A 110,203-nucleotide genomic window follows, 5' to 3' on the forward strand; every position below is an offset into this window, starting at 1 on the left:
TCGTTGGGGGCAGTACAACCCCGCCGAGATGATTGTTTACTGTTTGTTTGCAATGTTCTGCATGCCAGTCGATCGGAGTATTTTCAGTGTATCCTATTCCGAGCTGTTCATAATTACTGGAACAGTGCCAAGTCACTTGACAGTGTATGTGATGACATCCTACGATGTTGGCACATTGCCAATTTTTATTCTTAGTTTCCGATCCACTATCCGTGAATTCACGTTTCATATGTGGAAGAGCCGAGAAATATCAAATTAATGATTGGTGTGCTTACATTGTACTATACTACAAATTCAAATTTTTCAATTTTGTTTCAGTGCGATGGCAGCAAATGTTGTCATAACAATTAACATACGACATTATAGTCATCGAAAATAGTCATAATAAGGGGCTCTAACAACTGTACCGTTCTTTCTTAAACAACAGGAGATTCATCTAATTTCATTATATGTTTTGATTGTTAATTATATGTTTTCATTTACTTTTTTTTAAATTTAATTTAATTAATAAAAATTGTCACCATCAATTTTAACCACGGTAAAATCGAAATCGAAGCACCCGATGGAATGTTAAATTTGTATGGTTTGACAAGATGCTGGATTTATATTTTCTCGGGAGAAATAGTTTTCCGTAATCACTGGAGAAGGTTTTAACGGGGTGAATCCCTGATCCGACTATCCAATCACGTTGTAGTAATGCTGGAAACGTCACAGAAGAAGGTGATTCCTGGTCACTGGGTTTATATATTTACATATGCTGAATATGTATGAGACGACGACCAATAGAATCTTGGGAAATATTCACGTGACGGAACATGCAGAAGAAATATTTTGTAGCTCACAGTTAGCGGATGATGGTTGAAAGCGGAGCTATAGAGTGAGTTTACTGAAAACGACCAAGCCTTTTTATGCGTTTCTTATCGTTCTCCGTCGCTGACATTTTGCCAAGTGAATATTTACTACGACAGCTACCTCCGATACAATTTTTATAGGCGTTATGACATCGCAACAGCCTCAGCGGCCGCGGAGAAATGCCTCCCCGTCGTCAAAGCCCCCGCCGATGAAAGCTACCTTGGTGCCGATTTCGCTAAGACAACAAGGCAGTCCGACACGAAGTAATGGCCGTCGATCCAGTCCTACCTCATCGCCAACACCACTATGGGCCTCGGATAGTCACAGGGTTAAACACAGGCGTTCACCAGACCACAGAACGTCGCCAGAGAGGCGTAGTCCCACGTCGCCAAGCTTCAACAAAGGTAAGGGCATGCTATTCTTTTACTTGAATTTCCAGTCGCCATTTTTACTTCATTTTTTTTGTAATCCCCAATCCATGACCAAAATTTCCCGTTTTTCCGACTATTTCAGTGATTTCCTGAGAGACCCCCAGAGAGTTGTATACTCTACTCTCATTTGGCACCAAATTCCGTTAATATCAGTCTAATGTGCCAAAAATAATAACATTTCAATATTTAGTAGCTAAATAGTAGTGGATATCGATTCAATTTCTTCAGGATTGACGACACGGCACTGAAATTTTTTAATCTATAATTATAAGACCTAGTAAAACCACATGATATTAAAAAAAATGATAGGTCATTAGTAAATAATTGCAGTGCGTTTTCTTTTAATTTGATTTGTCTCGACTCAATCATGAATTTCACGTTAGTTATAATTTAACCGGTTCGTAAAAAAAACAAGGCAAGACGGCCTTGCGTGACACTTTGACAGGCACTTCTCGCGATTGGTCAACTATTTTGACACGGCTACTCGCAACTAATTCGATATTTCAATTGCGTCTTAATTTATGAATAAAACGTCTTACTGAAAATATAATGTAATTTTAATAAAGTGGATTTTTTTTGCTATGCGGCAATAAATGTGATTACCTGTACGCGTGCAACGCGCCGCTGCAATACGTATTGCAGCATCATTTTCATTGTGCTAACCAGGGATAGCCAATGTCCAGTACTTGTATACTGAATATTAATTTTTCTGTAAAGATCCCACAACTCGGAAACATAATCTTAAAAAAAATTCGCTGCCAGATTTGTGAATTACAAGGCTTAGCATGAACTCTGTATGTAAACCTTTGCAACAAGTGCGACTTTTGTCTGTAGGTTGATTATTGCCCAATGACCATTGCTGAGGGTATAATTTCTTGACACTTGTGCATGACAAAGGTAGTTATTTTACATTTAACAGGTAACAAATATTTTTAGGAGTAAAGTTGAAGCCCTATTTTCATGGTTGTGGGTACCAAAGTTTCAGCCATGCCCCCGGTCTGTACTTCAACTTAACTATCAATTAACTTGAAAACCTTGTTTCCCATTTTGGTAATTACAGTAGTATAATTAATTTTGACTGATTGAATTTAAATGTATGGTAGAGCATTTTAATTTGAGTTTTAATATATTGATTTGGTCAGGACAAATCTTCTACCTGATAGGTTGAAGGCAAGGTACCGAAGGCAATCGCCATATTATTACATGTACACACTGAGCCAGTCTCATTTTATGATCTTTTTTTTTACCAACTTTGGCATTCCTTAATTCAACTATTTCTGATGTTTGAAAATATCGAACTGAACCAATTTTTTTTGAATCGGCTGCCTTTAAAGAATGCTGTTTATGAAGAGAAATCACTTTGTCTACTTTCAAAAGACTTCACCAATGTCTGACACCAGGTGCAATACAGAAACTTATTCTAAAGCCTACTGTGCTGTTATGGACAGACAGCTGCTGTTGGTGATTTTTTTCTGGCATTTAATGTTGTCTTTCTCAAACACTTGGAGGAAAATAAGCTGTTAACAAATTTGGCACAATTCTACATTGAATTTCATTCAACATTAATGTTTTCTGCAACAAGGGTTGACCTGCCATACAGGACAACATAATTGCATGTACTTGTGTCTTGCTGTTTTTGACTTGTTAGTAAATAGCTTATAAATTGAGTTGTGTTCCAAGTTTGTCTCATGATGCGTGTATATAGATAAGAATTTGTTTTTGGGATATCATTTAAATATTCATTAAAATATTTCTTTTTCACTAATAACTATATGGGTAGTAGCCATGTATCTGGCAATGTTGTCTGACATGTGGTTAATAGTATTTCTGTAATGTATAATTGTTTACCAGATGATTTGCTCTGTTGGATGAATGCCAAACATTTAAACCATGGCTGCATTATAGAAAAGCAAATTGTTTAGCTCTGTTTGTTTAGTCATTTATCACTTTTTTTTGTGTCTTCCCAGAGCACTTGGTTGGACACAAAAGTGCTCTGGGATGGCAGAATATTCTGCACTTAGCAGCCATTAAATTATAAGATTACCATCAACAACAATAAGACAATATGCACACTCATAATTAACCTGTCTGTGTTGGTGCAGTTAGCCTCCATGCTCAAATTTGCCAAAACATCACTTAATGTAGAATGACTTAACTAAATAATGGTCAATACCAATTCATGAAGCCCAGTGATATACTGGCCTCTGTCTAGGAACATTCTGAAAGATCTTCTCTTTAGATATAATCTAACACTGTTGACTAAATTGATTTGAGAGTTAGTACATGAAGTTGCTATAATATGCAACCCCCACTAAGTTTTTTACAAACTTCAAGATGCAAATTATGTTTGCTAAAACTATATAAATTGAGCTTGTACATTCATGCATGTGCAGTATACACTGATTTTAGATTAAACTAGTACTTGGCACAAATGCAATCTTATTTTAGCTCCTTTTATAGAATTTCCTTCAATAGATATGCATCTCACTGAATTGTTTATTTACTAAGCTCAGCAGTGTTTTTTTGCTGTGTTTACATAGTAACTTTGGCAGTGTGGTCTAGCATTGGACTAGGATGACTATGTAAACTAGTCATAATTTTTTACAGAATCTATTTGTTTTGTTTTTTTGCATGAATGCTATTTCAGAGACATCAGTTTTAGACATATATAATTTATAATACATCATTACATTGTATTCACTAAAAAGTTACACCAATGTGGGTTGTACATTTTAAATAAAAAGCTAGGGGTTTCTCAAATATGCCTTTACACCAGCATTAATTACAATAGGTGTAAATATGGCTATCACAAGATAATTAACACAGTGGTACTGACAGATTGACAGTTTCATATCTGTTCTTGTGTCCATTTAACCTTTTCCAGTAATGATAAAAAAGTCGTGAGTTATATAGAGTTGCCATATCTGTTGACAGCTAAGTCATCACGGTCATCAGTCCTGGTGCAGGTTAATTTTTATATGATTTATTATTAAAAATCAGGAATATTTTAAAATTGAATAATGTAACTTTGTGTCAGTCGTAAACCCTAGTTTCTGGTTGTTACATTCATTCAATTTTGGTGTGTGACTAGCATGGATAATTTTCATGGTGTATGTACAAATTTTGGTAGAATGAAATATTTCTCAGACCTAAAAATAACTACAGAAATACATTAGCACTGCTGATTGAGAACTAGATGTCAGTATTATACTCCAATAATCTATAACTTGGATAGCACAGTTCCTGGATATATTGTTTTCATAGGGTATCTGTAGTATAAATCATTTTTACCTCCTTGTAAGTCCATGCTGGAACAAATCAGCATATTTTCAGTTTAACAAATTATGCTGCTGGTCAATATAAGAAACAATACTTTGCAATAAGATCAATATAAAAACAGATGACTGTACTGTGGCTCTTGAATTTAGTTTTCCTACTACACAAATGCATGTGCAACACCTGTTGTAAAAAAGGCTTAATCACTGCCATATTTAAAGCAGGAGAGTCATCACCTTGAATTGAGTCCCAAGGTAGATGCAGGTGAATCCCTTGCTTTAAGTCCATTCACATCGGTGTACATGCTCACACCAGTTTTTAAACCTAAATGTATTGCATAACAGTTATGCTGGTGCTGATACCTTCTACTGGGGCCATATTTAAGCCTGTTTATCCAGAGTAACGTTTTCAAATCTTCATACACAAGTTACACTGCTGTAAAACAAATGCGAACAAGATGCATAGGAAGATACCATTACCTTTTTGTTTTGTTTACATGCATCATACTCTTGGTGTACTTACTGTCATTTCTGACCCAGATGGGATGTTATTAATCATGGATTTCATTAAAACTTCAAAATAGCTGACTGTCGGACATTTTGTTTTTGAAATTACTGTTTAGGAGCTGACATGCCTGGACTATTGAATTTTGTACATGTTGACTTGCTGCCATTTTTTTACCTTAAAGTACTAGTACCAATTTTGTTCACATGCCTTCACTAATAAAACACATTTTTGCTGCATGATGATTAAAAATGACACCTGGGTACATGTGTACCTCTCTGACAGTAAAGAAATTGTCTTAGGCATTTTGTGTCAAATTTGTGATTTCTAACATTCAGTTGAACCAGTTGAAACAGCAAAGCATTTTTACATGCCTTCTTGATGAATGGAACGCTGCTATTACAATCGATGATAACAAGAGTGATATTTACTCAACCCAAGTTCCCCTTTTGACATTTATCAAACAAACTTGTCTACATGCGTCAAAAACTGAAGTAAACAACATAAAATTATTTTGTCTAAGAGTTGATACAAGATTTGTTGGATACCAAAATTTTAAATCTTGGTTATAACCATGACTTGGAGGTAAATACTCAGCTTGCTACCAGTTTAAAATCTAAATTTCCAAATCTAGTGTCTTCCTGTGGTTATAAAATATATCCCATAAATGCATAAATATTTACCCCTTGGTTATTGTGCAACAGATTTAATGGGAAGACCAATAAAATCCACTGGCAAAGATTCATTCATTATCTGATGTTGCTTTGAGAGATACTTAGTGAAGCCTAGGTATGGGTGGGTAGCACATTGCATTTTGTTTTTAATTACACTTGCCAGGTAAGTATAATTTTCACCTGACACAAATAATTTTATGCTCTATTAACATGCATATCGTATGCTGAATCATTAAAATATTACATATTTTGGCTACAGAAATGGGTGCAACTTGCGGCAATGCATTGTGCTTCTAATAGAGCAAGTACAGTAACTGAATAATACTGCTTAAAATCATCAAGTCACATAAGCAAAAATAAATAGCTAATTTTTGACCTGGAGTCAAAATACTTGGTATATAGGTATTTGTTTGTAGTGCTGCTAGTTGTTTCATCGTATTTATAATATGTAAAACGTTGGGAAAGAACATCCAATTTTTGACGTTTTTCAAGCTCGAGTCTCGAGATGTACTTTTCAGGTCTTGTTGCTTGCTGTCTATTTGTCACAATTTCCCTCCATATCAAGGCACTAGTGTCTTCATCTTTAACGTGCCTTGGCCACCATCCAACATTGTCTTACTGTAATATCGCCAGGTTGAATATAACTTCGCATGGGCCAGCGACAAGAGCACTTCGATGCATGTCCTCAGACTTCCAATCACTTCAGGGTCAAGCTTCTGACCCAATGATTTTACCAGAGCCAAACCAACTGATTTTATTAATGTCAACATTCTTCATGATGATTTACCTTGCAAGTTATTATGGTTGGCTATTCTCTAGTGTGAACACTCCTAATCACTGACTCAATTTGCCTGATTTGAAGCAAATTGTGCCTGTCATAAAAAGTACTCTACATTCAATCTGGTTTAAGTAAATATATTTTTTAAAGGAAATGGCAGCTTTTATTGCATTTGTATGTTGGCTGTCATCAGATCACTTTCATTTTCACTAGTATAATCCAGGCAAAAAAAATTGACTGTTGCACATCTTTCACCTGCACCAAATGCTTGAATTCATTTTACTTTAATTTAATTCAATTCAATTTGAAATGTCTGTTGTCCAATATATGTTCTACTCGTTCTTGAATAATTTTAGTAGGATTATATAATATGCTAAGTATGTATATTATTTTGAAAATGGTAGATAACTATAGTTTTAGTCTCCATACTGCTGTACTATTTCTGGTTGGTGTTTGTGTCAATTAAAAAAATCTAATTGTATAGAATATTCTATGGCTCCAATAGTACTGTTCACCCTGAAATTTAAATTACTGTATTATTCACAACTCTAGGCTGCCAATTATTTGGCTTATTGATCAATTTTAACTGAAAGAAAACTGCAAATACCATTATACTGTCAGATAGTACTGGTAGCATTTATGTTGAATCGACAGACTCAATTTTATTTGTGCAAAGAAATCCCATAAAGAAAGATATTCAAACATTCCTTTTCCCGATGAAAAAAAAAATGGAGACAAAAATGAATGATTTTGAGTACCACAACCTATATAGTACCTCTTAAGTATCTAATTTTAAAATTATGCGTACAACATGTGAATGTATGGAATATTTGGGAGGTCTTTATTTTACACTTTTGCTTCATGGAATAAATTTGGTAAACAAGCCAGTGGGTAGGCTGTGAAAAGATGAAAAAGTAATGTACAAGAACAGTGTGCAAAATGTCAGTTAATATTAGTCTTTGTGTACATGGTGAAATGATGTTTAGGGTCATGAAAAGTGTGACATGCCAGTAGTTTTCATAATTGTATGGTCTTATTATAGTATACATGTATACTAAACTTGTATTTGATACATATGGAGTACCTTTTTTAATGAATGTTTATGTTCAGTGTAATTTATAAAGAGTTTTCAAATTGTCAAAAAAAAAACACAGAAGAGGGATAAGGTCATTTCATGCTATGCAAATAGTGAACTCTGATCGATTTTAAAATCATTCAATGGCTGCATAGCGGTTGTTGCACCGAACCAGTTATCGGTAAACCTGAATTCACTTAAGGGGGGGTTGGCACCAGTGCATGTATGACCAGGCTTAGTTGGCGCCATTAAATTATCAATTGATTAAGTCCTGATATGTAGCTCCAAAAATGAATATACCGGTAGTGGTAATATGCAATACCAAGCTCAGAGGTGGCGACAGCAACATTCCAACAGTGTCCTGAACTGTCACCTGCCACAAAAATGTGAACCGCCTCCTATATAATCATCCACTGTGTATTATGTAATGGCGTCTTCATCACCATTAATATTTTAATAATGCCTAGTAATTTATAGTATTGAGTGTCCATTCAACTGAGGTTACTGTATACTTAAACATGACCATGCATCCACATTTTACATTGGTCAGAAGAAGTATTGTAATTGGTGACAATTTTGTTGGAATTGTATTCCATTTTTGCCCCTCCTGAATAACCTACCACCTTTTAACACCTTAACTTAGTTTGATTTTATCTCTACTTCTGTTTTTTCTAATGTAATTGTATTCTAAATTTGTCCTTGCTGATAATTGCTCTTTGTTTTATTGAATGCTCCTGTCCTAGTTACCTTTGTGAAAGCTGGTGTCAAATATTGTTCACACATATTTTATCACCCATATTGTATGTACAGTTACGGTCAACCCTTTTTTCCCACTCCAATTGTAATATTATTTGTGTAGCAACTTTGTCTTTTGATGTGGAACTATTCTCAAAAAGAATTTTTATCAACCTTGGGTTTATAAGTAAAAGAAATTATTATAAAATAACGCAAAATACTGGAGTTGGACTTGGAGTTTTAAATTTTTAAAAGGTTAGATACATCAATGATCATTATAATATTTTCATGAGCCTCTTTAATTGCAAGTTATGTTCCAACCACATTCATTGTAAAGAAATGTTTTTTTTTCAACCTCACTTTTGAAGCCTTGGGTTAATCAGATCGGGTTTGTTGTTCATATTTAAAATCACTTTTAATGTAAATATACAGCAAATTAAAACTGTCTTTGTATTTGTGCATGTGGAGTATGGATATAGTTTGTAGATTTTCTATAGTTGTCAGTAGTGCCATGTCTAGGATATTCTTTGTTGCCTTGATTTGTTTGTTTGCACAATGCAGGCTGTCATTACTCAAGCAGTTGTGTAGTTAAAGTAGCGTTTTTAGGCCATTGCAGCCATGGTTTTACTAGTAACACTATTGTTTGTTGTATTTCTGCTATGATGAAAGCCAGAGAAATTGACAGCCATTTGAAATGTAAGCAGATAATTGTAGTTGATTGTTGTTGAAAATGCAGACCTGGAATGATTTGTATCACTGAATCCAGATCCGAATATTTTATACCAAGGATTCATTTGAGGGCAAGTCAGGTTGCAGTAATTCCAGCTGTACATGTTGAAAGCATAAAACACATGATACTCGCTTCTACTTGTGTAGAAGTAGTAACTGTGCGTACATTCCTCTTTCCTTTGCTGTAATTTGTTACACAAGCTGTAGGAATGCATTGCCTTTGCTTCAATGACTTGGGAGTCTCCACCAAAAGTAATAAATAATCTAACAGGTGATTATAAAAGCTAATAAACTACAAGTACCATATTTAGTAGCGCATGGGCTTGCATAAATTTGAGGTGTTTCTATAATCAAAATAAATAAAATGTTAACGATTCAGGGTACAACAAATGTGATTTCTGGTTTATTTGCACTTCTATTGGAGATGTGCTCACCATAGAGTAAATATGGTATACATATATCAGTGTTTCTAGTGGTCTTAACAGTTTATCTTGTAAAAATGTTGCATTACATAAAATGCTTAAGATATATTTTATTCCTATTCCAGAAATAGGGCTGTGGTCATTGCATAGTCTCTTTCAGTAGTATTTTATACATGTGTAGGGGTCAAAATTAAGGCCTGTTCCAGACAGGCAGATTTTAACTGGGACAGGTAAATGTACAAATTGCCTTGCTTTGTACAGGTGAATAATTAAGTTTTTACTGACTGTCCAAATCAGGTTGTCCATAGTCCCTCTGGGACTGCGGTTTGTCCAAAGTTGCTAATGTTCAGAAAATTACCTACAGGTTTATTTTAAAAACTTATGACATGGAGCTATGAATCAAAATTTCTCAAATAACATGTCATAATACATCTTGCTAAAGATAAGTACCTGGGTACATCATCAATTGCGATGAGCAGTTTTATTCTCCAACCTGTTTAATGAACAGGCAACTTTATTTCTTAATTTCAAGCCCTGTAAGTGTGCATATATTTTGTATTTGTAAAGTGTCAAATAGCTCTGAAGTTATTGATACTAGGTCAGATAGAGATCATAATTGTCAATACAGTTTGAAATCTGTTGTGAAATCCAAGCATACTGTAAATTATAAATGTTGTAATAAAACTTTTTAATATTTAAAGTTGTACTTTATTGTTTATTGATGTTTGGAAACTATCGAGTGACATTGGATCAGATGAATTGCAGGAAATCTGTTCTTTATGGCATGTCTGTATTTTGGTTTTTCGCATTTGCTCTATTAAGAAAATGCTTAATAAACCAAAAATTGTACTTATGGTATTCCTAATCATTGAAATACCATTAGTTAAAACTATAGACACACCTGTCGTATACAGGAGCTTTGTGCTCTAATAGAACAAATATGGTACTTGACCTTGTGTGAATTTTATATTCATTGGGAAAAATTTGGGCAAGTCATAAAATATTTCTAAATATCAACAATCTCCTGGCAACTTTAATGTCAAATAAAAATGTCTAATTTCCCTTTTCCTAGTTTAATTGATAGTATAAGTTGTAGATCTGGCCATGCCACTTGGCTGTTTAATGGTCAATGTTTCAGGTCTTTAGCTTTTATTTCACTGCCACAAGTTGAGATCTATTTGTAGTTTAGTGTATTCACCAGTACTGTTTTTTTTGTCCAATCAATCCAGGAGATTTGTAAGTGGATCTGTTTTGTTATTCCTTCATGATCAGTTATAGCTACTACCTTTGAGGACTTGAGGTTTTTAGCTTCTGATATACTGGGTAGCACTGTACATAATTCTGTTATTATTTATTTACCTTGTCAAAATTTGGCTTCTGTCCAAATGTAGGAGTTGCGTCAATTTAAATTGAATCCTGTTATCCTTGAACTGGCAACAGTTTTTCTGGTTGTTTGCCAAATATTCATATTTTCATTTGATTGATGTGTAACAGTTCTGTCTGTGGTAATTACTGCTGGACATTATTCTATTAACTGAATTTGTTGGTATCACAAGTGAATCTTTCTGTCTCAATTCTGAATTAAAGTAGACTTAGATGTAAACTATCAGTCTGTGTGATTTGCAGAACTGAAAAAAACCTTTACTGATAGTTATTGTAAGGGCCAAGGTAGATGTGTTTGGCATTATGCCAGAAATTTGGTGTGGTGGGATAGTTTACTATAGTTGCCTATAATAGGACTAACCTTGGTAACTTGCCAACAGTTTCTCATTAACTAGATGGTAGTATTTTTTTTTGCATGGAGCTTGATGGTTGTCTATTATTGCTTGTATTGACTTGTTTACCATCAGTCAGGAATGGAGATGGAGTAAAATAGTGGCCATATTTGCCTTTGTAGCTTAACACTATGAATAATGCAACTGTATTTATTATTTATTAAATCACCGGTATAGATAGCATGGTTATTTGTTCAGATATAAGAGATCTGAACGCTAGATAAATCAAACTTTTTTTAATTTACGCAAAATGTACTTTACCAGTTGAGAAATGTTAACTCTTTAAAAGCCGTAAATTATCACACCAAAATTGTGCACATTTTGCATGTTTTTAAGTGTTAAACCTTTTGAGTGCTATAAATTTTACCTCCAAAATAAGTTAACATTTTTTTTTCTTTACACATTTTTCTATTTCTTCTTTAATATTGACCGAATAAACGTTTTGCATCAGCTTCATTTCTTGATCAAAATGCTTGTTAAAAAAAAGCATGTTCATTCATTCATTGAAGTCTACTTTTCAGCTTTTAGGATGGTTGAAGAAAGTTTTGTAAAGCTTGTAATGTATTACTGTATGCCATTTCACTCGTCAAAAACCTTGAAAAAAAACACAGCAGATACACAAGTGTTGTATACAGGTTGAACATGTTTGATGTAATTTGCTCATTGTTAATGGCCATTGTATCCCTAGTGTCTCAACCATTACTATGTTAACTGTTTTTGTTAAATCCTGCTGTGTCCGGTTAATTATGATCCTAAAGTACAGTGAGAGGGGCTTTTTACATAATATTTGCCTCATGATCGGTCAAGCATGATTAAAAGAAAGCACATGGATGCTTTGTCTGTGTCTGTGTGCAGTCATTCTAACTTCTAAAAATTGTGCTACTGGATAGTATCTTAATATCAATTGAGATTCTTGCTAAATCTAAATATGCGTATTTTTCACAGTTAAGCATAGCTTTTTATGGCTTGTTTGTGGCAGTGTTTCTAATTTGACTTGAATTTCAATATCCAAACTGCCTCGGAGAATGAAGTCTATTTTGAACGCATTGCCTACATAAATTGATGTTTTCGTGAATTACAATTGCATTTTTAAGTGTACTGAACATAGCATTGTGACTTTTGCTGTTTGTCCATCAAGCCGTCTGTTCGTGTTCTAGTATTGCAACTACTTATCTAACAGGTATGAGATTGAATTCTTTTTGTTATACTTATTGATGGCCATTCAAGATCAAGTTAAGCAAACTAACACTGAATTGTACCAGTCTGTCTGTCCTTCCATGTCATGTTGCTCATCTAGAAAATCATTGGGCTGATTAACTCAAAATTACAACTTTTTCATTAGTTGTTATTCAGTAGTTTCCATAGACATTGTTTTAGTAAAAAAAAATAATCCTGTTTATCCACAGGCTTGTATGCACCAATCCCATTTAGGCTAGGTACATACCGGTAAATGTTGTTCTTTTCACAATCAGTATTTGTTTGTTAATTTTTATGGGGGGGGGGGTATTCTGTTGAAAATGGGTAAATTTTATCTTTACTCATTCTGATATAAATCTGAATATAAACTAAGTCTTGTCGGTTTGTTGGTTGTACATTTAACTAACCGTTCAACTCTGACAATATTCCAATGGTGTTGTAACAACAGATGGTGCAGTGACATGAGAAAAGGAGAATTCAAAGTTAGTTTTCTATCTGTTAAAATTTTTTATTTAGCCATTAAAGCAAGTTTTGTTCAAATGTTAATTCAAATATAAACTGTTCTGCACATCGTCCACAAGTGGTTGACACCAATTATGACCAATATTACTCCTTGTGACAATTAAATTAAGTTTTAGACGATGTATGTAGATTGTGTTCATTCAGACGACTGTGACTTGTGTATGTGGTACTCAAATGAGTTGGTGCTTCTCAGAACAAAGCAGTGGTCTATCAATGTCAAGGACACTTACGGTCCAATTATAGCCTCCTGAGAGGTTACCGGTACTCACATTTAAATGAAGTAATTTTTAAATATTTAGTATTAAGTTGATGTGCATTAAGCTGAGCAACACTGCATTGACATGCCCAAATACCAGTTTTGCATTTATTTTTCATGCAGAATCTTTACTCTATATTGAAACGATCTATAACACATGTATGACAGAATTAATGATATACATATCTCTTGTTTCTAATGTTGCCATAGTTTTGTATCACTCCCAATTTGTATAGTTATTGATCTGAAGTGCAGATTCAACCTCATTTCAAACACAGCTAGAATATATATTCTTGCAGTACAAAACAGTTGCATCCTTTGTTGATTCAGGAAACCTACAGCTAAACCTGAAATGTGAGGTGAACATTGACACATCAAAAGAAAACTCCCTATGAAAATGACCCAACCCAAAATATTTAAAAAAAAAGTTATTTGACCATAATAAAATATGTTCTCAATTTAGTATTTATAATAACAGCCATGTACAGTAAACATTATCAATAAAAATGCCAGGCTTGTGCAAGCTATTTTATTTTGTAAAAAAGTCAATTTTGCATCTGTTTAATGTCGTGGTTTTTTCTCGTATATCAATATTATTACACTGAATCCAATATTGTTTTATCTTGGTTATTATCCGCATGTCCATAAACTACTGTTTACCTGTGGCTAGTATTTTCTGCAGTGTTTGATATCATCCGAATAAAATATTGTGAATTAAAATTGCAGCTTTTTTCCAATATATTGCAATATATATATAAACATGCGTACACACACACACATACACACACACACACATACACACATACATACATGTACATGCCTGTATCGCAAACATTCTTGGTCTGATCGCAGTCAAATTTCACAAATGCATCGCGTATCTTAGGTGACATAGGCACGTCTATTAGTTTCATTAATCTGATTCAAGATTGCCGAATTGTGGTTGTTTTAGTATTAAAAATTTAATCAAAATTAAACATTTCTGCATTTTCGTATTTGGATCTTAACCAGATCTTGTTCAAACTGCATGTCACTTTGTCACATTCAACTCAAAATGATTGACTGGTGACCATTTTGTTTTAGTGAATGCAGTTTTGGAGCCATAGTTCATGTTTGAACTTTATACATTTCTTTTCCAACTTGCAAAGACATGTAATACTTGTTTACTTGGAGGATAAAATTGGCGCAATAAAAGCAAATAATTGATTAGCTTTCACTTTCTTTTGCTGGAATTAACATTTAATGATTATTTTTGTCACTGGGAGGGTGGGGAGGGTGTCTTGTGTTTTGGGTACTGTCAGATCTCAAGGCCATGTTACTGCAATGAAACCTTTACTGCTTTATCTTGCTGACTTCATTTACATGTATATGTATAATTGAAAAACTGGTTTATGCTACTACAATGTGTCTATTATTCGGCAGTGTTGCCTTAAGTTGAAAAAAGTGTTCTGTAATAACACAAAATTTCTCTCTCGATCATCATGTGAGCAAATTTTACCTGTTCATTAATTTTGCAGCCTTTAACTGAAATTGATTTGCTTCTTGTGTCCAAATATGTATAATTGCTTTTTCAACTGTACTACGCAATGAATACAGAAATGAGAGTAGTTCCTGATGCCTGATTGTGATTTATAATGCAACGTGAAATTACAAGTGCATCTGCTCCTTGACTGTCTACAAATGAATTTGAGTATTGAAAATTTGCAATGAAAATCTGGCTGTCAAGTGAAGAGTAATCAGTTACAATTGTTGACATTGATTTTAACATAGAGGTGCCATGCTGTCCATGGAAGCTAAATTTTGCTTGCAGCCATGCTTGTACAACATATACTTAAACAAGATTCATGTATTCACTACTAGATTTACTTAGGAATTGCAATATATTTTAATCACTTTTATATTGGTACTATGTAAAATTCTCCTGCTTGTCTAATATTAAATGGCTAAGCAGTGATAATGCGTCTTCATTTCGGGGACCTTTGTAAATTTTTAGAATCATGATTTATTTATACTAAATAGTTTTCAAAAGATTCCATCCATCTATCCCATGTTTTTCTGTTTTTTTTTTTTTGAAGTTCAAGTTAAACTATAACTAGCTTTAAAACGTAAACATATTGGCAGTTGAATTGAAAGAATGAATGGGCCAGTTTTGTAGAAAATTTTAAGTAACAATAACGTACATTAGAGGTGCTTGTTCATTTTTAAACCACATCAAATATGTTAACAGGTTGTTTCCACACTGTATATACATGTATATTACATCATTAGACTTGTGTGTAATGATCTAAAATTGAAAACCAAGGCTGAGAAAAAAATGTTCCTAGTTTCCGCTTGCATCATTTTGAACTATGCGCTTCAAACGATTTTTTCCTTCTAAAGCATTCCAAAATGCGCTTGTACTCGCACTTGTCTCAAATTTCCCCCATTTTAGCTCAGTCTTCAAAAAAAACAAAACAAAAGAAAAACTTCTCAACGCCTCATTTTAAAATTTCCATGGAACGAGAAATAGAATTTTTTTTCCTGGCCTAACAGGGACTGTTGCAGGAATGTTCCTAAACTGTATTTGCTCACCAGTAGTGCATGCTCTTGAACTTTTCATAGAGGTCTGTTGATGGTAAATATTAGTTGTATTTTAATGAGCATGGATACAATAAATGCAATTTTTGGTTACTTGAACTCTTATTGAAAATGTACTTACAATGAAGCAAATCCGGTTTTAGCAGTTTGATTTAAAATTGCTGTCTTGTTACATTTGACTCATTGCCTAATATAAACCTTTCGTTTCAACCTTGGCCATGTGTGTAATATCAGCATGCTGTTTCACCTGCTGTTATATAATATGGTCTGCAATTTAAGATAATAACAAATTGCGAAATCGTCAAATATATATTTTATTGTGCATTTTTAAGTTTTGAAAAAATATTTTATTCAACTGTGTGCCTGTTTAGTTTACAATGAATTCATATATGGTATAATGTATGTAACAAAGTTCAATATTAATCTTTCAGCAGTGACCGTTATTTTTACCATGATATATTAACAGATTTTAACTTGTAAGCTCTTGAAGTGAAGGATTATATATTTATACTTGGTAATTTGAATAGATATTGAATATGGCATCTGCTGTAGAAAATACAGGCATTACAGAATGTGAGTCATCGTTTTGCCACATACTAATGTGCTGTCTAAGATTTAATAAGCACATGCACAATCTTCCCAAGGTTGATCCATCTTTGCTTTATCCTCAGCAAAATTATTATATATTTAGATGTGATTATTATTCTATATTGTGGTTTTCTCTTGGGTTTTTCCTTGGCATTTTATTTGGTTCAGAGGTCATGTACAAAACTAGGCCATGGATCTTTGCTTGACTGAAAGAAAGGTCAAGTACATTGAGAATGTGATTAGAATACTGAATGGGGGTAATAGGAGGTGGTTTTAAAAAAGAATAAAATGCAATTTTTTAAGTAATGTCAGCTGATGTTTTATAACTTTACCGTGTCTGTCCATTCGTCTGATTGTTTGTTCGCTAATATGGCAACTGTTTTGCTCAAGACTTGTGTTTGGAAGTTATTTTTAACCATTTTCAGTGCACTAAAAATTTTGATAGTTTAAAAAAAGAAAATGTACATCCATCATGTGCTTTATAGTTCCAACCAAAATGTGCTCTTGCATGAAGTTTTAATAATTTTTAAAAGCAAAATTGCTTTTAGTAGGCCAGTTTGATTTGATTGCTGGTCACAAAAGAACGCATGTGACCTGTCTTCTTTAAATACTGAATCAGATTGATCAACTTATGTCACAGATAAAATGACATAGGCAGACTAAAAAACATAAATTGAACTTTGTCAGAATGAGTACTAATGAACAAGCTTAAAAGGTGGGCAAAAATGTTTGACATGGAATGACAATATGAAATAGTCTTAAGTGACTTGCTGCTCACCCCAAAGCTACACAAAATGAGTATACTTTCTGATTACAATGTACATTCAGTAATAATGGAAGCTATATACATGTTTAGGTGATATTTTACTCGTATTTTCAAGATGAAATTTGAAATGATTTCTGAAAGTAAATTGGACTGTTATATTATGAATTCTATGATACCATTGTAGCTTCTGCCATCATGCGAATGTCAAGAGTGAATGAAATCAATCAATTCCCATCTTTTATGACATAGATTTTCACCTTGAATCAAATGTAAAAAAAAAACAGCATATGGAATCTCTAATTTGGAAGGAAATCCATACATTTCTATGAAATTTTGAAACCTTCATTGGCATGTTAAAGCAAGGTTTGTCTTTTTAATCTATGTTAAAAACTAATGACAAAATAATAGTTTTGATCGATTAAATAGGTCATCTGTGTATTTTCTGAGGAGTCCTGAAGACTACCTTGAATACAATTGTAGAAAAGTTTGTGGTGATTATAAAGGCATTAAGTATAAAACAAAAAAATACAAGTTTAGATACTGTCACAAAATAGAATGTATAAATATGACCAACTCGTAGCTCCTCCAACTTTGAACAAATATAATCAAGGCATGTCCAGGAAATGTAAGATTGACGTTTTTGATAAAAATGTCCTACATGTAGTTCAATGATCCAGTATGTAATAATAAATGCAGTTTTGGGTTAATGTGTGCTTCTTTTAAAGATGCACTTCTAATAGAGCAATTTAACATACATGAATAAATCAGTGTTCCATTATTGCAATATTGAACTTTTTTCCCCATGATCACCATAATGTATTTTTTGTGCATTTCTGTGCTTTTCTATTTTTTTTTAGATTTTAAATGCTGTTTTAGTCAACAGAGCAGGGCTGTTTACATTACTCATTGACCATTGGCTTGTTAAATTGCTTTGATATTTTTATGTAAACACCATGGGTGAATCTTTGATAGATTTTTTTTCATTTTGTTACTGCTAGCTCAATTGCTTTGATACTTGGTACGGTATGTAGGTACTTTGGGTGGACCTCGCTCAGATTTGTTCAGTTTGTGATGATATCTTCAATTCTCTATTTTTGTTGAGTATTTTTGTCATTTTTGGTAAAATATTATATTTTCGACTTCTTTTTTGAAAACTACCAGTTCGATTGATTTAATACTTTGTATCAAATTGCCCTGGCAGTTTTCTAGAAGGACTCTTATGGGTGTGCATTGCTTGACTTGGCTATGTCATTGTTTTTGGACAGCAGAGCTATTTCCACTGTCGGGTCTCTTGCATTCGCAGGTATTTCCTTCTGCCTGTATAGGCAATACCTGTCATACTGATTATAATTTACCACTCTACTCACTCAATTCACTGGAGATGTGTCACATACATTTATGTTATCATTTGTGACAAGTTCAACTGTATGATATCCTTGTGGGGGGTTGGGTTGTACATGGTGTGAAATGAGAAACCACTGCTAGCTAATAAATCCCAGTTGTATGCCTAGAGTCAATCTAAAATAAAATGATAAAGCTAGTTAGAATTTACATAAAATGTACCAAAGTTGTCCAGGGATGTAGTTTAAACATCTAGACTGAAATAATAATAAAAAATTCTAGCAGACATGCTTATTATGTGTATGGTAGAAGAGCCGTTGAGCAGCTCAATTCAAGGACAATTTAAAACTATGGCTATCCGCATCTCCAGGTACATGTAGCTACATTAAAAATGCTAGAAGCATTTTAAATTGGTCAAATTACAAGTCGGTCTTTTCATTTGAAATCCTATCTTGTAGTGATGCCTCATCTTAATTTTAGCTTGTTCATTTTGTATCCCCTTCTAGTAATAAAATATTATGTTGGTTGTTGCCATTAAAAATGAAAGGTTTTATCCCATAAAAGCAGTAATCTCTCCTAGATTCATAGATTGTGTGACCACATTTTGAATTGTAAAATATATACAATACTAAATATAGTATTTATACTATAGGTAGTATACCGGTAAATCTAAAAGCAGCTGAAAAAGCTTTTTTTTTTGCTTTGCTTGTCGAGATACTCATAATGGAGCCAATGTGTTACTACATTTGTGATATGCATAGGTTGTGCTGCTACAGAATCCATACCACGATGTCCATGTCAAATCTGCCTGTGAAAATACCACCTGCTGAATATCTTGTTTTACATTGACTGACTTGCATATTTGGAAATACAACTGTTAAAAACTCTAGCAGATGGCCTGCCTGCGGGCAGTGTTTTTCAGAGTTTCCCTGCATGATGGAAAACCATTAGACTTTTAATGATGCATTTTCACAGCTTAACTCAGAGACCTGTCACTCAGCAGCGCAGGTTCTTAAAAGTTCATTTATAAATTTTACGTTTCATGAATAGTATTATTAATGTAACTGTATTTGTTCTATTAGTACATGTAGTCTTGCTCCTCAGTAAAGGATGGAATGTCTTGTCAAAATTTAAACTATTCACTATACAATAAATGCAACTTTTTGTTTATGTTCATTTCTTTCACAGATGACCTTTCATAGACCAGTAAGTTTTATCTCTTCTTAAAATTCTTTTGTATATTTTATTGTAATTTCAGTTGAACGTCCAAAACCAGTCCGAGCTAGTCCTTCATCTTCCATGCGCCGAACCTCTTCTTTAGACACAATTACTGGGTATTTAACAGGCATTTGGCCAAGAGATGGCTCCAATTACGGTCCTGAAATGAAACACAAATCAACACAGGTAAGAGTACTGATAACACAGCAGATCATTGGCAGCTGTGTGCTCAGGAAACTTTTTTTCAGATAAAGCAGATTTGACTCACAATATTTTCCTTGGCACAAGTATAAATGAATTGAATATGATCTTAAATACCATACTTTCTGGTAGAAAGTATATCAATTAAACCACACATAATCCAAAACATTGCCCCAGGACTAATAAACTGGTATTTTTAGTGTTTGCTGAGGGATATATGTATTCTATACCTATACATGTATATATGAACTCATGGTGCCATTAAATCCATCGTACTATCAAATTAGATCAGTCAACAAAACACTTCATGGTAGCTGTCATTAGTTGCCATGTTTAGCTACATGCCATTTTAGCGAATTTAACTCAATGCACAATTTAACAGAATCCTAATTTGCAACAATCAAATTGAAAGAATATATGTTATTTTGAATTAGCAGAATTACAGATTAGCTAGCATAACATACTAGCTGAAGAATGTTTTACAGTAATGGCCTTCATTCAGTACATTAAAGTAGTTAATTAAAACGGTCAATATATTGAATTATGTATAAAAAAAAAAGTTCTTTCACTGGCAGGATAAACTCTGTTAACATAAACTGTTATTACCGCCAGTCATGTTTACAACTGTTGTGTTGATTAATTATACCGTAAAATTCGTAATAGAAGCCGCACTTTTATTAGAAGCCGCACCCCGACTTTGCTACAATGTATCAAGTCAAAAATTACAACAATTGAAACTTGCAAAACCCTGTAATAGAAGCCGCATTGGCTTTTTGAGACTTGTCAATTATTGTGTGCAGTGCTTCCCGTGTCCACATGTGTTCACCGTCCTGGGGCTGCCCCAGTTCCTGTGTATACAAGAAATGAGTGTATGTATTGTGTATGCAATGTCTGTTTTCTTTGGGTGATAGACGCCTGATTGAATAAGTGTGAAATGGACACGCGACAGACACATAGACGACGTAAATAAAGTTTTCAAATTGTTACCATGAGTACAAGTGCTAATTGTGAGAGCTTCATGATTGGTGGAAATGTCAATATAATCCCAGAAATGTTGGAGAAATTTTCATTCTGAGTATAGTTCCCGCACTGCTCAAGTTATTTTCTGTTCGCTTTCACGCAACATTCTCATCTCGCCTGTCTCTACGTTGATCGTATTCCGTATAGATATTTTATTTAATCATGCCTAAACAACGACGTGCTGCATATGACACTGCTTTCAAATTGAAAGTTGTGGCTATGTCTATGGAGACGAAAAACAACAGAAAAACGGCCGAACATTTCGGTATCAACGAAAAGCAAGTACGTCAATGGATCCGATCGAAGGAGCAACTGTACATGGGTAAACGCAGTGCTAAGCGATTAGACGGTGGAGGACGTAAAGTGAGAAGTACCACGCTGGACGACAACCTCATGCAGTGGTTTGATGGACATCGGAAAAATGGAAATGCCATCTCTGGTCGACAACTACAGATGCAAGCAAGACGAATCGCCACCGAAACCACATTCAAGGCATCTGACGGCTGGCTTCACTCGTTCAAGAAACGTCACACACTTTCAACTCGCGTGCGCACTTCCATTGGTCAAAAATTACCACCCGATTACGAGGAAAAAATCGCCCAGTTTCATCGATTCGTTATCCAATTGCGTCAACAGCATAACTACCCACTCAGTGATGTATATAACATGGACGAGACACCGTTACGGTTCGATATGCCTGGAAACAGAACTCTCGAGCATGAAGGAATCAAGACCGTCCACATCAAGACAACGAATTCAGAAAAAAGAGGTTTCACCGCTGTGTTGACAGTTACCGCTGACGGCCAAAAGATCCGCCCTTTGATTATTTTCAAAGGTAAACGGCGACTGGACGACCTCACACGCAGAGAGATAACGGTAGAAGTTCAAGAAAAGGGATACATCAATGAATCTCGTAAGTATTTTTTTTTTATTTTGTTCGTGCATGAAGCTAAAAAAAGTTGTCTTGGGCCCGGTTCTCCTGATCATGTCCTGATACACTACACTGTACCGTCCGTGTATCATTGCGTGTACATTTGGGTTTGTTCACTGTTTGTAAATGTGATCAATAAGATTCAAGATGACTGCCGCTCTGTGTTTCCACATAAAATATTTTTCTTTTTTTCTTTTATAAATCTGTTTTCCATGGTTCCCAGTCAATATTATGCATGATCGGATCGAGTCACGTCATGTCAAAAGCCACGGCGTGCCATTCAAGATGGCTGCCACCTTGTAAACGTTGTGATTACGTTTTTCTTTTGTTTTTCGCATCATTATTTGCTATCTAGTTTAATCATCATTCCACGGAGTTAGCGGATTTTTTTTTTTTTATTTCCATGTTTTGCCTGTAGTTAATTATTTTTTATTCTTCACTTCAGTTTGTTTACCGTGGATTAGAAATACATTTCCGAGACGGAACGATGACTCTCGGCGGCTGCTTATATGGGACTCGTGTAGCGTACACCTCACGCCCGCTGTCAAAGAGGAATTGTATTCTCGGAACGTGGACATTGCAGTGATTCCGGGAGGATTGACATCACTTCTTCAACCGCTAGATGTGGGCGTAAATAAGCCACTCAAAGACTATATGCACGCCGAGTGGGATGAGTGGATGAAGACCGGCGAAGCACTGTTCACACCGGCTGGTAAAAGAAAGGCCCCTGCTAAGAAGACGGTACTTGAGTGGGTCGTCTCGTCGTGGAACAAAGTTCCGCCCCAAACTGTCATCAATTCATTCAAGAAGACTGGCATATCTAATGCACTTGATGGCAGTGAGGACAACTTGGTGTACGAAGATCTCGAGGCAGACGACGAGGCAATCGGAGAAGAGATCGCCGAGATATTTTATAGCGACAATGAAGACGATGACGAGTTCTTTGGATTTTAGCCAAATCTCCGTGGTTCTCCACATACAAACCAAACGGCCCTTTTCAGGGCCACCACATCCTCCAAAAAGAGTTATACCGCTATCATGTGTGTGTGTGTGTTTGTATGTTATATAGTATTTATTGAATGGTTTGTATCTTGAGTAAATATTTATTGAATATCACTGAAAATTGCCCTTGATTTAAACATTTGTAGCTCCATGATTTAAAGTAAAAACTTCATACATTGTTGCAGTTTGGAATTTGCGTGCATCTCATTAGCATATCATTAACTAATCTGCATATTTCGCGTGCAGGCACTTTAAGATTTTAGACAATGCTTCAATAGAAGCCGCACCCGGACTTCACCACTTTTCCTGGGGAGGGCAGCCATTTTCTTTTTAATAGAAGCCGCGGCTTCTATTACGAATTTTACGGTAGATGCTACATTATGTTGTCCACTTTTGCCAGACTGGTGGCCATTTTTCAACATGACCTGTTTCTCAGGCATGCCTGGACCAATTTCATTCAAATTTGTCATGAACAACCCACATTTTTTCAGTTGCTTTGTTCTTTTTCCTGACAATTTTTTTTTTTTAAATTTGGCGCCAAGGCAAGACACAATTGTTTCAAGTGCATGTCATTTTTGTTTTTGATTCAATGAAATTCTCTTGACATTATTCTTACTCTTTTGAATTGTCAAATGCACAAGAACTGTCTATGGGCAGTGACTTGTTTTCATTGTTTCTGATTCTAAAATTATTTAGTGCTGGCCATGCAGTCGAAAGGTTAAATTCTAATTGCCTCAATGCTGGTCTTTCAAATTCATAAACATTTGTTGCCATGCCAACATGAATGAAATTTCCTCATAGAATGTGATGTATCTAAATACTGTTACTGGGGTGGGGTGCACATGCCTATGAATAGAAGACTTTTAAAAATTAGTTTCTAACGTCACTGTCACCGCTATATTGTTCTGAACATCAACATTACCAACTAAGTTGCTGACTGGTTTGTTATGCACGTTACATGATTAGAACTGGTTAGTTCAAACAAACCACTGTATCCAGACATTTCATACTGTGTAAATAGAACTTTGCCATTTATTTAATATATAGAAATGTATATAATTAAATAAAATATAATGAAAAGCAATCGCATCGTGATCTTCTATTTATATTCTCCCTTATTAGTCCCCGTTCGGTCGAAGTTCGAAAACGGGGACTTATAATTCGGTCTCCGTCCATCCGTCCAGAGTTGTATCTCAGAATCCTGTGCACCGATTCCGTTCATTCTTTGCATGTGCCTAGTACCTTATGTGGGACATATGCACATGATTGCATGGTTTAGTGATTCAATTCAAAATGGTCGACTGGCAGCCATCTTGTTTTTTGAAAATGTTGTATTTTGGACATGCTTTGTCAGTTGTCATTCAAACTTGGTACATAGATTATACATGTTAGGATGCATGTTCATGACAATTTGTTTCAAAAACTGGTCAAGGATGGCCGATTGACAGCCATCTGACTTTTTGGCCTACTAGTATATTTCCACAATTTATGTACCATTTTCATTCGTATTTGGCACATAGATCATACATATCAGTGTGTTTCATAATCAGATCAAAGATGGCCGAATAACTGCTGTTTTTATTTTTGGCCATATTACTACTACACGGAACACGCGTTTTGATGTAAATAAACAATCTGTTGTATATGCCACTTGGAACTCAAGTTTCAAGGACACGCTCGCGACAACCCCTCCGCTTTAATATGACGAGCACAGAGAACTTTCAAAAATTTAACGGGGACTGTCATTTACAATGACTTGTTAGTTGTACATTAAAGTCCTAATATAAACCGCATTCGTAATAGTAACCGCACTCCCAATTCCGGCTTCGGGGTTAGAGTTCTTAACAAAAATTGAAAACTTGAAAAGTATCTATTACTAACCGCACCCCCAACTCAACAAGACCGTGACTGACTTCATTGTTTCAACCAGCTGGTCCAAAACGGCATTGTTCCTAATCCTATTCATTTGTTTCGACAACATGCCTAAAAATATTCACACCTATTTATTGTTCAGCGATGATAAGATGTCAGACAGGCAATGAAACTGCTTTTGTTCTGGCGGCAACCTCTGTCAATACTCTTTCTGAATACGTCTGTGTTTCGTAAGTTTTAGACAATGAGCTTTTATCACCGTAAAAGTGTTAAATTATTCTTCAATGCTCAGTTTATCTTTCGAAAACAAATAATTTCTTGATTTGAAAAAAAAATCGTGCCGTTTTCCTATGGAAATCAAAGCCAAAAGATCGCACTACATTATTGGTAAATCTCTTCCGTGTTGCCTTCACCATGAGATCGCTGAACTGTCATTAACATATTTAAATGAGCTATGTAATTTAGACACGTTGGTACTATCCAGCATTTTGATTGGTTAATTAGCGACTTGACCTATCCGGTCAATAATATGTTACGTAAGCATTTAAAAACATGGTGGATATCGTATCGGCTGTTTACATGTGACTGAAATCATTCGCTTACGGAGAAACTAAGTTGAATTTTACTTGCATTTCATAACAATTCAACGGATTTATTTTTCGTGCGTTATTGTAATCACTACTGAATAATAATCACTAATATCAACACTTCGAAAACAAGTTATTCACTTGTGACCTGCAGCATGGCCGGATTGAGTTACCGTTCTGTGATCATTTGCTACTAAGCAGTGCATTCGTGTTTTTATTTGAAACTTCTGTTAGAATATACTTTTCGTTACCAAGAAAATTAAAAAAATAAATGCATATTACATTAAAAATACTGAGTATTTTTTGTATCATGTGGAAATTTTTTTCGATTGACTGTAATTTTTCAACATTTCGTAACACCTATTTTAGAACCAAAATAATGCCTTTCACTCTTCCCCAATGCCTATTCAAGAGAATGTATGGTGTATTGTTTGTTTTGTACATGTGTTGTGGACAAAAAAATTACCACGCCCATTTAGTGATTGCAATATGTACGTAATAGAAACTGCACCCCGAACTTGAGCTTTTGATCCCAATTTTTAAAATTGATACATTGTAATATAAACCGCGGTTTATAAGGACTTAACGGTACATCCTCTGTTTAGGTTTGATTGACCCAACTTGTTCCAATTGCGTAACGATATTCATGCCCACTTAGCAAACCAGTCAGCAACAATATGGTGATGACTGTAATGTTCGCTCATTCCGTAGCTGAATTAAGGATGTTGTGAATTTCAATTGGTGTAGCCATGTACAGTTTGAATTTGTACTGCTGATGTGGTGTTGCCATGTACAGTTTGAATCTGTACTGCTTATGAGGTGGTGCCATGTACAGTTTGAATATGTATGCTTATGTGGCGTTGCCATGTACAGTTTGAATTTGTACTGCTTATGAGGTGTTGCCATGTACAGTTTGAATATGTATGCTTATGTGGCGTTGCCATGTACAGTTTGAATCTACTGCTTATGAGGTGTTGCCATGTACAGTTTGAATTTGTACTGCTTATGAGGTGTTGCCATGTACAGTTTGAATTTGTACTGCTGATGTGGTGTAGCCATGTACAGTTTAAATTTGTACTGCTGATGTGGTGTAGCCATGTACAGTTTGAATTTGTACTGCTTATGAGGTGTAGCCATGTACAGTTTGAATTTGTACTGCTTATGAGGTGTAGCCATGTACAGTTTGAATTTGTACTGCTTATGAGGTGTAGCCATGTACAGTTTGAATTTATACTGCTGATGTGGTGTTGCCATGTACAGTTTGAATTTGTACTGCTGATGTGGTGTTGCCATGTACAGTTTGAATTTGTACTGCTTATAAGGTGTAGCCATGTACAGTTTGAATTTGTACTGCTGATGTGGTGTAGCCATGTACAGTTTGAATATGTATGCTTATGTGGCGTTGCCATGTACAGTTTGAACTTGTACTGCTTATGTGGCGTTGCCATGTACAGTTTGAATTTGTACTGCTTATGTGGCGTTGCCATGTACAGTTTGAATTTGTACTGCTTATGTGGCGTTGCCATGTACAGTTTGAATTTGTACTGCTGATGTGGCGTTGCCATGTAGTTTGAATTTGTACTGCTGATGTGGTGTTGCCATGTACAGTTTGAATTTGTACTGCTGATGTGGTGTTGCCATGTACAGTTTGAATATGTATGCTTATGTGGCGTTGCCATGTAGTTTGAATTTGTACTGCTTATGAGGTGTTGCCATGTACAGTTTGAATTTGTACTGCTTATGTGGCGTTGCCGTGTACAGTTTGAATTTGTACTGCTTATGTGGCGTTGCCGTGTACAGTTTGAATTTGTACTGCTTATGTGGCGTTACCGTGTATAGTTTGAATTTGTACTGCTTATGTGGCATTGCCATGTACAGTTTGAATTTGTACTGCTTATGTGGCATTGCCATGTAGTTTGAATTTGTACTGCTTATATGGTGTTGCCATGTAGTTTGAATTTGTACTGCTTATGTGGTGTTGCCATGTACAGTTTAAATTTGTACTGCTTATGTGGTGTTGCCATGTACAGTTTGAATTTGTACTGCTTATGAGGTGTTGCTATGTACAGTTTGAATATGTATGCTTATGTGGCATTGCCATGTAGTTTGAATTTGTACTGCTTATATGGTGTTGCCATGTAGTTTGAATTTGTACTGCTTATATGGTGTTGCCATGTACAGTTTAAATTTGTACTGCTTATGTGGTGTTGCCGTGTACAGTTTGAATTTGTACTGCTGATGTGGTGTTGCCATGTACAGTTTGAATATGTATGCTTATGTGGCATTGCCATGTAGTTTGAATTTGTACTGCTTATGAGGTGTTGCCATGTACAGTTTGAATTTGTACTGCTTATGTGGCGTTGCCGTGTACAGTTTGAATTTGTACTGCTTATGTGGCATTGCCATGTAGTTTGAATTTGTACTGCTTATATGGTGTTGCCATGTACAGTTTAAATTTGTACTGCTTATGTGGTGTTGCCGTGTACAGTTTGAATTTGTACTGCTGATGTGGTGTTGCCATGTACAGTTTGAATATGTATGCTTATGTGGCATTGCCATGTAGTTTGAATTTGTACTGCTTATGAGGTGTTGCCATGTACAGTTTGAATTTGTACTGCTTATGTGGCGTTGCCGTGTACAGTTTGAATTTGTACTGCTTATGTGGCATTGCCATGTAGTTTGAATTTGTACTGCTTATATGGTGTTGCCATGTACAGTTTAAATTTGTACTGCTTATGTGGCATTGCCATGTACAGTTTGAATTTGCAGTGCTTACTAGGCATTGCCATGTACAGTTTGAATTTTATGCTGATGAGGTATTGTTTTGTGGATTCAAATTGTCACGATATCTATGGATTAAAAGACTGCAGTTAAGAACCTCAATGTAGGCCTGAAATTTACCTGCATGCATAAATTTACAAAAAAATTACATATTGCAATAGTTGTGTTTCCATCAAGTGAGAAATATTTGAATGCTTTTGCATATATGAGATTACTAATTGAAAAACCACTAGTTTGAAACAAGAGCAGTTTATCTCTAATCAAAACTGTATTTGAAACTGGATGCATATTTAGCTGCCCCCCCCCCCCCCAAGTAGTGTTGCTAATGAGCTCTCAGACTCTTTGTCATACATCCTTGGGCTGCTAAAGCTGTGCTAGAACTTTATTATATTGAGTGATCTGTCAAGGCTAGTATTGAGATGGTGCCCATATAAATTTGATACAGCACTAGTGCACTAGGTATCAAAATTAATTGTCATTAACACTTGATTGATAGCAACTCTTCGGAATTGTATATAGGATTTTAATTTACCATAATGGGTTGTTTTGTCACAGGCTGCATTTCGTTTGCAGTTTCCAAATACGTGACAAGACTGAAATGAAAATGACAGCTGAAAGAGTGGTCGTTATAACCTACAGTTGGACATGTATCAGCATTACATTTTTTTTTAATACAGCTCTAGATGAATTGTAAACATAGGTGTCTGGAAACTGATTAAATTAGAGCTTATTAATCAAATATTGTTCTAAAATTCATTACTTCGGCATGATCTGTAAAAATAACTCTTTGGTTGTATATAGCAGTTAATATTCCAGGAACTTATCTTGCTTTTATTTGTTGAAAAATTGATGATGAACTTAGCTTTGATCAGTATCGGGAATTGAGGCCATGGCAATAAAGATTGTATACATTAGACTCTACAATTTAATAGCAAGTCGGTCATTGTCATAGTGCTAATATTTTTTGTGTGGTCATAATCGAGAATTTTACACAAATGTGGAAGAGATTGTATTGTTGCACGAGTTGATTGTCTTTAATTGAGGATAACAAAATGTTCCAGCAAAAAGGTGAAAGCACATTTTAATTAGCTAGCCATTTACCGGTCATTTGAATAAAAAAATAACCATGCATCTCGGTTCCTGAGATTTGTTGTGAGAGGCTGCACGAGTTGCATGTACATTTTCTTCTGCATGGCTAGTTTTATCACAAGCCATTAAGTGATCAAGTTCCATTAAATTAGTTCTTAAACAGCTTTTCAATTTTGATTTAATTACGTTTATCACTTTTTTTTTTTTTTTGGTGGATGAATAGGAAACAAGTCCTGGTGTATATGGTACATGTATGTTGAGAACAAATTTCAATTGAATATTAAAACAGTATTTCACAGAAATGAAGTACCACAATCATTGCACTTGGAGATTGGTTCTGTAGGAACATGAATTTCTGATTCTTCAATAAGTCCAGCACAGTCATGATTTTTTTTTGAGGGGTGGGGGGGGGGGGGGGGGTCAATAGCTGGCATTCCTCTTCTTCTACGATCAATAGCTGGCATTCAAGTGTCCTAATTCTTTATTGTTGATAAATCCTTCAAAAATTGGTTTGGTCTAGCCTGCATTCTGAGATACTGTCGAAGTCACTGCAACACAGCAAAGACCGAAGACCGTGAGTATCTTGATTGCCCTTGTGTCACATTGACATCGGACTGGCATCCATTGTTGCACTGGTTGGTTTATTTGCGGTTTCAACGTGCATTGTGACCTTTTATTTTATCAGAAGCAAATGCCAATAAACATAAAATTCAAAAGAATACTGATGTGAATTGGCGATCTTCTGTATGTTTACATCACGTGCACAATGTCAAGTTATGCCCTTGTTGAACGTGCGAACGACGACCACCCTTCTCATGCCAGTTGATAATTTTTTCAAAGCTAAACATAAATTATACTTTCTACATGTATGTGGTAATTTCTTTTCTGGAACGTGAATATGCATATAGCGCCTGGCAAAGGCCTGTGTCGTGGGTCTGTTTGAATAAATAACAAATTTGCATATTCATCAACTATCTCTTCTGTCGATTTGACCTTAAAAGGTTGCATCATTTTCTCGTTCTAAAACACTCCTAAATGTAAAATTGTCGCGTTCCAATGGCACAATTCTTTTTATTGAAAATCAGAAATTCTAATAATTGTTTTTGGATGAAATCCAAGTGTCATTTTGACACATTAGAGGTATACACGTCGTGCCGTGCCAAACAAAGGTCTGCTTGTTTCTCATCACTTAACTAAATTTATACCGATAAAAAGACTTGTAAACTAGTTAAAAGGAGCTTCAAACGTGTATTTTATTGAGTACAGTACTTAAAATTTATTATAAATAAATCTTTATTGAATGTTATGCTACGACTTTTTTTTAGTGATACAGCATTAATCGACACACTTCTTCAAATTTTTATTTAAAATTTCTAAAAAAAAGGGGGGTGATTAAAAATACAGGGATAATAACCAATTATTGAATATCTATTACCAAATTAATACATAATTAATAAGTCGTATGCGCTTGCATAAATGAGAAAAGGGTCAAAATAAGTAATATTTAAAAAATCCTGCATACCCTAAAAAAATGTGGTTGCGTACTTTCATTGAAGATGTGCTTCTAATCGAGCCATTTCTGGTTTCACCTTGCATCCTATATTTTATCAGCTATTATAAGAGTTACAGTGTAGTATGGTGACCTACTGCAGTTTTATTTTCATGTGTACATGTATATGGTGACAATATCCATCCGTTTTTGACTCCCATGTGCGAAACACACAATGGGAGTCTTTGCAGTATCTTGGTGTTTAATGAAACTTGGTGCATAGATGCTCTGCTAATGCGCAGATTTGATTAGGTTTTGGTTGAAATGTATACATATTAATTACTTAATTTACATTATAATTAGCTAATTTCTAAGCTTTCTTTAACAACAGTTTTTAATTTTAGAGGGGGTGAAGAGATTCATAGTATTGTCAAACTGTTTGTCTATAGCAACTACAATTATAGCAAATGATAAATATGAAATGGAGCATACATAACACACCTTTGATTCCTGTCGTCTTTACAGCAGTATGCTATGATTGAAATGTGTAATTTACTAATTTAGAACTTTTTCTGGATGAGCGCTCTCATTTATCACTAGGTATTAAACGCTATTGGATTTATCAAGGGACAATTTTCTTGCTTGATCTGCCAGTTCAGTAATCTCCATATGCCATTCAGGGGTATGCTGTAAGGTAACTTGCATTGCCAAACCGAAAGATGATCTGATACAGAAAGTAGCCTCTCCAATTATATTATTAAATTTGTTGCATTTTTTGTATGAAATAACGAGGACATGTACAAATTTAAAATCAGTTCATCTTATTTAGCCATTTCATACATGTTATAACAATATTTCTGATGCTGTATGGAATTTGGTGATCCTTTTTTTTTAACCATATTTTGTATCATTTTTCACACTTAAGTATTTTTCTATAGTTTCTTGGTTAATTTTAAATTAAACGGGCATAAAATTTCCACCAGTTACAGTTCATGATCGAAATTTTGAAAAAAAAGGAGAAAAAAAAATTATCATGGATGCAGGTTTATTTCCAAAAAGTTGCCTTTGGCTTTTAAAGGTTTAAATGAATGATCAGCTCATGTTTAAATACTTTAACTTCAAATAGGAAAGTAGTTTAGGTAATCATGACAGCACATTTATTGTGTGCTTCTTTTAAACATAACACGACTAAGATTTCAGCATAGTGGAAATATTTTATTGTTCGTTGCATTTTTCAAAATTAATGCATCTAACATGGCTTTCTTCCTGCAACTAGAAATGTAAATTTTGTCGCTTGTGATGAAAAACATAAAATGTAATTCGTTTGATACTTTGCCACTGTAAAATTACCTGTGTGTATTGAGTGATGACGTATGTGAAATTGAACTTGTTATCAGTGCAGCGATTGTATTCCCGAGAGTATCACACTGCTAGCCGAGTATCCCATAATGCAGCATAATGTGAAATCAATCTCCAGCATTTTTTTACCTTTTACAAGAGCCAGCTTTTGCTGGTCTCAGTATCTTTCATTTGCAGCTGCCAGTGGGGTTCATTTGTGTAATTGTCTTTCTACATTCCATTCTCAATGACTTTTCTCCAATCTGATTAAAATCTGATGTAGTGTACGGGCTTTAATTATTTTAGCTATGAAGTTATTTTAATTTTATTTTTCATTACTTTTGTTATTAATGCCCTTTTATTTTATTATTTTACTTTGATTTTTTTTTAAATTCCGCCCTACCTACATCTGATCCGACGCCTATGTAAGTCTCGTTCAAATCTCGCGTAAGTAACAGCCAATCACAGACTCCCTTTTATACAGGCTGTCGGTTGCTTATTTTTCAGTGTATACGGGCAATCTTTCTGTACATTATATTTTGCCCACTTGAATAAACCATTAATAGAAAATTGCTAGTATATTTTTATTTGCAAAAGAAATTCCACAGCATTTTACAATTTTTGTCATTACATTGAATATTTTTTTCACTTCCAACAAATGTGTACACTTCCAGATACATTTTCGCCAGCCAAGGTTCGTTCATTCAGTCATCGCTTCAATTTTACATCACTGAGCATAATTATCTAGAATGGAAGCAAAAAAATAAGTAAATCGTAATGATTAGAACACTGTAAACAGCTATAGAAAACAATGCAAACTGATTTTAAATTGTATAACGGCCCACGGCATCGACGCAGACAAGTGGAGCAAAATAATATTTCCTGATCAATTGCGATGTGTTCCAAATAAAAAAATATTTTATTCCAGTCCAAATCAGCTCAATTACTTTAATAAAGAGTTATTGTATAATGTACAAAACATTGATACAATTTGATGAATATTTACAGCTACGGCTTCAATACCGTAGACGATTTTGGCCCGATCGTCAACAAAACATCACCCGTCTCCAGGGCAGGCGACTGGAAAAAGACACCGGTGTTCGGTCGAACCGGTGGAAACAAAATCGTCACTCCCAGAATAACTATGCAAAATAACGATCTAAAGTCGAACCATTCGAGCCACAATATTAACATAAAAATGACTTTCGTTGCATTTTACAATGATAAACTTACCGAAAAGCCGTGTCATTCTCGGTCGCTAACGTCGGTATAATCCGCCATTTTATTTGAGTCTGTTTGCTACCTGACTCTGCCCGGTGACGTCATCATGTGCGCTATAGAAGGAGGTCTGTGATTCGTTGACTAAAATCGTCGATAGTGGGTCTCGTTGAAATCTCGTTACATAGGCATCGGCTCAGATGTAGGTAGGGCGGAATTAAAAAAAATCACAAAATCAAAATCAAAGTAAAATAATAAAATAAAAGGGCATTAATAACAAATATAATAACAAAGAAAATTAAAATAAGTTTATAGCCAAAATAATTAAAGCCCGTACACTACATCAGATTTTAATCAGATTGACTTTTCTCCTACCTTGTATAGAATGATGGATGATTTCATCTTGTTTTATGAGTTTTCCTTTTCTCTATTTTCCTCTCTCAATTTAATATTACTGATAAGTACAGTAGCTTGAAGTAGACTAAGTGAATGATCTCTCCTTGCAAGGCAAGATGTAGTAGTAAAAACTAGGCATTCAGTGAATCAATATTCAGCACAAAGATGAAAGCCACTAAATATGAAAAATAGAGCAAGCTTTTAGTTTATTCATTTTATGAGATTTACGCAGGTACATGTATATAGTTGTGTCATTTAGGCCATGTAATGGGGAAAAGATTCTGTTAACATTGTGTGGTCATCGTGTATATCAATGTTTCTGAATGCATTGTCTAACAGAAGAGGTAAAATTGATGGCAGGGTTTGTACCAGGAAACTTAACACTGTATATACATGTACTCTATTTAAAGTGTTTTAACCAGAGTATTGGGTATTGTCTGCATGTACGCTGAAAATGTACCTGTAGGCACTTGTGTTTTTATTGATATTAACAATTAAAATTCATGCTTTGGCAAAACAGTTCCATAAATGGTCACTTTTGACACCTGATTTATCATACATGTGATGAAAGTCCTTTTCACACCCCCTTTTTATTAGCTTCGCTGTTGAATTTGTCAAGCGTAGCTTATCATATGAGTGATTGGCCAGCATCATCAGTGTCAACTCTTTACTATTTCAAGTTCTTCTTGAAAACTACATTTCTTATTGCTTTGATACTTATTGTTTTTGTACCTCAGGTAGACTCCCAAATTTGTTCATTTCGTGAGGATATCTTCAATTCTCTAATTTTGATAAATATTTTTGGCAAAAAGTGATATATTCAACTTTTTGTTGAAAACTGCAAGTCCGATTGCTTTGATATTACGGTACACATATAGGAATCTCATGAAGACCTCTCTCAGATTTGTTCATTTTCTAATGATATCTTCAGTTCCTTAATTTAAATGTGCATAGCTAACAGTGAGCTATCTCAGCTGAGAGGTTGATAGGTTTGTTTACCTTTGTCTGTACTGTTATTTTATCTCTGGACTGAAAGAAAGGCATAATACAACAGATCAGCCTTTTGTACTACTTTGCTGGTTGGGCCAAACCAAGACCAGCTATTCATAAAAGCACCATGCCGGCCTGCAAGGTACAATGTGGCATGGGAAGGCAGTCTTCTACCACTTGCCGTGTACAACTTCTGTTGTGAATGAATTAAAGAACTGTTAAATCAGATAAAATGTTTTCCCCCAAACGGCCTAAACATGAACTATGGTAGTATTAAACAGTTTCATTTTCATAATAACCCATAGATTAGATGTCCCATTAATACATTGCATTGCACCAGCTGTGGTGTAAATTAAATTAGGTGAAAAAGATTCCTGAGGAAAAAAACTAACCATTTGGTTTATAATACCAGAGTATATTTTTGAGAATGTAACGAGTATTACTGTGAAATACTTTATTTTCGCTGGAATTAATTTTCGCTGAAAAGGCTTTTTGGGCGTTTTGTATGGAATATATTTTCACTGATTTTTGATGGGTTTAATGTGAAATATAGGAAAAAAGTATATTCGCTGGATTTTATTTTCACTGAATCAATCCTTCAGCGAAAATAAATTCCAAGCGAAAATAAAGTATTCTACAGTAATTATAACTGTTTCTGTCTTCTGCATGGAAGTCATACTTGATAAAACAATGGGTGCCGCATTTGCTATATATTAGAAAGGTAATAGAAACGAACATGAACTAAATAATTCATCTATTGTATACTGCACATTAAAATGATTGATTCACATGCACTACTAATAGTGCAAATACGGTAGTGTACACACACTGCAGTTTGATTGAATTATTAATTTAATCATGCTTCTGATCGTGTAAATTTATTTGAACCTGTTTTTTCCTTGGTACATGTAAAGATAACAAAGTATTCACCAAATTGCCTATAATTTTCTTGATTTTGGAATCAACATTTACAGCTGTACTATAAAACCCAAATACAGTATTATACTATGACTGTTGATAGTTCTTTTATTGAAAAACCCTAGAGAACTTATTGTCTCTATTTATAATGAAAAGTGCAATTCTAATTTGTTGGTTGTATAACAAATATTTTGATAAAATTAACTACTTATACGTGCAACATTGCTAAATTAAATACACTCATTTTTTACCTGTTCGTATTGTATACCATGCTGTATAACAAGTAAAAGCAATTTCAAATGTGATTTTGATTCTAATGTGCATCTTCAGTTAAGATTCATATTGGCAGAAAAAATTGTTTGGATAAATTTAGTTTGTCATGTTATTGAGGTAGTAATCAGTTCAAATACCCATATATGTCGGTCTTTTTGATCCCCACTAAGTGATGTTTCTATGCGAAGTAGAAATTGACAGATCTAGTTCAGCCAGTGAAGATCACTGATTAAAAAGAGGCTGTGATCAATTGGGCAATGTTAGCACTGATGAAAATGGCCTGACCTCTCAATTAAGGTTTTGAATTATGCTATGCATGTATACACTTAACAGAACTAAGCTGATGCTTAGCATAACATGCTTCACCTATGGTATTAGTTTTGGGTAACCTTTCTAAAAAAAAACATTTATGGTGAAAAATAATTCTGGTTTATTGATACTGTACGTTAGTTCCATAAAAACAAGATAATTGGTTTATGCTATCAGCCAGAGTTTCAATTTAATTTTTCTATGATTTATCAGCGTTGTCCTAGTATGCTTCTCTGAGCATACATCGGTTTTAGCATCTTTGGCACAGTTGTGTTGTAGTACAATTTATCATCTTTTTTCCTATTTTAGTTACTGTGAAATAGAAATAGAAGCCTTACCCATTCTGTTTGAAAAATTGACAACCTAAAATTCACCATTTCTCATGTGTAGATGCTCTAATAGAAGCCACATCTCTTCTGTTACATTGCACCATTTTTATAGAAGTCGCAGCTTCTACCGGGGTAATACAGATTTCACAGTAATCAATGTAATCATAAAAAAAAAGCACTTTACATGATTTTTCCTTGTTTTGTATTTATCCCTAAATGCCAATTTAAACTTATTTTTGGCTTTGATCACAACTTTGTAGGCAATAGAAATTGTTCATCTGGTCCAAATTATATGCATTAAAAATGTGCAAAATATTTCAATGATTTTTAGATGGAAAATGCGTTTTTGGTTAAAGGGTTAAAGTGCCTGGCATTCGCAAACCATGTCATTGCCTGCATTTCAAATTTACCTTGTACATGTAAAAAACTCATGCCTTGCTCCTTGCCAAGTCTGAGTATAAATAATAAACACTGAATCTAGTGACTGTTGTCTTTACAAGCAATCATAATTGTTGGCATGTACAAACCTCTGACAGCTCATTTGATAATAATAAACACCATTACCCAGGATAGCATTAAGATCTCACTTTAATCTAGTTTTCATCAATATTGTGTCAACATACACGTGACAAAATTTAATTTCAGAGTAATTTTTTTCAAACTTGATATTTAAGAACTGAACGGGTTGTTTTTTTAAAAGATTTTATTCACACAAAATTGTTCACACAAAATTTGCCTGCTAACATTTTATTATTGAGTCTAACGACAGCTTTTAAACAGACTATTACTGTATATACAATGTATAATTCATATTGCTAACAAGCACAGTGAGAATGTCAGGAAAATAGTAATGCCTTTTTTTTCCCCATATGCAGACTTATTCTTTGATGCTTAATTGGTGATATCCAGGAGCGGCAAAAATTAAATCATTTTTTTTTGCAAGATGTGTTCTATGCAGTTTTTTTTGTAGCATATACTTTAATAATAATGATAATAATACAGTATTTGTTGTATGAGAAAGTGCGTGTCCAATATAAGCAAACGTAAAACTAAAAATTCCATTTGTATCCCAGGTCATTCATATATATACTGTAGAATACTTTATTTCAGCTGGAATTAATTTTCACTGAAAACACTTTGGGTGTTTTGTATAGAAATCATTTTCACTGATTTTTGACGAGTTAAATGTAAAATATTGAAAAAAAGATGTATTCACTGGATTTAATTTTCACTGAATCATTACTTCAGCGAAAATAGTAAAAATTAATTCTGAGTGAAAATAAACAGTAACACTTATTTTGACTATAGAATTACTGTACATCTGTAATTCACGTTACTAATAGAGAAAATATGGCACGTTTTTCTACACTCCACACTTTTACCGAGCATAACAGCGATATCAGATTTGTTGACCTATTTTTATGACCTATATGGTTACTTAGCAAATTATGACCATAATTGTACAGTGCTAGTCCTCCCATGAATTGCTGGATGACAAAGAATGATTTGACGTGTATTCCCAAAAGTAATCCATCAAAGCTCTTATTGAAAATTGTGCCAGAAAGTGCAACTGGGATAAATAATATATTGGCACATGTATGATTTGATGTTGCCAATGAACTACAATAAAGCAATAACTTAAAATTAGTACAGCAAACAGTTGAAAAGCATTTCTGTCATTCTGAAACTAGATCAGAGATGTGTAGGTACATATTTTATTCAATTTACGGTAGATACATATATTTAACATGATGGGATCTTGATCTCAGAATGGTGGCCAACAATATCTTCTGTTCTTTAATTGAAGTGTGCATTGCTAACAGCGGAGCTGTCTCAGCCAAGAGGCTGCTTGTTTTCCTAGGAATGGGCTGTCTTGTGTTTAGCTCTTAAGAAATCACTTTGAAAAAGTACCAGCTAGAATAGTTTTCCTTTTCAATGACCATTGTTTACATGAAATTCTGGATGCTCGCGACTTGGAAAGCTAGAAAGTCATTCACCACATATTTAACATATTCCTAATGTCAGAATCTAATCAATTTATTTATTCTTTGATTTTAATTGCAGACTGAATGGGATGAACTAAATGATGACAAGAAAGCAAAGAGTTTGCACAAAAGATCTGCATCCTGGGGAAGCGCTGACCAAAGAATTATAAAAGAGGTATGTATTTAAGAATCTTTTGTTACCTCTATTGGCCTGTACTGTATTTGCTTTATTAGTAGCGCATGCACTTATATGAATAATTCAGGATATAATAATCGCTGTTATTGATTTCTATGCGTTAGATGCGCTTCTAATAGAGCAAATACGGTATAGCAATTAAAGCACTGTATGCATTGGTACAACATGTACATTAGTAATGAGAAAAAGATGAGCTTTAACTCGGTTATTATGCTCTTGGAAAGTAAGAAAGATGGAGGAATATTGGTCATGCTGTCGGCTCAAGAATAAAAACCTTTCAGCATCAATGCTTGTTATATTGATAGCTACAGTGATGTATTATTGCGTTGTTGCATAATTGAAATCTACAATCCGATATCCGGAGATGTACAGCAAGTGAATTCTGGTAAATGGTGTTCTCGCTAGATGCTACAGGCAGCTTTCAGTATTCACTTAAAATTGGATATGGTTTGGCATTCTGTTATGTGTGGGTTGAGAAACATCATTTGCCTGAGCCCACCTGGCATGGAGTGTTTTCTCAGATTATTATTTTATGGAATACGACAGTGAAATGTAATGATTCTGTGCTTGCTATAGCTCGAGGTAAAGTTGAGAATAAGTAATGAAGGTCGTACATTGCATTTTGTAAAAGTGAACAGGAGTAGGTAGGCGATTTCCCTGTTTCAAATAAGATTCAAACATATACTACAGTGGGGTGTATGCAACAATAACTATCAATTCAATAGCTAGGAATATTAGTTAAGTATTTCATCTAGATTTCAGAGAAAACGGAAATTTCTCTATATTCACAGTGGGGGTTTCTAATGCAGCAAATGCCCGCTGCCCATACATAAGCAGACAGTATTGCAGAGATTGTTCATTGCTTTGAATTGAAAATTTTAACTAGTGTCATCTCAAGTGTTGTGATTTCTCAGAAGTCTCATTAAAAGAAAAGGAAATGCATCTTCTGATGTAAGCTTATCGGTAACATCATAATCTTCTTTATATCTTGCTGATCTATGAACAAATCTGAAAAATTAATAATTGAAATTGCCAACTTAAGAAAAAAACTGATTGGTAATTGTATCATGCTGCTTTATGTTAAATATTAAACTTAAATGTCATAGTAAAGTAATAAGCCATTTATGTGTTATTAGTCCCCGTTCGGACGAAGTCCGAAAACGGGGACTTATAATTCGGTCTCCCTCCGTGCGTCCATCCAGAGTCGTATCTCAGAATCCCTTGGACCAATTCCGTTCATTTTTTGCATGTGCCTAGTACTTTATGTGGGACATATGCACATGCAGAGGTTTAGCGATTCAATTCAAAATGGCCGACTGGCAGCCATCTTGTTTTTTGAAAATGTTGTATTTTGGACATGCTTTGTCAGTTTTCATTCAAATTTGGCACATACATGTACTTTATACATGTTAGGATACATGTCCATGACGATTTATTTCGCAATTGGATCAAAGATGGTCGACTGGTGAGCATCTTGTTTGTTTTTTTATGCGGTATCTTGGACGTGCTCTGTCAGTTTTCATTCAAATTTGGCACATACATGTACTTTATACATGTTAGGATGCATGTCCATGACAATTTGTTTCAAAATCAGGTCAAGGATGGCCGATTGACAGCCATCTGACTTTTTGGCCTTACTACTTTATTTCCACATTTTATGTACCATTTTCATCCGTATTTGGCACATACATTATACATATCAGTGTTTCATAATCAGATCAAAGATGGCCGAATATCAGCTGTTTTTATTTTTTGGCCATATTACTACTACACGGAACACGTGTTTTGATGTAAATAAACAATCTGTTGTATACACTACTTGGAACTCAAGTTTCAAGGACACGCTCGTGACAACCCCTCCGCTTTAATATGACGAGCTCAAAGAGAACTTTCAAAAATTTAACGGGGACTGTGTCATTTTCAGTGACTTGTGGTTTCACATGATCTGATTGCATCATCAAATCTACCATTTTTGTTCATCCTCTTTCATAAATAGCCTTTCATAATTGTTGAAATAGTCAACAAAATCAATTTAAACATGTTTTTTTTATTAATAAATTTAGTTAATTGTATGACAGAAACAATTACCAACACCTGGATATTTTTCATTATAATTGTGTTTATGATTGAATTTGTACTAGTATGCATGTAAAATTATACTCACAGTGGGGGAGCAGACAAGACTTTTATCGTAACAATTGTTTTTGCATCTCGTACATTCAAAGCTGCCAGAAATAAAGTAATAAATTAAAATAAAAAACAAACTCTAGTAGCTCACAATTGCACTCGCCTAAAGATATGGTTTAACCTTTATATACATTGATTTATAGATATCTCTGCTGTACGGACACAGGTACCACATTCACAACTGAATTTTTTCTGTTGTATATCCTTTGGACTACAAAGGCAAATCCTGTTGGATTAAAAGTTTGGTGCATAACCAGGATCATGCTCAGTTTCCTGTCAACAGTGATATCGAATTTCCCTAATTTGTTTTAATTTCAGAAACTAAAAAATAATATACGAAAACAAGGTAGTACTCGGAATACAGCCAATAACAATAGGCAGTCACCAGTGCATGGTAACCATGCAGCAGTTCAACAGCAGCAACAGCAGTCGGCATCCACTGGATCACAGGCCATGCCAATTCCATCTCCTAGCATTCCAAAAGTTCCAAGGGCAAGGGGAAGTGTAGAAGGGCTTAATCAAGAGATTGAAAAATTGGTACTAACTGCAGTCTCAGGGAATATTGAAGATTTTGATAGGGTATGTATTTTCAATAAATGCAGCCTTTGTCATCTGATGCTTTTCAATTGTGTAGGTGAAAATGCTGCATTTGTTACATGTTGTTAATTTATTACATGTTAACTCTGGTTGCTATTGTCGTATATTAGACTCAGGAACCTGCCCCTGATGGTCACAGGGCGCCGTTACCAGGAATGAACAGGACAAGCAGTACACGTAGTGTAGACACGCAAACTCCGGCTGGTACAGATGGTTTAGAAGATGACAATAATAGCGACAGTAGTAAATCAGGTAGTCGATGCCAGTCCATATCTCCTCAGTTCCCCATTAGTTTGGATGGATCACAACCTGGCAGCAGATCCAGCTCATCTGGCAATGACAAGAGTGAAAAACAAGGTCAGTTTTATACTTTCTCCTTAGCCTTAAAATTCTCACTTTTAAAAAATAAAATCAGATGATGGTGCAACCAATCAGCGAGCCAGCCAATCAGTTATTTTAAACCGTCATGGAAATTTTGGTACATTTATGTCTTTGGATTGGTTTGCCAAATTTCGTTGCTTTGGTTATCGAGTAACCAGAATGATGAATTATTAGCCATTCCAAGTTGAACCTTCCTCATCCAGTGTGATTGCTGAGTAATGACCAATCAAGGAGTTGTTGACTTGCACATTTGTTACACCATCATAAAAAAAACAACATAATGAAGTGAGGGTTTTCTAGGTTAACAGAGCGAGTATAGACTGGAAACCCTAAATTGTAGCGGGTAGTTGATAATATCCTACCACTTTCCTATAATTGACTGACTGACACACCTCTGTTTTTATTTTATTTTTCATTATCACCAGGCATTATTAAAATTCACTTGAAGAATCACCTTTTTGAACCTAATCTGGAAAGGACTGGTTGTCGCATTTCACACGTTTGTCTTGTCTCTTCTTGAAATGTTATAACCAGTCTTTTCGTGGATTATGTTTTTGCTGCCAGTTACAGTATTTTCTATGTTCTTTTCCTTCTTGTTGGTGGTTTCTTTTTGTTTTAAATGTTCTGTGTTCACTGTAAAGAGTTTTCTTATTTAACATCTTCACTTACTTTAAAGTTGATCTTTACAGATTCATCAAAGTGCTACATGTAGCAATTTCTGATACAATGTGAAAAGATTATGTGCACATTAAAATATTGTGGTAATGGATCCTTGTTACAGAGTTAATACATAAACCTCTGAGGATAATTTAAAACTATTAAATACCATTAGTTACATCATTAGTCAAACATTATTCAAAACTAGAACTACACCTTTTATAATTGGATGATGGAGCATGTTATTATGTGACAACTCCTTCAGGATCATTTTGAACCGATACATCACAAAAAAATAACTAAGCTCTTTACTTTTCATTCCAAAAACAGTTTTTGGCACACAAATTAGTCTTCAATTTTTTTTTTTATTAAAGGTTTTGTTGTAGTTACAACATAGCAATATTAACATTAATGGTAATTTTTGAACTTTCAACAGAAAATTACTTGTGGAGATGAAATTGTATTGATCAAACATAAAGCAATCCACTGTTCATTGCACGTTGCTCTCCAAAACATTGTCCATTATTTGGTTACCATGTTTTGTTATCAAATAAAGTGTCTGCTGTTGCTGTTAATTGCTTGTTGCTTTGATGTTTTCGATGTTCTGCATGATTCTTTTTATTTCTCGTAAATAATTTACTGCTTGACATAATGCATGTTGAATATTTATGTTGGCATTTATTGTGGTACCCGATTAAAGTAGTGTACTATTGTTGCTTGTTGCTGTTGCATGTTGTCCGTAGCTTTGTAAATGTATGTATACAATACCATCTAGAGGTATCAATGTTTTCTGAGTGTTATTTTCCTTCCCAATTTGGTGTTTCAGGTGATGCTTCACCAGAACTTCAACATATGCCAAAGTATGCATCATCGCCTAACCACAACAAGTCGTATAGGTTAACGAGGGAGCCTCCAGATGGTTGTGAGAAAGTCAAAATTGTAGACGAGTCGAAGTAAGTATACAATGGATAAGTGTTGTGAGGTGTAACAAGGACATTGTGTGTTTATTTGCACTGATGCATCATTTGTATTCACTTTCCTAAGTTGTCATTATTTTTATTTTCAGTCCATGTATTGGAGCAGCTGATAGTGTCTTTTGTCCAGATAAGAGAGTTACATTTATCCTACGACCCAGTTTGGGGTCTGCATTCTGTCCAATTTTACCCAACTACCCAGATCTGGCGGTGAAGTCACCTGCACAACAAACTACTAATTCAACTGGAATTGAAGGCCAGTAGAAGACAATCAACAGAAAAGTTAGTTTACTAACTAGCTAGCTTATAGAATACTATGCCAGTCAAATGATCCTAGGGGCATATAATATACACTCGTTTATCTTGTTGTTTAGAAATCATTACCCACATCCCTCTTGCCAATATATCTTGCACAATCCGGAAGTTAAAATCAACAACTTCTGTTTGTAGTTGCATTCTAACATCATTGAATGATCAAAAAATATTCGGTATATTTATTGGAACTATTAATTGTTGTGCATCAGTCCCAGTTTAAAATTTTTGAAATCAGATTTTTCGAAATAATTTTTTATTTGTTCGCTACTTTGATTGTGTTCATGGCAATATGCTTGTCACTGTCAGTAGCATAGGCAATGATAAATACTTATAAATTCTATTTGCAAGATTCAAGTGTACGAGATACACTCTAGGTTTTGCCATCTGAACTAGATAAAGAAAACAGATTTTATCAACTTTTTTGGCATAGTATTCATTCTGTGTGTAATATAATGTACATGTCTTTCATAAAAAATACTTTTCTATTTGTGAGATTGACGAGACGGACTGACACGCTGACACACACGCACACATGGATGGACAGACGCAGACAGAAGACTTTCCTAATTCTATGCTTTGTTACACTTCAGTTTTAGAGTTCCATACCCAGTGTATCATTTGTACAGATCCAATTTTTATTTTACTTTACTACTATACCAGAGGAAAAAGTCTAGAGTAGAGGAGAGATCTCTTGGAAAGTCCTTTATAATATTTTGTATTGAAGAATAGTTTTATTTTAAAAGCTGGAAAGTCAGCATAGCAAATTTCCAAATTAAAAAAAAAATAATAAGGAAGCGAGTTAAATTATATCTGAGTGATTTGAATGGTCAGCAACCTTTCTCAAAGACGATGAAATAATTTGAATTCCAGCAAGTGACATGGTAGAGTGTACCTTGTAAAACGAATGTGAAATGTGTATTCAAAGATACCATTTTGAATGGTACCAAACTACTTTTCAGATCAATTGATCCAAAGCACTTGTGATATTGACGGTGCTGTGACATTTTTTAGACATTCTGCAATTGACCAATGTTGGCCAGTTTACGAGTGTCTTATAAAAGTTACCTATATGATGTACTTATTGAATGATGCCAATGCAATCACATTTTGAATATTGAAAGAACCAGCTGATGACAAAGACAGTTTTTGCAATCAGACTTGACTCGGCTACTTTTGTTTTTGGTAGCTATATTGATAAAGATGAGCACTTTGCACATAGCAATAAGGAATCCAGATAATGTTAAAACAAAAACACATTGAATCCTGCTGAGCAGTTCCAGGTAGTTATTTACTAAATTAGTTTTGAGTACATAAAACTTACGGTATAGTTGATTTGTCTTAAACTATAACCACGTTATCCTAATGGTTTCACATTTACAGTTGTAGTTTGTTTCAAATGAAAAAATTATTTAAAAAAAAACAAAAAACACTGAAAAAACTGTTTTGTATAACCACATGGTATTTTGGAATATATATATATACGGTTTCATCCTTGCATGTCAAGTTTTTCAATGTGTTACGCCATAAGCCATGTTATAACATATGCGAAGGAAATGAAGCGTGTGCTGATGTTTTACGATTTCCATGTTGAATATTATGAAATGTTCCCCAGCCCCCTATATATAATATTACTCAAATTCTGATGTTAAAATATAGACATATTTATGAAATCGCATCACCATTGTTAGATATCATATTTACCAAAGTCTTTGTAATTTTACGTGCTCACTTATTTCGCCACTTTAGTTTTATTCAGATTTCAAAAGTTGCAATGTTACAGAAAACTGAAATTGTGTTCTGATTTGCTTGCATGAAACAAAACTATTTGTTGACTTTCATTCAGTACATAACGCCAGGTTTGGTTATTACACTTCAAATCTGTCATGTCTATTTTTGCTTTCAATCAAAATCTGCTTGATTGATCAATAAAGTTCAAAATAACTGCTCTTCTTTCAAGGTGTTGATATTTAATATACAATTATTTGATCTATTGTTTGAAATCTTTGACATCTTAGATATTTTTCTGGTTCTTCAATTTTTACATGGTTATTACAGTCTCCTCCTAGATCTGTTGATCTGATCTGAAGGGACAAAGACATTAGAGTTTGTCCTCTTATTGTAACAGGAAAACAAAGAAAATAACTTGTCTTTATTATTAGTAATAAAACTGTTATTATTTTCATTTCTATGTCTCTTCATTTATTGAAAATGCAGATGACCAAGTCTGAGAGCGGATATCTGAATTCCTGGTTCCCAAAGTGATGTTTGCACATTCATTGTTTGTGCACTTGTGCATATTGCGACAGATTTTGAACGTTCCAAACATGCAGAGTCGCAGTACATCGAACACCAATGTTTCCAATTCGCAACATAAAAATTCCCTTGAAATAAAGCTCCCATCTTTCAACTAACTCGTACCAGCCTCTGAAAAGTTGCAAACTATTCTGTCTTAGCAAGAATAACTAGCATGCAAATTATCTTTGGCTATAGCGTAATATTTTCATATTTTTTTGAGATTATTATGGAAGTTGAAAAAACATGTCATAATTACTCTGGGAAATGCGCGTGTACCATTTCTATTTCAGTAAATTTTTCAACTAGCTGTCTTAAATAGTTCTTCTAGCTGTCCTTGTTTGTACACACCCAAACTCTGTTATCTTTTAAAAAAAAAACGTTTCAAATATGCCTTTGACTTTTTATATTGTTGTCCAACTCTCGCCTGTTGCTACGTGGGTTACGTATGCGCAAATAGAATTACATCATGTCTGACGATAATAAAGGAATTGGGAGCTCTATATTTTTTCATAACCTGTGCATAATCTACCAAGGCGGTGCATTTAACTCAGGGATAATACGAAATCTGATTCGGACATTCCATAGGACCTTCACTTCGGACATACTGTGGGGGGAAAATGTACGTTGATAAGACCTTTATTTGGGAGCTATGATTTAAACATAATGAAAGCATATGACCAGTTGTATTTTTTTGAGTAAAGGTACTGATTGGTGTACAATAGATTGGCTCGCTGTGTGAAAAAGGAGGCCTGTGATTGGAGTATTTTCAAGCTACTAAATACAAAAATGTAGTTGCATTTTATCGCAACCTGCTTGTGATATCTACTAGGTGCCGCAAAGAGATGGGGGGGGGGGGCATTGTGTCGATGGATCGGAAGCACCTGTAAAACCTGCAGCCAAATTGTGCTTAGTATATGGGAATGGACGTCAAACAAAATGGCCAATTTTACAATGATGAAGTTAATTGAACTGAATCTTCCAATGTAATAGTTGGATGAACGATGCATTTTTTTAGCTTCAGAGTGTGCCAAATATTAACTAATGATAGTATTGTACTGATATTTTTTTTTAGACTTCTGCAATCTCAAAACACGAACTACCCCGGTAGGTTATAATACTGTAAAAGCTGACCTTTAATTTCACTATTTTGATTTGAGCATATTCAGTTTTAATTTCATGAATTTGTCAATAAAACCACTTGTTTTATTATTTTACATGTTCATATAGATTTAATTTTACTTATCAGCGAAATTAAAACCAGTGAATAATGCATATACAGACATTAATGAAGTAAAAACACTTAGCAACCCCCCCCCCCCAGTTATAATCGTCAACCCCTTAAAATGACATTCAAAATCAAAATTTTTAATTCCTTGGCTCCCCAGCAACTTCAATAATGCGTCATTTCCAACCCAAGATACTGTTAAATGGTGCTGACAATGTACCTCTCAAAGGTCTTGCAGACAGTTGATATCCAGATTTGAGGCAAAAGTTTCCACTGGTTCTAGTTTATAGCAATGATATAAGCCTGATGTAATAGTTTCTGAAGGTTGTAGAAAATTGGGACGTGTTTGTATGCATGTATGTATGTATGCATGTATGTATGCATGTATGTATGTATGTATGTATATATAGATTAAAGGTTTGTTTGTTGCAGAGGTCATAGAAATCGTAATAAGGTGTTGCACATCATTCATATTGCACAAGACTGGATGCCCCCCCTCCCATTTTATTCATATTTCAAGCAGCGATAAATTAAATTCGTAATTGCAGTCGCTAAATCTTAATTGGTGACTAACTTGTAGACTGTCTTTATATAAATTTTTAAAACTAAGGAGTTGGGATTGTTTGACCATATTGAAAATTGTGGTCTGCTCAATTGTCGTTCAAACTAGGTTTGTTGTGTGCCATGTTCTATAACATCTATTAGTATCACTTCAATGTTATCTAGCTAAACTAATTATTGATGTGAATTGTTCATCTTTTAGCTATTTATTAAACTTGCCCTGACATGTACATGACAAATTTAAAGCCTAGTAAGCAATCTGAATTTGCATAGCCATTAAGATTGACTACATGTACTATATTTGTAAACTTATTAACTCCTGACAGAAAGCTAGATATTTTATTAGTAAATGTTGATCTGACAAACTATAATTCTACTCTGCTTGGAAAAACTGCCCAGAGTATCATTTATAATTCGTGCATTTTTACATGCAAAACGTTGTAGCCTCCAGGCTGCTTAATCCCACTACTAGTATACAGTTCCAATGCATAATTGATTTCATAAAATGACTTTGAGATTAAATATACATTTATTTTTCAGGATGTTGAAAGGCCAGGGAATTTGTGCTGTAGGTGGTTCTCAATTTACATGCTTTTTGAATGGTTGATTGTGGAGTAAATTGGGTATAGAAGTCTGTTACTGGCACAACTAACTCATTCTCTCGTTTTTGTTTTTTTTTATAAATATTTAAAAATTATAAAGACTGTTGCAGCCAGCCAATCATTTACTCGTGTACGCAATGACAGGTCATGTGGGCAATAATGAGAATGTTCCAATGTCATTCCATTGCCAATAGAAACCTCGTCTCAGTTTGAACTGAAATTTAAACAAAAACGACAACAGGTTTATAGTCATAATACAGAAAATGCATATCTGATGTGTGCATTTTAATTAGTCTGTAAATGGCAAAAATGAAATTTTAATTTATGCCTTAGGTAAATGTGTAGCTGTTTGTCGTTCACCTTGAAATCTGCAGTTTAGTCTGTGTAAATGCACATGCACCTTTAAAATGCAATTGTAGTTTTCTGTAATTTTTGGACCAAATGGAAATGATTGCCCCATTGATCACAATTTTTGATAAAAGATGACAAATAAAGTAGACTTGGCTTTCAAAGGATGAATGAATGAATGAATGAAATGTTGATTGTGGTATGTTGCCGCTCTCGTGCGTACGAGCAATATAACTTGCTTCCTGCATAGAAAGTCTGTTTACATAAATAAAACAATTTCAGTAAATTATTAGAACTGGTACATGTAGTATGCTGTAACACAATGGGACTAACCGTGCATGCATTATATACCGTAGGAACGGTTGATTGTAATTGGTAATTTTTGAAATTTCCTTTGCTTGCACGAGTAATGCGCAAATCTTTGCGCTGTTGACTTTTGACACCACTAACCTTAACCATGGACGTACGAGAGACGTACTCTGGTACGTCCATGCCTTAACCAGACATGGTCGACCCGAGTTTGCGTCAGAGTGAATCCGTCGGCGAGGGCGCAATAACTATCGCCGACCTTGTCTGCTCTATGAAATGTGGTAGGATGCGAGTACAGACGCTAACACTAATGGGATCAGTCGTTCATCAAAAATGCAAAGAATGTTTTTTAATATTTAATAACTTTCCCATAAATCTCTATGGTTTGTCAAAGTCCCCAGGTCATATTCATTCCATTTTCACTATTGGTTAGGGCGCCCCTAGTATTGTACTAGAGTATTCATGGTGACTGGTTTGCTTGTGGAGTTTTGTATCCGTTCATCCTCGCCAATCTCTTTGCTCTGTTGAGGACGGTAGTCGTCGCGCCGCGTCCTGTTCGATATGGGACTCATAGCGACGTATACAACGCATGTGAAATGCATTGTTTATTTACATGAAATTCGAACACGCGCTGCGCGACGACCACCGCGCTTTAAATGAAACACTATGGTATGCGCACCTGCCGTCTATCGTGGTGAGATTACATTCTTAAAAATTGAAGAACTGATAACATAGCCGTTTCTACCTCAAGATGAACTTTACATTGAAACGGGCTATACATTTAAAATTTAAGATGGGCCTTAGCAAGTAGCTTGAATATCCTGTGTTCAAGCTGAGAATACAAGATGACGTGCCTGTGAGTGTGATTATTACACTACAAGTATTTGACTTCAATAAAATATTGAAATTTTGTTGATTGGCCAGTGTCCTGGATTTTTTTTATTGTCTTTGTTATGTACCAATAAAATTTCTATAAATTTTACTCGTTTCAATAAACTATATAATATATTTAGGTAGGGTTAATAAACTAATTTAGGTGATAATGTCTCTAGTTTTCTCCCGGGAGGGTGCAATAAATATGGGGTTTTCATAATAGTGGCGCGAGATCTGCAACAATTGAGGGCGCTGTAATATACAAAATACGGTCATGAAATTTTATGTGGAACCATACGTAGCCTAGGTAAAAAAAAAGAACTCTCCAATTACATTCTGGAATATTTGTTTTCTACACTCAGCTGGACAGAATAGTTTTTGCTATCAGATTTCCTCTTCATCGTGACGATTTTTTTATTCGGCTGACAGATGCTCTCTTGATTTTCAACTACTAGTATGCAAATTTAGATTATTTGCGACGAGTTGCGCGCACTTTTAACAGAAGCATAAAAATGACGCGAGAACATGCAATAACTATCAACACAACTACTGGAGCTACCCTGAATATTCGTTTACACCGGCCTGCGCAGAAATCACCATTCGGCTAATCAGTCAGGTCATTGAAGAAAACTGGCCTAGATCGCCATTTTGAAGTCCTTAATTATAGGTCGCCCTCATAGCCCACTAATACAATTATGTTAGACTTTCGTTTTCAAAAACTTCTTGCAAAATAAGTTTTACAGATATTGTATTAATATTAAATGAAGATATTTCCGTTAAATAATACCGTACAGTAAGCTAATAGTTTCATATTTTTGTGTACATTTTATTGTAATATTCATTTTGAGCTTTATCCCGTGATAAATTCCTACCTGGCAATAGACGGTGTTTCTTGTGTACTCAACTACAGAAATAATGTCTAAAAACATTATGAAAAGCATAATTCATTCTCAAAACCTACATTTTTTAAATATTATTCAAGACAACGAATGTACCCAGTCAGCCCACAAAATGTCATCATATGAAGTTAACCAAAATGGCTATGGATTGGAATATTTTTATTCTGTGCTAAATTTGGATAACCAAACTAGTTTTTGAAATTTGAATCGACTTTCAATTTATAAAATGGGCATAAAAGTATGGCACAACTAATGTTGAAATCACAATGTCATTGTTTGCAAGGAAATAACTTCAAATACTTTGTCTTTGATACAAAATATCATGAATGTTCGGTGCTTTTAAATTCCTAAATTTTTACTAGTTAGGGTGGTGATCGTCACACAGCAGGTGTTCGAATTTCACGTAAACCAAACCATGTGTTGTGTACATTGCTATGTATCCTATATTCAACAGTATGCAGTTCCTGTGTGGTTTTATATTTCACAAGACAATGCATATCTATTCGTCAACAAAGGTACATCTTGAATTGACCAATACTTTTATTTACATAAATAAAAAGTAGAAATTATGTTAATCACTAAATATCAGGTTTGTAATAGATCATTCTTTAAATTAAATTTCAATAAGAATATCTCTATTTGAAATTTAAAGAGCTGGAAGATTTTACAAACATTTTCAGTTATTTTTATATGCTTAGTGACAATTTTTTAATACATGTTCTTTGCAATTCTTTTACACTATACAGTTTTCATGAACATTTCTTCTCTTCACCCATCAAATTGTTTTAACCCAATTCTTCCAGCCCTCATCCAATTTGCAAATAGGAAACCCTTTAAATGAATTTGGAATTGTCAGTGAAAACTGGAATAGAATTCTTAATTACGTACACAGTTGTGAATAAATATTACATTATATATAATTTTGAAAGATGCTTGATACATGAATTTTTATGTTCATGAGTTGTGTTCTTCAAATGGGGCATTGCACTTGCTTACATTTTGAGCGTATGTGTGTGTGTGCGAATTAACTGGTTAACAAGAACCGGATGTTCCAGTCAAAGATAAATAATGATGTTGTTCGTTGCTATTAAATATACATGTACATCACAAGTTGGTCATGACTGGCGAGCTAAATTTGTTATCAGACATTTATAAACAAATGACAATGTAATATACAGCACAGTAAAAACTTTCCTCTGTCATTTTCCCAAAGATTTGTTAATTTAAGAAAGTTAGATAAATTGAACACTTTGTAACCTAATTTTTACAATGTATTCGGTGTAATATAACATTTCTTTGTTACACCAATTGAGAGTGGTCGTAAATAAAGCCAAGGGGTTGTCACCTGCGTATTGAGAATTGAGTCCCAAGCGACGATAACAACTCGCGCTAAAAACGCAAAGGCTCATGGGTAGACCTTTGTTTTAAACACAGACACACTATGGCCATCTGACACATGTGCAGGTGACAACACCCCCATACAATTTACATTACCCAGTAGTTTACTTTAACTGATTCACAGCAAAATTCACATTTAGACAATTTTAAGTCCAAAGTGTTTTTTGTCCAAAAATTTACAGAACCACTCAAAATTATGAGCTGACATTTTGAATAAATTATCCATTAGAAATTAGTTAGATGTACTCTGGTGTACAATGTACTTTACTTTAGCTAGTGTATGTTGTTTTTATTAATGTACGCCTGGAAAAATAAATAATGAATATGATTTTTAACATTTCCACCATCAGTTTCCTCTTTTCATCACAAATTCACAAAATAGTCCAGTTTATATATAGTCTGCACTTTCTTTCAGAAAATTGGGACAAAAATAGCCAATTTTTTTGAGTAAAAACTGAAAATTGACTCAAATTTTGTCTGCTGGCTCCAAAATAAGGATTCATTTCCAGAAATATTGCAGAATATTAGAAAAAAAGTACAGAGAAATTTGGGTGATTCTGGTGGTGAAAAGGATAAATTACAAGAAATTTTATAAACAACAATATATAAAGCATGTCATTCGTATTAAACTAGCTTGCTACATTGTGTGTGAAATATCATTTCATGTGTAGCCTGCTTTGGCTACTCTCTCAGGTTGGGTACAAGAATAATCTTTCCTATATTCTGCCGTTCGTGCATTCTCTGCATAGCATCACCGATCTGTGACAATGAAAAAAATGCATAACAATTTGATTCATAGAATGCAATATAACTAAACAGTGTGGTTGGACAGTTTTTATAATGTGGCATAATAACGCAGTATGGACAGTTTGTGTCGTGTGATGGAGGTATTTTGTATATGAACAATTTTACAATGTGGGAAAATGAAGCCATATGGCTGCTTGTGTTATGTAGTTTGATATAAAGATAGTTTGTACAATGTGGGGAAATGAAGCCATATGGCTGCTTGTGTTATGTAGTTTGATATAAAGATAGTTTGTACAATGTGGGGAAATGAAGCCATATGGCTGCTTGTGTTATGTAGTTTGATATAAAGATAGTTTGTACTATGTGGGGAAATGAAGCCATATGGCTGCTTGTGTTATGTAGTTTGATATAAAGATAGTTTGTACTATGTGGGGAAATGAAGCCATATGGCTGCTTGTGTTATGTAGTTTGATATAAAGATAGTTTGTACAATGTGGGGAAATGAAGCCATATGGCTGCTTGTGTTATGTAGTTTGATATAAAGATAGTTTGTACAATGTGGGGAAATGAAGCCATATGGCTGCTTGTGTTATGTAGTTTGATATAAAGATAGTTTGTACAATGTGGGGAAATGAAGCCATATGGCTGCTTGTGTTATGTAGTTTGATATAAAGATAGTTTGTACAATGTGGGGAAATGAAGCCATATGGCTGCTTGTGTTATGTAGTTTGATATAAAGATAGTTTGTACAATGTGGGGAAATGAAGCCATATGGCTGCTTGTGTTATGTAGTTTGATATAAAGATAGTTTGTACAATGTGGGGAAATGAAGCCATATGGCTGCTTGTGTTATGTAGTTTGATATAAAGATAGTTTGTACAATGTGGGGAAATGAAGCCATATGGCTGCTTGTGTTATGTAGTTTGATATAAAGATAGTTTGTACTATGTGGGGAAATGAAGCCATATGGCTGCTTGTGTTATGTAGTTTGATATAAAGATAGTTTGTACAATGTGGGGAAATGAAGCCATATGGCTGCTTGTGTTATGTAGTTTGATATAAAGATAGTTTGTACAATGTGGGGAAATGAAGCCATATGGCTGCTTGTGTTATGTAGTTTGATATAAAGATAGTTTGTACAATGTGGGGAAATGAAGCCATATGGCTGCTTGTGTTATGTAGTTTGATATAAAGATAGTTTGTACAATGTGGGGAAATGAAGCCATATGGCTGCTTGTGTTATGTAGTTTGATATAAAGATAGTTTGTACAATGTGGGGAAATGAAGCCATATGGCTGCTTGTGTTATGTAGTTTGATATAAAGATAGTTTGTACAATGTGGGGAAATGAAGCCATATGGCTGCTTGTGTTATGTAGTTTGATATAAAGATAGTTTGTACAATGTGGGGAAATGAAGCCATATGGCTGCTTGTGTTATGTAGTTTGATATAAAGATAGTTTGTACAATGTGGGGAAATGAAGCCATATGGCTGCTTGTGTTATGTAGTTTGATATAAAGATAGTTTGTACAATGTGGGGAAATGAAGCCATATGGCTGCTTGTGTTATGTAGTTTGATATAAAGATAGTTTGTACAATGTGGGGAAATGAAGCCATATGGCTGCTTGTGTTATGTAGTTTGATATAAAGATAGTTTGTACAATGTGGGGAAATGAAGCCATATGGCTGCTTGTGTTATGTAGTTTGATATAAAGATAGTTTGTACAATGTGGGGAAATGAAGCCATATGGCTGCTTGTGTTATGTAGTTTGATATAAAGATAGTTTGTACAATGTGGGGAAATGAAGCCATATGGCTGCTTGTGTTATGTAGTTTGATATAAAGATAGTTTGTACTATGTGGGGAAATGAAGCCATATGGCTGCTTGTGTTATGTAGTTTGATATAAAGATAGTTTGTACAATGTGGGGAAATGAAGCCATATGGCTGCTTGTGTTATGTAGTTTGATATAAAGATAGTTTGTACTATGTGGGGAAATGAAGCCATATGGCTGCTTGTGTTATGTAGTTTGATATAAAGATAGTTTGTACAATGTGGGGAAATGAAGCCATATGGCTGCTTGTGTTATGTAGTTTGATATAAAGATAGTTTGTACAATGTGGGGAAATGAAGCCATATGGCTGCTTGTGTTATGTAGTTTGATATAAAGATAGTTTGTACAATGTGGGGAAATGAAGCCATATGGCTGCTTGTGTTATGTAGTTTGATATAAAGATAGTTTGTACTATGTGGGGAAATGAAGCCATATGGCTGCTTGTGTTATGTAGTTTGATATAAAGATAGTTTGTACTATGTGGGGAAATGAAGCCATATGGCTGCTTGTGTTATGTAGTTTGATATAAAGATAGTTTGTACTATGTGGGGAAATGAAGCCATATGGCTGCTTGTGTTATGTAGTTTGATATAAAGATAGTTTGTACAATGTGGGGAAATGAAGCCATATGGCTGCTTGTGTTATGTAGTTTGATATAAAGATAGTTTGTACAATGTGGGGAAATGAAGCCATATGGCTGCTTGTGTTATGTAGTTTGATATAAAGATAGTTTGTACAATGTGGGGAAATGAAGCCATATGGCTGCTTGTGTTATGTAGTTTGATATATAGATAGTTTGTATTATGTGGCTTAATGAAGTCTTATGCAGTTTGTATTATATTGTAGCATATAATAAAGATATTGTAATGAAGTCATATGGTCAGTTCGTGCAATGTGGGATATTTAGGCTGTGTATGGACAGTTTATGCCACAGTGTGATTGAACAGTTTATTTCAGATTTAACTTTATGTTTATTACAAATAGTACAATTATAATTGTAAATGAACCCACCTTCTCAAATGGAAACACTGAATCAATTTTTGGTTTGATTTTTCCCGCTCTAAACATCTCTAAAAGAGCTGTAATTCCTTCTTTGATCAGATCTTTTTCCTCCTGTAACATTCCAAGATGAAATCCACAGACGGATTTGTTGGCTTTTATCAAGGTCATACCATGGAATGATGGCATTTGGAACCAATTTTTTGCCAAGTTCCAAATTTTGCGATGTTCACCGATAACAAAGTTTGCCCCACCTGAAAGAAAGCTACTTATTGATGAGTTGGCAATAATAACTTGAACAAAATTAGAAACACATCATTAAAAATTGGAGTATAGGTATAACCAATGTGTCATTTTTATCTAGTAAAAAAGTTTTATTTCTGGACCGAAATTTCAAGGTGCACTTTTATTTACAATTAATTATCTGTATCTTAATGTCACATCATAAAATAAACCTGCATGACTTTTCAATAAATTCTTAAGAGATTTTTTTCAAGACATAGATGATATGAAATATAAATTACAAAAATGTACATGTACATCCATGTCTTCCAAATAAACACATAAAGGAAATGTATTCAAAAGGCGGCAGTCGTCGTGCCGCGTCCTGTTCGATATGGGACTCATAACGACGTTTACAATGCTTGTAAAATACATTGTTTATTTACATGAAATTTGAACACGCTCTGCGCGACGACCACCACCCTTTAAGCTTTGCCTGTATAAGAAATTCAGATTTGTGAGGCGAGTTATATTTTAAGACAGATTTTGCTGCAAAGAAGATCTTTAGCAAGGTTGACCATTATTTGCGATTCATGTGTAGAAATTATGTACCGAATATTATATAAGCTAAGTAACTTGACTCATAGAATGTAAAATACTTTATTTTGGCTGGATTTACTTTTACTTTTTCACTGATTTGTGATAAGTTGAATGTAAATTAAGGGAAATAGGGCATATTCACTGTATTTTATTTTCACTGAATCATCCGTTAGGCGAAAATAAGTTCCAAGCGAAAATAAAGTATTTTGCAGTAATACGCCGAAATAATTTTAGCATGGTAGCTCATACTATATTGTTTTTTCTAAATTTGCAGCTAGTTAAGTCACTTTGAAACAACCAAGGATGCTTTTCATTAAACTGTATTTTTATGACCTATAGTGTTTATCTATTGGATTCGTTCTCCACTATGAGCATGTTGCATAATATGCATGACGACAGTGGCACTAGACGTACAAGCTAACTTCTATACACCATCTTTCATTTCATGCATAAAAATGTTTGCGATATTGCACTAAATGTTGGCAGTAAATACCGTAATATGGCATCTAAAAGGCTAAGTGTCTAAAATCTGTATATTTCCGTTCCCATGGGACAAAAAAAACATGTAATATATAAAAAAAACTTGATATGTTACACATTAACAGAAAAGTCTGCATTACACAATTAAGAGATTAAAAACGATGACAACTCATTATTGCGTGATAACGGGGCAAGGACGGGGATCAATATGTGCAATAATGTTTAAGACACAGTCACGCTCATTTTTTGGACAAACATCTCTGCCCGAGCCCTGTTGTCATGCAATAATGAGCATTGAGGAGTCTTTTTTTTGTTTCAATTATACCGGTAATACCCTGAAATTTTGATAAATTTTACACGCAGTGGTATCTTGAGAGAAACGAAAGCAGACAGCATGCAAAAACACAGGGATAGGTATTTTTTTAGATGAAAATAACTGATTTTTTACCATGGAAAAATCATGGAGGGTTTATTGTTTAAAATTTTCATACATGTTTGAGGAAACATTGGTCATGGCTGAGTCATGCACTCTAGTTTGAACGTTCGTACATTGACCTCGATTACTGACATTTTATTGTCTGATGTCAAAGCCGCACACGATACTGACAGAGTGATGGCAACACAACATTTCAATAATGAGGAACGAGTGATCCACCTATCAGTGTTAAGTTATTACGCGTACTGAGGTATACGTGCAGTACGGTATGTAATTATTAAATCAATCATTAAAATACATGTACTGACCATAGTCAGTCAACTCTGTCATTGCAGAAGTGGATATGCTACTATACTATCAACAAAATATATTAAATATATCTTAAAATACTGTAAAATACTTTATTTTAGCTGGAATTAATTTTTGCTGAAAAGAGTTTTTTGGTATTTTCACTGATTTTAAAATTAATTCCAAGCGAAAATAAAGTATTTTACAGTAAGCTACATTGTAGATAAAACATTATATCTGTATTCCTGTATTTTAATTTTGTAATAAATATTTTTAATTTATTTAAGTATTTTCAATTTATTTAAACGTAAAAACTTTTTCACACCTTTGATGTAAAGTTCACATGGCATATTGGATGTCTTGCCGATGGTCACCCAGATATAGAGTCAAAGTACTCCAACAACACACTAGACGTTAGTAACTATATTTCAAATTCTCAAATTCTGAAAATGACTACTAATTTTGGAGCGAACAGACAAAACTTGAGTCAATTTTCATTTTTTAATCAAAAAAGTTTAGCTAATATTATCCCAATCCCCTGAGAGGAAATGCAGATTATAAATATAAATATTTTGTTAATTTGTGATGAAAATAGGGAACAGGTGGTGAAAAGTTAAGACTATCAATACAAATGGTGATGACTAATACACATTACATTTCCATTCCATTGTATAACTCTAATGTTGCTTGGTTTTAATGATTGTTTGAAATATGTGCAAGTATTTAAAAAAAATGATTTGTGTGGAGTAGAAGGCATTAAGGGAAATAATATTTTATTCATTTCCTGTTTTTAAGTTGTTGGTATTCCTGACATGTACCGGTAACGACAAAAATAGGCCAGTCAAATTATGGTACCGGTAATGTTGTCTAAGCCCAAAATAAACTGCAACAGAAGCTATTTCCACTGTTTTGTAATAGTAAAACACAAGTTAGTACCCGGTACCGTATATGTATATTAGGCTATGTTTTTCTTAATGAAATTTATGAAATTCAACCAAAAAATATACCCCACGTCCCAACAATCTTGCTTTTTAGGTACACTATGATGTCTTGTATTTTGTTAATTGATATTCCAGTGTATTTTTAACCTGCTAAAAATATCATTTGAAATTAATGTAAATTTTAATTCTGAACTAAAATAAAGATTACTAATATACATCTATAACTGTAACCTTAATTTTGCAGTATTGCACTGGGTATTTTCATCCTGCCATATTAGGAAACGCTAATACATGTACCAAAAATGGAACGATTATGTGCGCAAGCATCCTCTAATAATAAAAAACAAACATGGCTGCCCCCAGGGTTTTTACTAAAATCACACGAAGAAGTTCACTAAATCTAAACGTTTTAGATATCGGCATTTCCATGATGTATTCCTGGGAGAAAAAGATGTATAATAATAAGGTTATTACGAAAATACTGCAAAGTACCAGTATGCACTCAGACAGTGCATGTCAGTTGATACTCCCACTGTACTGTCTTCGTGCATACTTTGCAGTATCCTCATAATAACCTCATAGTAGTACATTTTGTGATATACTGTCATGCTGGTTTTGAAAGTTGTTATTTATACTTAATCATCAACTCCTATTCACACTACTCTAAATTATTATTTATAGCACAAAAGAAAGGTATTTTCATGTTTATTGATAATTCAATATATTTTCCCATTGATGGCCACTATTCAGTAATTTGTAGAAGAGGCCATTTCTTTAAACTGTATGAAATGCTTTTTGAAAGTCAATAAATACAGTTTATCATTCAACTTGTATTTGGTGACAATAGTTTTCCAAATAAAAAAATTGGTCTGCAGTATGATGATCTTAATGAAAACCTGCCAGGCTATTATGTAAAACATTATTGGTTCCAATAAAGTGACTAAGTCTATTATTTATACTAAAAAAACTTTTCCAACATAACTAGAAACTATTATTCCTCTGATCTGATCTGACACCTTTTATAAAAATGTGAGAAATGATAAATATACATGTGTCTGGGTAAGTTCAAAATTAGAATAGTTTTTTAGTGGATTTTTAGAAAATCATAAATTTACTTAATCATTTCTGAGCAGAATCCATCATAATCTGATGCTTTTTTATTCTTAATTTGTTTAATTGCAATTTTGCTATTTTTCTCATTTAATGGATTCCAGATCATTGATTTTTGAGACTAAACTACTGTGGAAATCATTATCTTCATCTTTATTTATTTAGTTCAACTTTAGTTTGCATTGGTTTATGTTGCGTATTACTGTAAAATCTGTATTATAAGCGGCGGCTTCTATTAAAATGGTACAAAGCAACAGAAATGCGGCTTCTATTAAATTTTTGGCTCTCAATTGTTCAAAAAGAATGAATGCGGCTTCTATTAGGGATGCGGCTTCTAATACAGATTTTACAGTACTAGTTTTAGAAACTTTTAATTCATTAACGATTTTCCAGAAGTGCATGCATTGGATCAGTTGTTTTCAAAATTTAAAATATATTTACAATCATATTTTCTGCTTTATATTTCTTTTTCTCAAATGGATATTCACTAATTAATTAGACTTATATAACAAGTGACCATCATTTTGGTTTGTTCAAATAAACCTGTCTATAAAAGACAAAATGACGGGAAATGATTACATGCATCTTTTACACTAATCTCTACACTGGCATTTTCAATTTAATCAAATCAAAAAAGCTTTCTTCATCTTCAAATATCAGTTGAAAAATTTTCCCCTTAATTTGAGAAATTATTGTTTTCACAACTGATAAATGGGAGTCTAATGTTTATATTAGACAATATTTATTGACACAACTATTTGCATATTCATGAGCGTCTTTATGTTGCTACGTCATCAGTTTTTTCAAGCTGTACACGTGCTTGATAAATAGCCATTTGGTAGTCACTTTTTGTTTGACTGTAGCTAGTGTAGCATTGTGATAGTAGTTGCTGGTAGATCTCATTGACACATTCGCTGATAGCACCTAAAGTAATAATTGCAGATAAATATATTGGCCAGGAAAATATATTTGTTTCTGGTCGCTGCATTTGTAAATATTATGAAAATAAAAAACAAAAAATGGCCGTCATGACACCATTTTATTGAAGATTGCAGGACCAGAATAAATATTTTTGTTAAACAACATCTGATAAGAAATATTCCTCATCAATCAATTTTCCACAGTTTGTAGTTTTTTGTAGTTGGTGCTGTCATCATTGTTCCTTTGTCAAACAGAGTAAACATTTGAGTTTTCTGATACTGTTCAACTGTAGATTTTGTTATCATTAGTTTGACGATTCAAAACAACATGACTGAGTTTATAAGTTAATAATTACATAATATTCCTCTTTATGAGTAAACTGCCGGGTCAACGCACTTCAGTGACATAAGCAAATATATACACAGTACAAGAAAACACTTGCACACAAACACACAATTCATTTCTATAGACATTTTAGGTATTGGTTTCCCAGGAAACGTATTGTTCCTAAACGATTTTAAAATCTTGAAAAACACTTGCTCAAAGTCAATACAGAACCATGTCAATATGGAGAAAGCAATTCACCCCTGCATAGTGCAGACTGTTAGGACAACAGACAACATGCAAAGGCATGTCAATATTAGTTGTTAATTATTTAATACAGTGTGCTATTGAGTATTATGTAAATAACCCCTCCTGTTATTCTTATTTCATATTTAATTGGAAGATGCTGACACACCCTTGGTGTTTATAATTGAAGAAACGAGTTCCTTTTGTGCACCCCCCCCCCCACCCCTAACTATATTGCCCACATCCAGTTTGTATTTGGTTACACCTATGCCCCCTCCGGATAACTGTAAGTGTCCTTAGGAAGGACATATATGGTACAATTTAATTGTGAAGCACTTTAGGGTAGGGTTAGGATTAGGATTAGGGGTGGAGGATACAAAAGATCTCTTTTCAATAACTTATTCAGTACAAAATAAAAAAAAATTCAATAAGATTTAGGATGTATACAGAGAATTTCATGGAAGCATGAATTTTTTTTATAAAAATTTATGAAATATTTTACCTTTGAAGACTCTCACAATTCATTAAATCCAAAAAATGCTAAATAAATAATGCTCATTACCCATGAGCCTTTGCAGGTTTCCTTCAGTCATACCGTTGGTTGATTTATTGCCAAGAATCAGTTAACAGGTCAGGCTGTTTCCACCATCATTTGAAATATTTATGCCTTTATGAAATTCACTGTAGAATTCAGTTAATTCCAAAACTTTTTTTCTCTACAGGATGAATTGAACAAATAATATTGCACACAATGCATGAACCTTAACTTCAGTTACCATGGTGACAAAAAATGAGCAGTATACTTACCAAAAACAATTATTTTACCCATTGGCTTTAACAATTCGTATCCCTTCTTTGTGTCTTTGCCTCCCAATGGATCCAACACGATATCCACACCTACAATTGTACATTGGATATAAAAATAAAGAAATAATAAATGCATGGTCATATTCTAGGAATCTGATTTGGTTACTATGGTTACTGTGATGTTATCTTGAAATCAATTGCTCAAGAGAAAAGTTATATATACATGTAGCTACCGGCATTGTATAGATCTTAAGAATTTGTCAAATCTGTCATGTTTCCTAAAAGACAATACCTATCGTACATTATCATCTGCTGGCACTGTAAACCATTATTTGTTATTAATATCAATTTTTGCAATATTACAAATAACATGGTTACGGTACATTATGTCAGGGAACAGTGGACGCTAAGATGGGGGAAAATCCAACAATATTTGTGGGGTGAAAACGAGTATTGTTGCAGTCTTGCTCTCAAAAAATGGCAAAATTTTACGAAAGCCACTGCAACTAACTGCTTCTCTGGTAAATGTTTACTACTACGAAATTGGGAGAGTTCTCAAATTAACTAAAATTAAATTTATTTATTTATTTATTGCTCAACTGCTGGCCTGGAACTGAGTCTAAATACTCAAGAGATGTTCCATACAATGTATCAATATCATTATGCAAATAACTAAACTAAAATGTCATAGCCTCAAATCATTACACCAGTAAATATTTTCCTTTATGCAGTATGTCTTGGTACTCGGCATATGAATCAACCTCCATGCTTACTTTACAACTATTCATTTTCACTGGCATTTAATTACATTATTTATTAATGCTTTGAGCGATTTCACAGGGTTTTAAGTTCATAAACTTGGCAGGAAAACAACAAGCTTTATTGTTATTTTACAAGTTCATGTGAATTTAATGTAGCGTATTTACGTATTGGCGAAAATAGCGAAATTAAAATCCAGCGAATAATTAATGTGTTATTTGTAACCATCAAATAACCATGATTAAACAGATTTGTCACATGGCTGTCGCAAATTGCAAAAGTTTCAGCCAATCAAATTGCTGTACTGAATATTGGTATGCATGAATTCATTTGAGGTCAATTTGTCACAGTCAAAGATAACCGCATAAATTCTAGAATGCTCATTGGGCAATTCAGCACAGCCGAAATACAAAATACTAATTTTTTGATATTTTCTGAAAATTATGACTTAGCAAGATGCTGACCTTTTGGGGCTATTCTGAGTACTTCTTGTTTGTAGTCTTTTGTTCTATAGTCTATCGGATGTGTGATTCCATTTGCTTTGATGGCATCATGTTTATGCTCTGACGAAGTACCGAATGTAGTTACATTTGGAACTGTCTGGCATATCTGTGCAGCGGCAAAACCTACACCACCTTAGAGTAAAGAAATACAATATATTTATTAACCAAGGATACATTGTCATATATTATTATTATTATACTGACACTCGTAAATTATTGAACAATATTTTATCATCAAGTTTTTTATTTAAAAATAAGTGTGAGAAAGAAATTATTCCCAGAAATGTGTGAAGACAGTGTGTGATTTGATTCATGTACGATTCGCATATGATTTGTGTATTATTCCTGTACAATTGATTTACCATTCATACTCCTATTAAAATAACTATAATTTATGCAAACGTTTATATATAGCAATTTGGGACAATGTACCGGTAACAATATATTTTTAGGAATTCTCTGTTTTGAAATCCACATGTTGGGCTCAAACCCCACCAAAACTAGTTTAAAACATGATAAATGTGTAAAAAATATATCAAAGTCTCAAACTATCCCCATGATATTTTTATTTATATTTATTGCCCTGTAGCTCTGGTTGTATAACCTTGATTTTCTTAGAAAATTTTACCATGATTCCTATTTTGACGCACAAATATTGTTACATTACCTCAGCATGTGCATGACTTTTAATTGAAGTTCAAAAATGTCAATTGTATAATATGTAATGTATGTGAACTGTACATGAATCAAACCTACGTCCTCTTCACATTCAAAACCAAAATAAAAAAATTGCTGCAAAATTTGCCAGTGTCTATAACGACAACATTCCGTATCGGAAATAAACAAGAAAAATTTATCCTGCACATTATGTGCAAGGTTAGACAATAGCCTTTATGCATGACCTCTAAAAAGGTGAACATCCTGGTATTTTCGGGGTGCAATTTTACTATCAATAAGAATATCTCAATTATTGTTCCCAAAAATGCAGGCAGTTCTGTTGGAATTGCAATCTGATTAAAATAAGATCCCATTTCCAGTTTTATTTTTCAGCTTTCATTTTTTTAAATATTTATTTTTATATTTTACTTTATTTTATTTGATTTTATTATTTATTTGCTGGCATTTTTTTTACAAGTTTTGTTAATCTCGAAATCTCACAAGGTATGTGGGATAGTTAAAGTAATACAAACTAAAATGTATGTAATACATGTAGTAATATAAAAAATAATGAAATAATACAAATTTATAGTAAAAATAAAATAAAATATATAAAATTTAATTAAATTCATGCTGTACAATACATCATATTTCAATTAAATTGTTGCAAGTTTAGAAATAATACACCTTGAACTTTCCAGGATGCATAACCTTTCATGGTCGTGCATAAGACACATTTTACCTGCTGCCATGTGAATAAGCACACTTCTATTGGGTCGTAAATTGGCTAAATCAAAAAGCATAAAATAAGCTGTCAGATAATTGACAGGTATTGCAGCGGCTTCTTCGAAACTCATCTCATCAGGAAATTCAAAACACTGATCAACTGGTAATGTAACATATTCAGACCACAATCCAGATTTGCTCATGCAAATAACACGTGCACCAACCTAGAAAAATAAATTAATGTAGTAAGGGGTGTGGCAGTAGATTTAGGAGAGAGGGGAAACCCTTTAAAAAAAAAAAAGTGTTACAGGGAAATTAATATTTCTGAACACACGCTTAATGAAGAAAACCAACAACAAAATTTACAACAAAATCATCCTAAAATAAAAAATAAAATAAAAAAATTGCTCTGTATTTCTAATGATTAACTGTATAATGTAAAAGTGTGTATATATTTTCCAATTGAATAATTATTTGAAAAATGGTCATATACAATTGGGACTTCTGACAATTCATTCTAGCGGTTTTTTTTTTGGTTTTTTTTGTTGGTTTTTTTGTTTTTTTTTGAGAAAAAAATAATGCTAGTGTCTTACCTTTGGACCCGTAACACCAAGGCCCAGCTTCACAACTACCCCCGAGCATTCATAGCCGAGCACTGCTGGCAATGTTGGACGAGGAAAATAAAGTCCCTGTCGCGCTGAAATTTCCGCGAAATTCAGTCCACATGCTTTAACTTCAACTAGTATTTCGCCCTCTTCTGGCACTGGCACCGACTTTTGCCATGTCTGGAGTTTATCATAACCTCCAAACCCTACCAGGACAATTGTTTTGGAAAGTTTGTCCAAATTCTCTTGTGCCGCTTCGGATGCGCGTTTCTCATCCATTCTTTAGTCAGGTGACTAAATTAAACTTTGAACTCAGTCATAGTTCATCGACCTTGCAGTACGCTATCAGACCAGACAACTCCACAAACACAAGAATATCGTTGGAAATTGGTATCTAAATGGGTACTTCGAAAATTTTCTGCGGTTTGAATTTAAATAAAATTCGTACAATAAACATAAACTAAGGTAAAAAACACGTTTTTTTTGTTTTTGTTTTTTTAACAAGCTAAATTAGGATATTACATCATGCAGCAGCCGAAATGGCTTCGGTAGGCGTCAGAATGGAACAGAGCATTATGCAAATATAAAATAACGTCACCTGATTGGTCAACTGGATGCAGAGCTTCCCTTCTGATCTCACAAGCGCAAGGCATTACAGGTTGATCCTTTGAACGAACAGAAGCTATATTCATGTTTTGCGCAGTATCTATGTGAAATAACCCCAAAACTGGTGTGAAATTACTACACAGCCAAGTATATACCACAGAAAAGCAAAATGTCTCACCGTCGATCAGTTATCATCGAACAAACGGGTTGTAAAATTCTCCTTGTGGGCGACAGTCGATGTGGCAAGTCGTCGCTGCTAAAAGTGTTCGTCAAAGAAAGCTTTACTGAGGTACGTAGATGGTTCATTTTCTGGAAATCTGTGTTCACTGTTTTTACATCGGGTATTACTGTGTGCTACTGATACATACTCGTCGAAAAGTTAATATCGGTCTGTGATTTGTGTGGTGCGAACTGGCTACGTTGGTTTATCTCGTTCTTTGATCGATTCTACCGAGATCCATTGTTTACTCGCTAGCAGAAACCATATCGATATAGCCCGCATCGTGGAGAACGTATTGCCGGCAAACTAGTATCAGACGATTGTATTGTATTCATGTGGTTCGTGAATGAGAGTACTGTATGTTAACACGATTTATAATTATATATATTTTTTATATATTGTTAGGTGTATGTTCCAACTATCTTTGATAATTCAACTGCCTCCTTTGAAGTGGAAAAATATCGAATTGATTTGAGTCTTTGGGATACTTCAGGTAAGATTTATTATAACAGTACTGAGCCTAAGTTTGTAAACATATTCCGGATATCGATTGCTCGCCCGGAAAGCCAAAGGTCTAGTGACAATTCGTCGTCACCAGCCCGCCTATTATCGGATGTTTGGATACGCCACCTCGTGTTATTCAAAAACATTGAGGCGTGTATCAATATACGGTGTCGAGTTGCTGTTAAAATTGATGTGTAACAGTGTATGTTGTTTCCACGGTATCCCGGAATAAGCTACCTGATATCCGAATCGCGACGTGTGGCGGACGTGATGAAATGTTTTAAGCGTTTATTTCATCGCCCACTAACATCAACATACTGATACTTTTGGAAAAATAAGCCCCTAAAATGAAGCCACTGTGCGTTACGAATGTTGTGTAATGCGATGTAGAGGTAGTTCCGTAAATATTTCTCTTGTGACCAACTTTTATAATTAGTTTTGTTTGTAGCGAGCCAGGAACCCACAGGAACAATAACACATCTGGAACTGCATAGTTCTACCATGGAGGTAAAAAGAGAAGGAGTCACGGCCATTATAATCCTTCTAAACTTCTTTTGTTTTAGACAAGTTTAATCCTATAATTCCCTTTGTCTTATCATCCTTTCACCCCAGAATCGTCGCCGACGCGTCATTTACTCTCAAGCGTTGCTGCATACAGTACGCACTCCAAGGTCTTGTTTTACGGTGTCACAGTAAAAGCCAAATGACATAAAGCATGCGCAGATCTTTTATACGTGGAGGAATCGTGTTTGTGAGAACGGGAAAGTTGGAATTTTGAAAATCAGAGAATTTCTTGTTAAGTTTATGTAATTTTTCGTTTTTCAGCACATTTTCCGTTGTAGTTTTGAATCAGCAATATTGTAATGTTTCGAAACCTTGCTAGTACTGTTTTTTAGTCCACAATAAAGTTCGTTTAATGATCTTTGCAATGGTGCATGGCATGGACCGCACCGCGTTGTACCGGAGACTGAATTTTTAGGTTCAAAATGACGCTTTTTGAGGTTTATATCCCTTGTATATCCTACTTCCTACGGCAGTGCGTCAACAAGAACTTCGCTGCATTTTTTTGTTATCGAGCAATCGTTTAGTTCACAGCATATCGAAAACAATTTTTCGTCTGTAATATGCTCTTCGATTTCGTTTACGTCTTCTGAATTGAAGGACGTAGCAGTTTCAGCATCGTAGTCAAACTCGTGCGCGTTATCGATCGTCGCAATATTTGTTTATAAGAATTTGACAGATTTGTGACGAAAATCACCGAGTGCCGCCGAAGGAGTCCGTAGTATGCTAATTCACGGTAATCCTCACTGCGCTTAGAGGAAACTGTCCTCCTTGATCCGTTCGGCAAATAAACTCCCTGAAATATGTACAAACAGCGGCGACCATCCTGGTATCTTTGATCTAAGCTTGGCTGTGACTCCTTCTCTTTTTACCTCCATGGTTCTACGAACTTCTACTAGGATGTATCATCATGATAAAGGGAATAAAAATCTATTCCCCTCTTCGATTCCTTTCGGTATCAGCTAAACAAAATAAATGTATGCACACCCCTAGGTCTACAGTTCAACATTGATGGACAAAAAAACAACAAAAAACACATCTGAAATATGGAGTACATGCAAATAAGAATGAAGTATGTCAATACATTTATAATCACCCTGGCTGAAACGGTTTAAACAACATTGGGCTAGAGCACAAACAACATGAAATTTATAGTCTTTCCATACAAGTAGTAGTTACCGGTATATCATCACTCAAATTGGACAGACTAGATGTCAAATGCCTCTTTCATGCTTGAGTGACCAGATATCGAAGTAAACAACATATTTCATAGATGTTATTTAGTTAGAAGCTTTTATAACTTTTGCTACATAAACACGGTTGTGTGCAGTGTTCTCCCCAGAAAAATGTATCAGAGTGGCGGCTAATTTGCATATAATTTACATATCATTAGCATTTGTCTGAAGATAAAGAAAACAATAATGACAGGCTTGCATGGATGAAAATGTGTCTTTATTTTTTAACAAATTTATGTAAAAGATTAAATGAATCTGCTGCTGTGTGATTTCTATGTAATGTTGATTCTTCGGACTTTCATGGAAGCCCAGTGATCTGCAGCTTTTGAGAACGCCGTGATTTTCTTTGCTTCCCACTTCTATTAAATGACATGGCCTTCTTGTGCATCTCCGAGTGTGCGTGTTTATCGATAGCATATTTCGTAATAGTTATACATGGCATAGAATTCCATACCAAAGAACTATTTCTGGATGTTTTTAAGTTGAATTTTCCACATATGTGTCACAGCATTCCTAAAAGATAAGAAATAGGAGCGATTCAATACTTGTATTTAAAAAATATCGTCACGATCAACACGAAAATAAACAAATTGCCGCCATTTTGAAAAGTCGCTAAACTTAAAAATTGCCACGATAAACTTTACCCAACTATTTCAAAACACAATACTAGTATTAGTTACTTTGATAAATCGTAGCCAACAATTTTTGAACTTCCAGAAAGAAGGTCGTTTCCAAAAAAATGTTTCGACGATCGGCAAAAAATGAAGCCATACAAAAATTTACTAAACTAGGTCAAAACTCGCTTCCAAGTAAAACGCTACAAATAAATACTTTTTTTACCTTTGCCATCGGATGTTTCTCTCAGCCACGTATATTTTGTTGTCCATTGTGCATCAAATCTAGAGTTTATTTTTTTGCACTTTTCGTTGTAACATCATCTTGGACACGTTTAGTACCACTGCCGACAGGGGTACCGGTGACCGCGTTGCTGGTGGGTTTATCGCTCGCAACCAGGGGCCCAGCAGGGCGTTCTACGCGGAACCACAACGTAATATTTCTGCTGTTTGACATCGTTGCTTCTTCCAGCCAAATATGCTACTGAGAAAATACTCGCTATTACCCCCAATTAAATAGGGCGAAAGTGTTTATTGTCGAAGTACGAAGCTGTATTAGTCCATTGTCTTTGCGTAATCACTGACATGTTTCCATTCACACCTGATTTGGCTCACAGTACCGGACGCTGATGACGCTGACTAACAGATTCGCACGTGTATTAACAAGCTAAAAGAAAGAGTAACAGGAAATGCCACAGAGTAGCGGGCAATCTCTCAGAGTAGCGGCATAAATAATGGAGTAGCGGCCCCGCTACGCTAAAACGCTTTGGGGAGAACACTGGTGTGCTAAATGTTTTTTAATAACCATTTTCATAGTTTTGGGATATTTAATTAAAGCTTGAAATTGGTATGTTTAACACATAAAATTTGATAAAAGGACCCTTGATTCAGGCATGGATGTACTAAGAATGTACACTCTTAGTACATCCATGATTCAGGGGAGTAATTGGGAATTTGAGTCAAAGATGTTGGCTAGGTGGGAAAAGTGAAGGGAAGTGAAGCGAGGAGGGGTGGGGGGTAGTGTAACTTTCAACAAATATTTGGTTAAGGTAGCATTGTTGCGTTTCATTAGTTGCTTGACATCTAACCCTCCACAGGGGAAACAGTTCACAAGTACAATACAAAAGTCTGCTCCTAAGATCATGGTTCCCATTGTGAAATTTTCCAACCTAGGTCAAGGGCAAAGACTACACTCAAGTAAATAGAGTTGATTAGATTATTTGTGCATTGTTTGTGTTGTGACTATTAAATCCGTAATCATGCTCCTTTTCATGGTTGTGTGAATTGTCTTCTTGTTATTTTGCTAACTGATGACCCCATGGTGGGTGTTAACACTTTCCTGGGGCTAATTGTTGACGAATTCGCATGTCATTCTCTGCAAAACAAAAAAAGACATGACATAACTCTTCCAACGCAAGGTAATTTTCCTCTTATGTTCACCACACCAAGGGTTTAGATCCAAACCGCTTAACACTAGCACTCTGTTGTGAGATATGTGTATAGAATTAAATTCCATTGTGACTGGCCAGTGAATTGTCTGAAGTATTGTGTAAAATTATTTAGTCATCAACAATAGACTGCATATTGATTGAATAGCATCCTATAAAGATAGGCAGACGGACGGAAGTCCTACCAGATTGTTCACCTTACTGCATTCCTTAGAAACTTGACATGAGTCAATTCTATTGATATAGCTTGTCTCATTTCTGCTATGTTCATAATGATGAACTTTATAAAATAAAAAATAAACTTGTGCTAAATAGAATTGAGAAAGTTGAGTTAGTATAGTTTTCCAGACAGTGTATCATTAGGAAGTCATTGTTGTTTCAGACTTATGGTGCAAATGATCAAATCACGTCTGTATGAGATGGCCACGTTCACACTAACCATAGACTTTTTAGGGTCTATGCACTAACATAGAAATTAACGCCCTAAGTTTTCCTGGTGTGTATAGGATGGACTTGAAATATTAAATTTGACATGAATTTGTTTACAGAATATAACAAGCTTGTTTGATTTCCCTCTCTTTAATCATAACACATGCAGCTATTTTTTATAATTATACCTTTGAAAAATTATCCGCTAATGTGATTCATCACATTACGTGGACTGTAAATGTGGTGAGGTCAGCTGTGGACGTGTAAATGCTCTGGGGACAAGTAAAAGATTACAATCATGACATGTTACTAATTTACTAAGAAACAACTGATATGTGAAGCCCACACCCAGATTAAATGACTGTATGATTCATTGTATGACTGGGGTGTATGACTCCCAGATTGCTTACATCAAGTAGCTGTGTAAGTAAAGTTGGGTGATATACCCCAGTACACAAATTGTGGTCATAAATAATTTGTGTTGATGTGTTTATACAGTATGTTTACGAAGCCAGCAAGATGACACACTAACCAGAACCTCGGTAAATCCTATAATTGCTGTTACTCCTACTCGCCTCCCTCCCTACCTTCCTTCCTTCCTGACAGTTCAAATTTCAAGGGATTCGCATACTATGAAATTAATTTGAAAGTTCCTCTGGTGCTTGTTACTGTTTGGGAAATCCTATAATGGCTTTTACTCTGTTGTCTATGGTACCGTCCTCCCTTCCTGGCAGATTTCAAAGTTTAAAAGATTTGCATACTATGAAATTAATTTTAAACTTCCTCTGTCTGGTACTTACTACATGTACTACTATTTGGGAAATCATATGACGAGTCTGTTTTTTTGTTCTACCTACCTCCTGAGTTCAAATTTCAAAAGATTTGCTAAGAAATAAATTTGTGAATTTCTTCTGATATGAAGTATGTGTTACAAGTACGTGGACCTTTCACCCTATCCGTCCGTACAGATAAGATAAAACTTTATTACAGCTGAATAGAAAAAAAAACACTTTTCTATTTCAGTGGGAAAATGTAAAAAAGTAATAAAGTTCTAAAAGAGAGATTCAGTTTTCTGGCTATTTTTCGTCTCTAATAGAAAATGCTGTTTTAATGGAAGTAATGACTTTGTCTACAATTTTACATCCATGACGTAAATAAATTCAAATTCTCTATTTTCTGGTTCCAGTATAGGCACTTTCTTTGTTCAGTGCAAAGTTTTGGCCTCTGATGTCTGCTTTGTTCAATTTGTATTCTATGTACTTGAACCCTCCTACAAGAACTGTTTACATTAATCAAGGGATAATATTTATTGCTTGCCAGCCAGTAACCAAGAATTATAATAACATCATGGAAAAACAGAACTATAAAACTCACAACTGTGAAAAAACAAGCATTCGCTGAATAAACTATTCAAAACAACATGGCCATTAAAACAAGTCAACAGCTGTGTTCGATCACGAATGAAAAATAGAATTGATTGTTGGCTATCGGAAGGCTTTGCTTTTGCCTATCAGAAGGCTTTGCTTTTCAGTAATTGCACACTGACATAGAATTAGTACGTACTCTATTTTATTTATCGTATCCCAGACTACGATGGCATTAAAACTACGATCTGTGATTCATCAGTCCTTGTTTTCAAATTACTAGTTTGTCCTTTAGGTCATTGAACTTTCCTTTTGATGCATGTAATTATGGTATAGTCCATTAGTAATACATCGATAAATAAAATATATATTTTTTGCATTTAATTTTTCAATTCGTCTAATTTCTGTTTTCTTTCTAGGGTGTACGGAGTATGATAATGTACGGCCGTTGTCATATACCGAAACCGATTGTGTTGTAGTCTGTTACGATATTAGTGTGCCAGAATCGTTAGATAATGTCGTCGATAAGGTGAGTAAAAGAATCAGTATTTTGAAAAGTAGTTTAATTTTGGTGTTTTTCCCAATGTATGCATACTGTTTGTTATGACTTCAATAGAGCCGCACTCTGCTCTTCAGGGAATACATCCAATATGATTTGATGCAATTACTGTAATGTCAGTGTCAGGGAACAAGGCATTTTTTTCCTACCACAGAGTTTATGCCTATATTCCCATGTACCGGTAATGGCTTGTAACTGAAAAATAAAAATTTGTTCTCGTATTTCCAAATGCTTTGCCTTATTACTGTGCATCTTTGCATAATAATTAATTCAACAAGTGGTTGCGAAAGTTGGCATTATATTGGGTAAAAAATATAAGTTTTGAATTTTACTGTGTTGGTTGTGGTTATATGATGGTACGTTTCTTCTACCTGTACAGAATCTACCGGTATGTTGCGTTTGCTGTGGCATGAGCCAATAGATTGAAATTCCACAAATTCCTCGAGTCCACAAAGAATTGACACTGAAAATAGAGGCATTGTAATCCAATTTTGTTGTGATACAATAACCGTTGACTATGTGGATTTGTATCAGTATTATGTTTGAACTTGTAAATATAAGTTTATGTGGTCAGGGGATTTGTAAGGTATTCAAGGTTGTGGTCAGTGAAAATATTAAGTAGTCTTTACATTTCATTGAAAAACAAGTTTGTTGACTAGACCCTGGGATCAATTGAGTTTTGTTTCTAATGTTGATTGAACTGTGCCTAATCCTATTGTATGTTGGGCTTACTGGTAGTTGTGTTTATTTTATACATGCAAACTTCTTGTGTCAAGGGATTGATGGTATCTCTGTAGAGTTTCTGATTGTTAGATAAATCACCTTAGAAACCAGTATCCACCAATATGTACGAGTAACTTCCTAAATACACCACCCATTATATCATGATTTTTGATGCCACTCGAATATTTTGTTGTACCGTGTCAGTGACTTTTACTCAGCATGAAAAACAAGCATGTCTGAAGAATTTTCATCCTGTTTATCACTGGTATTCTACTAATCTTTGAAAGCCCTGCAGAGTTTCCGTGGTTGTTCACTTGTAAGGAATTGTTGCCTAAAGAAAACAACATGGCCCTGGATGTATTGTGAACTGACATATGACCTATGTATGCCAGGATGTCTACTCAGTGGTGACTTTCCTGTTATCACTTCTTAGTTTATTCCTCTTGAGTTTGCATACTTGTACAAGTTTTTTTTTTGAAGGGGGACACCTAATTGCCGATCGGGTGCCTCTCAGTAGTTCTGATCTCAAATTCGTAAGTCTGAAACCTCAAATTGCAAAATGTTTAAAAATACAATTAAATTTAAAATCGTGCTTATAAACAAACAGCATTTTTTTTTCTATGACGATTTATGATGTAGTTTTTTAATCTATGAAAATCAATAATCAAGTGAACCTGTTTTGCATGAATTCAATGTGTTTAAATACTCTTAATGCATTCATTTTTTGCTTTTCAATTTCAAGTAAAATCAGCTAAATTAAACCAGGTGAACAAAGTAATAATATAATTCATTGTTTCCCTGCCAAATTTGTGAATAAGCTCAAGACATCAAAATAGTGAAGTTAAAAATGGAAAATAACTGATTTTACGGAAGGGCAGCTATACCATACGTAATGTAATTCACACAAGTCCAATACAAGGGCATTGATGCACCACTAAAGGCCACCGTTTATACAATTTCCAATATAAAGGACTTCATTTAACCAGAACTCTTTTGTTAAGTCGCTATAGACTTTATAATGAAATGGCTCCTGATGGGTGTGGCTTCATTTCTTTGTCATTTCCCCTTTCATTGTAGCGTTCTAGTTGCGATTACACAGTACTGTAAGGTGAATGTATGGCCGCTTTAATTATGGTCTGATTATGCTCCATTTAGTTACAGTCTAGACTTTACACTCGCTTGAAAACCAAACTGTCAGTTATCTGGTTTGAATAAACTATGTCTTTGTATCCCAGAATGTTGTTGGCAATGGTGGTGTTACAGTAAACATAGTATTTCAAGTAGTGTATAATTGTGGATGTTCAAACTCGCCCAGGTTGAATTGATTCACTTTCCATGTACAGCATACTTTGGTATAAATAATATAGGGTTAGGGTAGTAAGCATCAACTAGCTAGTTCACTGGTCCCTTTGTTGCATTGTAAGCCATCTTGGCTTGTTTTTGTTATGGAAATAATGCTTGATGTCTTTGTTTTTTTTTCATTCATCTTTCAAGAGTAATTGAGAGTATTTTCTCTCATTACCATGATTACCATGATGATGGCCTTCAGTTAATCAGTGAAGCGAATGTGGTAGAGTAATGGATGTTGCACCAGACTAATGTTTGGTCGATCCTGGTTATAATTCTACCTTCTAATTCTTAAATGTTCGACCCCCTACCCTAGCTGAGTGTGCCACACTGGATGGAAAGTATTAGTGTTCGGCCAGGCCTGGTTGATGCCAGTATACTGTAGAATACTTTATTTTCGCTTGGAATTTATTTTCGCTATTTTCGCTGGACGAATGATTTTTTCCCTATATTTCACATTAAACTCATCAAAAATCAGTGAAAATAAATTCCATAAAAAACGGCCAAAAAGCCTTTTCAGCGAAAATAAAGTATTACACAGTAGTGCATTAAATTGTTGTTTGATAGAGGTGAATGCAAAACCCTGTCTAACATGAATATGGCTTCTGTGGCACTGTGTCAGCACTCACACTCATAATTCAAAGAAGTTGGGTGACATTCAATGCCCAAAACTGTTGCCTGGCACTTAGAAGCAAATTAAGAAAGAAAACATTTTTGAAGCCACAAACTAAATATTTTTAGAGAAGCTGAGATCGAGAATTGTCAGTGTCAGTTTGCAACAAACTATGTATTTTAAAGGTGTTTTATATGGTTGCATAGAACACCTATCCAACATGATCAAGTTAGCTTAAAACTCCTGAAACTTATTAGCAATAAAGCACAATTTGTTGTGTAATTAATAATGTGGGAATTAGTCTTTTTATAGTCAGATAAGATTTGATTGATGTGAATGTAGGATTCAACACCTGTGTTGATATGTGAGGTACATGTTAATAGACTGACATCATGACTGTGTATTACATACAATGTGTACGGCATGTATACAAAACATTGTTCACTGGATGGTGTTGTCAAACTTTAAATCAAGTCATCATGTCTGTTATGGGATCCATGCAGTGTCTTTAATTTAGCATACTAAAAAAAAAAAAATCGGCTGTTTGGCGTTATAAAACTATATCTGCTTTATAAAGACTTAAATTTTTCTTTTTCTTCTCCAGTGGTTTCCAGAAGTGCGACGATGTGGTTCTGCCGGAATTCCCATCATCTTAGTCGGTTGCAAAATGGATTTACGGAATGACATACATACTATTACAGAATTGGCCCAGAAAAGACAGATAACACTCACACATGAAAAAGTGAGTTTTACATTTCATATTACTTTTTAGTCCCTGTTCGGACGCAGTCCGAAAACGGGGACTTATGTTTTGACCTCTGTGTGTGAGTGAGTGCGTGCGTGTGTGCGTGCGTCCGGACCTGTATCTTAGAAATGCCTGGTCCAATCACAATCAAACTTCACACATACATCATACATGATAGTATACATATGCACGTCAATTTGTTTCACGATCTGATTCAAGATGGCCGAATGGCGGCCATTTTTGTGCTAAAAATCATCAAAAACAAGCATTTCTCAGCTGTTAACAGATGGATTTTGTTCAAACTTGGTATATACATTAGACGTTATAGGACCTTGATGCACATCATTTTGTTTTACGATCTGATTCAAGATGGCCGAATGGTGGCCATTTTTGTGCTAAAAAATCATCAAAAACAAGCATTTCTCGGCTGTTTACAGATGGATTTTGTTCAAACTTGGTATATACATTAGACATTATGAGACCTTGATGCAAATAATTTTGTTTTTTAGATAAGATTCAAAATGGCCGACTGGCGGCCATTTTGTTTTAATGAATGTGGTTCTCGTGCCATATATCTGACTTGCTTTCACTGATTATGTTCAAATTTTAAATATTCATTATACATCATGTCATAGATAACCATATATATTGGTTTGACGATCCTATTCAAAATGGACAAATGGTGGCCATTTTTGTGCTAAAAAATCATCAAATATCAGGCATATATATATGGATTTCGTTCAAACTTGGTACATATGTTAGACATTACAGGTTCCTGATGCACATCATTTATTTTTCAGATCGGATTCGAATGGCTGTCTGGTAGCCATTTTGTTTTAATGATTGGGCTTCTAGAGCCACATCTCTTAAATGCTTTGACTGATTATATTCAAATTTTATATATTATAGTTATACATCATGTTATATATATATACATGTATTTAAAATGGCTGATTTTGAATGCTGTTCCAGAGCAATATCCCTCAATATGAACAAGTACTTTTTTGACGATCAGATACAAATTTCAATCATTTTAATGTTAAAAAATCATATTCCTGACATGGTTATATTCTAGCTATATTACTATAAACAAAACTATATATATTAAATTTGATAACTAACGGGGACTGTGCCATGCATGGCTTGTTTTTATAATGAATTTCAGCAGTCACTCACTGGTATAACAAAATGACTGTCATCTCGTACATTCTGTCTGTTAATTAATCTTTACACGTACACCCTTTAAAGTGTACAAGATCAGGTAGTTAAGCATCTTATTTGATGACCAGTTTTATCGACTGTGTGGGTGGCAAATGAATGCATGCAGTGTCCTGCCTGTAATTTAACTATCGAATGTGTACTGTACTGATAATAGACCGATTGTTCTCATAACGTAAAAAAATAAACTGGCATAACATGGGTTGATAGATGGTTGCGTTATGTTTTTAGGGGAGAGCATGTTCCAACTTTACATCAATGAATGTATGGTTGAACTGTATTTCTTTTTTGTTTTACAGGGTATACAAGTTGCCAAACAGATTGGTGCTGCTGCGTTTGTGGAATGTTCTGCCAAAAACTCCAGAAGCAGTGTCAATGAACTTTTTGAAATAGCCACTTTATCGTCGTTGGGAAAACTCAGCCTTCATAAGTCACTTAAGGGATTACCCTCACACACCAGATCACTGTCATTCAGAAGGAAAAAGAGCACTGGAGACCTGACACACCATAAGCTGAGAGTGAAAAGCACAGTGTTACAAACATCAACAGACTCGTCTAAGTTAAACAAAAGCTGCGTTGTTATGTGAACTTGCAATTAGAACAGAAAATGCAAAACTTAATATGACGTAAAATTTTTATTTTCATGCCATGTGTCAGTATTTACAGTACTTCATGATAAAAAGTACATAGCTTTATGTTAATGTATCTTAACTGAGCCACCCCAGTCAGTCTTTTTTAAAAAATATCCCTGTGAGGACACAGCATGTTTTGACTGATTCTGATTCATACGCAATTCATTGTCCCATTGCTTCCGTTGTGAGAGCAGAGCCTGACCTTCAGTGTGGGACAGTGCCTTTGCAATTTACCGAACATTGACGTCAATCTGTTGACTTATCATTAAATCGCCCCCCCACTTCCATGAAATCACAATGTAGAAGGAATCGACCCAGACCTTACTCAAAAATCAGTATTTTTTTGATGAACGCCTTGAAATGACTGGGGGCTCTATAGATTTTTTCAACTCCTTGAAGTAAAAAAAAAACTTAAGTGTGTACGTGAATGGTTGATACTAAACTTAATTTATTGTGAGCAAGTGAAGTATGTTGTGAAAAAGAAGTGATCATTATACGAGTTGCAATTTTAAATCATTTTACTAAAAAGTACAGAGATGCAAGTTTATATAGTTACTGTTTATTATGACTTTGAATTACAAGTTTTCACATGTAGTAAAAGCTTCTAGGGACTTCCATCACTAATACAGGCTTTGTGAGTGCCTTCTGTGGTAATGGCTAAAGTTATTCTGTATTTTCAGTCAAAGAGAAGTGAATGTTTGCACCAGTGCAAGATAAACAGTTATTTTCCAGCAATAATAAAGTGAAGGGAAAAAGGACTAACAATTATTTTTTAAGGTGGTGGGAGCAAGAATCTACATGGTTTCCTATGATAATCTGTATTCTTGTAAAGACATTGTAGACCACAAGTGTATAATTGATAAACAATGGAGTTTAATTACGGTACTGTAACCACAAAGAGATGGAATTCTCCTGGTACAACACTGAATTCTAGCCATAATTTCCACCAACCAGTAATAATAATGGTTTGATCCAACACACTGTCAGTAGTTTAGAAATGAGCAATGCTCATTTAAAGCTTGGTTTAACCATTGTTTTTTATTCGTACAAGACAACTGTAGAAATATTACAGTTGCAGTACGGAAAAGGTGCTTGCTTTATAAAACTTATTGAAAACTAAATTAGAGCACAGTATATTGGTACAGAGAGGAATTTATGATGTACTTTGTGAATGTTTGTAAATTTTTAATGTCAAAGATATTAAAGAGTAAGAAACTTACTTAATTGTATCATTGTGTATTGATGTTTCACAACAGTTCAGAAATGCTTTCTGGTGGAAAGTGCAGTTAAAGTGCATTTATACAAGACAGAATTTGAAAAATCCGGTTTGTCTTGTAAGTAGCTTCACTACAAATGTGTTAACCCTACATTCTTCCTTCACGATTGATATGGAAAGACATTTCTTATAATAACATTATGGCCCAGTAAGACAATCTATGAAAATAAACATTGTTTTTTTTTAAAAAAAGACAATATGAATAAGTATTAATTAAATAATGCAACCACTAGTGCACATGCTTTTCAAATTTAATACCAGCACATAAAGTGTAGGTACTACCAATACAAGGTTTTTATTTTCCAAGTTTTACTCTGTTCACAGCCCCACAGATTACATCTTCAATTTTTGTACATCACAGTAAACACAACCTTTGACCAGTATTGTTCACAGATTTCTATCAAATTCGTCGTCTGTATTCTTCTCAAGTAATGCTGTTCCATTAATTATCGGCCTGTCAATGAACTCAATTTGACAATCTCCAGCCAGTATCCAGTTTCCATAGGAACCAGTACAGGGTGCTTTTTCCAATTCAAATAACACAACAGTGTTGTCTCCAGTTTGCAGTATATTAGCGGGTACATAGAGTGTCACCTGAGGTCCTACAACAGGCCAGTAACGACCAAGGTTGAATCCATTTATGTATACCTGGCCCTGTAAATACAGTTGAGTCATTTGTTATCCAAAATTATTACCATGTCTGTCTCGAATTGGCAACAATTTCCATGGTTATGAACAATAACTTGCTTTGAACCCCTCAAAAAATGATTGGATTCTGGTCAGTGTTCATGTCAGTTGAATTTTTTTTTTTTTTTTTTCTGCCAAAATATTGTGAAAATACGCCCCACACCTTTTTTGTTTTAACATTTCATAACCAAAAACAAATTTTTTTTTACCATTATGTAAGATTAAAATGACAATAGTTGAATGAAACCAACAATTCATCGCATGAAACAACTTCAAACCACTCGCACTGCAACATATGATTATTCATGGTTATTATTCCTTTGAGTGACCATGCCTTCTTTTATACATATCTTGTGGTATTCAAATCACAATTATTAGTAACCAACAGAAGACGTTTAAAAGTATCGTTTACATACTGTAAGGGCAGCTCTGCTCACAGTTAAGTAACTCAATTTTATCTCAAAGTATATTTTTACTGCTATATGAAGTGCTTTAAACTTGGAATTCTGTACAATGCAACTTAATCCTAAATGAACAAATTGCGTAACATGCCTGGCCAAAATATTTCCTCTGAATATTCATGTTTTAAGTCACATACATGTATGCATAGTAACAAATAAATAGGTCATTCACATTGAATTTTTCCAATGTACTCGTATAATTCTACTAAGGCATTGTCATTTGTCAAGTGTTGTTCAACATATAGAGATTATATTATGAGGTTATTACGAGGATACCTTAAAGTATGCACAAAGACAGTACAACAGGAGTATCGATTGACACGCAGTGGAGGTCGATGCAATGGTGTACTGTCTGAGTGCATACTTTGATGTATCCTCATAATAACCTTATTATTATACATCTTTTCCTCCCAATGATACATCATGGGAATGCCAAAATCCAAAATATTTTGAACAGAATCAGTGAAATTCTTTGTGTGGAGTCCAGTCAAACCTTGATGGCAGCCATGTTTGTTTTTTTATTATTAGAGGACGCTTATGCGCGTAATCATTCCATATTTGGAATTCGCATTTCCTAATATGGTAGGATGAAAATTTATTATATAAAAACCATCCTCATTATCTTATTATATGCATCTCATACCTTGGTCCATCCTTTCATATTAAGGTAGGTATCTTGTACATTATCCACACTCAACACCCCGGTGTAAAATGAGGCAACTTCCAAAGACGCTGATGGCTTGTACTTCATACCATAGTAATTTTTTTTTCTCATGAAGTTACCAGGATTGACTACAAGATCCATGTCCAAGGAGTAGATGGACCAGGACTGTATTGTGACATTCGCCAGTGTAGCATTACCGACTATTCCCTGTGAAATTAAAAACATACTTATCGGTGACCAACTGGAACACATTGGATTATGTTTGCTGCCACTAGGTGGCGCCATACTTTGAATTCACTTTTGCATGGATCATTTAGGCTAAATTACGAATAACGCTCCCACATGTTTTGGAATTCCAATAAACTGAAAAGTAGGAGGGTGGGTAAGTGGTGGGCAAAATGTTGCTCACAAATTCAGATAAGGTGTCAAATACGATGAGCAAACATTTTCTCTTGAAACAGCTTAGGGGGGGGGGTTGACCATTTGATATTGTAGAGAGATTATTTAACATTTCTTTTTTTTTAATACACATGTAGCTCTACATCACAGAACGTTCTATGTTGCCAAGACACGCACCACTGCACCATGTATTTCTATAGCTCTGCACGAGCTGCTGCTGTGGAATGCCAGTCAAAGAGCCAGTGAAAAAGGTTAAAGCCAAGGAAAACAGCACAAAATCAACTTTGAAGTAATCCTGAGCAACCGAATGTATATGCGTTACACATGTAAGCATAATCTTGTTACACTGTTCAGGGGAGTCTCAACAACCATTCCAAAGTACCATTTTCTGAAAGTTTTCGGCTTTTGTTTTCACCGTGATGGTTGCCAGGCAGTGAAAATGCCTGGATGTCCACCCCGAGGATATGTATTTTCTGCAACACTCACTGACTTTAATTATAAATATTTATAGCATCTGACACTTCTATTTCAAAGGAATTATTCTCGTTTTTTGAATAGTTGCTCAGAATCACAATTACCATATATATCCCATCAACTACACTTTTTTATATTATAAAACACAACTAGCGAAACTATGGTTCAAAGTATATGTTCATGCAACCAGTTTGTTCTGACTCTCCCTGCTACCACTAGGTGGCACTATACTGATATTTAATATACAGTATTAAGCATTTTTTGTCAATGATATGGCCACATGTTTAATTTTAACCAATTGAAGGGTAGATGAAATCTATATTCAAACAAAACCATGGTTCAAAGTAAATATTTATTTCAAAGTAAATATTCATGCAACCTATTTCTTGAACCATGGTACATTTTCTGGTGAACTATACAGGTTTGCAAGATATAGACAAAAACAACTCTCTCTACCTTGGAATCATTGATGTACTTTCCATAATTTATTCGTCCCTGGTTTTCAATAAGAATATCTAAAATATCTCCTTTCTTTGCTGTGATGTTGAGAGAGGTGTTGAGATTAGGATCATAAGTCATTCTCGATAAAATACCCAATACAGTCTGCAATATAAATAAATGAGATGGATAAATCTTAACGGCGGCCATGTTTTTTTTTTGACATGTGGTACATTGTTTTCTGTGAGCTGTTGTTGTATGTGTTTTCTATGGAGAGTGGCCATGTTTATTGGAGCTATCCACCCAGAAGTGGAGCAATGTTTTGATTAGAGCGCCCTCACAAGGTCATAAATATGGGCAATTACCATATGTGTAAATTCCATTATTGGATGTGCAATCAATCAATCAAAGTTAAACTGTAAATAGCTCCCATGTGATCAGAGCCTGTATTATAAAGGTATAGGTTTTGCCTAATAAGTGTAATTGCATGTAGGTCAATCCATCAATAAAATTGATCAAGATGTCTGAGAATCTATGACATACTGTATATGGAAACACATGACTTTGATATGGGCATTTTGAAAAACATGCAAGGACACTATACTTGTAAACAAAGGGCACTAATGAGCACTCTATGAATGAGGTATTTCTAGTCTGCAGTTAATTAAATAATAATTTTTGCTTTGATTTTCTTATGGATTTTTTTCCCAATGCGACTTAATTTCACTTGTTTTTTTTAATTCTTGGTAATTAGTGTCATTAGCGATGGAGTAGTAAAACCGCAATTAACCTCTTCCTGACGCAATGCGCAAATTTCACTATTTTCACTGACAAGTAAAATCTGCTAAATTAAACCTAAATTAAACAGATTGTTTCCTTGACAGTTTCTTGAAATTAAATCATCAAAATAGTACAACTAAAAAGTCTGTACAACATACCTAGAACAGATAAATAAAAACATAGTTTAATGATCGTCCGGACTTTGAGCCCTTGAAAGTAAGTGATCCAGCCCTTACATACGCCAACGATTGAAATTTGTTTAATTGCTATCAAATTATCGCTCGAAAAAAAAAATTTCATTTGTGAGACGTGCTTTTGATACAAACCAAAGATCGCGATTGACCCTACACAAAACTACCGCCATTTTGTCCTCCTTGTCCTCGTTCGTCAAAAACAAAAAACTCACATATTTACTATTTGTTTAATGAGTGCATTTTTGTTTACAAATATCAAACAAGAATAAACAGTAAAATAGGAATCAACTGCTTCGTTTTATTGAGTAAGATGGAAACCATGCGAAAACAAATGTGAAACATTACTGTCTGCTCGAAGAGAAGACACTGGGAGTCATGTGCAAAGAGATTGTTTACAAATTAGATCACATTGGAAGTGCTTTCAGTCACATTGGCAGAGCTCCAGAAGGAGTACCTACACTTTATGCAAATTTTTTTTAATTTATTCATGACTTAGCAGTTTCTGTGCTCATGAATATTCATTAATTTGTGGGTCAATACATTTTAAAAGGGGCGATATATTATTTTTGGGGGAAGAGTTAGAAAGGGGGATTAGCAATCCTTAGGGGGTCAATACAAAAGAAGGGACCCATTTGGAGAGCAGCCATGCTCCTCGTGTCTGTTGTTGCACGTGACCTACAGCTGTCAACTGTGTTCGTTCTTCGACTGTGTTCGTTCTTCGACGACTTCGACTGGCTTCCATGTGGGGTAGTATTCTTGTGTTCTGTTTTCCTGACTTGAGTTTTTGAATCCGCTGTTTATGTTTTTTTCATGTCTTTTGTAGGAGTGTCCAATCCGTGATTCGAACTTGCGATCTTTGAGTTCCCAGTCTTGTCCACTGTACCACGAGTGTCTTCACACAGGAGTTAGGATTTAAGTCCTATTCATAGGAGCACTGTCTTCACTAGCATTCAAAAATCTAACTAAACATACTGGATTCGAACCAGCGATCGCTCACATTTCTGACATTGTACAAATCAACTGAGCTATGTGGGTAGTCATGCAAATTAAATAATTTGTTGTCATATTTAGCTTTATTGCCAAATGGTGTTTGCGAGAAAAAGAAGGGCAGGCAAGGGAATTGAACCCAGGTCCTCCTGATCACTATGTAGAGAACTGACCCACAAGACCACAATGGATTGACAGGATGTGTTTGCATTTGATAAGACTATATAGTGTGTATATATATAGAAATACAACATATTTCTATTATTGAGTTACAATTGTCCAAAAAATTGCCAATTTTGTGTTTTTACTTGTGTAAACTATATGCATGCCATAACCCGTTAGTGTACATCTTGCCAATTGGGTGTTTGCCATTTGCGTTGCCCATACCTGACCCGACCCTAATGTCAAGACACGTTCCTGTTAATAATTCCGTTGCCCATACCTGACCCGACCCTAACCCTAATGCCAGACACGTTCCTGTTTATAATTGCTCAATAATGATACTCTGTTGTGCACTGTCTGCAGGTAAGTTGCATTGATGTCAACTGATTAAACAAGTCGCATTTAAGTAATTTCCACTATTAACAAGTGGTTAAATTGTGACAATAAATGTGTGGACAAATATTTGAGATTAATTTTGGTGTAGACAACTCTCGTTTAATTATTTTACACCATTACAAGTTGTTAAATTGAGAGAATAAATGTCTCAACAAATATTAAATACTTAGTTTGATGTAAACAACTCACGTTTGATTAATTCCCACAATTACATGTTGTTAAATTGAGAGAATAAATGTGCGGACAAATATTTTAGACTTATTTTGGTGTAGACAGCTCTCGTTTAATTATTTTACACCATTCCAAGTTGTTAAATTGAGAGAATAAATGTATGGACAAATATTTTAGACTTATTTTGGTGTAGACAGCTCTCGTTTAATTATTTTACACCATTACAAGTTGTTAAATTGAGAGAATAAGTGTGCGGACAAATATTTTAGACTTATTTTGGTGTAGACAGCTCTCGTTTGATTAATTCCCACAATTACAAGTTGTTAAATTGAGAGAATAAATGTGCGGACAAATATTTTAGACTTATTTTGGTGTAGACAGCTCTCGTTTAATTATTTTACACCATTACAAGTTGTTAAATTGAGAGAATAAATGTATGGACAAATATTTTAGACTTATTTTGGTGTAGACAGCTCTCGTTTAATTATTTTACACCATTACAAGTTGTTAAATTGAGAGAATAAATGTGCGGACAAATATTTTAGACTTATTTTGGTGTAGGCAGCTCTCGTTTAATTATTTTACACCATTACAAGTTGTTAAATTGAGAGAATAAATGTGCGGACAAATATTTTAGACTTATTTTGGTGTAGACAACTCTCGTTTAATTATTTTACACCATTACAAGTTGTTAAATTGAGAGAATAAATGTATGGACAAGTATTTGAAACTTATTTTGGTGTAGACAACTCTCATTTGATTAATTCCAACAATTACAAGTTCTTAAATTGACAGAATGAATGTATGGACAAATATTGACCACTATATTTGTGAGTAAATACCTGTTGTTTAATTAATTTCCACCTCTACAAGGTTGAGAGAATAAATGTGTCGACAAATATTTGATACTTATTTAGGTGTAAGAACTCGTGTTTGACCAACTTCCACCATTGCACATTGTTAAAATAATGAAATAAATATACTGGTATCATTGGATATTTGATTTAATTGTGAAACTTTCTAACAAAATGTTAACTGCTGGCTTCGAACCCTCAATCAACAATTCCGCAGACACGGTATAAATTCAACAACACCACAGAAGATATTCGTCTGTTGCCTGAATTGTTTTCGTAATATAGGGAACGCCATCGACACTTTAACAAAACTTACCTTGACTTGGGTCTTGTTTATCTCTTGTCACAATCTGGAAACTGTTGAACAAATTGCGCGTCGTCCAGTTTAAGACGTTAGTTATTTTATTATTTATTCATTCAGTTTTGTATGGTGGAGTTTTGTGAGGTTTATTATTTTTTTGCGACGTTCTTTGGTTACTTGTTTACGGTTTGAGAGATTTCAGTTTATTTGATTTACGTTTTTACGGTAGCTCTGAGCGGGACTCGAACCCACTGTCTTTTCAAGCTAATTTTGTTTTATTTTGATGGCACGCTTGTGTACCACGCCACGACGTTGGTCGTTAAGTGGTGTTCATTTTTCTAACTACTCCAGTGTTCCGATGAGTTGAACGGAAAAGCCAAAACGATTGCTGGTTTCTGATTGCTTCGGTTCTGGTGAGTGTGTATCTAGTGTGATTCGAACCCATGTCGTTTGTATTGGGCGTTTTTTTATTTCACATGTTAGCTACGCCGTAATATGCAACCGCTTCCCCGTTTTATTGTGATTTTGAGTGTTTAATGGTGTCTTCCTCACCCGTCACGCCATGACCCAGTTTCAACCACACGGCCATTTTGCAACACAGTTCGTGACCCTCGGCGTCACCCGACTGACTATATGAGCGTTCTGTTCAACTGTTAAGCTAGGATTTATTACCGTTATTATCATTATATTGTCACGTGATTTGTTTTACCTTATGTGTAATGTCTTAAGTATCTTTATTGTAATTTGTATATACCAATTCGTATATACCGAGGAAACGACCCCGATTGAAGGTCATGTATTTTATGACGTCACCAAATCGTGTGTAGGTACTGCTTCTAGATCTGTGCCGTCACATTGTGTAGCTCCAATGCGTAAAATAGAAAATTTATATCTTGAATAAAACTGACAAACTTCCTTGCTGTTGCTGTCGGGTGTCTGCCTTATACATGGATTAAGTGTAGACACGGGGATTCAGCTTTCCTTTTCTCTGCTCATGGTGTCGCAATAGCGGTGAAGGTCAGTACTGGGTTGAACCGACAAGCCATGGCCACTATATTTTGAATGATCATAAATAATTTTTGAACCCAATAGTAGTGATCACTGTGATTATTATATAAATTTCTTGCAAAGTCTGGAACGATACTGAAAAAAAATCGTTCATTTCCTTCTATATTCATGCTTGAAAGTAGGCCGAAGTATCCGCAGGTGAATACGAGTATCCAGATAATAAGTTAGGATTGATCAGTTCACACAAATTGTTCTGTTCTGATTCATCATTGCAAAACAATGGCCTGGAAACGGCCCAGCTTGAGGGAAATAGTATCGTGGAAAGAAAGAACAGTATCGGACCCGATACCCTTAAAAGACCTGATGAGAACACTGCAGAATCGCGGGGGAAACGAAAGTTACGCGGCTATTGTCTAAGCGACGCAGGCCTGAGGAGAACACTGTACACGTAACCAGCACATTTACGAATCAAGATTGGCAGAAAGTTGTACGGCATCTGTCTTCGATTTTGTCTATTGATGATTATGACACACAAAGTGAAATTGAACTTACGTTCATGAAAATCGGAAAGGGTACTGCTTTTTCGTCAAACTGAAAAAATGGCCACGTCACTCTTGTAACTGCGCATGCATACTCCCCATACTCGCATACATTTGATGTTTTTAGTCGCTGTATCTGCTCAAATAACATCCATCATGATATAATAAATCATTATATACTAAAATTCGCAAATTTGCAGACCTTCCAATAATATATTACAAGGTTTTTTTTGCGACAGAATACGTTATTGCAATATGCAAATTAGGCTACTCACCCTAGTCAAATATTTGTTAAGAAACTTTAAAGACTCTAAGTTATAAATTAATTAATGCAATAATTGACTAATTAATATGCATGGAATTGCACCAAAATCTAATCAGCGCATCTACTCATTGTATATTAGCTGTGTGCCAAATTTCATTTGAATTGAAATTGTAGACCTTGAGTTATCAGTGGAACAAATTTTAGTCACAGAGCCAGACACCGGTACCACATAAGCTCCGTTTCACGGGAGCTAAAAATGGATTTACACATCATTTGCACATCATCCAATCACAAGCAAGTTAAATAGTGGACAAAACTGAAAAATTTGAATCAGAAACAAATTACACAGTGCGTAATGTAGTTGTAAAGTTCGATTGGAATCAATCGGCCATCTTGAATCTGATATTCAAACAAATACATGTGTACAAGTTTCACAAGTTATGTCAGAGATATAGCTCTTGGAAATGAAATGGCCACCCGTCAGCCATTTTGAATTGATCCAAAAGGGACTAATACTTATACACATCATTTACATAGCACTCTAATACATCCACAAAAAATACATGTACATTTGCATAAAATAAAACAAAACAATCATATCCATTAACAACAAAATAAACATACGATTTGCATACATGGTTCAATCATAACATCATATTTGATATATACCTGGTTTATGCAGACATATCCTCTGTCACCAATACCAGGGATACTTAAAACACTAGAACTATGATCTTCATTGATAGTTGTTCTATATAATATAAATCCATAACTCTGCCAATACAGAAGACAATATAACTATCATAGACTAGGTACTGTAAAATACTTTTATATTTTCGCTGAAGGAATGATTCAGTGAAAATAAAATCCAGCGCATATCCCTTTTTTCTTATATTTTACATTCAACTTATCAAAAAGCAGTGAAAATAAATTCCATACAAAACACTAAAAAAGTCTTTTCAGTGAAAATGAATTCCAGCTAAAATATAGTATTTTACAGTATATATGTAATCACAATAATCTGATGAAACATGAATGTAATAAACCAGTACCGGTAGAATTGAATTACTGGACCTGAATTACACAATATGATTAACAAATACTGTCCTGCTCTCAACATACATAATGACACAACTTATAGTACGGTTTGCAAATATTGCCCTACCACTACATAAATATTGCTCTGATTTGCATCACAAATCTTCAATTAACATGATACACATATAATTATTGCCCTGAATCAGACTTAAATTATGGTTAGCAAATGTTGCACTGCCAATCACATCATACTGATCTGACTTTATACATCATGGTTGGTAAACATTTCCCTGGCCACAACATAAATACTGACCTGATTTTTATCATTAATGCCCTCGTATCATTTACAAACTGAATTCTGCATTACATTATGCATTACAAATACTGCCCTGATCTGTATGTCATAAATAGTGACCTGATTTTTATCATTAATGCCCTCATATCATTCCCAAACTGAATTACATTATGGATTACAAATACTGCCCAGACCTGTATGTCATAAATACTGACCTGTATGTCATAAATACTGACCTGTATGTCATAAATACTGACCTGTATGTCATAAATACTGACCTGCTGCATGTCTTCCATTGTGATAGGATACGTTGTATTGATAGGACCATATGGAGCCATAACTTCTAACTCATCATAAAACGTAGATATTTTAGACATAGTTACTTTACCATACGCTGATTTGGGGGTTGGTGGTGGTATTGGATCTGGTGGTAACTCCCTGTACTGAAACATAATAAAAACTTCACTGGTAAAACATAATGAAACTATTAAAACATTGCCCCTGTCATACTGTAAATTACTTTATTATCGCTTGGAATTAATTTTCGTTTTTTTCACTGAAGGAATAACAACGAAATAAAATCCAGCGAATATACTTTTTTTCTTATATCTTGCATTCAACTTGTCAAAAATCATGGAAAATATATTCCATACAAAACACCCAAAAAGTCTTTTCAGCGAAAATTAATTCTAGCTAAAATAAAGTATTTTACAGTATACTACCAGACACAATTTACCATGCATAAAACTACAATTAATCATAAAGTAAAGTAAAGTACAATAATTTGAAATTAAGCCATAGAGTGGCTTACCTGTCCAATAACCTTCCGTATTGCCATGTATTTATCGGTAGGGTCACCGGCTTCAGTTAACGGAGCGTCATAATCATAACTAGTAGGCTGTGGTTTATATGGGTAGTAGTTAGCACCATTCATGAATCCAAAATTAGTACCGCCAATAAACATATACCTTTAATATAAAGAATACCGGTAGATTCAGGATTACATTAAATCATATTAGGGTATAGCAAGCAAGCGACCTTAGGGTTGAAATAGCTCCACTGTCTTAATAAATATACACAATATAACTTTTTACCAAAAACAGCAAAAATATTTGCTGAAAATAGAGAATTGAAAGATATCTTCACATTATGAACAAATCTGACAGAGGTCCACCCAAGTATTGAAGCAATCGAGCTAGTAGTTTTTGAGAGTAAGGCAAAAATATTATATTTTACCAAAAACTGAAGATATTGTCACAATACGTCTACTCAAGGTACCACAACATACCAAGTGTCAATGCAATTGAGCCGGTGGGTTTCAAAAAGAATAGTCACTTTTTACCAAAAAAAGCAAAGATATCATCAACAAATTAACAAATATGAACAGTTCCACTTTGTCATCTTTAACTAACCAAAAAAGTTGTGAAATGGACTGAACCATTTGGGATGGCAAATGAACTGTGAATTAGTGCCGATGAATACTTCCATTCAAACAAGTGTCAATTTTTTATTTTGTTGGCGATCCGCTCCGCTAAGATTGCCCTTATAACCACTTTTGCCGTTTTGTTTGTTTCTGTGTGTGTGCTTTCCAGTGTTTTCACGTATGATTTCTTCTATGATTTTTCAGGCTTGGCCGATTTCTTTCAAACTTGGCAGGTAGGGTCACTATTTCACCCTAGTTATTAGGAAAAATCTGAAAATTTTTTTTGCCCCACCGTTGCCATAGCAACAGCCAAAAAAACTGATTTTTGGATAGCTTCGCGCCAAATGTATCTCCTCCTACAAATTTGGGATAAAACACTTCAGACATAGCTCATTCTACTCAGCTTGAGTGTGGGCACAAAGTTACTATTTGAATTTTTGATATCTTTTTTCATTACCAAGAAATTTGACCCCAAAGTTGGGGTAACTTTTCACCAGCAACGGCTTTTAACTCCTCTGTGATTTTTTCGGCTCGGCTGGTTTTGTTCATACTTCACAAGTAGGTTGTGCCGTCACTAATTGGAAAAAAATCCTGGCCCACCACTGCCATTGCAACATCCAAAAACTGATTTTTGAATACTTTCGCCCCAAATGTATTACCTCCTACCAGTTTTGTACACAGTCAGCTGGCAACGGTGTCGCTGGGTGTATATGATAAAGGGAAGTTGTGCAACCAAATTTGCCGAGTTCACAGTTTTTTGCCAATAAAAAAATAACTAAGGTAAAAACTCACGGTTTTTCAGCATTTTTGTAATAAAGACATTATTCTCTATCAATAATCCGGCCAAAACAGGAACATTTCTACTAATTCTTGTGTTTTTTCGACGTTTTTCGAAAAACCTGCGATTAGGCTGCGAAAATAGAACATTCAGGAGGGGGTGAAACGGAAGAGCCAAACTTAACGTGTAAAAATAGAACATGTATTTTGACCTCTATGTGGCCAACCAATGGCTGGACACGATACGTTTGCGGTTGTTGCCAAAGAGCCCCGGGTCCATCGCCTGGCGATGCTCTTCTGTTCCAAAATGTTCTACTTTCGCAGCCTAATCGCAGGTTTTTCGAAAAACATCGAAAAAACACAAGAATTAGTAGAAATGTTCCTATTTTGGGCGGATTATTGATAGAGAATAATGTCTTTATTACAAAAATGCTGAAAAACCATGAGTTTTTGCCTTAGTTATATTTTTATCGGGGAAAAACTGTGAACTCGGCAAATTTGGTTGCACAACTTCCCTCTATCATATACACCCAGCAACACCGATGCCAGCTGACTGTGGTTTTGTAATAGCAGTGTTCAAATGACCATGCTTTTTATTTTGGCTACGTTGCGCACTGGTAGGAGATCACCAGCGCCGACATTGTAACACTGTATCAACGTAATCCCAACGCAACTTTGAACTTTGAATGAACTGTAAATGCTGCCTTCATTCTAGAAAATACTATCGCAAAACGGATGGAAATAATAAATGATGTAACAGAAGAATACATCCTAGTAATAAACTAAGTGACTTCTAAAGACTGAATGATTTTTGCAAACTTCGTATATGGGCCCATTTAGTTATAAATCGACGTTAGCTTCACGTTTATGTCACACTATGGAAACAACCAAAAACATGTTGCTTGTTTTTGAGCGGAGCGGAGCGGATTGCCAACCAGCCTACCGGCTTGTTTCAAGGTGTTTGTTTACTTTGACATGTTCCACATTTAGTTTTGAACTCACATAAAGCTCAAATTTTGTCATAATAATGCCAGTTTTTATAAAAATTCATGATACAATTTGTCACGTTATGTACAAATGAGGAGAGATTAATGTAACAATTTCTTGTATTGTACATACTGTGGAAATGCTTATACCATGAGCCATTGCATTGTTGTGCGCCCTCTGTAGGCAACTATTGAGAAGCAAGACTAATACAAGCGCTTTCATCATTAACATGACCAAAATCACTTGACCCAAATCACTTAAACAAAAATGGAAATTGATCACAAAACAAAATTATGTGCATATGGTGTATGTGTCAAGTTTCAATGTGATCAGTCTAGGCAAGTTCAAAATACTGGTACACATGGGCAGTTGCGAGTAAACACAGAGAATAAAGGTTAGAGGCTACCATTTAAACAGATGATCAGATTTCCTAGACTTTTACAATAGTGTTTTATTTTATGCTGTCATATTGGAACTATTTTTTGTAAACAAACTGGTCAAACATCTATGAAAATTATAATTTTGGGGACATTTATCATTAGTTTATATAGTAAAAAAGTATTATCAAATTAAAAAATTTTCTTTAACTACAAATGGTGAAATCAGATGGGTACCAAGAATTAGAATTATTGAAAAATTCTAATATGAATGAATGCTATTTATTTTTTTGGAAAAAAAAGATTAACATGGATTTGAAATTGCACCAAAAATATCACAGTTATTTTCCAACGAACTAGAATTTACCAGACAGGGGTATGTAAATTATGTACCTATGTAGGGTGATATGCAACAAAGATCAGGTTTGATTGTGTAAACAAATGAACGAAAATATGTCAAATCGAAAATTCACATAATACATGCTTTGCAAATTGAAATAAAAACCACTCAATTTTTTCTAAAACTCACTCATTTGCATTAGTATTACTAGGAATGTGTGCTCTACGATTTGTAAGCATCTTGCAATTTTAATGACATCAAAATCAGATCTTCATTGTGCATCACTCCAAGTTGCATAACAACCATCTTATAAATCTCTGGTGTCAACTTACATATTTACAGAGGCGTTCATTGCTAATATAGAATCCAGTGTTTTAACAATTCTGTCTTTGTTCACTACAGAGTGTGGAGATGCCCAGTGGTCTAGCCATCCTGTGTAATATTCAGAATTGATCTGTAAAAGAGACAAGTTTTAAGTTCTGTCATTATCTCAGAAACTTTTGATTTTGATGCGTAAACGTAAATAGCTCATCAAAACACTGGGAACTGAATAAATTGTAAAAAACTAGAAATCACCCCTTCCAATTCTCGCACAAAAACAGATCAGTGGTGCTATAACTTGAAACACTTGTATTATATCGGCATGTCAATTTCATGATTATGTCATTCTGATTGGCCTACACACTATGACTGAATAAGTTGCGAAAGGGATAATTTAAAACTTTCACTAAAGATTAACTCCTGCAACAAATCTAGACAATAGTGGCTCATGGCATGTACACATCATGGATGTCTGCATCATACCTCTCAATATACCATGCATTGGACCCACTAATGTATGCATCTCATCCACCAATGTGTACATTATATCCACCAATGTGTACATCGTATCCATCAATGTGTACATCATATCTCTGATCATGCATTGGACCCACTAATGTATGCATCTCACCCACCAATGTGTACATCATATCCACCAATTTGTACATCATATCCATCAATGTGCACATCATATCCATCAATGTGCACATCATATCCACCAATGTGTACATCCACCAATGCGTACATCATATCCACCAATGTGTACAACATATCCACAATGCGTACATCATATCCACCAATGTGTACATCATATCCACCAATGTGTACATCATATCCACCAATGTGTACATCATATCCACCAATGTGTACATCATATCCACCAATGTGTACATCATATCCACCAATGTGTACATCATATCCACCAATGTGTACATCATATCCACCAATGTGTACATCATATCCACCAATGTGTACATCATATCCACCAATGTGTACATCATATCCACCAATGTGTACATCATATCCACCAATGTGTACATCATATCCACCAATGTGTACATCATATCCACCAATGTGTACATCATATCCACCAATATACCATGCATTGCACCAACCAATGTACTGTGCATTGCATCTACCAATGTGTGAATTGCATCTACCAATGTATGTATTATACCCACCAATGAATACATCATACATGCCAATATCCAGTGTATTGCACCCACTGGTGGGAATGGTGTACACATCATAGAATATGCACATCACATCACACCTAAATGTAATGCAAATCACACCCATCAATTACCACATCACATCTACCAATGTACACATTACACCCATCAATGACCACATCACATCTACCAATGTACACATTACACCCATCAATGACCACATCGCATCTACAAATGTACACATCACACCCATCAATGCATGACCACATCACATCTACCAATGTACACATTACACCCATCAATGGTGCACATAACACCAACCAATTTGCATATCACACTGCACCCACAAAGGGGAAATGGATAATCAATATTCTTAGAAATTTTTCGTAATTAGGGCATTTGTTTTTCAATAGAGCCAATAGTATGGTTGATTCAGCATTAGATTTAGCTGATTTTAATTAAACATATCCTGATTAATCAGATCATACAGGTCACCCTTGGATATTCATTGTTTCCTTGAAGTTCTAAGATTTTACATTTAAGGTAGATAGATACCTTAGTCATTCATTTACCAATCGATTTTGGCTGTATTCACATTACGCTATAAATGGTTACCTATTCAAATAAGTTCCCATAAAAGTAATTGATAAGCATTGATTTATGCAACAACAAAAATTGGTTTTGAAGAATATTTCAAACATTTATATACCGTAATGTGTTGCCACAGATAATGCCCGGATGGCGTCAATGTGGAATTGGATCGTCTATCAGTGTGTATTGTGTAGCAATGCATAATGTGTCAAAAAGGTGTTCCTCTGGTTTAACACAAATGCTAAAAAGATGGGAAACATAACAAAAACAGAGTGATGTAAACAAGAACTTTTTGTATCGATGTACCTTAAGCAAACATTTAGGAATTTGCAAAAAAATATGTATCCATTAAATTGTTCATATAATCACGTAAATAAATAATATGATTACCAAAGGTCCATTTGGTTGGAATTTTCTCAGCTTGCTAAAAGGATTTTTAGGATCACCACCTGTGGTACAGAAAAGAAAACAGCAGTGAAGGTAGTTATAAAGAGATGAAGTACTTTTCAAAACTTGGGTCACAGATAATAACAATAGTCTCATTGTGAAATTATAACATGATGATATTCTACAGATCATGCTGATCTGATCTGCAGTGCATGTTTACATGATCTGCAGTGCATGTTTACATGATCTGCAGTGCATGCTTACCTGATCTGCGATGCATGCTTATCTGATCTGATCTGCAGTGGATGCTTATCTGATCTGTGATGCATGCTTATCTGATCTGTGATGCATGCTTATCTGATCTGTGATGCATGCTTATCTGATCTGCAGTGCATGCTTACCTGATCTGTGATGCATGCTTACCTGATCTGTGATGCATGCTTACCTGATCTGTGATGCATGCTTATCTGATCTGCAGTGCATGCTTACCTGATCTGCAATGCATGCTTATTTGATCTGCAGTACATGCTTACCTGAGCTGCAGTGCATGCATACCTGAGCTGCAGTGCATCCATACCTGATCTGCAGTGCATGCTTACCTGATCTGCAATGCATGCTTATTTGATCTGCAGTACATGCTTACCTGAGCTGCAGTGCATGCATACCTGAGCTGCAGTGCATCCATACCTGATCTGCAGTGCATGGTTACCTGATTTGCAGTGTATGCTTACCTGATCCAAAGTCCACCGTTGTTAATACATTTTGCAATGTACCACATTTCAACATATTCTGAGTGGGACCATCCGTTGTAAATAGCACCACATCATCGCCAAGTTTGTCCATTGCTTTATTTCGTAGAAATCTCAAATAATCATAATCACAGGAATAATAACTACCATATTCATTTTCAATCTGTGGAATACAAAAAAAATTTCTTTACGAGGAAGCAGTGTATTTTCTATTTACTGAGCTATCCAATCCCTTGACTACCTGGGAAAGGGTCAACATATATCACATTTTATTATGACACTGTATCCATGCCAAATTTGATACCTTGTCTTATTTGGTTTGTTGCTATAATTTTTCTAAGCAAACATTTCGGTTGACTATTTCGAAGTGTCATTTCTTAATGTGATTTTTTTATTTGACAATGCACACATGTAATTCTGAAATACGAACATACAACTCTAAGATTTAAATGTGCTACATATATTTGACAAAGCAAGTGTGTATTGCATTGATGAAGAAATTTTATTGAACAAGACATGACATGTCATGTCATAGCCCCGCTCAGAAAAAAATTTAAAAACTTATATTGAACTTAGTTTGTGTCAGAGTGAATTAATTCATTATGAGCTGTATTAAAATTCTGTTATTAAATGTTCAGAATTGATGTGTTACAATTTTAGGGGGTGGGGTAATAATTTATTCATTTGGCTTTTCTCAGACAATTTATAACTTGTTAAACATATAATGCGATGTGCACTTGTAAACAATTATTACCTGTCCCTGTACCAACTTTGAACAAAACTGGATGACACATATCTGAGAAAAAGCTGTTAACAGCTAGAAAAAGCTTGTTTTTTTTAGATTTTTGAGGGAAAAAATGGCCTCCAAGTCGTAAAACTTTATCCAATCAAACAGGTCATGAATGACACTGAAAGTTGCAACATATAATCTGTCCAGTTTTTGGCATGGATGTAAATTGGCAAACATGATTTCTATGGCATTCTCAGCAAGAACACCAGAGAGCAACAAACAAGTACAACAGGTAAAATGACATGCAAGTATGCAAATCAGATCTGCAAATATGTTGAAGAGTCAGTGTTGTGTCTGTTTGGATAAACTTCCTTGTACAACTGTATTCCTAATACAAGAACACTGTCAATCACAGAACTGTTCCAGCGAAAAACTTTTGATATTTTAGTCAGTAACAGGGCAAAGATACTGTTTGTCATACAAGTACTAGCACCAGATGAGGAACTGAGAAACTGCAATGATCCTTGGTGTACATTACCTGTGTCAACAACTTTACTTCCCATGTACTTCATGTACAGATCTACATGTAGTTTGTGGCCCTGAATTAGTTTCAATATCTCTAAATAAGGACAAGAGTACTTCTCATATGACAATAATACAAATAAAGTGCAAGAATCCAGAAAAATATTATCAAGTTTTTATTATCATACATTAATATTAACAAATCGTGTGAAATTGAACTTTTATGTACAGAGAAACACATATTTATGCTTTGGTTGACAGCACTTCTCAAAAAAAAAAAGACGACCTGCAAAACTTTATACAATTGTCAGACATGCAGCGAATAGTATGCTTTTGTAATATATGCAGTAATTTTCAGTGGCTTTGCTTTCCGAGAAAAAAATTCTGGCTCTGCACCTGAAAAAAACAAAAAAACATTTAGTCAAAAGTAAGCAGAGGTTGTAGCATATATGCTCCCATTAGCTGTTAAATTTAATTTAAAAAGATATTTGTGTACTGTCTTTTCAGTACGAAAACATATTACTAAATATATTTATACCAGCCAGAAAGAAATTGCAAGTTTTCACTGAGCAATTAGGAATATACATGGACAACAATTGATGCATGTCTAGCAATATACTGTTTGAAAGGCTGCAAGATGTAATGAAGTAGCAAATCAATCACTACTCGAGTCTGACTGGCTGGTAAACTGCACAATACATACAAAAATGTATGCAGATGATATATGAGCAGCTCCATGCACCAAATATAAAAATATTCTTTCCATAGTTATGACTCTAATGTGAATGTGATTTTCCACTCCTTAGCAATAGTAGTTAGAGTATTGTATTGTACTGTATCGTACAAGTTTATTGTGATTCTATATGTGTTTGTAATATTATTTAGCTTTATTTAGCATTCTGTTTAGTTGGTTAACTTTACTGTATCTTAATGTAGTTTATTTTATTTTTATACGACCATAGAACAACTCACTGTAGTTTGTTTTAATGTTGAATAAAAATTAAATCAGTCACTGTATAGTGGTGACGTATTGCGCGAAATTGTTGCAAGGACAATACTTGCGATTTGCGTGTCGTCATGCGTCGATAAAAATGCATGGAATGGTCGGCAGTATCGATCAAGTTCGTCTAGTGTGACATTCGTGGCTGGCGACAAGATGCCGTATAATCGTTTAAATAGACGTCAAGGAGGAGTGAAAGGCCATAATTTGGTGCTACAATAGACGTCATGAAATGTTGGAAAATTACAGTCAATCAAAAAAACTGTTCACATGACAACAAAAAATATTCACTATATTTATTATGCATTATTTTTTTGTTGGTAGCAAATGATCACGGTACGGTAGCTTACGGTAGTGTTGTAATTGTTGATTAGTACTCAGTAGTGATTATATTAACGTACAAAAAATAAATTCGTTGAATTGTTATGAAATGCAAGTAAAATTCAACTTAGTTTTATCGTAAGCAAATGTTTTCGATTACATGTTAACGCTCGATGAGACAATATCCGCCATGTTATCCATGCCCACGACGCGTGTTTATTGACCAGATAGGTCAAGTCGCTAATCAACCAATCAAAATGCTGGATGGTGCCCATGTGCTCAAATTACCATAAAGCATTTAAATATGACAGTTCAGCGACCTCATGGTGAAAGCAACACGAAAGACCAGATTTACCGATGTTTTAGTGCGATCTTTTGGCTTCGTTTCTCATAGGGAAAAAGGCATGAGTTTTTTAATTGGATTTAGAAAAATAAATAAACGTACCGTCCCAAATAAAAATGTGCCGGGTGGAATTTTTCTGTGGAAACAATAAACGTACCGGTACGTTTATATTGGGACATTTAGCGTTGTGGGCAAGCTCTCCTGAGTAGCGACATATTTTTAACTTCGCCTATTGCGTGATCAGTGGATTACGTAAATAAACCAACACTTTCAATGAGTACATGCCGACCCAACTAAACTTGTTTATGGCTGTTTATGAACAGCGAGGACGCATCTCATAGAACAATAGCTGTGGAAATCATAAACAAATGTAAATGTTGCGGAAATCAAGCATGGCGATAATGATTTTGAGCGAGGCAGAGTCTGGCAAGCGTCTCAGAGCAGCATTGCGCCGACACCACCACGACGTTTGAATCCCGGTGAGAGCACTGCAAACCTCTTAAGTCACGAGGTAAACTTTCAATTTACACAATACATAATCAGTTTCTACAACCATAATAAAAAGGCAGTTTTTCTGGCGAAACTCTCGCCAGGTTAGCAATAGTTTCTCACGATCACCAAACCCGACACACAAACGATAATACAAAGTGTATAAATACCATAACAAGCACAGTTTCTTACCTTTGAAATTGACGAGACACAATTTTGTCCATAGAAGCGTTGCGCAAATAAAGATACAATTCCGGGATACAATATCCTCACAAAATTGACTGATTTCCACCGAGACGAGAACTGCGTAAGCGTCATCAAAACTCGGATTAAACTCGGGTAATTTCGGGAAAAGTCGGATTTTGAAGGAAAAATGTTAAAAATCAAGGAAAAACACAATGAAACTTTGAAGAATCGAAAAAATAACTTGATGTGCACAATAGCACCATCAATTTCTGTCTCTGTACCAACTCTGAACTGAATTGGATCACACATGTGTGAGAAAAAGCTGGTAACATGAAAATGTGCACACACATTGCACAGACACGACCCAAATTAATACCCCCCGCCCGGATCGCAGATCCGGCGGGGGCTAAAAAGCACAACATGCATCATGTGACTCTGGGTCACCTGACTTTCAACAAGTGGCACCGATAGTTCGAGTTGTCTGGTGTACCATACCATTTTGTTTCATGCCAAGAAAATGGCTGTCAGATAATCCAATACCATTCAGCTTTGAGTGGTAGTTCTATTAATTATTGTTGATATGGTGATTGGTGAAGTTGTATGCTGCATACAAGCAGTTGTGCAGTTTGATCTCGGTTGAGGATGATCAACATCATTTATCTCTTTCATGAAAGTTTATGTGGGCGGGAAACAACTTTAATATTTGGTTATGAGTTTAATGCAGTACATATTGCAAAAATGCCTGGGGTTACCGAACAAACATTTCAGCATCAATTAACTGAATAATATTTGTATCTTGGACGATTTAGACTCATGATTTCCCTAGTAACTATGAATTCAGGGGAATGTAGTAAAGGATTTTAAAAGTAGCGGGATAGCCACTCCCTCAGAGGAGGTGGGATAATGACAATATTTCATGAACAGTTAATGAACTTGGAGTGGATGCAGACACAGAGGTGCATCTCAGTTTACTGGTTTGCATCTCAGATTGCATGTTCAAATCTCAGATTGCATGATTGCATCTCAGCTTGCTGGTTTGCATCTCAGATTTTACCGTCAATCTTCACTCACAAATATTAGTAGAAAAAAACACAAGTGGAATATATACGGTATTTGCTTTACTAGTAGCACATACCTTAATGACAGAAGTTGGTCCATGATCAAATTATTAGTCATACTTTAACGTTCCAGCATAAAATAAAAAACAAAACTTGGTGTATGTGCACTTTTATGGAAGATGGCTTCTGATAGAGTAAATGTGCTAACAAACATTCAGAAAAACCATCAAACATTGTGAATATTTTGGTGAAAATAAATTTCTAAAATGAGAAATACCACAAATCAGTGTTTATTTATTGACAATTTGTACTTACTTGTACCGATATAATGGGTCCTTTGTTTTTGTAGAGATATAGCGAGATGATCTGAAACAGTGTATCCAGCCATTTATCCACTGGATTAAGGTAATCTGGATCTGATGATCTCAACTGAATTTTGGGATTGTTTTTCAATAACCAGGATGGTAAACCGCCCTAGGACAAAAGATTACAATCAAAAAATAAAACACATGTTGAATTATTGCTTTTGAAAAATCACAAAATAAATCTGAATAATTTACCCTACAACTTGTGATCAAGATCTGCAATGGAAGACTATGTCCAATAGTGAAAAAATTAACACAAACAATGAGAAATGTGCATAGATTTTAGGTACATAGATTTTAAAAAATAAAGTAAACCCTTCAATTGTTTTAGCCGCTAGAAGAACAATTTGCTATTTTATAATTTATGAGCATTTGCAAAGACAAAATTCAGCAAAAGTCATTACCACTCTCTAGGGATTTAGGGATTGTCACTGCAACTCTCTAGGTCATTAGGGAAAGTCACAGTGACTCCCTAGGTCATTAGGGAAAGTCACAGTGACTCCCTAGGTCTTTAGGAAAAGTCATGGTGACTCCCTAGGTCTTTAGGAAAAGTCACTGTGACTCCCTAGGTCTTTAGGAAAAGTCACTGTGACTCCCTAGGTCTTTAGGGAAAGTCACTGTGACTCCCTAGGTCTTTAGGAATGTCACTGTGACTCCCTAGGTATTTAGGGAAAGTCACTGTGACTCCCTAGGTCTTTAGGGAAAGTCACTGTGACTCCCTAGGTCTTTAGGGAAAGTCACTGCGACTCCCTAGGTCTTTAGGAAAAGTCACTGTGACTCCCTAGGTCTTTAGGGAAAGTCACTGTGACTCCCTAGGTCTTTAGGGAATGTCACTGTGACTCCCTGGGTCTTTAGGGAAAGTCACTGTGACTCCCTAGGTCTTTAGGGAAAGCACTGTGACTCCCTAGTTCTTTAGGGAAAGTCATGGTGACTCCCTAGGTCTTTAGGGAAAATTACTGACTCCTAGAACACAAATAAAAATCTTTGTGACACCAGTGATATACAATATTCAGTTGTTTCACGAATATTTTGCGATGCATAAAATTATCTGAGAGTCATTTGACAGTAATATCGGATTTGGTGATGACAGTTGCCATGACAATAGTTGCCATTCAATTAACATATAAAGAATAGAGTTATTACCATATCCCATTCGCCGCATATGTATGGTCCAATTCTTGCTATAACCAGTAGACCAGTATCATTGGCAAGCTGTAGAAATCCTGGCAAATCAGCATCTCCTTCCATAACAAATTTTCCCTCGGTAGGTTCATGCACATTCCATGGAATGTATCTAGTAGTAGTATAATGATTAAGTTATTACCGTGGTTACAGAGAATAATACTGTATACCACAAAGGAAAGTAAACAATATGTAAAGTAAAGTACTGCATGTATGTTTTCAAAACTAAAATTTATTCACAAATGGGACTTGGAGGAACCTTTATTCAGATTCATAGGTGGTTGTGCTTGAGAAGGCTTGGATTAGCTATTTAATAGATACTGCTAAGAAATTGCATAAGTTAAACAAAATGGCAGTCAATCTGAGCATGAATGAAAATCAAACAAAAAATATTTCCATGATTTTTTAACCATCACCCCTGACAAACAATTTCTTTTTACATTTGCACAGCATTAAGACCAGCAGTGTACATCTTCTTTAGTCTGTCTTGCCAATAGAATTTAGGTATTCTTGTATAATGTATACTTCCAGAGATGTAACGAAATGGCTTGCCATCTTTCAAAAAACAGTCATTATCCCAGTCAACAGTGAAAGATCGTCCATCTGCCTAGAATAATAAACAAAGAAAATAATTAGCAAGTTTGTTTCAAAAGTCTGGGTATATTGAACAATTAACAAGGACTACAATTACCTACCACCATGACCTATATTTTGAATTCACTACATTCTACATACTAAATTCTGTTACTAGGAAAATTATAGATTTATTACTTATGGTGCTGCTGGTGAGGTTACGTCTTTCACACACACAACACAACAAAAGCCATAAGCAGTTTACGGTTATGGGGTGCCGTTGACTGAAATTTTCTAAAAGTTCATGCTTATTTTAAAATAGCGTTCACTGGCCTCTCAAGTATTTGCTGAAAATAGAATCCTCGGTAGCTTCACTTTAATCTACTTTTGTTATCACTACTGCAGTGAAGATTTACTCTTGATCTTCTTCGAGATCGATCAGTCCAATCAGTACGTTGATCAGTTTTCATTAACTTCATCTAACGTCCAGACGACATGCGTCACTATTTTGGCTATAGATTAAGTTCGGCATGGTGACGATCATTATGAAACTTGAGTTGCCATGGAAACTGACAGGTCATGGCGATTTTTTTCCTTTCATACACATGTGTTATATATAAGAGGTTCTCTTGTCTTCACAGGGGATGTAAAGTAGAATTTAAAACTGCTTTATTTACAAATAGATTGCATAGTTCGTTAGTTTAGTCAATGATTATATACACAAAATGTGAACAGCCCTGGGAGTGCAATGTATAATAATGTAAGCTCATGACAGTTTACATTATAATACATTTTGTGAGTTAGTATAACTAGAAATTGATTTACTAGTCTAGCTAATACTAATTGCTGTATTTTGGTGGTACTAGGATAGTATCACTGACGTTTTTTCACATTAAACTGAAAATAAAAATACCCTACTAATCCAGGATTCCTGAATCCCGAATTGATAGCGTTTTGATGCTTATCATTTGTACATCTTTGCATACTGTATGACCTGAGGTCAACAACCGAAAGTAGAACAGATTTTGAATATTACAAGTTCATTGAGTTGCAGTACACTTGTTTCTAATTTGCAGTGTAAAAAATCCCCTCAAATACACCTAGAATATTCACTTTTGAGATTTTTGGTATGTGCTGGTTCTTGAATATTTCACCTTCGTCGTTCTGTACTTCATTTAGTAATTCAAACTTTCCAGATTGCGTAAAAAACGGATAGTTTCGCGATTTTGACACTGAAAATGCCTTTGCTTCATTATTTGCTGAGGGACGGCCGCTTAGGTATGTGCTCTGTAACTTACAGCACATGAACCTAAAAGCGTTAGGTAATCAAACAAAAATGACGTTACGTTGAACTAAAGTACATAAAGTACATTCAAGGTCTTCACTTTTTCGTAGCATATAAAATGATTTGCTCCCTCGCTTATTGTGACACCCTCAAATTGACTGATTTCCATTCTCCTCAAAAGTCAACCCCTTTTTTACACTACAACTCGAAACAGTCGTTTATGCTTCACATGTTTATTTGCCTTCAATTACGTTTTGGTCTTTTCCCGGAATCGATTGGGTTGCAATTAATATAGCTATCGCTGCGGTAAAAGAACTCACCTCTTGGTTATTACTTAGACAACTAATAAATTCATAAAATTACTAATTTATTAGTTGTCAGAGGTTATCACCGTTTTTCGTTGCCGGAGGGATTAACGTCCCAAATTTTGGTTCTAGGGCACCTTTAATAATCAACCTATCTAACAGCTTGAATTGGTGTTATAACCATAGAAGGTAACAATACTATGTTAGTACCTTCCATGATATAATCAAACAATCATGGTAGATTGACTTTGACCTTCTCTCGCTTGGAAAGCAAGGCTGATAAGACTTGATTTTCATAGACGCAGGTCGTTTATATCAGACAGTTTCTTTTGTTTCAAGTTTGTTGTTGTTTTGGCTGAATCATGGAGGTAGATTGTGATTCTCAATTTCTATGAGTAAAGTTATATCTGTGTGGCTCTCTCGGCACGGGCTACTGACTTTTAGCTTTTTTTTTTTACTATTCCGACGGTTTCTTGGTTACGTTTTGTATATACCAGTCAGATACTGACAAGTAAGTACGATCTGGGACATGGTAGTCAACATGGAGGGTTGGCATTGGGTATTTTCGTAAGCTGTAATCAATTGTTTTTATTTACATAAAAATGTAATTTAAATGAATAAAAACCGTAAATTCGTAGACATGAACAAGCTGTGAAATGTAATCAGCTATTTTATTCGTCTGTAATTTTGAAATAGCTTGTATCTGTAAAGTGTAAATCCTATTTTTTAACTGTAAATGAATCTTCATCATTTTATTTCCAGCTACCCCTTGCCCCCCGGCCTCAATATGGGACTCTGAATAACAGGTAGGCCCGGAAGATAGCGTCATTATACAGTATTGATAAACAAAATTCACATTACAATCTTATGCTTCCGAACAATCCTATATTTATGCTGGATAACACAGAACACAAGTACTGGAAACTGTCAAGTACATAGTGTTGTCAAATCAGTAAGGAAAAGATACTATGGACTCTATGGTATACATGTACATAACAATTTTACTACAAAATAAATGACAGTGAATACAATATTTTCAATCATCTCATTTTTTTTTCAAATCCTACAGCCACCATTGGACAACTTGATAATATTGCTAAACCGCCAGTTGTGAACTTTAAATCTAATTTGTTAGGATTTCCATATGAAGTTTGACAAATAATGATTTTCTTTGTCAAGGTTATATAATGAATTCTCTAATTAATATTTTGCGTGTATTTTTGTGAATGTACCTGTATGTATTAAAATATGTACACATTATATTATAGCTTACAAAATATTTGTACACTATTGTCGAGTAATATGAGGGGTGCACTAGAAACTAGCGAGGATATGTTACATCCCAGTTAACGTATATTCATTTTTACTACCTTATACTATACTAAAATACACAGATAGAGAAAATGTCTCATGGCATGGAAAAATAATGCTTTCTTTTGTCCAGGTTATATGATAAATATTTTGAGTGTGTATGTATTAAAATATGCAATCATAGTACACATGCAAAGTAAACAGAATTATGTGAATTTGCATTGGTGGTAGGAATTTTCATGCCAGTGAAACAATTGGGTACAAATATTTTCGTAAATAAGAAAGACGTTCTCTCATTAGTGTGTATCATTTATGCATATAATTACATATCTCATATACTTTGTATCATTTTAATTATACATGGTATTCCCAGATTAATACTGGTTGTAGCACATACAACATTAGATTCTCAACTCCAAAGAAAAGTCAAGTCTCTGCCACTCACCGCGAAAGCCACTCATCGCGATGCTACTAGTATTATAAAGAATTTGATTGTGAAATTTAATAATATACTGATAGCAAAATTTCATGATATAATAATAATTGGAGTGAAAGCTCATTATTTATTAATAATCATACCTGATGCTTATTATCTGTGGTTAAATTATAAAAATATGACATAACTAGAAACACAAACACCACCCCATATATTACTCAATTTGTAACATTGACCTTGCTACATTAAAAACAAATTTCATGGAAATGAACAATAATTTTTACACAGGTTGTGTACACAGCATGGTACCCACTTATTTATTCATATGAACATAAATGAACAAAACTGTCTAAAGAATTAAAAATATGTTACGTTATACTCGTATTATATATATATATATATATTAATATGCCCGAAAATAAAAAGCTCATGGAACTCTGGAGATGGCACAGTCAATTCAGAGAATATCATACGGTGTGCAAACAAATATTCAGGACTTGTAGATTTGTTTTTTATGCATATGCAACACTTAATTAATATTTTCATTTTTCAATTCTACCATCACCTTCATAGTTTAAATGGTCAATCCCTTAAATATAGTGTTCATTGTTATTATAGATGGATAGATATTTTATTTGACACAAAATTTAGTATGGTCTGTGTCTAAAATTTGTTCCACTGATAACTCAAGATCAAAATCTACAGTTTAGTATGAATGAAAAAAAACATACAATAAATAAATAGTTCAGAAAACAAACAAAAAATATATTACATAAAAATATTATATAAAAATATTATATTTTTATGTGGTGGAAGTACTGACGTTATTCTCAAGGTGTCAAGAAAATGTTATAGTGTGTTTATTGTCGAGACAAAATAATTTTGTGTAAGGTATCTCTCTCTTGCTCACTTGGAAAATTTGCTAAAGATATCTTTTTATTACTTTTATCGCTGAAACTCAAAATAAAAATGATTCAGGTATTGTGTACTTTATATTTTCACCCCACTTGCATTTTCAGCTATCTTTTGTTGTATTATCGCGACACTGTGCACTTTCCATTGTGCGTTGTTGTGCAATAAGATCCCTAGAACCGATGACTGGAATTCTGAACCGCTGTATCTTGGTATTTAGGGTTTATTGCTGATGTCGACGTGGCCTGTCGGTTAAACTACGCTCCAAAATATCGAAATCCATTGATCATATCACGATTAGAAAAACGTGATCAGCGTTTAGCGTGAGTTGAGTACGGCACAAAAGATGTGAACTTACTCGATGTCCCGCCCCCATTGATTTTCACCTCGCCAACACAAATCTCATTTCCGAAATACGGAGATTAAAAGGTATAGCGTTGTTCCACTGCCTCGTATTAGACAAACGTAATTAACAAAATACGCATACTTACCAAATTACTGCAAAGACACCAATATAATGTACACAAGACGACGAAAGTTGTGTGATAAGCCGCCATGTTTGCAGCTGCCGTTGGTCATATGACTACATAACGTGACTGCTACGAAATGGCACTCCCCAGTCTCGAAAATAAACACACATTCTCCGGTTTATTATTATCGGACCTAGTTTTTTAGTCTGAAACCTTACAATGTAATACCCATCGTATATGTAAGTGTTTATAGTAATGCTAACTTTAGAATTGTAAATAAAAGCACCGCAGCAGACAGTCAAGGTGCCAGCAGATAAAAACAAACGTTTTGATTAAATCGTCGGTGTAGGCGCACCCAAGTTCAAACGCGATATATAACTATAGCTGCACGAAGCAATAATCGGCTTGAGTCAATAGGCTATTGAACTCACATTGTTATGAATATGTCAGTTGTTGATAAGATAATACCAACCAACAAACTGCCATGATAATGAATATATAATGGCAGTACAACATGTACTGATCAAGAACGTGTTGGTGTTGGCTTGGTAGCTAGGGGACACAACCACCTTACTCCAGTGTCTAATTTTACTCCCATCAATTCGGTAGCATACCCATATCTATAGTGGTTTGCTTGTAATAACTTGCATGCATATTAAGTATGTCACGTAACCTCCATATCATTATGTTCGAACACAGGGCGGGGGGCGGTCGTCCCCTCGAAAAAATGTTGGAGGCGTCGCCCCTCCAAAATCAAGCTGAAACCTTTTGTGACAGCAAAATTTGCCCCTCAATATGCAGGAAATAGCTTTTCAGAGAGTCTAGAGGTTGGTGAGCAGATCTCGTCCCCTTATGCAAAAGAGAACCGGCAAAATTTCGTGCTTCTGACTCAAACGTGCTATTCTGTGCTATACTATTCTTAGCACAACTTCGTGAAAACGACACTTGTAAGCAAGATTGCCATGGGCGTGGTCATGGTTGCTAGAGTATGAGGTCATGCAAATGAGAATGTCCAAGAACATGCACAGTAATTTAAAAGGGAAGTCGAGGCGAACAACACAATGCTCCCTAAAGAAAGAGCTCCACAAATGTAGGAGAATGCAATTTACATCACTTTCAGCTTCATTCTCTAGATATTCAACTTTTCATCAGTATTATGTAGTCTGACATCTTGATCTTCCAGCAAAGGATTGTGGGAAAAGCGTGACATCATATCCGCTGTTGTCATAAATTGAGAAAATTATTTCATTTATAACTTCAAAAGTTTAACTTCAAAGTATTGTGGAGAAATCAATAATATATTACTACGGTGGCCATGATGATTGCATGCACCATTGCATATAAAGGTTAGTATGCTAATAAGAAATATTCAAATGATGACATGATTGGTTCACAACACATTCCAGTACCCTCAAACCAGAACGCTGCTTTTTAAATCACTACAAAATGTTAACTAGTGATATAGAAATGCTGTTGTATGATATTACGGCGGCCATTTTGGATTTTAATGAAAATTAGCAAAATCGACCCAAAGATAACTTTATGTCATATATATTAATAAAATTTATGAATATTTTTAGCAGTATATTGGCATATACCAATTAAGCAAAAAATGGCACACGGAAAACCATTGGGTAAACCATGGTTGTCTAGTGGTATTCTGAAATCGGTAAAAACAAAACATAAACTTTATTAAAAAATGTGCAAATATCCAGGAAAAGAAAATTTTAAAAGCAAATATAAACATTATCGCAATATGCTAACTACTGTCACCAGAAAGGCTATACAAATGTATTACTACAAGCGTTTTTTAGAAAACAGGGGAAATATCAGAAAAACGTGGCAAATTATTAATGAAGTTGTAAACAAAAATTGTAACATTCTCAAAACCCCCTGGAAATTGCAAAGTCAATTAGAAGGGA

The 110,203-nt window shown here is 34.7% G+C and overlaps 4 protein-coding genes and 2 long non-coding RNA genes across 7 annotated transcripts; 2 read left to right on the forward strand and 4 right to left on the reverse strand.

The window, feature by feature from the left end:
• Positions 1–843: 843 nt before the first annotated feature.
• On the forward strand, positions 844–45,930 carry LOC100373230 (protein FAM117B-like). Of its 2 annotated transcripts, none has more exons than XM_002738413.4 (7): positions 844–1,256; positions 19,754–19,899; positions 38,521–38,616; positions 41,143–41,403; positions 41,532–41,778; positions 43,286–43,412; positions 43,526–45,930. In XM_002738413.4, exons 1-7 carry the CDS (start codon positions 998–1,000, stop codon positions 43,695–43,697), a joined length of 1,308 nt encoding a protein of 435 aa, XP_002738459.1. In that variant the 5' UTR covers positions 844–997; the 3' UTR covers positions 43,698–45,930. The 2 variants fall into 2 exon arrangements, with proteins under 2 accessions (XP_002738459.1, XP_085357474.1); XM_085501348.1 differs by having other exon boundaries at positions 41,532–41,673.
• LOC146740879 (uncharacterized) lies at positions 32,588–33,491 on the reverse strand. Its single transcript, XR_014930000.1, has 2 exons — positions 33,257–33,491; positions 32,588–32,767 (listed from the first exon to the last, which is right to left on the reverse strand). It is a non-coding gene; the product is annotated as an uncharacterized LOC146740879 (long non-coding RNA).
• Positions 45,931–51,382: 5,452 nt separating the features above from the next.
• On the reverse strand, positions 51,383–65,822 carry LOC100373379 (NADPH-dependent quinone oxidoreductase VAT1-like). Its single transcript, XM_085501349.1, has 6 exons — positions 65,451–65,822; positions 64,874–65,081; positions 63,436–63,606; positions 62,213–62,302; positions 55,850–56,091; positions 51,383–53,017 (listed from the first exon to the last, which is right to left on the reverse strand). Exons 1-6 carry the CDS (start codon positions 65,739–65,741, stop codon positions 52,940–52,942), a joined length of 1,080 nt encoding a protein of 359 aa, XP_085357475.1. The 5' UTR covers positions 65,742–65,822; the 3' UTR covers positions 51,383–52,939.
• Positions 65,823–66,086: 264 nt separating this feature from the next.
• On the forward strand, positions 66,087–79,499 carry LOC100370822 (rho-related GTP-binding protein RhoN-like). The gene is made up of 5 exons (XM_006821007.3): positions 66,087–66,357; positions 66,694–66,781; positions 72,863–72,972; positions 76,290–76,427; positions 77,948–79,499. Exons 1-5 carry the CDS (start codon positions 66,238–66,240, stop codon positions 78,233–78,235), a joined length of 744 nt encoding a protein of 247 aa, XP_006821070.1. The 5' UTR covers positions 66,087–66,237; the 3' UTR covers positions 78,236–79,499.
• Positions 68,784–69,605, reverse strand: LOC102806996 (uncharacterized). Its single transcript, XR_438481.3, has 2 exons — positions 69,429–69,605; positions 68,784–69,101 (listed from the first exon to the last, which is right to left on the reverse strand). It is a non-coding gene; the product is annotated as an uncharacterized LOC102806996 (long non-coding RNA).
• Positions 79,500–79,795: 296 nt separating the features above from the next.
• Positions 79,796–108,386, reverse strand: LOC100373531 (beta-galactosidase-like). Its single transcript, XM_085501351.1, has 13 exons — positions 108,303–108,386; positions 103,430–103,596; positions 102,951–103,101; positions 101,758–101,916; positions 96,776–96,956; positions 96,048–96,106; positions 93,906–94,027; positions 90,481–90,637; positions 89,948–90,112; positions 89,006–89,110; positions 82,698–82,844; positions 81,348–81,575; positions 79,796–80,210 (listed from the first exon to the last, which is right to left on the reverse strand). Exons 1-13 carry the CDS (start codon positions 108,366–108,368, stop codon positions 79,944–79,946), a joined length of 1,974 nt encoding a protein of 657 aa, XP_085357477.1. The 5' UTR covers positions 108,369–108,386; the 3' UTR covers positions 79,796–79,943.
• Between the last annotated feature and the right edge of the window lie 1,817 nt (positions 108,387–110,203).

This window comes from Saccoglossus kowalevskii, chromosome 7 (genome assembly GCF_978046115.1).
Source record: "Saccoglossus kowalevskii chromosome 7, keSacKowa6.1, whole genome shotgun sequence".
Taxonomy (NCBI): domain Eukaryota; kingdom Metazoa; phylum Hemichordata; class Enteropneusta; family Harrimaniidae; genus Saccoglossus; species Saccoglossus kowalevskii.

Bases quoted from the DNA above. Each gene is read 5' to 3' on its own strand.
- LOC100373230 (XM_002738413.4), top strand. From the start codon at position 998: ATGACATCGCAACAGCCTCAGCGGCCGCGGAGAAATGCCTCCCCGTCG. The intron at 19,900-38,520 runs GTAAGAGTACTG...TTTTAATTGCAG, and splicing joins TGAAACACAAATCAACACAG to ACTGAATGGGATGAACTAAA. The intron at 38,617-41,142 runs GTATGTATTTAA...TTTTAATTTCAG, and splicing joins ACCAAAGAATTATAAAAGAG to AAACTAAAAAATAATATACG.
- LOC100373379 (XM_085501349.1), bottom strand. From the start codon at position 65,741: ATGGATGAGAAACGCGCATCCGAAGCGGCACAAGAGAATTTGGACAAA. The intron at 63,607-64,873 runs GTAAAATGTGTC...CTTTACTCTAAG, and splicing joins GCTTATTCACATGGCAGCAG to GTGGTGTAGGTTTTGCCGCT. The intron at 53,018-55,849 runs GTGGGTTCATTT...TCATTGTCACAG, and splicing joins CAGTGTTTCCATTTGAGAAG to ATCGGTGATGCTATGCAGAG.
- LOC100370822 (XM_006821007.3), top strand. From the start codon at position 66,238: ATGTCTCACCGTCGATCAGTTATCATCGAACAAACGGGTTGTAAAATT. The intron at 66,782-72,862 runs GTAAGATTTATT...TTTTCTTTCTAG, and splicing joins GAGTCTTTGGGATACTTCAG to GGTGTACGGAGTATGATAAT. The intron at 72,973-76,289 runs GTGAGTAAAAGA...TTTCTTCTCCAG, and splicing joins TAGATAATGTCGTCGATAAG to TGGTTTCCAGAAGTGCGACG.
- LOC100373531 (XM_085501351.1), bottom strand. From the start codon at position 108,368: ATGGCGGCTTATCACACAACTTTCGTCGTCTTGTGTACATTATATTGG. The intron at 103,102-103,429 runs GTAAAAAGAAAT...TACTACTACTAG, and splicing joins GGTCTTAATGCTGTGCAAAT to ATACATTCCATGGAATGTGC. The intron at 82,845-89,005 runs GTATATATCAAA...TTTATATTGCAG, and splicing joins GATATGTCTGCATAAACCAG to ACTGTATTGGGTATTTTATC.